A 144,179-nucleotide genomic window follows, 5' to 3' on the forward strand; every position below is an offset into this window, starting at 1 on the left:
GCTGCTTTCAGAAACGCAACGTCTAAAAAGGCAACTTTTGGCAACTGCTAATGTACTATCAGACCTCAGTAACCGTATGGCACCAGTTGAACGTAACTTCAGCGTCTCGAACCTTTGCAGCACCAAGTTGAAAGTGTACAAACCGATTCTGCCTATACTGTTCACCTCGTCACCAATCTTGAAGCTCAGCTTGGTGACGCAGAAAGCCGTTCCTGGCGCAATAATGTGTTATTATATGCCCTTCCTGGTTCATCATTTTCGCGTTATGGAGAAATCATTGTTCGCCACTGCTCCGAATTACTAAACATTACCTCAGACCCCCCAAAAATTGAACGTGCGGCCGTCTTGGGCGTTATGTTTCTGTTAGTAATCGTTCGATCATTGTCCAGTTCTGCCTCTTTTTAGGACAAAAGAAGAGATCCTATGAAATCGGCATAAGTTCAAGGGCACTAGCTTTAGCATTAGCGAATATTTCTCTCTAAAAGTACGAAACGCACGCGAGAAGCTTGTTGTTTCTGCCAAAAACAAGTCTGGTCCATTTTCCGTCCGATATGAAACTTTGTTCATTGATTCGAAGCGATACGTATACGATGAGCCATCACAGAGCGCGCAGTAACTACCATAGCTAACACGTAAAACACGTCACTATCGACAGTAATATCATTCGAACAAACAGGCATTTCACCCACAGCCTGTCGCTTAGTCTTATGTTTACTAACGTAAGAAGTTTCCTTCCGAAGCGTGAGCACTTTTCGAATCCTGTCTTATCATCTCAAAGCAATCTTCTTGTAGTAATAGAAACATGGCTTACGAACGATATTTCTGATACTGAAGTTTTTGGCTGACTTACCCAACATACATTTATTCCGCAAAGAAAGACAGGGATTTAGATGGGGCGGTGTCCTCACCGCGATTAACAAACAGTTGCCACTCTTCAAAACAAACATCGGTTCCGAGCTTGAAATTTTATGGCTGTTATGTGGCGCAACGTCACAACTAGTTATTTCGGGTGTATGCTATCGGCCTTCCAAAATAAATCGCAAGTTTCCCAACAATGTTAATAACATCCTGAACCCATTAAGCAAAAAGTGCCCCAGTGCGTGCTTCATGCTGTTTGGGGCTTCAATTACTCCGATCTCGACTGTTGTAATCTATCAAGCCTAAACGCAAGACATACAGCTGCGAATGAATTTATTATTAACGTATGCCTTAATTTTAACCTTACTCAGCTAATTGAGCAACCAACAAGCGTTACAGACGAATCGGCGAACATTTTAGGCCTCGTACTACGCATCCTGAAAGTTTATCCCACATTTTCATTCGCGAGTAAGTGACCATAAAGCAATTCACTCCACCTTTAACTTCACGCCTTCTTTACGTCAAACCTACAATAAAATAATTAGGCTCTACGACAAAGGAAATTAGACCGCTATAAACAACGCGAACTGGGCGCATATTCATTCAATCAATCAATCAATCAATCAATCAATCAATCAATCAATCAATCAATCAATCAATCAATCAATCAATCAATCAAGTTTTATTTTCGCCGCAGACAATACATTGTTACTGCGAAAATAGGGGGCCAGAGAAAAAAGCTGCAGCTTGATTAAGCTCTAGCCAACCGTACAGCAGCAGTGACACGACGATTTGTTATCTGGATTCAGTTATATAAACATATCAGCAAATAAAGAAACGATCAGACAATCCCATCACAAATGACAATTACAAGAACAATTAGAAGCATAAGCAGTTTCAATACAGTCAAACAAACAGGTCAAATAAGATTTTGTTATTAAGAAACATTCGCGTCGGGTTTTATTATCTGCTCTATTGAAGAAAAGTGGTTGTTATTCCAAAACAAAATGAATGATCTAGCAAAAAAGTACATTTAATTAATTACAATTCGTGCAAATCGTAAAAGAAATTATGGGGTTTTACGTGTCAAAACCACGATCTGATTACGAGGCGCGCCGTATAGCGGGTACTCCAGTATAATTTTGACCACCTGGGGTTCTTTAACGTGTACCCAAACCTACGTATACACGGGTGTTTGTACATTTCGCCCCCATCGAAATACGGCCGCCGTGGCCGGGACTTGAACCTGCGACCTCGTGCTTAGCAGCGCAACACCAACACCACTAGGCAACCACGGTGGGTAATCGTTAAAATTGACAGTCACTTAAGTATCCTTACGTTATTTGAATGCGAAAGCATTATGACTTCTGTAATTAACTGGTTACGTCCATGATACGTTACGTCAGACATTGTCATGTGTCCTTAACAACTATAACTTAATCCACCATGCTCTAATTTGTGCCAACCTTAATTTACTTTGCTTTAATTTGTACTAACCTTAATTCACCTTAATCCACTTTAATACACCTTAATCCACTTCACCTTCTTTCACTTTACTTCACCTTAATTCACTTTACTCCACCTTAAGTCACCTTACTCTACTTTGTTCTAACCTTAATTCACTTTACTCCACCTTAAGTCACCTTACTCTACTTTGTTCTAACCTTAATTCACTTTGCTCTAATTACCTTATTTCAATTTACTATAATTACCTGAATTCACTTTAATTCAGATGAATTACCCATAATTACTACTAATTAATGTTGTTATACCATTTACTATCTTCTGTAATACTAGTGACGTCACACAAGGCGCTGATGACGTCACTGATGATGCTAATTTTGGTGCCATCGCTTGGTCACATCGGATTTTCTGCCTGATTTAGCATATTTAGCATTACTAAGCCATGGTTCACAAAAGCACTAAAACACTTTGAAAAAAAAAAAGTGCCTTTTCCGCTTTGCTAAGTTAAAGCTTAGCCCCCGCTCATGGGAACGATACTACGAAGCGGAACGGGCCTGCCTGGCAGCCATTCGCCAGCGCAGGCATAGCTTATTCCACTCGAATTCGCCTCGAATGCTTACACAATGCCAAGAAATTATCGCAGGTTATCAACCCACCATCATGACGGAACATCAGTTTTTCCGATGACGAGGGTGAAATTATTGCAGACACTGAATGTGATGACATGTTTAACATTGCTTTTTGTCCGTTTTTACCGCGGAATCTAATGCGTGGGGTCCTGCATTTCATGCTCCTTCCATGACCACAATCTCCGAAATCGTTTTTTTTTCAGCCAATGGAATTGCTTGTATGATAGAGAATATTAAGTTATAATCGTCAGCTGGTGCTGATGGCATCACTTCTAAGCTACTAAAAAACACTAAGCACATTTCTTCTGCATGTTCGGCCTTGTTATTCTCGCAGTCCTTATCATCAGGCAACCTACCACAGCCATGGAGGTAGAGTAGGTCGTGCCAGTCTACAAGTCAGGTAAAAAAACTCATCATTAAACTACCGCACCATTTCCATAATTAGTATATCTTGTAAAATCATGAAACGTGTCATATTCTCGCACATAAGGGACTTTTTATAACTCAACGACTTTTTTCGTGCGTCACAGCACGGATTTCGAAAGGGATTCTCTTGTGGAACCCAATTAGCAATCTTCATGCACGGCATTCGCTTAAACCTTGATGTTAACATCCAGACTGACGTTATCTTTCTTGGTTTTGCAAAGCATTTGAGAAGTAGCCCATAAACGTCTAATTCTAATAGTTTCTCACTTAAACTTGCATCCTGACGTCATAGCATGAATAAAATAATTCCTGACTAATCGTCCACAGTACGTGCACGTTAATAACATGGAGTAAAACCCGCTTTCTGTAACTTCAGGTGTGCCACAAGATTCCGTACTAGGCCCTTTTATTTTCTTAATATACGTTAATGACCTACCCCTGCATGTTTCCTGTCAAATTTGTATGTTTGTTGACGATTATGTTATTTACCGATCAGTTACCGATGTTAATGACCAGGAATCTTTGCAGGATGACCTAAATTATATCCAAAACTGGTGTAATCGTTAGCTAATGATTTTAAATCCAAACAAATGCAAAGTAATATCAATATCACGTTGTCGTAACCCGCTCAACTTTCGCATAGTCGCTGATATGCCCATAGAAGCTGTAAATTTTTACGAGTACCTGGGCGTAACAATCTCTTCTGATCTTCTGGTCCGCATGTAAATAACATCTCATCCGCGAACAGAACTTTCTGTTTTCGAGACGTCATTTGCGTAACGCCACCTATTACGTAAAGTTAGCTTATATGACCCTTATTGTGTCCAAACTCGAGTATTCAGCAGCCATTTGGAACCCTCATCACATGTGCCTCATTAACACCATGGAATCATACAGAACCGAACTACTACGTTTATACATTCACCATACTCTTATGAAGTCAGTGTGTCTTTATTTAACTTAAAATCGAACTTTACAAACTCTTTCCTGTCGCCTTCGTGTTGCAAGTATGCCGTTATTTCGTTAGTTTTTCTACAGCTCCCTAAACCACGCCCCTTACATATCGCCACCTGCACGCATATCACTCGCCTTCGTGCCCTTATTGTGACCTTTTCGTCATCCTTCTTCCCTCGTACAACAATTGACTGGGATGGCTTTCCGTCCAGCATCGCAGCTATCATCATTTCATCAACGTTCATTGATGCAATCACGACGTTTTCTACGACGTGGTCATCCTCATGAATTATCTTTTTGCATTAGTTCCACCCCTTGTGTAATGCCCCGAGTGTGACCAGCGGCAACGTCATCAAGAATACTGTTACTGCGCGCGCGCAAGCCTGGTCTGCCTGCGTATAAATACTCCTGTCACAATCGGTAAAACCATATGATAAAGTGTTCTTTCGTTTCCTGCCGCTCGGCTGTCTACATGATGTCAGAAGTGGTGGCGGCGGATCGTTTTTCTACCACCGCCAGTTGGCAATGGATGAATCTACGGACCGACCACAAACGACCACTGCAAGAATGCCGTCGACCCTGCTACAGCCACCAAGGTCACTCGACACCACTGGAGACACGTTTCGTAACTGGACCATGTGCAAAAGTGAGTTTGACCTTTTTGCTACGGCGACAGGCCTGACCCAGCAGCTTAAGGAAGTTTGTGCCGCAACTTTTCTGATGACGATAGGCGAAGATGTGGGACGAACGTGCTATACTTTTGTCAGGGCTTGTCACCCGTTCGCCGCCGGCGCGAAGTCGTCGACGGGGTGCACAAACCGGTTGGTCGTTCCGCACTCAAGCGAACACAGTGAAGGAGTCAGAGTCGGGAGAAAGACAGAAAAAAAAATATTTATCGGCTGACAATGGCATAAAGATTAAAAGGAACACAAGAACACTAACACACATGCACTTAGTCTAGATCAATGATGAAGACGAAAGAAATACAACGAACAGTTAACAGTGGATGTAGAAATTAACACTGCACAAAACACACTTAACGGTGGTCAACTAAACAGAGTTCAAAAGAAACAAATGATGGCATACGCATGGCCGGGCGGGCAGCAGCCGCAAGTCCATAAAGCTTTGAGTCGACGGCAGAGCTTTCCCGAAGAACGCTGGCAAGCCGATCTCGTTGCGGACTGGGTTTCCCGGGAGTCTAGGTCTGACGTCTTCCCTCGAACAAGTTGAGCTAACTTGAGGGGAACTACAATGAGCTTCGTCGCAGACGTTGGTTTGTCGTCTCTTACGTCAACTAGTAGCTCGCAGTTCAGGCGCGACTAGGCGGCCCAGGCGATATTGGACGATACTAGCTCCTTGACGCTTCTCAGCAGATTGTAGGCTCAGCTTCTAGACTGCCTAGCTCGGTCTAAAACCTGCGCTTAAATAACTTCTAATTTCCCTTGTTCCCTCTGTTGGGGAACGGTAGATATTGGTGACGATCCAATCAAGTTCATCCAATTGTATCCCGGGTCCTCGCAAGGTCTTGGCCGCGCCTTTATTAATTAGGGGTGAGGGAACGGGTGATTCCCCTCTGCTGTTAGAGGTCGCGCACTTGTATTGCACTACACACGCACACCCTTGAGTCCGTGGCGGGCCTTCATTGTCCGTTCACAAACACAGGAGAAACTACGGCAGCCGGCCATTCGGCGCTGTCGGCACTGTCAGCAATTCGTGGACACAGTATTGCATAGAGACACCACATATTTCGGAGTATTCGCACTCCTGCTTTCTTAGCAAGCTTCTCAATGCACGCGTGGGGCAGAGAGGAGGAGGAAAAACTTTATTTGCTCTAATTGGTTAGAAATTAGCGGTGGCAGATGTGGTCGGCCGTCTTCACGGTCTTCTTCCCCATCTGCGCAGGGTCGACGCCCCTATTCCAGGGCACCACTGAGGGTTGCTACTTGGTGAGCGTGCCTTACTAGTCCATGCTGGACTTTCGGGTCGCTGCTGGAGAGCACCCTTTCCCACTGCTTCGCACTCGAATCTTTTATTTGAAGGAATTGCTGATTGTGAATGCATACCCATGTAATGTGATATAAGGTGGGCTTGGCGCCGCACCAGGGGCAAATGTCTCTATACTGTGTGGGAAACATCTTGCTTAGTGTGTTTAGATTTGGGTATGTTCCTGTTTGCAGCCTCCTCCAAGAGGTTGCTTCATGCTGATTTAGGCTGTTGTGGGGTGGAGGGTATTTGATTCGGACCCCTTTATAGTATTTCAGAATGTCTGAGTAGCTTGGGTTGACTGGTATGGGTTCCTCAGGGTCGGTGCTTGTGGCTGCTTGGTTTGTGTGCTCTCGAGCTGCCTTGTGCGCCCTTAGGTTCCTTTCTATTCCAGCGTGTCCCTGTTCCCAGAAAATTGTATGCCTGACTTTGTTGTTAGCCCTGCAGGAGCGGAGGATGTGAAGCGCTCTGTGTCCTATTCTGCCGTTCATGTAATTCCGACACGCAGCTTGCGAGTTGGTGTGTATTGTTAAAAACCTTTCGGATCGGTAGCCCTCCACTGCCGCTAGAGCTACGGCTATTTCCTCAGCTTCCGTTACCGAGCAGTCCTTCATTGACGCGCTGCTGATCTCTTTGTAGTCCGGGCTTATTACTATCGCAGCTGTCTTTACTATGTTTGCGCCTCTTTGCTTGGCGTATACTGCAGCATCTGTGAATACTGTTGTGTTTCTTGTGGCCAGGTAATTTTCGACGTATTTTGCCCTTGCGTCCCTTCACGCCGTGTGTAGGTTTGGGTCCATGTTTTTGGGTAGGGGGCTAATAGTGTATGTTTTCCGATATTCATCAGGAATCGCTTCCGTTCTTTGGATTTCTTTGATTCCGCGAAGCCTAGCCTTATTAGCAATTCTCTTCCCGTTTTGGTCTGCTGGAGTCTCATGAGCTGTGCGATACTTTGGGCTTCTTTTAGTTCTTCGAAGGTGTTGCTTAAACCAAGTGCCATTAGTTTCTCTGTCGATGTATTGTTCGGCAGGTGAAGTGCTGTTTTGTACGCTTTGCGTAAAATTGTGTCCGCTTCTTGTATTTCCTGTTTGGTGCAGTTGAAGTAAGGAAGCGAGTATGCGAACCTGCTGACCACCAGGTTCCCAACCAGCTTAAGTGTGTCTCCTTCTTTCATCCCATATCTCTTTTGTGACACCCGCGTGATCATGCGTGCTATTTGGGTTGTTAACTGCTTGCGTGTTTTCAGCGTTTGGGTGCAGCGCTGGTTGGATTGCACCCACATTCCGAGGATCCTGATTTGTTAGCTTTCCGGTATCGGCTGCCCCTTTAGCCGCATGTTAAGGCTTTCTTTGCTTTTATTTCCCCGTGTAATTCTGAGAAGCTCGGATTTCTCCGTTGAGCACTCAAGTCCTCTTTTTCCGACGTATTCTTCCATGCAAGTGGCTGCTTCTTGCAGATAGCTTTCTTTTTGGCACAGTGAGCCTTTAGTGGCCCAGATGGTGATGTCATCTGCATATATGGCATGTTGTATGCCTTCGATTTTGCTTAGTTTATGCCCTAGGACAATCATTGCGATGTTAAAGATAACCGGGGAAATTACTGAACCTTGGGGTGTCCCCTTGTTTGGTGTGGGGAATTTTTGCGATCGGATCTCTCCCAAACCTATTGTTGCTGTTCTTTTGGAGAGGAAGGCTTTGACGTATCCGTGCACTTTCTTCCCGCAGTCTACGCTGTTAAGGCCTTCCAGGATTGCCACGTGGCTGACATTGTCAAAAGCTCATTTTATGTCTAGTGCCATTAAAACGTGTTCCCCGTTGTATGGTATGTTGCTGAGAACCTCATGTTTAATTTGGCGAAGGGCATCCTGTGTCGAAAGCTTGGATCGGAAACCGAACATTATTGGCGTGTAGCTTGTTTTCCTTCATGTAATGTTGTAGTCTTTTTGTTACTATCCTCTCATATAATTTGCCTAAGCACGATGTGAGGGAGATTGGTCTTAAGTTTGTTACTTGTAGCTTTTTGCCTGGTTTGAGGATCATTACAATCTCGGCGTGTTTCCATTCCTCTGGTACCGTTTCTGCAGCCCAGTGTTGGTTGAGGAAGGTGGTGAGTTGTTTCACCAGTTCGTCCCCTAGGTTTCGAATAAGTGAATTTCTGATTTTGTCCGCGCCCGCTGCTGTATTCTTTTTTGCGCTTCTTATGGGCGCGTACACCTCTTCTTTTGTGATTGGCCTGTCCAGCAGCTCGTTTTCTTTCCCTTTGTATTGTTGTGTGTAGGCCGCCGGGTTGTCATGTCCGAAACATTTGACTCTGACCTGCTCTAGCAGTTCAGAGTCCGGTCCCTCGAATTGGTGTACCAGGCGGTGTATGGCCTTGTTGTTTTCAGATTTTGTTTTTGTTGGGTCCAGGAGCGCCTTGAGTATGTGCCATGTTTTTGCCGTGCTAAGGGTTCCGTTTAGGGATTCGCTAAACTGTTGCCAGTTTTGCCTAGTGAGCTGCGCCGCATACTCTTCCGCCTCCTTGGTTATCTCAGCGATTTTCTTTTTGAGCGTCGTGTTTAGCCTTTGTTTTTTCCATCTTTTAGTGAGCCCGCGTCTTGCCTCCCATAGCTTGAGTAGTTGCGAGTCCACCTCAGGTGTTTCCTCTGTTCTTTCTATTTCTTTTGTGTACTTGTCAAGCATCTCCCTGAACTTGTTTCCCCAGCGTTCTAGGGACTCGATGTTTCCCTCTATAGTTTTGCATTCCTTCCTGAAGGCTTTCCAATCTGTCACCTTGATGGTGCCAATTTTGCCTTTTATTATTCGGGTTACCAATTGCGTTTTTAGGATGTAGTGATCGCTGCCCAGATTCTCCAGCAGGTTTTCCCATACCGCCTTGTCTGTTCACCGGATATATGTCAGGTCGGGGCATGTGTCGGAGCTTATGCTGTTACCTTGTCTGGTTGCGTACTGTCGCCTGTTATGAGGGTGCAGCCGTATATATCTGCTGCTTCCTTAACTTGTATGCCTTTCTTGTCTGGTTTTTTGTAACCCCAGGTCAGATCTTTAGCGTTGAAATCTCCTACTATCACTAGGTGGTTTGTTTTGGCTAATTTGCTCGCTCCTGCAAAAAGTTTGCGGAAGTCCGCCTCTATTTGGCTCGGAGGACTATAGAGATTTATGACAAAGACACTGCTATATTTTCTTTTCTTTTTTGGAATGATTTCGACAATACCATGGTCTATGTCTGTGTCGGCTATGCTGTCGTGTGCTATGGCGGTGAGGGATTTACTGACTAGTATTGCTGTGCATTCTTTTTTCATAGCACGTGTAACCTTTTAGCGTTTGTGTGGTTTTCCCTTTCTCCTGTAGTGCTATGCTGGTGGTGTGAGTTGTGTGTTTATGTATTGTAGGAGTTGCCCTTGTTTTTAGCAATAGCCCCTGCAATTCCATTGCCAAAATTCTATTGTTTCATGTATGGCCATGATTAGTCCTCGGTGTTAGACACGTTGTAATTTTCGAGGCCCTGTCTTCTTAGGTTGAATTTGTCTTTAGCTTGTTGAGATTTGTTGTTTGCGTTGGTTTCGGATCCCCTGATCCATTATTGCCATTTTGTGTTCTATTGCGTTTGTTTTCTCTTGTATAAACATAAATTTTCTCATTTGGTCTTCGAAAGATTCTGGTTGCTGTGGTTGGTTGTTGTGGTGAATTCCGCGGTCTAGGGGGACTACCGGTCCTTTATCCTGCAGGGCTTTAATTAGCTGCTCCAACCGTCTTTCTAGCTGTTCTATGCGTTTGCGATATGCTTCGTTTTCCTTTCTGAGGTTTTAAGTTCCTCTCCATTATTATTATCGTTCCCCGAGTGCGGAGGTGGTGTTTTGGGTGGTCCCCAGCTCACCTTAGCGTTGTCTTGGGTCTTAATCTGTTGTTGTTGTCTCTTGTGTTGCTGCTGCCCCCTCGTAGGCGCAGGCTGCAGTGGTGGGAAGGAGCTGTGCCTGGCTGGGTCTCTCACCTGGCTCCTCGACTGGCTTCTGGCTCGGCTCCTCGAGCGGCTCCGGCTGGCTCGATCGCCCTCCGAGCTCAGCCATCTGGGTCGGCGCCTGCGGCTGCAGCTCCGGCCTCGACGTTGTTGCTGCTGCTAATGCGGTTGTTGGCGGCCCCGGAGCTCCTTGGTGTCCTTGAGGCGCCGCTGGCAGTCCCTGGTTCCGGTTAGGTGGGCTCCTCCGCATACCAGACACTTCGGTTGGCATTGGTGCCCCTCTGGGGGGCTAGTTGCCCCGCACTGGCGGCAGATTCTCGTTCCCGGCGTTGGGCACACGTCCGATCGGTGTCCTTGCTCGCCGCACACGAAGCATACTTGCTTCGTTGGTCTGTAGGGGTGGGTCTTGTACTCGCATGCCCCAAAAATGACGTATTTGGGGATGAAAGGGCCGTCGAAAGTGACGAGTACTGTCTCCGACTTGCCCAGCATTCTGGCGCTCAAGATCTCCACTCCTTGGGTGCGTAGGCGCAACTTGGATTCGAGTAGGTCCGCCGCGATTCCCGGGGGTAACCCGTGAATAACGGCTCTTTTGATGTCTTCCGGTAGCGCCACGTAGGCGTTCACGTCGTAATTTTGCCCGTCAAAGTTGAGGCAGTTGATCTTCGTCTTCATCCCGGCTGCTTCCTCGTGCGACGCGCTTGCGATGATGATGTTGGAACCTGGCCGGAGTCTCACCAGGAACTTGTCGTCTCCGAATTTTCGGCCACACGCTTCCACAATAGCGCGTGCCGCTTGGTGCGTCTTCAGCTCCTTAACTTTCAGCCCGCCCTTGTGCCGAATAATGATCTTCGCGTCGTTCATCGGGAGCGGCGGGAGTCTCTGCCTCGACTGCCCTGCCGCGCCGCTCTTTTGCCCTTGTGTCGTTGACGTCACGCCAGCTGCTGTCGCCGGCGCCATCTTGCTATTGTTCTCGGCGGCGTGGGGCTCGCCCGGTTTCAAAATGGCGGTGCTCTGCGTAGCGGGCTTAAGCCCTGTCTTCTGGCGTCGGGAATAGTAAATTTGCCAGTTTTTGTCTTCTTCCTGCTGATCTGCCGTGTCTGCCGAACTCGGCATATCTTGCTGCATCGTTAAATCTTCTCATACTCCGCTCCCTAGCCCGCTCTGTCCCGAACATGCGGCGGGATAGGCTTCCTCCATCGCTTGTGTTTCTGACGGATTTTGGGCTGGTCCGTTTGCCGGGTGGTTATAAGTTGTTATGGTCGCCTGCCGGGGGTCCATTCTAGTCGCTACGCTGCTGTGCCCGCGTCCTAGTTGCCCGTTGGAGCCTGGGTCCGGCTAGGCCTGATGGTAGGCCCAGTTCGCTGACCACGGCGAAACTTCAATCTCCGATAAAAGTCCAAAAAGTGGGCCTACCGGGTTGCGAGTGGTGTCCTCGTGTTCCAGGTCACTTGCTGAGTCGATTACGCCAAAAGTTTTGGTAGCCCGATGGGTTTGACACTATGAAAACTTCGAGAATCCACGGAGCCCATGCAACGCACGTCCGCTCCCCTTTGGTATTGCACGTTCGTATCGGGGCAGAGAATACACAGGGGCTCCTAGAAAAAAATTGTGGCGCGTCACGGTCGCGCCGACGACACAGGGATTGCTACAAAAAGCCGTCGGAGCGTCACGGTTGTACCGACGACAAAAAGACAATAATCTCTAAACCTGCCTTCGACTTCTTTCGGCCGCTTGCTTGAGTGGCCGACAGTAACTGTCTTGCTCGCCGGTCCCTATTTCCACAACCTTATGGCGGCCGGCGATCGCTGCTTCGCGAAATCGAATAATGCCGCACAGTGAAAACCTTCAAGTTTGACAGCGAAGACGAGAAGAAAGGCCTCAAAATTCTCTTAGCAAAGTTCGAGGCCTATTACAAGTTGTCTGAGAACCTAACCTTTAACGAATTCCGATATGGCTCCAGGGACCAGGAAGAAGGAGTCCTTCAATGACTGGCTCACGGAACTGCGGGTTCTCGCGAGCAGATGCGAATTCGGTGGGCTCGAGGAAAGGCTGATATGAAGCAGAATAATTCTCGGCATCAGAGATACACTTCCAGCAGAAGCTTCTCTTGGAAAACCCCTTATTTTCAAAAGCAGTAGAAATGTGTCGTGCACGGGAACAAGCAAAATAACTTCGGTAAATCAGAGCCAGAACAACGAAAACGACAGTCGCAGAAATCCAAGCGAACGCAAAACCTCGCTCCACCTGCGGTCCTGAAAGGCCCCAAAATGGGAAATGTGCGGCTCAGGGCAAGCGCTCCAACTGCGGAAGAAGCAATAATTTCGCTCGAATTTGCCGTCAGACACGACAAAGATTTGAGGTCAACTGAAGTCAAGATCAATTGCACGCGAAGTCAAGCAGGTTGTTTTAGGAACTGAAGACTACTTGCTGCACTCGCTAGAAGCGTATGCTCTCGCCAGGGAGGACTGTTGGTCGGCGGCAATTATTTCGGGCGCAGAGGTAGATTGCATGCAAAATCGACACTGGACCCAACTGCTGTGTCATGCCTGAGACGACGCTCCGAAAACTAACTACACAGCCGTGCTCGACCACCTTGCGCGCATTTTTTCGGTCACAAGCAAACATCTTTGCAGAAGATCACTTTACCTACATCTTGCAAGGCTCAGAGTTGTCAAACGGAATTTTTTCTCGTACCCCAGTCCGTGCCAGTAACAATCGGTGGCAATACTGCAGAACGCTTGGGACTGATATCCCGCGTACGCTCAGTCGACGAGCCGCCAAGCCCAAGCGCAGGTTTTAATGTATTCCAAGGCCTCCGAGAACTGAACCTACCACATTGAGCGCAAGCCAGGAGCGCGAGGAATCGTCAAGCCAGAACGCACGGTCGCGGTTGCTCTTAAAGAACGCGTGAAACAGGAGCTCGATAAAATGTAGCACGACCTCGTCATTGCAAAGCTATACAAACCTACTGCCTGATGAAGCCACATGGTCGTAGCGGTTAGAAACGACAAAGTACGCATTTGTTAGGTCCTTAGGATTTGCACAAGGCTTTACTGCGGGAGCACTATCATATGCGAAAATAAGATGTAGTTCCCCGCCTGCACGGGACAGAGTACTTTTCAACATTAGATACATCGCCAGAGTTTTGGCAAATTAGGCTAGGCGCAGAAAAATCAGAAGCCTTACGTTTTGGGCGAGTTGGTTGTACATGATTCTTTAGAAACTCATGCGCGCACAAAGACAGGACGTCGAACGATAAAGGGGTACTACAGTGTGTCCTTGTGTGTCCCCTCTTTTTTTGTTCGACGTCCTGTCTTTGTGCACGCATGAGCCTCTAAAGAAGAAAGTTCATTAATATGCTCTATCAGCACTCCCTACAGCCGCTATAAATTTCTGCGCATGCCCTTTGGGATTGCCTCGGCCCCAGAAGTTTTTCACCGGGAAGTGCACCAAGTAGAAAGCTTGAGTGTCGTCGCAGTTGTAGTGGATGGCATTCTAGTCTGGGGAAAGTGTCGAAAAGCATGACAATAACCTAGCAGCTTTATTTGTACGCTGTAGGGGGCACTACCAAAAGATGAATAAAAAAAGTGCCATTTCTTCGCAGCTCCAAGTTCGCTACATGGGACCTATCCTCACGCAAGTACTTTAGCTCGATCCCGGAAGAGTGGAAGACATCCTGCAAGTGCCATCACCAAAAAATTATAAAGAACTGCAAGTTTTTTTTGGGACGATTATTTTCGTGACGCGCTTCATCCCTCACATGTCTTCACGGTCCGCACTATCGAAAAAAGAACACGGCATGGCTCTAAAAACAAAAGATTGAGGAAAGCATCCAAAGCCTTCGTGCCTGTTTAACAAACGCACCTGTTCTTGCATACTTTGAGAAAGAAATACTGCTGACATTGTTAGTGGATGCAAGCCAACAAGGTCATTTGTAAGACAGACACCCAATCGCCTACTCGTCACATTCGTTTAACGAAGCGCAAAAGAAATGCGCGCAAATCGAGAAAGAAATGCTAGCCATTGTTCACGGGTGTGCAATGTTTGAAGACCACATCCTAGGGCTGCCAGAGGTCATTGTCGAATCTTATCATTGGCCCCTAGAGTCAATATTTACGAAACCGCTGTGTGTGTGCCCGTTATGCTTGCAGCGTATAAGACTCGCTCTTCAGAGGTTCCCTATAAGTGACTTACAAGCCAGGAAAAGAACTGTTCCTAGCGGATGCGCTGTCGCGCTTTCCGAACAAGACTGAGCTGAAAGAAGAATCTCTAGATTTTCAGCTACATGCTCTTTCCTCGCTTCGTCTCTTTTCGGCAACTGCAAGGGATTCGTGAAGAGGTACTCAAAGATGCAACAATGACTGAATTGTGCAGCTAGCCGAGCAACGAATGGCCAGAGAGCAAGCAACAGGTTTCGGAGGCCATACGCGCGTACGGGAAATATCGCGACGAACTCCATGTCGAGGACGGTGTCCTCTTAAGAAGCAACAAACTTGTCATTCCTCCAACAAAACGACGAGAGGTACTTGTCTGCTCGACGCGGCACACGGGGGTGAAGAAAAAATCAAGGCATGAGCCAAAGAAGTTGTGCATTGGCCTGGTATGTCGGCGGTTATTGCAGCTCTCGCGAAGATATGCCCGCTTTGCCAAAGGTGCAAGAGCAGGAACGCCAGGTTACCTATGCTTAGTCGCTATGTACCTACTTTGCCGTGCCAAGTAGTCCGAGTCGACCTGTTCTACCATGGAGGCGATGAATACCTTGTTATGGTACATTTCTATACTTTTTTTCGAGGTCAAGCAGATGCGTCGAACAGCAGCAGAACCAGTGACAAACGTGTACATGCAAATCTTCACCACTCACGGCATCCCAGCAACGGTGTGCAGCGATAATGGCCCCCCGTTCAGTAATGCGTGCTCTCGCGTTTTTTCCACGCAGTTGCGCATCATCCACGAGACTTCCAATCCGCATTACCCTCGTGGTAACGGCATGGTTGAAAGGGTCATCCAAGAAGCAAGGAAACTGCTCAAGAAATGCCGGCTTGGAACGCTGGAGTTTTACAATGCCTTGCTAGAATGGAGGAACATGCCAAGGGACGACCGCTTAATGTCACCCGTACAACGACTCGCGGGCCGTCAGTCGAGGACTAAACTGCCAGTACTGGACTGCCACCTCGAACCACAAACCGTACCGACCGAAACTGTGCAAAAGCGCCTAGACCAAATATGGCGCAAACAACGCGAAATCTACCTGATATTCACAGTGGCTCCGCGCTGACTCTCTATGTTATGACACGTAGGACATGGGCACCAGCAGTCGTCACAGAGCCGGCAAATACACCACGCTCTTATGTCCTTGCGACAGAGAATGGACAACATCTATATGATGCACGACATAGCGCCTGAGATTAACAGAAGGACAGGTTTTCTCCAAGAAGACCATGAGTGCGATAGCGACCCCTCGCTCTTCTCTTCAACCGTGTACCACCGAGCATAGAGCACGTCGGGAAGCGCTGTGTAGAAGCACACGACAGCGTAGAGAACCGAAACGCTATCCTCCACCAGAGCGCCACACAGAGGCAGTTGAGCGGGTGCTGCGCAAGTTGAATTGTTATTTCGTTGTACATTCTCTCGCTTTTGCCTTTTTTTGCCTGTTCCTTCAACTTTCCCCACTGCTGCTGCTGCTCTGGCCTGCTGTGGTTGCTGCTGTCGCGCACACTGCGTCAGGGGGGGGGGGTGGTTCAGAGCGTGTATATAGATGACAGGCGTGCGTAAGAGAGGAAAGGCGACGAGAGAAACTCGTTTTCACCCTACCGCGTCGATTGTGCACGACACCCTCTGAAGCTCCCTGGCCGTCCCCACATTAGCCACTTGACAGCTGTACTTATCCGTGACCCCTCAGAAGCGTTGCAGAAACTGCAGCGCTTCCCTTTATACCAACGTGCGAGGCCAGAGGGGACGCAGATAGAACCAACGTTACTAGACTAGTAGCGATGGATAGAACTGTAGAAAGAAGAGGAGAATAGGCAGTTCCCATTCAAGAGAGCGGGGGAGGTGACGTGAGAATGCGGGGACACAGGATACGCTTAATTTCAAGGTGCGGTACAGTAGGTTGCTGCTATTTCCGAAAAATAAACGCCATGCAAATATGTCAAGCGGGCAACTTACGCAAGGCGCGCAGAAGCAGAGCCACATTAATTAAAGCGCACCGCAGGGTCCAGGAGACACTACGGACGCGGTCGACTGTCAAATCAACACTTCTGTGCCCGCCGCGTTAGCCTTGCGGCTATGACATTGCTAGAGGTCGTGGATTTGATCCCATTCGCGGCAGTCGCATTTCGACAGGGGCTAAATGGAAAACGCATGTGCAGTTAGATTTTGGGACACGGTAAAGGGCATCACGGTGTCAAAATTAATACGGAGTCCGCCACTACGGCGTGCCTCACAATCCGAGTGTGGTTTTGGCACGTGCAGCTCCATAATCCAAGCTTAATACTTCTGCCACAATGAGATGGGCAATGTGAGGCAATGACAACGCTCAACCCCTTCAGAGGTTATGGAATATGGCGCACAATAACGCCTCAAGCAAACACCTCTCCCAGTGTGTTCTGTGTACTAAGCAGACAAACAGCAGTGGCGCACGCAAGCATACGTTTAACATCAACTCACCACTGTCGTGTTAGCCCAAACGTTCAAGAAATTAAGCTTTAGCCTTCAACATCGCCGCTAATTATCGTCAATCAAAGCATCCAGCACGGAAAGGTTCGGTTACATTGATTGCAACAGTACGTGGGATCTGCATATTTTCTTTCTCTTTTGCTTTTCCCGCAACTACCCCCAAAACTGCCTCGCGACTGGGTGCTCGGGGCACTTTGCGTGTATTCGCGGGCTTCTTTCACGCTCGGAAGAACCTTTATGTAGCAGGTATTGAGGAATAGAAAGCTGGATCGGGAATTTTCGATGTCGCTGTGGAGTTTCCTCATTGCCGCCTTTGAACAAATTATAATATCTGAGAAGCTTATTAATCAACACTAATTATCTGATTAGGCTTAATGAAAAACAATAATCTGAGTGTCTCCAAGCGACGGCAAATAACATTACCTTGGTTCTGTCCAGCAACGTAGCATTTGCATATCTTTAATGTTTGGCTCAAGTTACGTGGGGCACCCTGTATATCCACAAATAAATTCGCCGAGCTGCCGACCGACCCAGCAGCAGACAGCAGCCCCGCCACACCCATAAGGGTAGGCAAAGAGCGCTTCGCTTTAAGAACTTTCTTCGAAGGCGACTCTAGTCCACCTTCTTTTGTGGACGTGGCGGACCCTTTTGAGGTAAGACCTAGCTGGCTTCTTGTTCCTCTTTCTTAAAACGCCTTTCGCTTTCTACCGCTGACCTTGTTTAAATGCTTTAAGCTTGGTGCTAGTTTATGGGTCAGCTGCGGAGCGTGGAGTCAGCCAATCATAGCTCTGCCACTGCATTATTATTTTCTGCTGTAGCATAGTCAGAAGCCCAGTGTTATGCGCTTCTGCCGAATCCTTTCTTCTTCTTGCTTCCTCGTTTTCCCTATCCTTTCGTTCACATTTTGCCGCTGGCTTCAATTGAGTTCTTTGACGTCGGGGCTGATTTATAGGTAAGCTGTAGAGCGTGGCGTCAGCCAATCATAGCAATTAACGGCGGATCAACGCTCTCCAAGCTGAGAAGTGAAACTGCACGCTGTCACTCTGTGGAACCAGTGTTGGAATCCACTCGGGACAGTGCACATCTTTTATCTTTATTTCTTTACGAACTTTTCGCAAGGCGGTTTGGAATTCCTGCGATGGACATTGGCGCCAGCGGCGAACACCAAAACGACTCGGGGAGTGAGCCCGTAGAAGGCTGTCGAGTTGCAAAGAGCAGCGCGCATACCTTAATGCCTGTGGCATGCAAGACAAGCCACTGGTTATCTACACATTCGCCAAGGCGCTCGCTCTGTTCTTTAGTGTCTTGTTTTGTAGATGTTGATAAAGGCTAAATACAACGAAATGTTGGGCTTCGTTAAACAGCCTAGTTTAATATAGTGTATATAAAGAGCAGCCTCCGTGCAAAATTTTACGTTTGAATTTCGGGTGGACGTGTCGCGAAAGGCTCGCAAAAGTCGGCGTATTTGATACCGAATCTGAATAAAACGCCGCCACTGGCGCTCGCCGGAAGTGACGCTTGACTCTGAACGCGTGGTTTCTCGGCATGACATTAGATATTAGGCGCCGCGTGCGGCGTGCTGATAAATCTGAGGCGACTTGCTGGGACTTACGTCACAGCGGCTAACCACCATCTGCCCGGTTATTTATTTATTTATTTATGCAATACTGCAGGCCCAAATGGGGGCCCAAGCAGGAGGGGCAGAATACATAAATATTTACATATGCACGTATGATATATACGTACACATATGAAAAAGAAATACAAAAGCAATGCAACGTATGTAAATATCAGAAAAAAAATTAAAGCGACGACTAAGAAAGATTAAGAGAAGGTACACTGAAGGAAGACAACTTGACACACATTAGAACAATATCACACGCATTTATGAGCACTTGCAACCACTATTGCGATAGGGGGAAAAAAAGTACCAGAAGTTGAACGAACGACCATTGCAAAATACTGAAAATAATTGAGTAAGGAAGATGTGGAAAGTATCAAACAAAATTCACGTGTAAAAGAAGAAAAAGAAAACAGTAACAAGGCTTGCCGACATGGCAATACCTTTAATGTTAAAGACTTATGTTCTGCTCATGTGCTCGTTAAAGGTCGGTAATTAGAAAATTTGACAATTACCAGCCTGCATCTTTGCCAAACTCTCTTCAGTATTATGTATTACTCATTTATTACCAATTTGGCGAAAATGAAATTTTGTTGCAGTTGGCCTTTAATAGTTCGATATTTAGGGACCTCTGCTCTGGAAAAAGTGTCAGTGTAATATATTTATCATGACCCATTTGTGCGCCAATTTTGTGTTCAAGCTGATGGAGGTATTGATTTTTTTCTTCAGGCGTTACTCTGCCTTTGGGCAGGAAAATAGGCATTTATTTTAATAGAAGTGAGCTTGTGTTTATGCTTCATTGATAGACAGAGGATGACGACAATGAAGGGCCCTTAAAAAGTTTTAACGGTCACGATCTCGCTTCGTGGCGCACTTGACTTGAGAGGCCGGTGGAATTGCATCTGCATAATGAAATATCGTATGCGTATTACCTGGGCAGCAGTCGCAAGGCCCGTGCGATAGCGTCAGCACAATGCAGAACGTGATGATCCGTGGAAACATTACTGGATTTTACGAAAGGCCAGGGCTTGCTTCTGCCTCTATTTTATGAAGAGTACCTGTTACGAAGCCTTCGTCGACCTACGCTGGACACTGCTTTTCATGACGCTGTACGGTGACCGAAAGTGGGGTCCAATTAATGCCTCAATCTTTTCTTGCAGTCTGCAAAGTGTATTCCCCCGAACTTCCACCTTTTATAAAGCACGGTTTGTACGATCATGTCGGTATTGTTTGCTATTTGGATGAGTGATGCAACTGCTAAAGCGCTGGAATCGATACATGTGCTAAGCAGGTATGAATGTCAACGGGCAGGTGGAAATTATTTGTTTTCGCACTGTGCGCAGTAATTGGGTCGATTGGTCGTTTTTTTTCTAGTGTTTACTGAGTTACAGGGAAGTGCACACTACAATAGGTACCGGTAAATTAAAGAACCGTCCGGCTTTCCCAGTAACGTAAAACCATTAATAATCATGATTTTTTAAGAGGGCTTCTTTGCAATATAAGTTATAGTCAGGCAAAGCACGCTTTAAAGGCGAAACTATGCACGGGGACGTACATGTGCATCGCGGTTGTTCCGCGAACCATCGCGATGAAACCAGTGATAGAATGATAAAGCAGTTGAAAAAAAAAGTAAATTGATTTATGAACACGTTTCCCTCTTTCGATTAAGGTCGAGTGCCAGTCTTGGATACTCATGGCGAAAGTGCATGACTACGGACGGCGCTACAACTTGGTGGAGAGATAGGTTCCCGTGTACCGAAGCATAGAGATAAACTCCCAGGAATAGATTAAAGAAAGGGAAGGGGCAATTACGCAAAGAACGGTTGCGTGAACAGGCCAGTTAGTCATTATGCTCTGCCGGCACGCCTACTATGTGCGTGCGTATGTACTTATGCCGGTCTCGCAGGCAATCGCCCGCAGCGGGCAAAATGGGCCCGTTGGGTAATTCAATGGCATCGGTGTGCTATAAGGGGCGCTTTACGTATTTTTCTTTCTACTTGCATGACTACCGTTACTTCGCGGGACCGCACCGTTTGTGCTTGACCTGACCCGGACAACACTTCCTGACCGAAAGGTCTAACGGACATACCAGTGCGACACAAAACAACTCACGTGCGATGACTGCCGCAACCGTGCGAGCTGCCTATGTTTGCTCTTTCTTTTAGGCTACTTGAGAAGAATGACTCTGACGTTTATTGCGCTGTATAATTTTGCCAGGAGTCATATGCGAAATGCCGGCTGTGCGTCTTTCTTGTCTACGCCTCGCCGTTCTTCTTGCGCAGCTTTTACAGAACCAATATGCTTTCCATATATATATGATCGAACTTAAGAATTGGCACACTGGGCACCTCTCTCTGTAGTAATGCAACGCGATTAAGACTGTGCGCTGCCCTGGCATTGTTTGCGCGATTTTTAAACCGACAACGAAGTGACTGGCGTGGTTCAGGTAAAGTTAGGTGACACATGCATTGCGTAATACTTCACTTATTAATTTGCTCAAGTCTCATCGCAGCACCGCGCAGCATCACGTGATAACGAGTATTCTTCCTCGCACGCTGCATTTCTGCCGCTTTTGATCGGTTGTACGTGTGACGTCGAGGAGGTAAGATAACGACCGAGTAGGCCTTACAGTAAGACGCACATGCGGTATCTTTCGAGCCTTTCGATCGCGGAGCCATTTTCAGCCGTATCAGCAAATAAATCAGGCTGGAAGTGGCCTATCGACCTCGAGTTCGTATTGGTAGACGTGCTAAGCACTGCCACTGCGTGCGCCAACAAGGTGCTTGATGAATTGCCTGCTATTTGCGACAATCCGTTTCGTAGCATGGCCGCGATTGAGCGCAGCGAATCAATGTTCGCGTCAATCAGCGACAATGAATCAAGCGGCCACGGACGGAAATAAAAGGCGATTTTCACCGATGAGAATGCCCTGCTGTCATTAACGAGTCTCGCGCGGTCATGAGTCATCCTCATTTTCATTCGCGGAATCAAAATGGGCCCAAGAGCGCTTTGCGATATTTTTTTTTTGTGAGCAGGCGCGTACCAAGGGGGGGGGGGGAGGGGGGCCTGGCCCCGCACCTCCGAAATTAAGTGGCATAGTCCCCGCCCCCCCCCCCTTCCCCGCCCACGCCAGCAATCCTCACACGCATTCCTATAGCGCCGACAAATCCATCTATTCGGCGGTCAACATTTTGCTGCCTTTTACAGCGAACGCTGTATATCACGAACCTTCCGTAGTTTTCTCGGCATCCATCAACGGAAAAAATCATGTGGGCCGCTGCTGGTGATACTGCAGAAAGGGTCCAAGCTCAATGTCACATACCACTGTGGGCTCGGGAACCTATAACGCGCCCTTCGGGATCTTCGGGATGGGCCCACGTATAGGGAGTGCTTAACACTTGCTTCCAACTCCGCCGTGCGTCGGCCCGATATTGCACTATCTTCTGGCCGACCCCCGGCGGAGGGGAAGCACTTTGCTTTTCGTTTGAGCGCTTTGATTGTCGTCAGCTTTTGCTGCCATTACATCTTCACAGAGTAGAATGATTGTCCATTTTTTTCACTCTTTTTGGATGGCGGTATTTATCGGCATCTCCTGGGGTGTGAAGGCCAGTTTCCTCATCGATTTGGTGCCCGCGCGATCAACTCAAGATGAGTTCAGTTGTTACCATCTATTCAACGATCACGCGCATCGCTGTTGCTTCGTTAGTTTAGCCTGCTTCGTTTAGACTGATCCAGGGACCAGGAAAGGGATTCGATTTGTAGTCAGCTGGTCTGTATGCTCGTGGAACGAGTTTCGGCCGGAGAAAACGACAGCTGTGTTTGACTTTTCCTTTTGCTTCATCATTTTATCGAGTGACGGCTTGCTGCGACGCTGCCATATCCTTGGAACCATATACCCGTGATATAGGTTGCATGAGGTGGAAAATAAAATCAAGCGAAACAGCTACGTACATCATCAGACCCTGCAATAACCGTTAAACCCATAGGCAATATGACTGTCACCCGTTACCTCACCTGGATTTTCCCTAATTGCACAGCACTTTTCGTGCAAAATTCACAATTGAAAACAAGAGTCGCAAGGAGTTGAGAAATTAAACGGTCTACTATGGTAGAGAGCCAAGGCAAGAGCCAAACAGGAAGGAAAAGCGAAAATTGACAAATTTAATCGTTGTTTGTGAAAATATTTATGGATCAACATCTTTTTATTTAAGAAGGTAGTAGAGAAAACGCTGCCGAAAGTCGATAATAATTCCGTCTATTTTGAAAGACGTTTGTACAGTTAGTTATCAGTCGAGCCGCCTGACGTAGCCACTTCTCTGCTGTGCTAATGTGGGTGTTTTTCTAACCTTTCGCTGTGGGCGCAGTACGTCTAGAACCGCAGCATCTTCCGCTCTACACGGTTGTACGGCACTGGTGACCGCGCATGGTTACGCAACTTCCCAAATAACATGAGTCGCCTTTGGCACTTAACCTGGAAGAGCAGTAAACGAGGCATCCGAATGAACTGATTATTCCGCAAATATATATTTCTCGATAATTATTCCAGGGCCAATTAAAAAAATGCTACTAGTAATCTCTATTTTACACTTTCGCTTGCTTACTTGTTCTTGGCAGTGTTCTTCCTGCGCTTCTTTCATGCGCGAGTCCATTTGATGTGGTTCCTTCTTTGCCAAGTGAAGGAGAGGTGTACCTCACAGGCGTACCTGTGAGATACACCTTATTTCAATTCCTTTTTGCAGGTTTACCCGTCTTTATGGCGAATGGTGGGCATTATTCACATTTGTACTAGTAAACATACCTCCCCCCCTCATTTGCATAGAGAAGTTACCTTGGGTTTCTCCCCCCTCCCCCTCCCGAAAAAAAATTCTGGCTACATGCCTGCTTGTGAGGATGCATGGTTGGCTCTTCGGGAAGCATCGCCGTACGGCTGCAGCACCAGAATAGTCGTTCCTGCCCAGCAACATTCATAATACGTCAGGGCTCGCAACGAGTGCGACATTCCGTAGCGGGACGTGCTGTAGCGGAGGTGCAGTCGGCACTCCTAGGCTGAGCCGTGCGACACGTGCGGAAGCCTGCATGAGAGGGCTTTATTTGGCGTTCGTGAAACAGCACTAATAAGCGAAACAGCAGTAATAATCAAAGCTTCATTTATTATAATCATTTGATTATAATATTAATCAAATAATATTAACCATAAAATGATTATAATCATAATCAATTATGGTTCCGAGGATATGCCAGCGTCGCGGCGAGCCGTCACTCGAGGAAATAATGAATCAAAAGGAAAAGTCAAACACAGCTAACGTTTTCTCCGGCCGCAACTCGTTCCACGAGCGCACAGACCAGCTGACTACGAACCGGATCCCTTTCCTGCTCCCTTGATGAGTCTTAATAAAGAAGTTTGAACTAACGAAGCAACCGCGATGCGCGTGATCGTTGAATAGATGGTGACAACTGAACTCATCTCGAGTTAATCGCGCGGGCACCAAATCGATGAGAAAACTGACTTTCACACCCCAGGAGATGCCGATAACTACCGCCATCCAAAAAGAGTGAAAAACTTGACAACCATTCCACTCTGTGAAGACAAGCTGACGACATTCAAAGCTCTCCAACGAAAAACAAAGTGCGTCACCTCCTTCGCGGGTCAGCCCGAAGCTAGTGCAATGCCGGACTGACCCACGGCAAAGGTGAAATAGGCGTTAAGCACTCCCCATACGTGGGCCGATGCCGAAGATAGTGCAATACCAGGTCCATCCGCGGCGGTGAAGCAGGCGTTGAGCGCTCCGCATACGTGGGCCCATCCCGAAGGTAGTGCAATGCCCTGCCGACCCGCGGCGGAGGGGACGCAGGCGTTAGGCCCTCCCCATACGTGGGCCCATCCGGAAGATCTCGAAGGGCGCGTTACTGGTTCCCGATCCCACAGGTGTATGTGGCATTGAGCTTGTACCCTTTCTGCACTATCACCAGGATCGGCCCACATGATGATTTTTTCTGTTCACTGACGCCAAAAAACTACGGAAGTTAGTCATATACAACTTTCGCTGTAAAAGGCAGCAAAATGTGGACCGCTGTATAGATTGATTTGTCCGCGCTTTAGGAATGTGTGTGATGAATGGTGGCGTGGCGGGGACGGCGAAGGTATGCCGCTATATTTCAGAGGGGAGGGGGGGGGGGCGGGGGCTTCGAAACACAACAACTCTATCGACTCAAAGGAGTTGTCGCTTTTGAATGGCCGATGAGTGGTTCAAGCATTTATCGCAAAATTGTGTGGCGCGGCGGATCTTTATTTTCGTTTTCATGTCACGAAAAGTTAAACAACATTAAAACCACTTAAAAGCACTATATTTTCTTTTATGTTTGTTTATACATTTAAAAAAAAATGTTCATACATTGCCATACATATATTTTTACCTTTTAAGTTGTTGAGCAGCGAAACTGCGGCAACGTTTGCGCCGCTCGATGCGGCTGCCTTTTTGGTGTGCGTTCGCACATATCAAGTGGCAAAAATACTTTACTGAATAATTAATAACTCATATGTAGTATTTTTAGAACATTTTGATTTTATTTGTTCTCTCTAACCGGGAGTACGAGCACACTGTGGACGAGAGGGCATGTTCGCGCTGTTTCCGCTTCCGTTGCTCAAAGGCCATCGAGATTTCGATAGAGTTGTAGGGTGCTCCGTTGACTCGATAGACTATTGACTCGGCGGCCTTCGTAACCGCCCGTGTAGCAGCTCGAACTTGACCTCTGAGTCAACTGACTATCGGTTGGAAGGCCTTCCAAACGCCCGTGAGACACGGGTATAAGTCCTGGAACCATTACACCTTTCCACATACCCCGGAGCACCTCGTACCTATTGTATCCCCATAGCGCTTTGTGTTTATTATGGTCGCATTTATCTTCCCCTTTACTGTTATTGTCTTTTCATGTGTTTCCATATATATATTCTCTTCGTTTTTCCATATACCGAGGTATTTATATTCTTTTACCCGAGATATTTCTTGGCCCTGTATTGACACTGTCTATTCACTGTTTTTTAACAATATATTTTTTCTCCCGTTATATTTTCCATTTTCTCGCTACTTCATCCTGTGGCAGCTGCGCACTTTTTGCCTGTATCTTCACGTCATGCTTTCTGTCGTTCGTTGATCGCTTCTCGTATCTCCTTGCTCCACCAGCTTTTCGGTTTCCCTTTTCCTTTCCAACGAGCATGTTCTTTCTCTGTCCTTATTACTCTCGCTATTACACTTACAAGCTGACTATATTCCCACTCTTCGCTTGGCCATTTGTCAAGTTGTTTCTCGACTCCTGTGACTATATTTGTTATTTGTTCAGTGTTCGAAATTTGGTGGGCATTTTTGCACTCCTCGCTCTTTTTCTCAACTGCATATCCCATTTTCAAAATGATGCGTTTATGGTCACTCCCTGTGCTGCTGTACCTTCCTCGTCAACTCTCTTAACTTATTTATTTCTTATCAACTTATTTCTCTCCACTTATCATAAATTCCTTCTGACATCCGACAGTAATCAATGGTCGATTGCCGGTTTCCCACTTCCCACGTGGTCTGCCCATCACACTTAGGCCTTGTGTTCACGATAACGAGGTTATGTTGCTCACAAAGATATATCATTGACTTCCATTTGTTGTCGGTATAGCCATCTAGATCCTGTATGTGGGCATTCATGTCACCTAATAGGATAATTTCGGTACCATTCCAGAAACCCTTAATAATAGCACTTAGGCATTCGACTAGCTCTTGATTCTTCTCTGTGCAATTATTTCCGGTCCACAAATACGTTACGCACAGCCAAGTTTTCTTTCCACTTATTTTGCCTGATAATCAAATATGCTCCTGACATTTTGGATTTAATCTTTTCCATTTGACTCCCTGGTGAATGGGCAATCCGACTCTCCCTCCCTTTTTTTCCGATGTAGTTCTGTTGCACCCTTCCCAAACATAATTCTCAATCCCTGGCGGCTCTTCCGAGTCTCTAAGGTACGTTTCTGTGCGCTAGCCCGTCACTTGGCAGCAAGGGTTGCAGCAGGGAGAAAGCAACTAATTTCGTCCTGATACTTCGTACAGGTTTGTCCCCTATAAACTTGTGCATTTCCTAATCCATCTTTGCCGCCGCCCTGTTGCCACAAGTGTCTGTTGTGTTTGCTTGAGTATGCCGTCGTGTGCTGAGCTAGCGAAAGAAACAGGAACACTACTTGCCGAAAGACATCAATGCAAGCAAGTCTTAGCATGTTTAATGGGTTGCATGAATATGTGAAAGTGCTGAATGAGACTATCTTGACGCACAACATGTTGTTGAAAGATGAAAATGCTAAGCTGTCTCAACATCTCATTTCTCTCGAGCAGTATTCTCAACTGAATAAGTAGAAATAAGACATTTCCGCCATTGACGGTGAAAATTGCCTGGCTGTAACGCAACCCCCCCCCCCTAAAAAATTAAAAAAAGAGCAGACATCATCGCGTGTTTATGTTCCAGATTGAAGCGAGTGGAATTCATTAGCAAAACTAAAAAGGATAAGCTCACCACATCTGCCATTGGACCACGCAATCAAAGCCAGAAAGAGTGAAAATACTCGCGTTTGTCGCATTACGGCCGTAAACAATCTGGCCATGTATGCGTAGTCAGTGAGCCTGTTCTTCCTTTTTTCCGGGTTAAATCCTCGCCCTGAATAGAGGCATGTTTTCATGTGATAATATGAAAACGTTGCTGCATGACAAATTGCCTAAATTTTCATTCATTCACTGCAATATTCGAAGTCTCCGCAAGCATCATAATGTCCTTTTGAACTTGCTTTCTATACCTAACCATAAATTGTCTTTAATATTGTTGTGTGAACGAAGGATTAGGAACTGGAGACTATTTACAAAGTATATTTACAAAGGATAAGTGCAGCGCTTGTCAGTCCAGCCGCAGCTCGAGAGCCAGAGAGCGTTCGTCGTCTTCGTCGGAGGGCCCGTGTCCATCGTCCACAAGAAACACGCAACATGCATGTATCATTATCCCCGGCGGCAGAAGCACTGTCCCGGGGCGTCAGTGGAATTCGGGGCAGATGAGGCACTGCTACTGACTGGGGCGGTTTTGTACGTAACTGAAGTCACGGCCCGCAACGTTCGATAGGGGCATGTGTACCGAGACAGGAGTTTTTCTGACAGGCGAACGTGACGAGTCGGGTACCTCAGGAGTACCAGCGATCCAGGCGAAAAATGGACGTCTCGATGTTGGCGATCGTACAAACGCCGTTGCTTCTCTTGGGAGGTCAGGAGGCGAGCGCGGGCGATTTCGCGTGCTTGGGCTGACCTGGTGATGGCGTCAAGTGCATACTCGCTGCTCTCTGCTGCGTTGCATGGAAGGGGCGCGTCCAGTGGCAATGTGGGTTCTCGGTCGAACAACAGAAAGAACGGGGGAATAACCGGCAGTGTCGTGACACGAAGAATTATATGCGAAAGTGACATAGGGTAGGGAAAGGTCCTAATCAGTATGGTCGGACGAGACGTAATTTGCAAGCATGTCTGTTAGGATGCGATTCAGACGATCCGTGAGACCATTAGTCTGGGGATGGTAAGACGTAGTGAGCTCTTGCTTGGTTGAGCAGGACTGCAGAATGTCGGCGATGACTTTAGAAAGAAATGTCCGACCACGGTCTGTGAGCAGTTGGTGTGGAGCACCATGCTGCAGAGTCACGTCGCGTAAAAGAAAATCGACGACATCTGTGGCGCAGCTTGTTGGAAGCGCTCTGGCGATGGCGTAGCGCTTGGCATAATCTGTCGCCACAGCGACCCACTTGTTGCCAGACGTGGATAGTGGTAAAGAGCCAAGTAAGTCCAGGCCAACGCGAAAGAACGGCTCCGAAGGAATGTCGAGCGGTTGAAGGCACCCAGCCAGGGAGCGGCGATGGTACTTTTCGGCGCTGCATTTCTCACACGCCGCAACGTATTTCCAGACGGAGCGGACAAAGCCTGGCCAAAAGATGTGTCGGCGAATCTGGTCGTAGGGGCGGGAGATGTCAAGGTGACCTGCCGTTGGTAAATCGTGAAGTTCTTGGAGAACAGCTGACCGGAGGTGCTTAGGAATGACGAGAAGTAGGGCAGGGCCCTCGGGACGTACATTTTGGTGGTATAATACACCATCCCGGAGAACAAACAGGTGAAGGGACGAATCAGAAGGCGAAAATGCCAAGCCATCAACGATGGCGCGCAAGATGGCATCACGGCGTTGCTCGTCAGCAACGTGTAACAGCTGAGAAACGGAGAAAACGCAAGCGTCGGCATCAGGATCAGGGTCGGCGGGTGGTTCGTCCACTGGATAGCGTGATAAACAGTCTGCGTTTTGATGTAATTGGCCCGACTTGAACACTACTGCATAGTAATATTCTTGCAGCCGCAGAGCCCAGCGACCAAGCCGGCCGGTAGGATCCTTGAGTAAGGAAAGCCAGCAGAGCGCGTGGTGGTCCATGATTACAGAGAAGTGCGTGCCATACAAGTACGGGCGGAATTTGGAAACCGCCCAGAAGAAAGCCAGGCATTCATGATATGTAATCGAATAGTTGCGCTCCGCTGCTGCCAGGAGGCGGCTAGCGTAGGCGATAACACGATCTTGACCCTGTTGGCGCTGGGCTAAGACGGCTCCGATACCGTGACCACTGGCATCGGTACGCACCTCTATAGGAGAGGACGGGTCAAAGCGGGCCAGTATAGGTGGCGTGGTGAGAATGCTTGTGAGGTGGGCAAACGCAGCAGTTTGAGCGGCGCCCCACGTAAACGGCACGTCCTTCTTCAGAAGATCAGTAAGTGGTCGGGCAATCGCTGCGGAGTCTTTAACGAAGCGTCGGAAGTAGGCGCAGAGTCCTACAAAACTTAGGACGTCTTTGACAGATTGGGGCACAGGAAAAGACGTGACAGCACGAATTTTCTCCGAATCTGATTGAATACCGGAAGCGTCGACGAGGTGGCCCAGCACTGTAATCTGCCGACGACCGAAGTGACTCTTCGGTGAATTTAGTTGGAGCCCAGCCTAGCGGAAGACTTGAAGAACAGCTGATAAGCGCTTAAGGTGTGTCTCAAATATAGGTGAAAATACGAAATGCCTCTAGGTATGAAATATGAAATACATCCAGGTAGCAGAAACATCTTGACCAAAGTGTCCATCATACGTTCGAACGTTGCTGGGACGTTGCATAGACAGAGTGGCATAACTTTTAATTGATATAGACCACCAGGGATGACGAACGCGGTCTTCTCTTGGTCCCTTTCATCCACCGAAATTTTCCAATAACCAGACCGCAGGTCTATTGATGAAAAGTAGTTGGCACCGTGGAGACAATCGAGGGCATCGTCAATGCGAGGCAAGGGGTAAACATCTTTCTTGGTAACGTGGTTTAGATGACGATAATACACTCAGAAACGCGATGTGCCATCTTTCTTTTTAACAAGCACCACGGGCGACGCCCAAGGGCTCGACGAAGGGTGAACAATGCCTTTGGCAAGAACCTCGTTCACTTCATCTTGAATAACCTTACGCTCTGAAGCAGGAACTCGATATGGCCGGCGCTGAATAGGACTGGCATCACCAGTATTTATGGGATGTTTAACAATTGAAGTCTGGTCCAACTGGCGATTGTCGAGGTCGAAGATGTCGTGGTAGGAAACCAAAAGGCGACACAGAGCTGCTGCTTGTTCAGGCAATAGGAAATATTAGCAATCATGAGATGAAATGTTGCGTCAGGGCAAATAGCATCCTGGGGACATGGTGAAGAATCTGAGCAGACGTCTGCTGAAAAAGTCGTGACGTGGTCATCTCCGATAGCACGCTGCGTGGCAACCGATATGCCTTGGGGTAGAACTCCCTTTTTCAGGTCAAAATTGACGGCGGGGAGGCATGGCCGGTTATCGGCGATGGTGACGACGGAGTGGGGCACAGTGATATTGCGCATCAAAAGGACATCAGGAATAGGTGTAGCGACGTAATCCCCATCGTGCACAGGAAAAGATGATAGAAAATCGACGAAAGTCAAGGCTTTAGGCGGCAGGCGGACGAAGGCGTTCGTACTAAAGTTGTTAGGCAGTTCGGTACGGATATGCGCGAGTAGAGGAAGTTCGAGGCAAAGGGTACCGGCAGGACAGTCGATCAAAGCTGAATACGCCGTAAGAAAGTAGAGTCCGAGGATTAGCTCATGGGGTCAATTGGTCAGCACTGTAAAAAGAACAGGAAAGTGGCGGTCGGCGATACTTATACGGGAAGTACACATTCCAGTGACGTCACCAGTGCTGCCATCGGCCACGCGTACGGCTCCAGTAGTAGGAGGCGTGAGAACCTTCCTCAGTCGGCGACGGAGGTTACCGGGGCTCCAGTATCTATTAACGCCGTCAAAGGGACACCGTCGACATTAACATCAAGTAAGTTCAGGTTCGTCGGGAGCTTCAATGGAGGATTTCGACGCGACGAAGATAATGCAGCGATATGCCTGTCTGAAACATGGCTAACACCAGTAGATGGCAATCTATTTGGGCTGCCAGGATATATCAGTGAATATGGTTACCGTGGGGTTCAGCGAAGTGGTGGAACTGCCATTTTTGTGAATTCGACGTTTGCGCACACCCGTCGTTATGCTCTTTCGTTCCGCAAGTTATTGTGCGAGTCTCTGGTTTGAGTTCGACCGCAATGTCCTGTCACTCAATAACCGGAATGTAATCCTGGCACCCATTTATCCTTCCTCATCATCACCATACTCGGACTTTGAATAATAGGTAGAAGAAATACTCAGGGTCTTAACCAATGAAAACAAGAACATACCATTTGTTGTGACATTAACATAAACATACTTAATCGCAACTGTCAATCATGCTCTGATTATATCAACTGCTTATTTAGCTACGATTTCTCTTCTTTAATTGATGTTCCAACAAGGTGTGACCCTTCTGGTTTTTGCACTTAGATAGATCATCCATTCTGCTCGTCAGCTTCTGATTGTGATCGGGAGTAATAGATAATTACATTACTGACCACTATCCTCTGCTCTTGTTTCTAGGTGTCGGAAAACGTAGGCAGTGTCGCCATTATACCAAAACTTCTTGCAATGAAACTTTATTTATACAGTAGGTACAAGGCACATGTTCGAAAAGCGTTCTTCAAGAAAACTGCCCTGAGAGGGCATATTCGATATTTTTGTCAACAATAACGAACTATATATATTGATGACTGCCCATCTCATGTGTCCTTTAAACATAGATTCTCGTCTCCTAGAAATCCATGGAATATAAATGCGTTGCTGCGCTCTGTAATAAATAAGAACAATCTTCACAAAAAGGTGAAATTGCGGCCTTTCAACGCTGCTTTGCGAACTAGATTTAGGAATTATAGCAATATCCTTTCTGGTATCCTTGGATGTGCAAGACGGGACTATATATTATGAAATACGGATAATTCAGAACGGAACGAATGCCAGGCGTAATTGGGAGCTTATTAAACAGTTTCTTAATATTACTGAGTCTGACACGGGCGTTAAAAATAATTTATAACAGTGTGGAATGCACTAATCAGACTAACATATCAAATGCTTCGTGATCATTTTGCCGCTGGCTAGAATGCGCTATCGCTATAGTGTTCTACGCCATTTCCCACGTAGCCCTTAGTCATTTTTACTTCGTCCAGTATTAAAAGTAATTTTTCCTCTTAAAGTTACTAGACCTGGCCTGGATTCTATCCATCCTTCTAGAATGAAACTGTTGCGGCAGAAATGTCATTAGTTTTTGCAGATAGCGCTAACAAAATTTTTAGAACAGGTATATTTCCTTATTTGCTGCAACGTGGAAAAGTAGCCCTTGTGTTCAAAAAAGGTTCTCGTGTCAACATTAATAAATACCGCCCAATTTGCATTTTGCCATTTTTTAGTAAAGCTATTGAAAAATTTATTTACAGTCGTCTAATGCACTACTAAATAAATTTAACCTTCTTTCTCCATTCCAGTTTGGTTTCAGGCATGATTATTCGACGGGATTGGCATTAACTTCTCAGATAACATTAAATAATTTATCGACGAAGGGTTTGTTGTAAAAACCATATTCATTGATTTAACAAAAAGCATTTAACACTCTAGATCATTCTATTATTCTGTGTAAGCTCGAGTCTTTCGGTATTATTGACCCACCTTTAAAGCTTATTCGTAGTTATTTGTCTAACGGGCCTTAAGTGATGTGTTTTAATGCACAGTTCTCTTCTACTAAATTAACTAAGAGTGGCGTTCCCTAACTCTCTAAGCTAGGTCCATTGTTGTTCTTACTATTTGTAAATGATCTGCCTAATGTACTTACCACTTCTGTTTGTTATATGCTGGTGACACGACTATTTATTCATAGCAGAAATCTCTTACCACCCTTCAAGATACTTAACACTGATCTTAAGAATGTGTATTCCAGAGATATTCAACTTCAAATCAATCGTGTAAAAAAAACGTTTCTAATATGTCATAACCCACAAACTGTGATTGCTTTTTCCATAACTGTCTCGTTAAATAATTATGTTATACCGACATCTCATACCGTTAAATTCCTGGGTGTTACTCTCGACAAAAATGCTAACAGTGGCGTGCCATGCCAACTCGCTAATGCCATGCTAAGACTCGCTAAGAGCCATGCCAACTCGCTAATAAAAAAAGTGTCATTTGTCATGCGCATTATCGTTAAAACACGTGCATCTTTTCAGCCTCTTGTTATTAACTCGTTGTATCATGCTTACATTAGTAGTCATATATCATACTATTTGTCTTCATGAGGTAACACATATGCCATTAATCTCAAACCACTTGAACGCCTTCAAAACCAGGCAATACAGTGAGTGGCTTTTAGCTCATGTCGTTGCCTTCTTTACCTATCTATCAATATATTCGTATTTTACCCGTTGAACAGCTGTTCTATCATAAGTTACCACATTTCGTCTATCTCATCATGAAATATCGTTAGACAGCCTTCCTTTTGATAACCTCATCAACAAAAATAATACGAGGTTTTCAGAGCGCAATAAGCTTCTCTTATCTAAAATCACATCCAACTATGGAAAATTTACACTTTGTTTGTGTGGTATTGCGCTTTGAAATCGCATCTCTGTTAATATTAGGTCATCTCTTTCATTGCAGTTTCTTAAACAAAACATGAAAAAAATATTGTAAGTAGAACCATCTTTTCAGTTTTCATAAATACATTTTCATAATTATTACATTGACTTTCTTTTATTTCTTCTGCATTAATTTTACTACACTATTGTTAGGCTTCATATTTTTGTAAAACAAGTATTTTTCGTCGTTAGCAATATGTAAGGTAGTGATACTGTATTTTTTTTTCTTTTTCATAGACATTCCTGTTTATAAGTAATTATCGTGATATTATTTTATAACACTGTTTCAACGCATATGAAATAGTTTTATATTTTATGACTTGTTACCTATGGATGATATTTCTCGATGCTTTTTTTTTTCTCGCCCTGTTAGTTCTTGCTGCCCTAATGCACTCTTTTGTACATACTACTGCTAGGAGGTCCCCTCTGGCAGTTTCGTACTCTGGGACCTCCTGATCCTGTATACAATATGTAAGCTCGTTTTTTTTTTTTTTGTACATGCAATAACAACCGATAAACTTGAACGTGAACCTTAACGCTGTCTGAGCATATATACTTACCACGCCGAGTGCTTTGTTTGTCTCACGGCTGCGTGCCTTTTAGCCTGCGCGTGATGTACTCAGTTTAATTTTCTCGTCTTTTGCGGCGTGGCAGTGCCGTGCCTACGCCGCAAAGGACGAAACCCGGCCTTTCCGCCAGCGCGCATCCAACTTTTGCCGGCGCTGCTGCGCTTCTAGATGCACCTTGCGGCTTCACTCTTCCGTAACATTCGAAAGAAAGGTGCTCAGAAGTCAATTGGTAAGACCAACTCTGTTAAGTTTCCAATCAGGTTATGAGAGAGTTTCAGATTGCGAAAAAACTGCAGTGGAAGGGACAGTTCGTCGACGTACCCGGCGGAATTGCATCGGCGGTGCAGCGCTAAAACTGTTGCTCTTATTCACGCGTGCGTTTGGTGACATCGTTGATTTGTGAACGCGTTTCCCTTAACAAACTCGCCGTTTTTCTCTTTCCAAGGCAGGTTTTGAAGGCACCTGTTCGACGACGTCCCCTGTCAACAAAACAAAGCGGCAACTTAACACCAGCTCCGCTTCGTTACAAATGGGCTTCGTTGCGCTTGTCTGCGCGACGCACCTGTGACGTATGCGGACTCCACGGCTCACTCAACTGGGCGATACCGACGTCGTCGCGCCGCACCACGCGTTGCCATTCGGCTCTTCGCTAGGAAGCTCTCAGGAAGGTCGCGCAAGATCACTTAAAATTTTTTTGGTTCACTTTATTCGGCAATATAATGCTACAGCCTAACCTAACTATGCCTAATGATGTCTATAATACCGAAAATTCATGAAGATACATCTCGTGGTTACTTGGTGAAATCTAATATTAAACTTAATCCCTCGGTATTGCGAGGAGTGTGAAGTGATACGTTAACCTAGGAGTTTGAAAATAGCCAATAAACACTTATATTATGAGCCACGTGACCACACGATACCTTGGGTGTACTGGGGCCTCTAGGCTCGAAGGCCCCATCACCCGCAACCAAGTGCGACGCTCCGCCCTCTTCACGAGCAACACCTCCTAGGAGGGATTGGCTCGAGACGCAGCTACCGCGCAAGTAGCGCGCACCTGTCGCCGAGGCGCGCGCTCATTGGTGCAATGATTGGACACCGCTCGCCGCTCCGCAGCTGCCTCTGCTCTCGCGACAACGGCAAACATGCCTCCACCAAAGACGGTGATCGTTGCTTCTGCGCCACGCGCCAGAACAGCCAGGGATGGGCGGCGCTACCGTATTCTAACGGGGGAAGAGAAGCAAGCGCACAAATAAGGAGCCACTGTATAATGCTTCGCACCACGATAATTCCCCGTAAGGGAGTGTCGGCCGTATTTTTCAGCGTTCAGTGGATAATTATAACATGCAGCTCGAAATTCTGAAAATAAAACGCAAAACAGTGAGGGGCACGGTATCGCTGACGCGAGTGGATAAAATGCAGTGCGTCAAATGCGCGAACCCGGGCGATACCCGAGCGTCCAGCTCGTTACGCAATCAAACCTGTTTGCGCTAGTCCGTATCTTTACCTTCTCGTCCTTGTCTCCTTTGTGCAGTATCTTTTTTTTCCTAAGCAGCTTGTTATCGCTGGTTGTTCCGGTCTTGCTTATTCTCGCGGCCGTATTGAACTCCCCGCGACGCACGCACCACGAACCGTCGCCCATGCTCCTCGAAGCGCCTTGGCCTCCATGGCGACCGCTGGCGGCGCGTTGGACGTCCGACCCCCGCCTGTGGCCTGATGCGCGCGCGCGTGTGCGCCGACGTCGGCCAAGAAGTCCAGGCGTCCCTCCGCTCCCCCTTCCCCCGCCTGTCTGATGAAGAGGCGAAACGATTAATCGAGTTTCCAAATAGCTGCTGCGGTCGATAGCCTTTCGGTCGGCGGGGGCACTTAAAGTGGCTTCCACCGCCGCTCGACGGACAGTGGGCCAGAAACCAGGTAGCGACAAGCTTCGGCATGTTCGATAATGCTGCCGGAGTTCGGCGCTTCGCTCGTCGCTGTCGTCTTGTGGCAACGCGCTAGCTTCCGAGGGGACGGTCTCCGCGCCGAACGCTCCTCTGTTGGCGCGGCGTGGCCGCTCACGTGGCCTCCGTTGTTTCCTGGCGAGGTACGTGCTTTCGGTGAACACCGCACGGGAATCGGAATTCTCGTTCGATACCTGGCCGGGGGGCGCAAACGCGGGAATGTGGCGAGCACATGTCTGCGATGTCTCGATGCAGCACGCGCCCTCTTTCAGGCGGTCTTCGCTTTCCTTCTTGTCCCACCCTTTCCTGGCGTAGCGGCCAAAGTGCTTCTCATTTAACGCGCTGGATTCCCGTGCCAAGAAGCCCCTTTGAAGAGAACTAGCGAATCGTAAAAATGCAGCCTTGTATCCATTATGGCAGCAATTAAAAGAAAACCTGGCAGCGCTTTGTCGGCACACCTTCCCTGTATTCGATCTTAAGATATGCGATATGCGCTGCGCCTGATGCGCCTAATTCTTGACCAATTATGTCAGATATCATTGATGCAGGAGAGTTATATCTTGCACGTGGTACAAGAATGAACTGTGACAGATTTCACATAACTGCTGACAGAAATATACCGGGTGTCCCAGCTAACTTTGGCCAGAGTTTAAAATTATGCGAATTCCACGTAACTGGACAGAACCAAGGTAATATTTGCCGTCGCTTCGAGATATTCAAACTATTATTATTTTCATTCCGCCGAAGTAGATAATTAGTCTTGATTAATTAATCAACTTCTCACATAATATCGTTAGATGAAAAGTGTCAATGAGAAAATTGTAGAGCGACATGAAAAAACTCCCGATACAACTTTCTGTTGCTCGATACGTGCTACATAAAGGTGTTTTTCCTAGCGTAAGAGAAGCCCGCGAATACACGCCATGTGCCTCGAGCGGCCAGTCGCGCGGCAATTTTTCGTGTACTCGTGGGCTTCTCTCATGCTCGGAAAAACAGTTTTATGCAGCACGTATATTGAGCACCAGAAAGCTGTATCGGGAGTTTTTCATGTCACTCTAGAATTTTTTCATTGATACTTTTAATCTAATTATAATATGCGAGAAGTTGATTATTTTATTAAGACTAACTATCTAATTAGGCGGAATGAATAAATAATTTGAGTACCTCCAAGCGACGGCAAACAACATTACCTTGGTTCTGTCCAGCTACGTGGCATTCGCATGTTTTTAATGTTTGGCGCAAGTTACGTGGGTCACCCTGTATATATTACACGTGGTCTCCTGTCGAGGAGCCCACGCGAGGGATGTCGTTGCAATGCCCCCCTCCCCCCCCCCCCCATGTCTATAATAATTATAGCGTGTCTATATTAATTATAGAGTCGGATAACACGAGTTTCATTCTCCTCGAGGCACCGTGAGGCTAATCTTTTAGATAAGAAAGCTTAGGAGTCCATAGTAAGTATACATTCTTTCGTTTAGCGTCACTGGTGGCTCTAGAACGTTTAAGAATATGCCCGTGAGCGCGGTTGCCTTTGTCCTACTGCCATGCACAAGCTTCATCATGTATTTCGCATGTGGCAGGTTGGAGTACAGCTAAATGTTGTTTATGCTTTGCAATATATGAGGACGTTCATCGTACAGCACGTAACTCATTTAAGAGCTGGAACGATGCCAGACAGATAAAATGACGCAAAATGTGATAGCGGCTTGTGGGTCGAAGGGACACGGTACTCATGTCTGTGTGGCTTGAGTGTGCATGTGGTCAGCACTTTGCAAATGTGTTTCCGCTCAGACTCGGCAAGTGCATGCGCTGAGACATCGTTCCTCATCCTCACGAATCACCGGTGAAAGCGTTCTAGGCAAGAGTAGCACGCTGAACTAAATCGTCCGTGCGCTCTCCTTGTCTTGCGCAATGTTGTGTAGCTCGTTCAAGCATTTGCATATTTCTTTCCACTTCTTGAGCGGTGAACCATGCCGTGGGGCTGCTGCACTGTTCGAGATGTGGGCCCCCCGCCGAAGGTGATCTTCGGTGACGGCCTCGTCCTGCGTTCGAGCAACGTGGACCTCAAGGTGCCCCTCGTGCTTCTGACGGAATACTTCGAGCCCGTCTTCCGCCGCCACGGACCCAAGGCGGCCTTTGTAGGCACTCTCTTATTCTTTTTCGACTCAATACGCGCGGATAGAGAGAAATAGAAGAGAGGAAAAGCAGGGAGGTTAACGCGTATAAGGTTCCTCTAAAGCTCGCGGTTAGCTTGTTAATCCAGACACAAACATCCGAGACCAAGAAGACGCTGTCAGTATACGGTCGCTCAATACAGCACGCGCATGCAGACGAACGCTACGTTGTTCAGCTCAATTTGCTTGTATATCTGATCAGGCGAAGTGCACACCCGACTGTTACGCATGAAGGTTCTTGGGTCTTTTGATGCGGTAATTACCCAGTTGACATGTTCAATATTCCGCGAGAACAGTGCGAAAATGAATTTATAGGTGACCCGGAAAATTTCAAGCGACTAGTAAAGCAACACAGAAATGATTTTGCGAAAGGTCGCGCACTATCTGAAAAACGATAATCGACTGAGACTCCGAACCAGTCGTCTTTTCTAAGGAGTTCTTTGAACACGCTTACTATTAAATCCCTAGATACCTAATCCCCATCCGCAGCAGAAACGAACAGACTATGATGGATTGCACACGGAGAGTGCGCTCGACATCTTCACGTTCTCCGTCATCACACGAACTCTACCACTCTTATTTCCCATCGCCATTGTGAAGAAGAAACCTGTGTGGGCCTCATAAGACCATCATTTCTTAACGCGAAGCTTTCTTGGCGAACACTCCCGGACTTCGCTGACCGTAGCTGCTGCTGCCCACTGTTGGGTGCTGCTCTCTTGCTGAATAAATCACACGCAAGACAGCACTAATACAACGATTGAACTTTACGTAGCCCCGTTTGACTGCCCCTACGGATGTTCCGGTTGCCCGCTGTGTTCTCCCTGAAATTACGCTGTGAAAAAAAAAAAAACGAAGGTACCTAAGTTTTCTCAGTGCAACAAATGTACGCCTTCAAGTATAATGCATTTATTAAAGCGAAGCTTTCTGTCTTCCTTTCCGGGGTTCGGCGCGTCTGATCAGCCGGCTTTCTTGCTGATTAAGTGGGGCCAGTCCTGGAGAGAGAGAGAGAGTGAGAGAGAGAGGAAAGGCAGGGAGGTTAACCAGTCCAGTTTGCTACCGCGCACTGGGGAAAGCGACTAAAGGAGAGAATTGAATTCTGGCGGTTTCACGTGCCAGAACCACGATGTGGTTATGAGGCACGCCATAGTGGGGGACTCAGAATTAATTTTGACAAGCTGGGCATCTTTAACGTTCCCCCAATGCACCGGACACAGCCGTTTTTGCTTTTCGCCCCCACCTAAATGCGCATGCCGCGGTCGGGATTTGATCCCGCGACTTCGTGCTTAGTAGCGCAACACCATAGCCGCTAAGCGACTAAAAGAGAGAAAGGCAGGGATAGATAGAGCACTATAAAAAATATATGAAAGAGCACTATATAAAATAGAACTATACGGGATGCTGCGCAACAAGCCCAATAGTCGCAGAGACTTGTCGACTTGGGCTACTGCAGGACTGTTCTTGTCGCTTTCTGCGCCAGCGACGCGCATGTGCATGGTTCAAGGATCTCCGTTTACGAAAAAGCTATGGTGCCTACTGAAAGCATGCAAGCACTGGATGTGGGGCGTCCAGTACTTATTGCAAGACCCTTCGCGGTGACGGTGTCTGTAGCTTAGTAAAAAGCATGCAAATGGCATCAACCAGTGACTGCAGCATGACGACGACCTGCCGGTCTTGCTCTGGCAATTTCTCAAGAGCTGAGGGCAGGTCCATGCGGCCGTGGCGCCTTGCAAGTCAGAGGATGGAGGGCACCCTGGGAATGTAGGCCAAGAATAAGCAGCAATAGTAAAATGGGCTGCTCCCGGAGATGGCGTGATGAAAAGTGGGCCAGTGCCAGAGATAGTTTAATCCTCGGTCGCGTGGATCACGTGAGTCGCGGGTGGGGGTTTTCGTGTCTTGCTGATTTGCCGAGCAGGCACGCCATTGCTACGCTGCAAAACGCGTTGCAGACGATGACAAGTTTGATAGCATTTAATTAACCGCTTCACGAAAGCTTCGTTTCACATAGATTCCAAAATGCGCGTTTGATCTGCATATATATTTTAAATGTCTGCGGCTGCACGTTCCATGTCAAGTATGTCTTGAGAGGGGATGCCATGTTTTTGGCGCAGATTGAGTATTGTGGGAGATTTGATTCAGAGCGATGCACCATGCGACGCAGATCGATGCCGTGACAGGGGAGTCAACGAGCTACCAAGACCTGTGGGAACAGGCGGCCGCCATGGCATCGGCGTTCCGGCAACGAGGGCTGACGCCCGGCGCCAAGGTCTGCTTCCACTGCTCCAATCACGTCATGATGTGGCCGACATTATTGGGAATAACGAGCATCAACGGAGTGATCATTATGGCCAAGGCTTCACTCACAGTTCGTAAGTTTCACAGCATGGCCGGCGTGCTTTGTAGGCTGCAATGAACATCTATTGCATTAGAGCTCGCGCCAGCCTTCCAGTGGAAAGACCAGGCAAGGTCGTTATGGTCTTCCTGCTTGAAAGCTCGGCGCGTACGTCGTTTAGAAGACTGTTTTGCGCGTAATCAGATTTCTTCACTGAATTCTAACACAAAGTACACATTTTATGCCTTTTCAGGCTTAAGTGTAACTGATGGTGCCTATAATACATTAACTAAATTATCCTGTCCCACTCCATGATAAAACATTTTGTGAAACAGCATAAAAATGCGGCAACATTGTGTAACCAATCATTTTGTTCATGGGACATTCTCTTTCTTGGCGAGTAAGATTGCTCAGCTTTAGAAAGTAATCAAGTTTGAGTGGTATGTATGTAAATTTTTAGCCGTCACTTTGTGGTCACACTCACACGTTTCCATAAACTGCAAAAACAAATTTATCCTTCCAGTAAATCGTAAAAATGCCTTTCTTTATTTCTCAAGCGAAGGGCAAATGCAAGGGAACGGTGAAATAAACATTTATTTTTCTTCAACATAATTATATTTTCCTGGTTTGTAATAGAGGCATCCTGGTAAACACGTGAGGGTGAAATGTAGTTACTACAAAATACATGCACACATGGCAGTGAAGCTTTCTTAGATCATACGTTAGGGGCCCTGCAATGTCGCCTAACATAAATAAATAATACGAACACAAAATCACGTAACTAATGTAACTTGTACCAAAGAACTGACATCGTTGACTGGTACTTTGAGCAAGACTGTTGCTATATTATTCTATGCTCTTTTAAAAAAAAAAGGAAAGATACGACCATACCAGCAGAGAGAGGATCCCGGCCACGGCGGCCGCATTTCGATGGGGGCGAAATGCGAAAACACCCGTGTGCTTAGATTTAGGTGCACGTTAAAGAACCCCAGGTGGTCAAAATTTCCGTAGTCCTCCACTACGGCGTGCCTCATAATCAGAAAGTGGTTTTGGCACGTAAAACCCCAAATATTATTATTATTATACCAGAGAGAGAGAGAGAGAGAGAGAGAGAGAATAAAGGGCAAAGGCAGGCAGGCTAACCAGAAAATCCAGTTTGCTAACCTACACTCGGGAACAGGGGAAGTAAAGAGATAAGAAAGTACAGCTAGAGAGAGAGAGAGAGAGAACAGACACATGATCACAAGCGGTCTCTATCACCGCACACTATCCCAGCACTGGATCACTTGTCGCGCAACGAAGCACCAATTCAGGCTACAACCGCTTGTGCAACTCTGTTGTCCTTAAAAACTATAGCAGTACCTTCGTCGCCCTCAGCTGCGATGAGGTCGGTATTCCAAAATGGTTTGGTCTGATAATGGTATTTGACCAAAGCGAGCCACCGCAATTGCGAGCGAGCGTCGCTGTGCGATGTAGCGAGGACGGTCACACAGAACGTGCTGAAGGATCTCCTCACGGCCACAATCATCACACCAGGCGTTGTCGGCCATTTCGATGCAAAAACCAAAATGGTTCGTGAAAGTCACTCCTAGCCATAGCCGACAAAGCAGAGCGGCCTCGAGTCGGCAGAGTCCAGTTGGGATGCGAAGGTGGAGCGAAGAGTTCAGGTGCTGCAGCCAGTTTTGAAAACTTGGGGTGTTCCACATGGAGTGCTTGTACGAGATATCACTTTCTCTAAGTTTTCTAGCGGCATATGACCTTGATAAGTGTATCGATTTCTCTTTGCTGCCTTGACGAGCTGAACAAGCAGTGTTATCCGCGTGCTCGTCACCCATAACGCCGCAGTGACTTGAAAGGCACTGAAATGTCGCATGGTGTCCTTTCTCGGCCAAGGTATGGATAAGTTATCTAATCTCGGATACAAGGCGGGGGGGAGTGTATTCTGTAATTGCTCATCTAGTGGACATGCCCATTTCGTATGCTGCTGACGTGCTGATTAAATGGGGCCGCCTGTCTCCAGCTGACGTGAACATCTAGTCAGGCCCAGCCAATCAGAACTTCAGCAGCAGACGTAATAGACATTTCCACTAGGTAGACACTTACAAAATACCCCTCCCCCTTCTCAAATGGTTCGCGTGGCCCGCGTCGCAGGTCTTACAGCGAAGATTGCAGTGCTGCCTTCGAGTCGTTTAATATCGACCATCTTCGAGGTTGTTCTTGGCTGCCGAGACGAAGCGCAACGCGAATAGCTGCAAGTTCCGCAGCCGTCGAGGTCGTACGTATTGAAACTGATAATGACGATGAGCTAGGCGACTGAAAATGGCCACCCTCGTGCAGCGTTCCGCTTCGGACGGAATGAGAACAACGCTCGTGCACCGTGCTTTGGGCGCATGTTAGAGAACCCCAGGCAGACAAAATTACCCAGGAGAGAACGGGGCGCAAAAAATGACCGGCACAAAGAACACAGTGTACGCGAGACGAGCGCCGACTAACAGCTGAATTTTATTGCAGATAACTGCGCCTTTATGTGTGCCCAGAGCCTAATAGCATTTCCACGCACAATGTGCCATGCCAAAAACCTCCGAAAGTCATGTCTATCCTTTCAGACAACCATTTCGCGCCATTTCTAACGGTCGCGCGCGCTCAGAAAACCACGTTAAACGCTTGAATGCCAGAAACTAATAAAAAACAAAAACCACGAACAACAATAACAACAATTTGTTCTTTTGTAATAGAGGAAGCCATTGAGATACTCGATCTCAGCGTCACTCAGTAAAATACAGGGCTTGCTGGTGCAACTATCTCCCGCTTCACAGATAAAAAAAAGGGCTTCGACAAGTTCGTGCTCAGTTTATCCCTTCCCTTACAGAGTCGTACAGAGTGATGGTGCTACAAGGAAGCACAAAATACAGTTGCTTATACACGGTGGCTTCGCAACGTAATATGCGCATCGTCAAAGAAGAGGTACAGCACGAAGCCAAACGGACCGCGGGCTGAGAAAACGCCGGCATTGCCATGCCCACAAGTACAGGGCACCAAAATGTATTCAGCCATCGCTCTCGTTGATCTGCGAATTTTAATAATAATAATAATATTTGGGGTTTTACGTGCCAAAACCACTTTCTGATTATGAGGCACACCGTAGTGGAGGACTCCGGAAATTTTGACCACCTGGGGTTCTTTAACGTGCACCTAAATCTAAGCACACGGGTGTTTTCGCATTTCGCCCCCATCGAAATGCGGCCGCCGTGGCCGGGATTCGATCCCGCGACCTCGTGCTCAGCAGCCCAACACCATAGCCACTGAGCAACCACGGCGGGTAATCTGCGAATTTTGGCGTTATTGATCCACGTTCCTTGCAAAAACGCACACGTGTGGTATTCGCGAGTTGAGTCCCACGCATCGATTCACTAGATGACTCAACGACCGGCGTCCGCACTTGACGCTGTCTTAGCGTCTGAAAGCAGAAATAACTTTCATACCGAAGCCACCAGCAATACTTATGATTCAGGTACTGAAAATAGTTTACATAGAGACGACGAAGGAATACACCTGGCCGGTGCAAACGTTTGTGAAGCACCTCGATCAATATTTGCGACGGGCAAGTCTTGACACTCGGTTCGTGCATTTTTTCTGCCTGGAAAAACCCAAGTCCTCGGGCAGAGCAACTACGTGCTCATTTACCCCCAGAATGGGTACCGCAATGCCTGACGAAAAAAAAAATGCTTAATGGTTATTTAGTTACTTACACAAGCTACGTATGTAAAGTACGCCCGTGTACCATGCATTGAGTGCACGTTAAAGAACCATAGTTTGTTAAAATTCATCCGGACTCCTTCATTATGTCGTACCTCATAATCAAACCGTTGTTTTGGCACGTAAACTGCTGAATTTAACTTTTTTCCTCTCTTTACATTACGCTCGAATTGTTGGTAAGAGAGAGAGAGAGAGAGAGAAGGGAAGAAGGAAATGCAGGGAGGTTAACAAGACTGAGTCCAGTTTGCTACCCTACACTATTAATGCAATTTCTGTAAGACCACAGGCGTCAGGGAACTCACCGTAATTTCCTTTTTCCTTCCCTCCGCTCTCTCCCTGTGATCTTTGCTTTCCCCTTTCCCATTCACCCGGTGTAGGGTAGCAAACGGACGTTATTCTGGTTAACCTCCCTGCCTTCTGCTTTTCTCTTTCCCCTCCCCCTACACGCAGCGAGGGGAAAGAGAGAGAGAAAACATGAGTCTATACCGCACTTTCACATGCACTAAGTTAGGTGTATATAGGATGTCTATAGTCGGGCACTCAAGTCTGTTGCCTTCAGGTAGTGAAGAAGCGCTCGAACTGCTTTCTGGGCTAATGAACTGTGAGGCCAGGCTCCCAAGATCTTTGCTTCTGTAAATGGCCTGTCATCCAAACTATTCAAGGCACACTGGAGAGTCTGACGTTGCTTATCGAAGCGAGGACAGTAGCACAGAAGATGACTGATGGTCTCTTCACACTTGCACTTAGTGCACATTGGTGAGTCCGCCATTCCGATACGATAGCTGTAGGAGTTGGTGAATGCTACTCCTACCCACAGCCGACACAGCAGTGTTGCGTCCCGTCGTGAAAGCTTTCCTGGTAAATTAAGTTTCGGTGATGGGTCGAGGCTGTATAATCGGCGCTTAGAGTTCTGTGGTGAATGCCAGTAACCTAATGTCATGGTACGATTCGTAAGAGAGAATTCCAGCCAACCCTTGTGCTGGACATGTTTTAGCGAAGGCAGCCAGACAATAGAGGAAAGTACTTACAAAACAAAAGCTTTGTGAATACAGCCCCAGATGTGTGTCGCCGCAAGGAAAGTGTAAGAATTATTGATTGATTGATTGATTAATTGATTATTAATGATCGATCGATTGGGTTTAACGTCCCGAAGCAACACTGAGGCTATGAGAGACACTGTGGTGGATGGGGCTCCGAGTTAATTGTGACAACCTGAGCTTTTTTAACGTGCACGCATTGCACGGTGCGTGAATTCCGCCCCCATCGGAATGCGGTCGCCGCAGCCGGAATCGAACTAACGACCTTAAATTCAGCGAAGTGTAAAGATGGAACTGTGGCTTAGTGGCGGCATTTGCTTTCACGAAGCTGCATGTTGTTATTGCAGTTGAAGAGCGGCAGCGGACGGCCTGCGCAGTGTGTACAACGAGAAAAGACACGCCGTGAACTGTTAGCATCGAACGGGTTGCTGTAAAACAAATCTAATTTGTTCTTCAAGATGGCCGAGTTTCTTCTTTCCTTTATTATATTCAAGCGTATTTTCAGTACAGGCGCCGAGCGCAGGATTCGGCTGCCCTTAAGGGCTCAAAGCCTGAGACATTCACTTACCTGCCATTACGCGTCGTCGATAACTCGTTTCATACTTTATAGTAGTCGATTAGCAACGACGAACAATTTTATACCGCGCTTGATTAACTGAAGGCGTCCAGAACAAGCATAGCAAGCAGATGCCCTCACGCTTGTGACACACACGTGCTCGCGACTATAGACGGCACTTCTCCCGCTCGGCCACACTGTCCGTGTCTCTCGCGAGTGCCTACTGACGCTAAGCAGAGCGCACTGTCCGCGATTGAGAAAGCGAGGAGCCGCGTCAACTCTTCTTCCCGAGTGAGCTCGACGCATCGACCGCATATCGGCGATATTGCCCGGTGGTGTTGCTGCGCCCGCCCGCTCATATCGTGGCGCGCGGGCCAGCCCCGTTTCTCTGAAACGAGCCGGCGTGGACGACGCGCGTCCCCCCGCGATAAGGGGAACAAGCACGCGTGAGGGGAAAAATAGTTTTCAATGCCAGCGGCCGAAAACGCGCTGACCGGCCGCGAGGGATGTGCGCTCCGCGCCGTGGTTTATGCTAATGGTCCGCACCGGCGGCGGCTTGGTCTATATCTCGATGTGGAGCCGAACCGCCGCCTAGGGCCACTTGTCCGGGCTAATGGCGAGCGGCGACCGCTTTCAGGGGAAAAGGGGCGAGCGAGGGAGGCCGCGATAAGCGCCGATCGTTCCGTGTTTGACTTTGCCTGCTCCACCGCCCCGCTACACGCCCCCCTTTCTTCATCTCTCTTCCCCTCCCTGTCAACTTTCCATTTTGCAAGAACATGGTGGAGACCCGTACACGTACCATATGGCTGTGCCTACGGTTGTCGAGAAATAAACAAAAAATAATACTAAAGGATACAAGCGACGTAAAAACAAGGAACGGCGCGACGCGGGCACATCGGGACCCTCTTGCAGCGGGCAATGCTTCATCGATGTGGACGCTTCTCTCTTCGCGGACTTCGCTGTTAGGCGAGCGAACTCAAAACTCCCCGAAGAGAAATTAATGGCGCTTCTTTAGTGTTGAGCGATAGATTCTATCTTTAAGATGATATTTTGAATTAAATTACAGCGCTCTCTCGAACTTATAATTTTTGTGGTTTTGTCATATATATGTATATATAATGAAAACGGCAACAAAATGTACAGGACATCAGACGACGATATTCGAAGAGCAAGGTCAATCAATAATGCAAGTTAAAGGATCGAGTTGTCTGAAGTGGGCCTTCTTATCCTCTTCGTGAATAAAAGTCTATGTCATAATACCTTTACCATATACTGAAAGAAAAGTTCGATTATTGATCCGAAAAGACAATTACGAAGCTTACGAAAAGATATGCAGGGCTCAGCGATTGAAACGCGATACTCAGACAGCATGTCGGCCGGCGCTTTTTGCGGCACCGGTGATCGCTAGGTTATCACTCAGTAGGCCGAATGCAGTTACGACGCATCAGAAAAGATTCTCACATTCATGTGACACAAAGAAGCATCATCTCATTGTCACCAGCGCCCACCGGTGACGCTGGAAAGTCCCGGCCGCCATGTCCTAGTTTCGTGTTTAGATCGCTGAGCACCGTACCTATATGTGCATGGTTTAGCGAAAATGTAGCAAGCGGAAAGCGTAATTATTGAAGTGAACTCATGTTGAAGTTCGTGCAGCGCTCGCAGTTGGACGAAAGACAAGGAAAGTACACGGAACATACGCTAACTCTCAAGTGACTTTTATACGAAACACACGAAGAAAGAATACGAACAGCAAATAGCTAAAGCACGCGGCAAAAAAACCTGAGCATTTGCAAATTTGCAAGCGCCCTACCAAAAGCCATACGCAACAGTGGAACGTATGCATTACAGGCGGCCGCCACGTGCTGACCAAATATTCACATTCTTTATCCCAGAGCCGTATTGATGATTAACTCACACAGACCTCCCCTTTTCTTCTGATATGAAAGGCTTCAGTTATTTCACACGCAAGCTGCACTCTGTGCCTCGATAGCAAACTACAAGAAGAAGAACAAGAAGAAGAACAAGAAGAAGAAGAACTTTATTCAAAGGTCCGGAGAGTTATTTGTGGACTGGGCTTACATTCCCGCTATAGGCGTCGGCCACGAGCCCTTGAGCTCTGGTGGCTTCCTCGGCCCACTGGACGGACGGCCCAGAGTTGGTCTTCGAGGGCGGTGCTGAGCAGCGTAGTCTCCCAGCGCGTTCGGTTGGAGGCTGTGTCCCCGCCTGCAACGCCCCCTGTTCGAACTCCCATAACATGTGTTCCAGAGTTGCGCTAGCCTCACAGCACTTGCATTGGTTTGACGAATAAAGCTCTGAGTAACAGAGATTCAAGATCACCGGGTTGAGAAACGTTTTTGTCAGCAGCTGTCGCCACGCGACCGCTTGTCTCTTACTCATTTTCTGGTGCGGTGGCGAAAATTTGCACCTCGCCAGTCTGTAGTGTTGCGTGATTTCTCTGTAACTCGTCAGGCGACAATATATATTTTTTTTCAGTAGATGGAGCACAATTGATAATTTTTCAGGCGCTCGATAGTTTTTAAAAGTGTGGCTGGCACGAGTTCGTTTTCATTGATATAAATTTTAACAAAGTGTGGGTTCCCACTTATCAATTTTGTAGGAGAGTGGAAGTTTGGCTTGGTTGACTGAGTGCGCAGAAATATATTGTACATTGTCCGTCTTGTTCTGTCCCATGCAGCGCAAGGTATTTGTGATTTTTAGAGCAGCGTAATTTGCACCTGACGTTGTTGCTACTGATGCTTGTCATGTTTAAGACAATGAAGCAAATATAGAAATACCTGCAGCGACAATTTAGTTATATAGTTTAATTAATATTCACTTTCGGAAGCTCTTTGTGGCAGCAGTATAACATCTTTGACTGTGGAGCATAGTGTATGACGTTACTTTTTTGTTAATAATGTTGCAGTCGTTCAATCTGCGCTCTCATGCAAGCAGACGTAGACACGTCGCGTGCGGCTAAACTTTCAACTCCTCCAGCAGCATACGAAGTCACGTAAAGTTACAAGCGACGAGCGCATAATCGTTTGATGCGGTTGGTGATTTTTTATTGCGTGGCGATGGGCGCCACTACTCACATTCCTTTTCTAACGTCAAGGCCGACCAACATCTCCCTCGAACATATCTTAGGCCGGATAGAATAGGAGCCATACAAAACGTCAGCTTAAAAAAAAAACGAACCAAGAGGAGAGAAACGCCGTTGGAGAGCTGCAACATCTAGAGGAATTTCTCAATCCACCTCTGAGCACTCGACAAGACCGAAGATCGGTGACGTTGACGCTAGAAAAATAGCGATGGCTCAGACAGAAAATAGAAAAAAAAAACCTTTTCTGGAAATGAAGATGGTCTGTCAGATATGGAACACCCGAATGAGTGCAATGCAATGACTTCAACCTATTCATATGTAATAAAGCCTTCGCAGCTGTATCCATAAGCTTCTAGCGGAAGGAAATCAACGACATTGCATCACGCGAAAAATAGAAAAAGACGTTAGCCTAGGAAAAGCAACATTATAAACACCGCTTCGGCTTTTCAGATTAACTATGACTTACTATTTTTTTTTACTTGGAGCTTTTTATCTCTTCTCTATTTTTTCAGTTCAATCAATTTTATTACTAGTATACATTATTACAATTACAAAGGAAATGTAATATAGAAGGAGGTCGCAAAGTAAAAACTGTCGGGGGACCTCCTGTTATAACATGTATAAAAATATAGAATATACGATTATCAACGAAGGTAAGAACAGCGTGAAAATACAAATCAACATATTAGAAGTAATTAATGAACATCTGGTAGTTCAAGATTACACAGAAATGAGTAAGAATAAATTTAAATTGAAATACACATGAATCACAATAATTGAATAGGAGTATAATGATTATGTAACAGTGGGCAATCCAACAGTTTAACACAACTAATTTATAAACGGCTAATAATCTATGAACATAAAACGAGATTAATCAGGTAAGGTATGTTTTTAGTAAGAAATGTTTTAGAAGCCGCCGAAAACAGTGTAGTGAAGGGCATGATTTAATATTTCATGGCAGTGAATTACAAAACGAAATTGCAGAAAAAAAGGCTGTCATTTTACCGTAGTTAGTGTTGACTTTAGGAAGCAAGAGATTATTATTTTCTGAAAACCGCGTGTTATTTGTATTGAAAAGTAACGTTGGGGGAAGTAACTCAGTTGGAATGTCACTGTTTCTACTTCTATACAATATAATACCTAGTTTGAGTTGAAATGTGCAGGTTAATGGCAGAATTTCAAGAGTGCGAAAAATGGGTGCTGCTGATGCAGTGTATGAACGGTCGGTAATCATTCGGACCGCCCTGCTCTGAAGGTGAATGAGGGATGTGAAGTGTGCGGGGTATGTGTTGCCCTACGATGAAATGCAGTAAGTAAGGTGAATGTTAATGAAAGCCTAGTAGGGATTTTAGAATATGTGGCTGAAAACAGTGTCTTGTTCGAATGAGCACGCGGATGCCAAAAGCAATCTTCTTAGTGACATAATTTACGTGAATGTTACACTTAAGTTGAGGGTCTAATGTAACACCTGGAATAGTAATAAAATTAGATGAAGTAATGACGTGGTTATCGATGTATAGTTCAGGGGTTGTTGTAGGCGTTTTTTGGGACCATTGAAATAACATAACTTTGTTTTAACAGAGTTTACGATTAGCAAGTTATTTTTACACACAAAAAAAAACAAGATTGGTGACATCGGCGTTCAACTTTATTAGTAGACTGTTAATGTCTTTATCCCTAGTGAATATCGTTGTATCATCAGCATAGAGGATGCAGTCAGAACAGTTAAGCGATGATGGTAAGTCATTAATGTAAATGCGGAATAGCAGATAACCCAAAATTGATCCTTGTGGAACGCCCTGGTTAGTTGTTATTCGAGAGGATAAAACGCTTCCATATCTAAAAATGGGTTCTGTTAGTAAGGTAGCTTTGCAAAAGAGCTAAAACAGGTCCACAAATTCCAAATGATTAAAGTTTAGCATACTTATTTGCTGCCTTTAAGGGTAAAGGTTCTTAGGTACAACGAATGGATGGTTTGTGCTGCCATCGAGGATTTTCCGCTGAGGTGAACGTGATATCAAAATCAAATCAAATCAAAATCACTTTATTTCAGGGCATTTCCTGCGGAGACAGAGACTAAAGGCTGAAACAGCCTGAGTGGGCCCCTGCCCCCGTTCACTTCATACAGCATCTACGCGTACAATAACATATACAATGAGGTGCACATTATATAAAAATTACAGTTGCACTTAATGTACAGCCGAAGAAGGAAAAAAAAGTGACTTCTAATACATCAGTTAAGAAGTATGAGATGCATACATATACAAAAATGTCACACAGGATTCATGTGTTAGATAGCTAGTAGACCTTTTATCATGTTACAGATATGTAGAGAACGATTATGTACCAGTACATTGTGCGTACAAAACAGAAAATAAACTAAAATGAAGAAATGCTATGAATATAGCAGAAACTAATGTAAAACAGTCTACAATACACATGCTGTTGTGACAAGAAATGTTTTGTACATTCTTTTAAGTTTACCACGGCTATCTGTGCAATTTATTATGATTTATTACGTCTTTCTGTTTATTTAGTATCTGTATAACTTGATGTGTCACCGATTGTTTCCCGTAATTTGTCCTAATCTTCGGAAGCCTCCTCGTATGCTGCCTAAACCAGTACTTATGTTAAACTACCATATCACTTTGTATATGTTTGTGGCGTGTATATGTTGCACTAATTTATAAAGATAAACTTGATTGGCCATAAGCTAATAACCCCCTGGTACGTAACTCGCGGATATCTCCTGCATAATTTTCAAAAATACGTAGCACGCGCTTTTGTAGTACCATTAATCTATTATAGTTGCGCTGAGTGGTGGTACCCCATACTAGCGAACAGTAGGCAATCTTAGAATATACTAGAGTGTAATAAAGAGTTTTTTTAGCCGAGGAGGTATTAATGTAGAAAACTTTCTAATGCATCCTATTGATCGAGCTATCTTGACTACCAAATGGTCCACATGTCATGACCACGCCAAAGACTTTTGGAACCAAACGCCTAGGAATGTTTGCTCAGGTGTTTACTGAATAATCTCGGTTCCATACGTAATATGCATGTCATGTTGGTCGCGTTTATTTGGATGAGAAAAAATGATGTATTTGGTTTTAGAGGCATTTAATTGTAGACAATTATCATTTAGCCATTTGGATAGGCTTTGTAGATAATTATTAGTCTTTTCTTGTTCACGTTTTCACATTTCGTCTGTGAAGTAAAATATACGTTAGTATCGTCCGCAAACATTACTATATAAAGGGTGTTGTCAATCTTAGTTATGTCATTAATGTATAACAAAAACAGGGTAGGACCTAATAGTGATCCTTGGGGTACTCCATTTGTTACATTTAACGATGTCGAGGAATAATTATTAACATCTGTAAATTGGAAGCGTTTCTCAAGATAGCTGGTTATTAATTTCAATGGCATGGTACGTATTCCATAACATTGCAGTTTTAGAAGTAGAATACCATGATTCCCCGAATCAAACGCTTTGCGCAAATCTAGAAAGAGCCCTAATGTATAATCCTTATTTTCAATACTTTGAATGATTTTCTCCTTTGCACGAAGTAGCGCTTGTTCAGTTGACTTGTTTTTTTGAAATCCAAATTGCGAACTAGATATGATATTATATTGCTCTAAGAAGTTTGTTATGCGATCATTAATTGCTCACTCAAAGACTTTTGATAAAACAGGTAATACCTATATTTGCCGATAATTTGTAAGGGCATTTTTGTCTCCGGATTTGTGTATCGGAACAACGCTTACTATCTTCAGTTGGTCAGAGAAGATACCCAGTATCGAACATTAAGTTAATTATATAGGTGAGAACGTGTTTTAGTAACTTGGAATCTACTACACTGGTTCAGCCCTAAATTCACCACAACCAGCGGCGACATTTTTTATTCTATTAAGTAACTGTTCAGTCTCTTGCGGGGAGACGCGATACAGAACAACGTGTCTTGTTGGTTGTTGACTGCCTATAATTGCACTATCTGACTTCCCTTATTGCATAAAGTACTCATTGAAGGTGTTAGCCAAACACTGCCCTGCTATCGCATTTCCATTTATCTCAATCTCTGGTACGCTGGTTATTGCATTGTTTCTGCTTGTCAATCTGTTTACTGTTTCCCATATGTTTTTTTGCATTAGTTTGATGGCGAAGAAACAAACTTTCATAATAATTTTCTTTTGCTATCTTTAGATCTGAAGTTTGTTTATTTCGAATCTTCTTGAATTCCTTAAATAGGTTTACATCGCGCGTACTAATAAAAGCATTATACATCTTGTTTTTTCTCTTATTCTTCTGTATAAAGCAGGGTTAATCCAAGGTTTTCTTATTGCTTTCTTATTCTTTCGGCCACATTGTAAAGGAAACGCATCATCATAACTTACTTTTAACTTGTTGTAGAATTTCTCGTAAGCATCATTAGGATCACTGCAGTCATACACGCTACTCCAATTTATTGCCTCCACTAACAAAAAAAAATTTTCGAGCGATTTGTCATTCACTCGATACTTGCTTAATTCAAGATGTCTGCGTGTGAAGTGATCAGTAACACAAAACACGGGTGGATGATCGCTTATGTCGCTAACTATCACTCCACCTATTAGTTCTGATACACTGATATTCGTAACACAGATGTCTATGGTTGTACCTGTTTTAGGACCAATGCGTGTGGGAACCGAAATCAAATTTTCACATCCGTATGACATAATGAGGCTCTTGTAATTCATCGCGTACTGGTCATTACTAAACGTATTTATATTTATATCACCAAAAACAAAGAAAGGTGACTTGTTTATCTGAAAAACCTGCAGCAATTGCTCAAGAAAGTCTGGGAAGTAACTTTTACAACCAGCCGGTTGCCTAAATATGGCAGCAAGCTGAAATTGAGATGTTTTTATAACTAAGCATTCAACATTTACATTTGTGATTGTGCACTCCTCAATGATGGTGTAAGCATAGCTATGACTGATATATACTGCCACACCCCCTCCTCTTTTCCCTACGCGGTCCAAGCGTATGCAGGCGTAATTGTTAATGACGGGCGTATCATCGGTAATCGTCAGCCATCTCAGCACGAGAGACTCCAAGAAAATTTGTAGGCTGTCAAGCTTGTTTTTTTATACTTCTAATGTTGAAATGAATCAAAGAGAAGTTAGATTACTTGGTCTTAAATGCGGTGTTCAATACTTCTGATGTGTATACATCACACGTGCTAATCTACAGTAAAGAGAAAGCAAGCTTATAATTAGCTGATACAATCTTTAGTTAATTTTTGCAAGGTCATCGGAAGAAGAGATTCGCAGGACACGACTATCTTCGTCTTTCCTTGCTAGGACCTTGCCACCTGCTGTCCACACAAACTTCCATTTGAGCGCTTTCTTCTTTGCCACTGTTCCTCAATGCAACTGCTTGTTGTGGCGTGTCAAATGTTCTTTGACGAAAATTGCACTGTTAACACCAGCCAGGCCATCGTCTTTTCTACCAGTTCTCATTTTCTTAGCCTTGGCTAATATCGTGTCTCTCTTAGCGCGCCTCACAAAACGAACAACAATGTTCTTGGTTGTTGAGTTCGCGGTTGGGACTCTATGGCATATATCAATGTCCCTCTCGTCAACTGCCTCTCGGACTAGTTCACAGATTTTTCGGACGGCTACTAAAGAGTCGCACTCGTTCGGAACACATTTTATCTCAAGGTTGTTACTTCTTTGATACTCTTCCAACTCTTGTAATTTCAGAGTTAACTGCTAACACTTTTTCTGGCGAAATGAGTTCCTTTTGTTTGATTTTTTTACTTATTCCTTCATTTTCATAAATTCCTTATTTCAAATCTCTTTCCTTTCACTCTAACCTATCTATTCTCAATTTTTGCTTGAATTCTTTTACATTTATTATTTCTAATTTTATTTAGAACTACCCAGTTATTGGCCGATCCCCCAGAATGGTTATGTGCCACTAACTCCAAGGCTCTACAGCTTCAACCTGCCGTTTGTGCTGGTCATGGCTACAACACACCGAGGCGCCACGTACACTAAGGCGGAAAGCACACGACTGGTGAAATCTCATTCAGTGTGAATGAGCGTATCACCAAGACTGTATCTCACAGCACCAAAAGAAGCGGCCCGGAGCAAGGCATAAAGCAAATCGGCGAAGATTTAGCGCAGATAGCAGTGGAAATGAAATCAAAGGAAACTCAAAAGGAATAAGAACTATTAAGGATGCGTGCCGAATAATCTTTAATAGGACTCTTCCGGCACAAAACAATTCAGCAAGAGCAGCGCAAGTCCGTAGACGAGGCCACGTACGTAACAAAGGCAAGCGTGGAACAAATGTAGGAAGTAGAGGTGGAAGATCCTGAAAAGACACTAAACCCAAACCCATTGAGGTCAACTCGAACTAGTTATGCTCTCTCAGTATATATTTTCCCTTTCTTGGGTATTAGTGCGCTTCGCTGACAATCACCACTGTGGCGGCACTGGGAATACTAAAAACTGAGTAGGAAAACGAGGAAGGCGCGTCGCTACCATAATCAAGGCTTGGTGTCATTAAATAAAAGGGACTTCGGCATAGTGAATGAGGCTTCATCCCTTCCTTCATATCTTGACCTTACTTTTGCGCTATCCTGCTCGCTTCCCTTCGCCTCATCGCGCGGTACTGCGCCGCCTGAACAGTATCTACGCTGTCAATGCTCATACCTTACTCAAGTACGCAGGGTTGTTTGCGTCCGCTATACCAGCATTACGCAAATATGCCGCTGAGCCACGGATACAGTGGAAATTCATCGGGGAAAGAGCTCAGTGGGAATGGCAAATTACGAACAACGCGTTGAAGCGCTTCTTGGGGCGCCGCAGCCTCCCCACGGAAAGTCTCAAGACTGTGTGGTGCGTAATTGAAGCGCTCATGAACAGCAGACCGCTCACGTGCTTCGAAAGCGATTCGCATGAGTTCCATGTTCTGAACCTTTTGCACTTCCTGCTCAGAGAACGTACCATATCGTTACCACAGGAACATTGCCTGCTGTCGCATAACCGATAATTTCGACTGACTGCATTATATCAGGGCGGATATTTATTTTAGTCCAAGAATCAGGTTATATTAATCGGCCACGGACTTACACGTTCCGAAAAAAAAAATTAAAATCTGAGGTTTTATGTGCCAACCACGAGCTGATTATGATGCACGTCGTACTGGGGAACTCCGGAATAATTTTGACCACCACGTGTTCCTTAACGTGCACTCAAATAACGGTACAAGAGCGTTTTTTGCATTCCGCCCCCATCTGCCGCCGCAGCCGTGATCGAACCCGTGACCTCGCGTCCGGCAGCGCAACGCCATAGCCACTGAGCTACCGTGGAGGCCTGGTGCCGTCTTTCAGAGCGCATGACTTTCGTTGCTAACCTGCCGGTATAGGGGAGACAGTGGGCGGCGTGCTGGTGGCAATAATAGTGGTCCATCACGCGTACACGTCCACCTACGACACCCGCCAAAGCCTTCAAGCAACGCAGACTTTCGAAGTCGTCCTGGCTGTCGCCAACGCACGGCTGACAGCTGAAGTCAGGAAGAGGTGGAAGCGGGCGTACTGTCCTCCTGTCGCCGTCGCCGCGTCACCGCCCAAACCGTCCCTCGTCCAAGCTACGCGTAAGCGACTTCGTACAACCGCAAGGCGACACAGCTCCACCAACAATGTTGCAATTGAGCAGAGTGCTGTCATTGCTGACATTGCCATTGACATTGCCATTGGAAGAGGCGGCGTCGTTCGAGCTTGCACCAACTGTCTCGTTTCTTGGTCCATTGTGAGCCACCCTGTACAAAGACTGTACACGCCATGGATGTTGGCGGCGGGTCAGCTAGGCAAGGATGATGTTTATCACATTGTTACGTCACTGCATTCATCGAAATATAAAATCAACCCACCAACCGTATGTAATAACTGCTTTTTGCGCTGCTGTAGTAGGGCATGTTTTCTTCTAGTTTGCAAAAGAGCGCCTAGGAGTATCTTCATATTCGGCTGAAAGTTCGGGTATGCGCTAGAATTATTTGAGTTCCGCTAATATGCTGTACGAGTATTTTACTGGGTTAAACAGTTATGAGTTAGAAATCGGGTCATCTATATAACATCACGTAACATGGCACTCGTACGCCACGTAAGAGTATGGTATGGTAAAACTTTATTGTGGACCATCGGAACGCGCGTCAGCACGTAGCGGGCCGCTCCCACGTCGGTGCAGAAAGGCCGAGCCTCTCTGCTGCGTCGCGGTCCCGATGACCAGCCCATAGCTGTGCTTCAAGATCGGGGCTGCTTAGGGCAGCCTCCCATTTGGACGACGGGACGCCGTCGCGTAACGCGGGGCACCGCCAGAGCATGTGTTCTAAGTTAGCTACGTCTGAGCATAGCTCGCAAATATTGGTCGATTGTATCTCTGGATAGATTCTGTGTGACAGTGCAGGGTGAGGGTATGCCCTGACATGGAATAACCTGAGTGTTAAAGCCTGTGGTCTGCCTAGTTCCCTACGTGGCGAATGATATCGTCTCCGTCCCATGTAAACATGTTTGGTAAGTTTGTTATATGAGGAGGGATGGTCCCGATTGTCAATAATCTCAGCACCGCGCCCCCCGGGAGCTACGCGGTCGACGACTCGTCGCGAAGCTCTATGGGCCGACTCGTTGAGGTTTGGCGCGGCGCCCTCTACTACTGTACCACAATCGCATAAAATTGGCAGCAAAAAAGAAGAGTTATAATCTTGCTATCATATGGTATGGTATGATGAACTTTATTTAATGTCCTGAAGATCAACCCTCAGGTTGACGCAGGCGGCTCCCACGTCGGGACAGTAAGGTTTAACCTTACCGCCGTATCATGGGCCTTCTGGACGGCCTGTACTTGATCGAAAAGACCTCCACTGTGTAGGACTCGCTGCCACCAGTCTCTCTCCTTGTCACAGTCTGTGAAAGTCACAGGACACTGCCAAAGCATGTGATCCAGAGTAATGATGCCATTACACTTCTCGCAATTGATTGGTATCTCTCTTTCAGGATATATCTTGTTAATAAAGTTTGGACTTGGATAAGTTCCTGTTTGCAACAATCTCAGAGTCACCGCTTGAGCTCTATTGAGCTTAGCGTGTGGCACTGGGAATTCCCTTCTGTTGATGTAATAATGCCTCGTGATTTCATTATATGTTAGTAATTGGTCCCTGTTCTCCTCCTGTATATTATTAAGGTCCTGGTCGCGTAGTGCACGGATAGTAAGTCCTCGTGCAGCTGCGTTAGCCATCTCGTTTAAATTCTTCCGAGATGGATCGACAGACCCCATGTGCGCAGGAAACCAGCGGATTTCGATCTCTTGGCTGTCCAACTCACCGATCAGCTGGGCAGCCCTTTTGGTTACAAAGCCATTGGTAAAGTGTCTAATAGCCATCTTAGAGTCACTGTAAATCTTCGTCCACTTATTATTCCTTAAAGCCAATGCTATCGCTACTTGTTCCGCGACTGTCGTGTCTTTAGTCATGATTGTAATAGCATCCCGAGTGAGACCATCTGCATCTACTACTACTGCCGTAAAGGCTTTCTTTCCTCTGACCCACGCAGCATCTACAAATGCCGCATGTTCTCTGTCGTGTTCTATCTCTTGCAGGAGAGCTTTGGCCCTTGCCTTTCGTCTTTCCAGGTTGTGCACCGGGTGCATATTTCTGGGGAAAGGAGTCGTCTTGATTACATTTCTTATGCTATCTTTTAGTTCTACTGTGCATTCACCTGAAATTTTGGATTCGGTTGGGCACCATCCTACCTCTTCTAGTATTGCTCTACCTGGCCTTGTTCCAGAGAGCCTCTCTCTGTGGGCAATTTGCTGAGCTTCAATTATCTCGGCTATTGTGTTGTGGAGCCCGAGTTTCATTAATTTGTTATCCGGAGTGTTAATCGGTAACCCCACTGTTGTTTTGACTAGCCTTTTAATTAATCTGTTCAACTTGCTTATCTCTGTCTGTGTCCAAGTGAGCATCCCAGCTACATATGAGAAGTGACACAAGGCGAAAGCGTGGACCAGTCTCATGGCGCTCTCCTCTCCCAGCCCTATGTGTCTGTTAGTGATTCTCCTTAGCAGTCTTATTACCTCCACAGTCTTGCTTGTGATGTGTCGTATTGTTCTTCCATTTGCCCCGTTTGCCTCCAGGAATAACCCTAAGACTCTAATGGATTCTACTTGCTTAATAGATTCGCCTGCCTTCGTGGTCAGTAATAACCTGGGTTCTTCCTCGGGAACGTATCCCCTCGGTTTTCTACCCCTTCTTCTGTTCTTGAGTACAAGGAGTTCAGACTTATTAGCAGAGCATTTGAGTCCCATGCCTTCTAAAATAGACTCTACCTCATAAATGCTCTTCTGAAGTCTGCTTTCCACATGTCCCATACTTCCTTCAGCGGTCCATATAGTCACATCGTCTGCATAAATGGTAAAGTGAATGCCCTCTATCCCTTTTAGTCCCTTTGCCACTTTTGACATGGCCAGGTTGAAAAGCATAGGTGACAAGACCGACCCTTGTGGCGTCCCTCTGTCACCGAGATCCATCTTCTTTGATTTAATATCCCCGAATCTAAGGTGAGCTGAACGATTGCCAAGAAAGGTTTTGACCACTTCGTAGAGTTTTCTCCCCAATCCCAGTTCGGAAATCACTTCAAGTATTGCTCTATGCTTAATTCTGTCAAAAGCTTTTTCGACATCCAACCCCAAGAGAGCTCGAGTGTTTTTTGGTTTAGCTAATAGCAGTTGATGTTTGATTAACAACATGGCATCTTGTGTGGACAAGCCTGATCTGAAACCAATCAGATTGTACGGTAGGATGTCATTGTCCTCCACATATTTCGTTAACCTGTTCAGTATGACATGCTCCATTGTCTTCCCTAGACATGATGTTAACGAAATTGGCCTCAGATTATCCAAGTTGAGTTGCTTGCCCGGCTTTGGTATTAAGATAGTACTGGCCGTCCTCCATTCTTCTGGATATACCCCATTTTTCCATAGGTCATTAATGTATGTGGTCAGATATTTTATTGAATCGTCGTCCAAATTCTTAAGCAATCTGTTAGAGATGCCATCCGGGCCAGCTGCTGACCTACTATTCAGATCATACAGTGCCGTGCGTACCTCACTTTCGGTGAATTCCTGATCCATATATTTGCATTCTACCCCTAAGTAATCGGGATAACTCACACCCTGATCTTCTTTCCTGAGAGGCAAGTATTTAGTAGCCAATCGCTCCATTATGCTCTCTGCGCTTGCAGTCTGACTCTCCTGGTGTACCAGTTTCGCCACTGCCGTACGTCTATTCGATTTAGTGCCTTTTTCGTTGAGCAGATGCCTGAGCAGACTCCAATTGCCTCCACGTTTTATCCTTCCGTCTAGACATTTACACACCTCATCCCATTTTTGTTTTTGCAAATATCGTGCGTGTTCCTCTATACTCTTATTGAGCTGAGCAATTCGTTTTCTAAGTCTCCTGTTTAGGCGTTGTGATTTCCATCTTTGTAAAATCGATTGCTTGGCTTCGATCAAATGCGCCAATCTACTATCAATTTGTTCAACCTCTTCCTCTGTCTCTATAGCCTTAGTTGCTGCATTCAAGTCGTCCCTAAGCTGACCCACCCACTCTTGTAGTGTGATGCGCCCCTTTCTATCTGTGTCTGCTCTGTCTTTTCTGATTTTTCTAAAGTGCTCCCAGTCTATGTAAGTGAAATGCTTTACCTCCCCCCCTGTCGTTTCGACCATTATGTGTAGTATGTAATGGTCGCTTCCTAGGTCCGCACCAGAGTTGATCCAGTCTGCCCTGGGTAAGTTATAAGTGAAGGATAAGTCCGGGGTAGTGTCCCTACACGTGGAACTGCCACACCTGGTAGGAAAGGCTGGGTCCGTGATAAGAGAAAGGCCTAAATCTGTGGCGAGATGCCAGATTCCTTCCCCTTTTTTACTACTCCAGCGGTAACCCCAAGATTGGTGTGGGGCGTTGAAGTCCCCTCCTATTATGAGTGGCGCAGTTTTGGCTACCCTCATGGCCTTATTAAAAATTGCTCTGAAGCTCTGTCTCATCTCTCTGGGACTGCTATATATGTTGAGGCAGAACAAGCTTTGCGCTTTACCTCTGTGCCTTTTTAGGACCATTTCTATCAATATGTATTCAATTTTACTCGCCCCTAATTTTAGATCGTGCTCTATGTAGGGAATTTTCTTGTCAATTAGGGTGGTAATTCCTCTGCCTGGTTCTTTGCCTTTGCAGACCGAGTTGAAGCCGGACAGCCCGATCTCCTCCGCTAGAGTTTCCTGCAACATTATTAATTTCGGCCTATTTTCAACCGTTTTGATTATCTGTGCTAGTGACGCTCTTTTTTGCTGAAATCCTCTGCAGTTCCACTGCCACACACTAAGTCTATTTCTATTATCCATTATTATTGTCGCTGCCCCCTGACTTGCTACCCCCTGTCACTGTTCGCTTGACTGTACCACCTACCGCTCCTGGGGGTATTCTAGCGCTTTCTGCTTCCAAGGGCAGATATTCTTCATCCTCTCCTTGGGCCTCTAGCCTTTTCAACCTTTTCTCGGCTATTAACTTCCACTTCCATGTTTTATCCACCTTAAGGTTAACGCTGTCTTCCGTGTCCTTTAGGTCCCTAATCGCATTCCTAATCTCTGCCAGAACCGAGTACATCGATTCTGCCTCCGGAACTACAGCTCTCTTTTTGGGCGCCGGTGTGTCTTCTTCCTGGCTGTTACTTCTACACACCGGCTTAGCTATTGCCACACTGCCGCTTTCTGTCCTCAACCCTTTTTTCATTTCCTGAATCTGCTGCTTAAGTTCTTCATTTGCTTTCTTTAGTGATATAACCTCTCTGATCAGCTGTTCTACTCTGGCATCATTACTTTGTTCCTGCGAGGCTAGCGCATCTGTGACTTTCACAGTACCTTTGACTTTCTCGGCCCAGGTCGCTCCTGGCTCCTTTTTCTTGTTTGTCTTCAGCTCCTGCTCCTTGAAGCGCACCTGCGCCTCCCGAGACCTGGAACGGTTTCGTCCCCTCGATGTTGAGCGCTGTCTTGATCTTGATGTGCTTCTGGAGCGTGAGCGCCTTCCGGCGCCTGGAGGGGTTGCCTTTGTCGGTTGGGCCGATTCCATCTCGGTCTCCACTTTGGAGCGTTGTCTTCTTCTTATTCTTACTACATATGGTATTTGGTACCGCTGCTTGCAAGCCCTGTCACCTGTGGGGTGTTCTTCACCGCAGAACTTGCATTTGGGAGAGCAGATATGAGCCTCACCTGGGTCTTGCATACCACATCCCCTGCACTGCACAGCATCGCCACACTGCACAACACAGTGATGTGTGTGGCGATGTACGTTCAATGTGACCCGTTAAAATAATTTTGTGAACTATTGCTATCATAGTTCACAAAATTATTTTAACGGGTCACATTGAACGTACATCGCCACACACATCACTAAGGGCAGTTACATCTGCCTTTAGTCCCTACATCCTAGACAATGTATTGTCTAAATAAAGCATTTAAACAAAATAAGAATTCCTTTTTTTCGTGATTGAAATTCAGCCTGGAAGAACAACAAGATGTTCTAAGATTGTTGTATTTTACGAGTCATGGTGATCAAGCAGAAAGTGAAAATTTGCTTTAGCCAATTCAGTGGTCTTCAAGGTTTTGGATGCCGCGCTACAGGGCGTCTCGATCGATGCTCACGCCCACCACCTCCCGCATACCTGCAGCGTACACACACACACGCACAGCATGTCTCCGTTGAAGTCGAAGTGCCCGGAAAAAATCTAGAGGCTGTCGTAATCCTTCCTATATTTATGTACCGCCGTCTAGGTGTAGGTCTTTGGAAGTGTTGGTGCTGACTTCTGCATCGGACTTGCAGAAGAACTGCAAATTTCACCTTGCGCAGATAACACCTATTGTGGCTCGGAGTCGAGGACTAGAAACGGACTCTTAGAGCAGACGAAGAGGAGACGGAAAGCTTTATACACTATGTACAGATATAGCAGGTATATGTAGCGGTGCTATATAAATAAGTAGCGGGGCTGAAGAGCGCACCAGACCGACGGGGCGGCTGGTGCTGGCTCTCTTAACAATGGGCCGGTTCTGCCTTAAATCCCATTGGCGATCCATCGTCGGTAGGAACGAAGCGGGGCGGCTGGCTGACGTCACCCGCGTAGCATTCCCTTTTCGTCGTGGCAGCAGCAGTTTTTTTTGGTGTGGCGTGCCACCGGATTCCTCAGTTCGACCCACGGGAACGGTTCGGCGGTTTCGTGGAACTTTGCAGGTTGTCAGTCGCAAAGGCAACCACTTCAGAAGAACGAAGAGGTGAGGGGGGGGGGCAGTGCCCGTTGCCTGGATGATAGGCACCCAGTGTGGCACAATACCCCGTCCACCACCTAGAGCATGAATTTGTCCGCTAGCAGAGGCGCAAAATGACAATTACTGAGCAGTCCATATTGGTGTGTAAGCGAAGACCATTCCTGGGTATGCTTCTGTAAACATTAAATCGGCAGTGTTATTGGCAGGGTGTCAAAATGAACCCGAAACGAAAACCATAACCGAATCGGAATTCTAACCGGAGCTGAACCCGATATGATATCGTAGAACGTGCCGGAACCCGAACCGAGACTGAGCAGAAAAAAAAAAGTAATAGTGGTTACCGGTTCGGCCCGAACGGTTCAAACATATAGGGTGCAGACTGGCGCTCCATAGATAAGAAGATTCAGCGTCGTATGGATAGTTTAGCGTCGGAACGTTGGGCAACGTTTTGCCAGACACTCGACCCCCGCAAGCCACTGTCTCACATTTGGAGAACGGTGCAAGGTCTGCGTTGCCTTCCGGAACAGCGTTTTCCATTCAAGGCGCTTGCGCTTTTCCAAGGGCTGCAAGACATCGATGTCGCAGAAGACTTTTGTGCGCGGATCGCAGACAAAGCGACTCGTCCAGATCCTCCAGCCCGAGGTGACGTCCCCTATTCCCGTGATTGCCGCATGGACCTTCCTTTTGCAATGGAGGAGCTCGAAGCGGCACTATCTCTCTGCAGGCGCTCATCATCTCCGAGTCCAGATGGTATATCATACCGGGCCTCGTGCTATCTCGGAGAATCCGCACGGATAGAATTGTTGAGCCTTTACAACTCATCATGGCAGGAGGGAAATGTTCCTGACGAATGGAAAGTAAGCCGCCTGGTGCCACTCTTAAAGCAGGGCAAATCCCCACTAGAGCTCACCTCTTACCGCCCAGTAGCGCTGGCCAGCTGTGTAGGAAAGGTAATGGAACGAATGATCCTTGGCCGCCTGGAATGGTACCTTGAATACTACAAGATTTATCCGATTTCCATGGCTGGTTTCCGACGTGACCGCTCTTCCATCGACAATGTAGTTGATCTCGTTTCATATGACCAGCACGAAAGGTCCCGTAAGCGTTTTTCTGCAGCTTTGTTCTTAGATGTGACAGGGGCATACGATAACGTATTACGTGAGGCCATTCTCGACGCTCTTGCGACGGTCGGCCTAGCTAGGTCGTCGAGTATTTTTGTGGATTGCAAGTTACCTATCTGCAAGATCACTCTATGTGTTAACTGACGATGGCCCAACTATGCGACGCTATACCAGCAGGGGCGTTTCTCAAGTCGGTGCTCTCAGCCCGACGCTATTCAACCTCGCTCTTGTTGGACTGGCTGAATACGTGCCAACTACCATCAAAATTTCAATATACGCAGACGACATCTGTGTCTGGACTTCGGCAGTCACACATCCCCAAATACCTGCGCGGTTTCAAAGAGCGGTTACTTTGATAGCGAGCTACTTGTGTAAACAAGGTCTCATCATATCACCAGAAGAATGCGCACTAGTGGCATTTACTCGCAAACCAATGACGCCTTATGTCATCTCAATCAATGGGCGGACCATTTTCTATGCCAGAACCCACAAATTTCTTGGCGTAATTATCGACCGAGACCTCTGTTGGAACCCGCACGTGGCGGGTTCCAATGAAACATGTATACATGAAACGGCGCCTGACAGCAACCTCCCAGTTGTTTAAATACTTGACAGGAAAGACGTGGGGGATGTCAGTAGACGCAATGCTGAAACTCTACAGAGCTCTCTTTCTCGGTTTTTAAGATATAGTTTACCTGTACTGAACAACACCTGCAAGACAAATATTCGTGTTCTGCAGGCAGCACAAGCTCAAGCACTCAGAGTTTGCCTTGGTTTGCCCAGATGCACGTCAACAGAGGCAACTATTGCGATTGCTCGGGACCATCCAATACAAACTCACATTACGGTGGAAGCCCTGAGAACGCACATCAGACATTTTGCACGTGCCCCCCATCACCACTTTGCACCGCTACCTTCAGACAGGCACCAAGCATCAGAATCAGAATCTCTCTGAAACTATCGTCAAGTACAACGACAAACTTCTCTGGGGCTTCACCGCTGCATCTAAACCATCGATACCCCCTTGGTGTCTTATCAACCCCACAGTCCATCTCAGTGCACCAGGAATCGGGAAAAAGTCTGAACTGTCGTCGCCTGTGCTGAAACAACTGTCTCTGCTTCTTCTGCACGAGAGGTACGCGGACAGTATACACATTTATACTGATGGTTCCACAAACATCCAGTGTTCGCCCAGTGCTGTGGTTGTCCCAGCAAGAGCTATTACCATCAGCTTTAGGACTGACCACCCAACGACATCGACATCTGCGGAACTAGCTGCTCTTCGCGCTGCACTTTGTTTCGTCAAATGGGAACCACCTCGACAATGGTCAATCTTCAGTGACTCAAAGGCAGCCCTACAATCTGTGCTATCAGCTCTGCGTCGCGGGCCATTCGAACAGCTCGTATTCGATATTAGATGCCTACTCCATACATCACATGAGAAAGGACACCACGTGACGTTTCAGTGGCTGTCAAATCACTGCGGCGTCATAGGAAACGAAGACGCCGATAATGCCGCTCGGGCAGCTCTTGAAGACACACAGGAAGAGGCCAAACCACTTTCACGGTCCGACGCAGCCAGCAGACTTCGAGTGCTTGCACAGGAGATCACGCTCTCTCTATGGTGCACACCAAGCGGCCAGACCAACCGGAGCAATCGTCAATACGACCTGCTCTCTTTGATGCATCTCTTTATGCCAACTGGACTCCGCCGAAGTGAGGTCTCTCTGCTTTATCGCTTATGGCTAGGGGTGGCCTTCACGAAATCTTACTCATTTCGCATTGGAATGGCCGACAACGCTCTCTGCAATACCTGTCTTTGCGAGGAGACGCTAGAACACATTCTGTGCGGCTGTCCTGAATATAATGGTCGGAGACAGTCCCTGGCGTCTGTTCCGGCGCATCTTGACAATAGACCATTGTCAGTTGCAACTATTTTCACATATCGCCGACAGAAGACATCGCATCTGAAGGCGACGAAGGGACTATACTTCGGTTTATGAAAGAGACGGGCTTGGACAAGCGGCTGTGACAGTGATGTCACGTACCGGGCAAGAGTGACGGACTGTAACTGACGATGTGTGTGCTGTGTTATGTGTTCACTGTCTCTCTTCTCCCCATCTTTCATCCCCCCCATCCCGCTCCCATGTGTAGGGTAGCAAACCGGTTAAGCTAATCTGGTTAACCTCCCTGCCTTTCGTTCTCTACTTTTCCTTCCTTCCTTCCATAGATAAGTGATTCTTCGAAATTTTTACTTTCTTTCAGTCGGCGCACCCCACGAGCAGATAGTTACGACTGACGAGTTGCGTTATGTGCGAGAATGGGTGTTTGTGCTTGTAAGGTGTTTGTGCTTGTAAGGTGTTTGTGCTTGTAAGGTGTTTGTGCTTGTAAGGTGTTTGTACTTGTAAGCTGCGTGTGCTTGTTAGCTGCGTGTGCTTGTAAGCTGCGTGTGCTTGTAAGCTGCGTGCGCGTGTGCGTGCGCGCGTGTGCGTGCGCGTGTGCGCGTGCGCGTGTGCGTGCGCGCGTGTGCGTGCGCGTGTGCGCGTGCGCGTGCGCGTGCGCGTGCGCGTGCGCGTTGCGCGTGCGCGTTGCGCGTGCGCGTGCGCGTGCGCGTGTGCGCGTGTGCGCGTGTGCGCGTGTGCGCGTGTGCGCGTGCGCGCGCGCGTGCGTGCGTGCGTGCGTGCGTGCGTGCGTGCGTGCGTGCGTGCGTGCGTGCGTGCGTGCGTGTGTGTGCGTGCGTGCGTGCGTGCGCGCTGGTACCTGCATGGCTACCTAGGCAGAGACGGTTGCATTTCTGAACTCGGCCATGCTATAGCATGGCCGATTTGTGCTCCGCGGCCGAAACTTTCTTTAAAGGGCACCGCAGAATCACCGTTTCTATTGAAGCTCCCAATTCGGCTGTTTGGCAGCTTGCTAGTATTACTTGCTAAGCATTTAGACGCAAACGCCAGGACACACGGAAAGTAAGAGAGACGGTGTCCTCGAGAAGGAAACATAGGAAAATGTGCTAATTATCAACGCAGCTTCTTGTAACAATAACACCGTGGTCGCTGTAAACATCGGCTGTAAACGGCACATTTGTTTTTTCGAGCCGTGGTTTATCACACCTTTGGCGCCTTCAAGCCGCGTATGCAACGCTTTTCAATTTCTGAAAATCACTCTCGGGCACGATATCCGTGATTAGTACTTTTTATGCGCGCTTAGTTAGCGCAAGACCTTGCGCCATGTACATCTGCTTAAGAAATATCGTCGTGACGCTTAGCACAGACTGCCCTAGTTCATGGTTCAGAAGCATCAATGTCCTAATTGCCTTTGTTTCTTTTAAGAAGGAGTAGAAAACTGAGCAAAATGTCACTTGCTGGCTTCTTTCTTAGCGACAGATTAGAAGTTTGGAGGTGTAATTTATGCAGAAGTAAAACAATGTGATTCTGCACGGTATCATATGCCGCAGTTCACTCACCACCAGTCCAGCGGTAATTACTTGAACCTAACGAAAAATTAGAAAGCTTTGGCAAGTTCTTGTCTCTCTAGGGCATATCTTGGACGGTGGCACAGCAGGTGGTCGATGTTTTCTTCGGTGCCACAGACCTCGCATGCTGCACTGTCAGTCACCCCAATTAATGTAGAGTATGCCTTTGTGAAGGCCACTCCTAACCAAAGGCGACAGAGAAGCGTAGCTTCACGTCGAGGAAGTCCGGGTGGAGGTTGGAGCTGCAGGGAAAGGTTTAGTCGATGTAGTCGTGTAAGTCGTAAGTTTGGCGAGTTGCACTCGGTCACTGTGAGGCTACGTGCCAGGTGTCGAAGCTGCCTTGCAGCGTCAGTCCTCGAAAGCGGAATCGGAATGCTGTGCTCTTCTTGATGAGCTGTGCGAGCAGCGTTATCGGCGGACTCATTGCCACTGATTCCACAGTGGCCAGGTACCCACTGAAAAACGACTTCGTGGCCTTTTTGTTGGACATCATGGTGAAGTTTCACGACTTCGTATGTCAAGTGGTCATGACATCCGTGTCGGAGAACTGACTGCGTGCACTGTAATGCCGGTTTTGAATCACAGAACACAGCCCATTTTCTGGGTCTTTCCGAATCAATGAATTCCAGTGCTCGACGCAGGGCCGTTAGTTCTGCCGCCGTTGAGGTCGTGACATGCGATGTCCTGAACCGCAGTGTCATTCCTCGCGTTGGTATAACCACGGCACCACCAGAACTGCACGACGTAGTCGATCCGTCGGTATAGATGTGCACGTGGTTGCTGTACTTTTCATGCAGAAGAAGTAAGCTCAGCTGTTTTAGAGCAGGGGCCGGTAGATCTGTCTTCTTCTGTAGTCCTGGAATCGTTATCTCAACTTGTGGACGGCTCAAACACCACGGAGGAAACGCTGGCTTGGCCGCAGGTGCGTACCCTGAGGTAAACGACGCACGATGTGCACTGACAATACCGCTAAATGTCGAGCAGGGCCTTGCAGCAGTGAGGCTCGCCAAGTGGTGGGAAGGGGTCCTAGCATAATGCCTGAGATGCATACGCATTGTCTCAACGGCAATGTGCGTCGTGATCGGGTAATCCTGCGCTAGGGCAATGATTTCAGCCGTTGATGCACTGCGTGGTAAGCCAAGACATATCTTAAGGGCTTTGGCTTGAATACTCTGAATCGTACGCAGGTTAGTCTTGCAGGTGTTGGATATTGCAGGACAATCGGCCGCTTTCTGTGCAGGTGCTGCTGGAACACCGCCCCCATCGCCCGTCGGCCCATAAAGCGGTGAAGGCACTTTTGTGTTTCTTAAGGACGACGGGTTTGTGCGACCACCTGTGACTATTAAGGCAATTTCTGTAAAACCGCACGCGTCAGCGAACTTGCCACAATTTCATTCTTTCCTTCCCTCCTCTCTCTCCCTGTGATCTTTGCTTTCCCCTTTCCCATTCCCCCGGTGTAGGGTAGCCAACCGGACGTTATTCTGGTTAACCTCCCTGCCTTCTTCTTTTCTCTTTCCTAACGAAAAATTAGCTCACTATGCTAATGTCAAGGCGTGAAAGCTAAGCACACACCTTGCAGACACAGGCAACCTCACTAATTAACTATGAGTTTGATAAGTAAATTAAGATTTCTCCGTAGCTTCGCAATCCAATCGCCTCTACAATTTTTCTCTATATTGTAGAGAAAAAGAAGTATTTATTGATTCTTATTAGGGTGCATCGGTTGCTTTCCGATAGCTCATTTTCTAAAAAGCCATCGCCGAAATCGCGGCGATGTTCATCCAAGCGGCGTGCATCGTGCTTCGAACGTGTGTACAAAACAGAAAAAAAAAGAACCTATCACGCAAATGCGTGGCCGCTGTTCGCGATGTGGGCATGTCAACTCCTGGATCTATGCCGTATGCTCAAGGCCAATGCCACCCTCCCGCCCACCACAATACACGCGTGCCAGCTTTACGTACGCTCATGTAGCATCAGCCCGAAGCACCGGTGACATATCGAAGCTCCGGCAAAGTAAGTTGACGCCGCTAGACGCATGGCGCCACGCCACAGAGCACCCGCGTCACACTTCCACGCCACCTGCCTGCTTCTGCAGTGCTGCTCGTTCTCCGAACCGCGCCCACTCTTCGCGCCACCTCGGCACGACGGGGAGTCTTTGAAAGGAAAGCGGGGAGAGCCTCGGTAGCGAGTGCGAAGCATTTTTGCCATGCGAGTAGTGTATGTCTCGTAAGCGTTCGCTTTTGCACTTGTGATAAAGGTCAGACATGGCCAGACCCTGCAATGTTATGTCTGCACTGTTATGTCGCTTAATTGCAATGTGCGTTTGCGAAGAAAAAAAAACTTACGATAATTAGGCTGTGACCGTGAGAACTCGTGTTTACAAATCCATACGCTTATACGCCCAGGAAGACTATTTTCGACTAGCAGTGTGCGAATATTCTGAAGTTTAAGTACGATTCTTTGTTTTTGTTTGTCTTTTTTGTTTGTTTGTCTATTCTTTGTTTTTCTATTCGAACTCAATTCGAAAGTCTACTATTGGAAGTTCTCGAACGTTCGTTTTGTTAGAATGCTATAAGTGACAGCAACAGTTCTTGCAGCCTACAGGGAGAAAGGCTGATGCATACTGATACTCGTATGAATGTTTCTGGTTTAGCAGCACCGCAGTTGTTGCGCATGCGATCGAGCTCCTGAAAAAAAAAAAGAAACACATGGAGATCGCTTATGCACAATAGGTACCAGCTGTTGGTAAGTAGATGCCTCGTCTTAGGCAGCCTATGAATTTGCTGCCTCGATTTAGATAAAACATTTCATTATTCGCACAATCTCACCATGTTTGGATTCCTTCAAAACGATGTGCGGCGCTGTAGTATTGCACTTAACTTTTTCAACGAGCACTACACTACATTAGGGGCGTGCCGTTCCTTCTTTTTATTACTTTGATTGACATCGCACATGTGATCGTATCGGTATCACGGTATACATATATGAAATAATTTCAACAGGCCCTTTGTTTCCGACACCAATCCATGAAACTTTTTATTTCACTTTTTTGTAGAAATGGAAATATTCGATATTTCGATATTCAACGGTAATTTTTCTCGAATACTCGTATTCGATTCGAAAGTTTTGCTGTTCGAACAGCCCAGTTTATTTTTACTGTTTTGCCTGTACTAAGTGCAGATGACAATAAAAGGACACGCGGAAAAGATGCAGTGCAGCGATGCACGCGTCGAGGCGGCCGGGCCGCACACTCTTGCAACGCCGGCACTGCCCAGGATGACCGTTTTTGTATGTATGGTTGCTGTAGCTGTGCAACATTAAACTTCAATGGCATATTTATGCGAGTACATTGATTTCTGCCTCCCCGTGTGCCAGAGAGCGCATTTCTTGTACCTCCCGACAACTCTTGCGCATGCATGCGCCATGCGGACAAGTCGACAGCACTGTGCAGCGTTGTGGAGTAGCAACTCCAGAGTTCAATTTATTCCGGAATCATTCCACATTATTTAAACACCTGGATCGGAATGGAAATGGAATGGTGGCACCAATGGGACAGATGGAATGGAATGGGAGCCCGAGATTCCGGAATGGAAATGGGAATGGAATGGGTACATAGTCCTGGAACGCTAAATGTTAATTCTAAGCGAGAATGAAAAAATGGTTAATTTGCCATTTAAACTAAATTAGGCTTGGCCAATGCATTGTATTTCTCCCACGGGTTCTTTCACTATCTACCTATATATATGGGTGACTGCCTCGGCGCGGTATTTATAAACAACGCTGTCTTTTGCACATTCTACATTTCTGTACACTTGGGAACATTTCTGCGTTACAAGATTAGCATGCGTTTAAAGAAAGTAAATTTTAGTTGTCAAGAATGATTCGGTTTAACAAACGCACACTTGACCTACGATATAACTGATGGATAGAGGCCGAAGACGACGTACTAAACGATTGCTCCCTGCGCGAGTCCACGGTGATTTGGAACCCGTGTCATGTCTTTTGGCACGTTGTCGAGTATCTACGAAGAATGCACTATAACAGAAGATCAGACAGCTGTCCGGGAAAAAATTGCGCCTGTTAATATGCCAGCAGACGCGAAACAAAAAAAAAGATCGCCTTGCAAAACATATCAATGCGTTTCGTATTCATGTTAGTCCTCAAAGTGACAGAATAACGTAGTTGGATGCAACTCATACACAACGACGTAGGATTTGCTTTAAGCAAATGAATTTCGGTGAATTACAGATTTTGGAACAAGTCGATCTTACTTAGAAAACGAGCCTTGGGGCCCTATAACGTAAAGCTATTCTAATATCTTTTTATTCCGATCTCCTGAAATCAAATTTACGTAACCGCCGACGCAAGCATCAGGCGGTGAACCGCAGCGTTGTCTGAACAGCCAAATCAAACGCTGTCCTCGTTTATAGGTGACTTTTGTTTGTATTCAAAACGAATACTATTGCTTACATTGAGAGATTTTTCGTACCTAATTGGCTGACAAGAGGTGAGGAGCACGTCCAAGTGGAGAGGGTACTGATGGGGCCGAGCCAGCGCGGTGAAAATGGATAACCGGATGAAGAGGGTGGTGCCGGCGTCTGCGATTTGTCCGCTTCCCCTTACTTAGCTTGCGGTGGCTGGTCGAAAATCGTGGTGGCGTGCAAAGGAAAGTTAAGAATGCCGCTAAAACAGATCCTCAGCAAAGAACACAGTTGGCTGAGCGACGTCGTAAACGTGCCGAAAGGGCTCGATAACGTTACACGGCCTCGCAAGAAGTTTTGTTATGCGCAAATAAACACATGTTCTCCGGCAAGTCCGAGTAGCCAGTCTGTGAGTGATCGGCGGGCAGCCATCTTCTATTCCTTTCGGAAGGGGGAAGTCTCCAGCTGTTCAGAAAAAAATTCAGTTTTGTTCGGCACAGTAATGCGACTTTAATGCATACACGTCACGTTGACGCGGCGAGTTTTCACAGTTTTGTGACGTCGCGCGACAGACAGGCGAAGTGGGCGCAGTCCGAAAAGTTTGAGCAATAGTAGAGGACTAAAGGCGAAAAGGCTTTGAATCGGAAATAATTATTTTTCTTTTGGTTAGTCTAATCATGCGTAATCAACGTGTACACGTCATATCAGATGTGGAGCGATCGCGGTTTTCGTGACCTCGCGTGGCAGATCGGCGAAGTGGGGGTGGCCCCATAAAGTCCTTGACCAATTGAGGAGCGCTCATTGCAAAATTGGCTATAGAAAAGTTTGGAATAGGTTTACGTTATAGCGCCCCTGAACCGCCTAAAGCCTGTTTCACATGCTGTGGCTGCAGCGGAGAAAAATCGGTGCTGTCGCATGGGCGTCGCAATGTGAACACGTGTGCAGGAAAAGTGAAGCTAACTTAATTTGAAAACTCGGTGCACCAAGGGGGGGGGGGGGGGGGTGAGGTCTTAAATTATCGTCCTATTTGGCGTAATCGTAAATAGAATAAAAACCGGGCAAACACCTCGAAGCAGTTTCACTTATGAAGGCCTCAATCATTATAAAAAGCTTTTTAAACTATTGTTCTGAAGGAATTCCCAGAGAGTGAACCTTTGCTATATCCCTTCGTTTTATTCGATGAAAAGATAGACACAGAGAGAGAGAGATGTGGGGGGGGGGCACTGAATATATATTTTGCAAACATTTCGCATATTCGTGACTTCTAAGCCGCGCAGCTGAAATATGGCTGTTTGTGCTCTTTGACAAGCAAGACAATAACCTTTTAGGCAATCATGTTTTACGTATTTCTTTGACTAGTCCCGAGAAAACACAAGGAATGCAGGAGATGGAAATTCAGGACGTTGAGCAAAACGTGAAAAAAGGTGAAAGCAGGAGCCAACGTTTCGACAAGTAGGCATGCCTTTTACAAGGCCTTAAAAGAAGGACTTCCACTCGTCAAAATGTTGGGTCCCGCTTTCATCTTGTTCACGTTTTGCTCATCGTTTTGACTAGTCCTATTGCACGTGTAACTGTCTTGAGTAGGTATCTTGTATATGGGTTTCTGAAATGAGGTTCCCTTTAAGCATGGGTACTGTATTGACCAGGCATGTGCTCTGCGGTTATACCATACGAGTGTTCACGCAATGCTTCGTTTGAGGGCTCATGATTGTTTCCACAGCAAATAGGCACAGGCTGCCGAAACCAAAAATGGCAAAAGGCTTCTTTTAAAATCAGTAAACATTAGGAAGATTACAAGCAACAACAAACTGTAGAAATATCAGGCCGCAAAATATGTTTCTTGTAGAAAAAAGTGCCCGTAACGCTATTTTTCAACAATGTTGAAACTTCAGAATTACGTTTTTAGTTATGGGGCACGCAAGCGCGATTAGTAAACCATTATGGGGAAAGAGTATTATTTATTGGAATGTGAGGAATTAAATGGTTCAGCTCAGCCACTCCAGGAGTGGGAAAGGGCCAATCCTCACCATTCCGAGGAATTAAAAGGAGTGGAATTAAGGGATCTCCACTCTTCGTAATGGAGTGGGAATAGAATGGAGGGCACCTTTCCACGACTCCGGTCGCCATAGAGCAAGATAATGTTTAGCGGGTCGAATCGGTATGAATTTTCATTTCTCAGAACCAGAACTGAACCGGAACGATATCGGTGCGCGCTGAACCCGAACCGAAGCGGTATTTTTTTTTTTCTATTCGACACCCAGGTTACTGAGTTTAGTAGGTCCGGCTATAAGGAAGCGTGTGATATTGGATTTGCTTGGCGTATTCATTGACTCATGGCTGCAGAGTTGGTGTGTCTTTTTATGATGCCTGTTAAGCTACCCAAGAGTTGCGCACGTCATTGCAGGAGAGCTCCTCTACCAGCTGGATGACTCGCGACCCATGTTTGTAGTCACTGAGCCGGAGCTTGCGCCCAAGGTCGAAGAGTGCAAGGAATCTGTGCCCAGCATTCAGGCAAGTTTTAAGCCTGCTCAGCTTGCCAAATACAAACGGCGCACTTATTTAACCTGGAAAGGATATACCGCGCTTGATATTATACATCCCTCGGCACATGTCGTAATCCCTAGAACAGCCCTATTGCTAATACTTGAAAAACATATATGATAGTATACGATGTGATAATCCTTTCCAAAATACGACTCAAGGCGCCTGCGATGTCTTGTAACTTTTGATAAACCAGATTTTCGGTATTTTGGATTTACTTCGAGAATAGCCCTCATCGTATCATTTCAGGAAACGAAGCAAATGCTGTGTCTTGTTATGGTTGAGAAAATGAAAACAATGATTGAGAACTACAGATCGCAGCTGGTGCAGCTTGAATCTTCCAACACGTACTTTAAGTTTATCCAATTAAAAGATGGAAAAGCTTGCGGGCTCTCTAGCGCCATCCTGCATACTGTTTGTAGGTGATATACCTAAACCAAGCGGAATCGCGCCCTTTGTGATCTACGACACGAACGATGTTGCTTGCCATGGAATGTATAAATCAATTGTTACCTATGTGCCATCTATAGAGAAGAGATATGGCGCAGGATAACAATTCATGAAATAATTTACAGGCGATAACCATTTCTCTATCATAAACGCGGTCCTAGCTGAGGATGTATGTGTGTCGCTGTTTGGCATAAAAAAATGCCATTTAACAGAATAAGTATCCTCGTACCAGAGCGTGGTTCGAGCTCATCACTTTCAATTTGCGAGTCACGTGTTCTAACTACTGCACCACGGCACTTCTGTTGTAGTGATAGAACAGTGTGGAAATGTTATGCAGCTCGATGCACATGTAGCGAGGCAATTATAGACGCGCCACTATGTGCGTGCATTGCGGAGAAGGCATTAGCGTTGCAAGCAATGGAACGCAATTATGGTGCGAATGTTAAAAAGGCAGATTTCTTTGTGTATTCATCCGGGTTCCTTTGCGCAATGAATAATTAACCTCAAACACCTGTCAGAGTGAATTTGAGTGAAGGAGCAGCCTCTACTGATCGTAATATATGTATGGTGCCAACATATTGTAAATGGCATGAACACGTCTGAAGTGCTTGCGTAAACATATTTACCATAGGAAGCGGGGCTATGATTTAATTACCAAGGCTAGTTTATCGTAAGGACAAATGAGGCCGTCAGCGCTCGAACTTCCTTATAGTGTTCTTTGCACAAGTTCCTTGGAACTATGCAAGAAATTACGAAATATTTTGGCGTAGTTGCACGGTAACTCATTCGGCCTGCATAGCAAGAGGATTTCTCTTTTTTTTTTTTGTTCGTAGAAAGGCATGGCAGTACCGGCAAAATAGCGAAGTGCCGCTTCGCCTCTTCGCTTCTTTGAACTTCTTCGAATTTTGAACGATTATCCTCGGTGAGATAATTGAGAACCTGAGAAATTGAGCCACGTGTACCATTCTGGCCTTCGGAGAAAATTCACGCCACTAGAGTTTGTAGATTTTTTTTTCTCTTTTGCCTGCACTTGAACGGTGACGGCAGCGTTACATCTTTGTGATCTCACGTTCAGGCACACGTTCACGCTCAAAGAATTAAAAAAAAGACCTTCATTGTTTCTTCCTGTAGGAAAGTTGGCGACTGCAGTTACACCACGCGCATAAGTGTTTTGAATGAATAAAGTAACGCGACGTTGGCCGCTCGCACATTAAACTCCTTCTGTCCCGTCCGGAGCTACACAAGCGATGCTCCATTGGCGCGTCACCAGGGCCGCTACTTGACGCTGTCTCAAAAAAAAAATTGGTCAATATTGATAGAAAATCCATATGGCACAAAGGCATCGAATACGCCTATCCCTGACTGGAACCCTAACTTATCCCGGAGGCACTGGAAACATTGCGTCTTGCTTCGTGGTTATTCAAATCCGAAGCATTTGACATCTCGCGTCGTTCCCATCTGGTGCCCAGGAAGTGTTCCTGTTCGGCGAGAGCGCCGACTACACGACTCTGAGCGATCTGCTGGAAGAGGGACGCGCCGCCGGGACGGACGGTGGTAGTCGGCCCCCGCGCACCGACCCTCGAGACACACCGATGACCGTGCTCTACTCGAGCGGCACAACGGGCCTGCCCAAGGGGGTCGTCTCCTCGCACTTCAACTTCGTCAGCCAGATCGTCCAGAGCGGGTGAGCGATGCCGTTCGACTCCAAGCACCAACCGGTCGCTGCTGTTGGCAGCGTGCACGATATGACGACAATCTCTGCGCAGAGAATGGACTTATTAGTATTATTTATTTAGAAATATTGCCATTCTCACACGAGATCAAAGCTGGAAAGGGGTTACACCAAGTACATTTATAGAATTATTCACAAGAGTATGTTAACGCTGTTACATTGAATACTGGTTTGAACGATGATATGTGGATTCCGCTCTTGAGTTTACCGGCATCATTATTTATTTAACTAGTTCCTTCAATAAAATGCTGCTGCGTGTACTTGCAGAGGATGGTTTCACTCTTTGAAATCGTAAATTTCCGAAAAACATAAGATAGAGAGAAGATAAAGCTTATTGTTTGACCAGGCTTCTTTGACTTGCGCCCAGCGGTGGGTGGTCCTCTCAGTCCAGGTAGCCTTGGCTCGCTGCCGCCACCCGAACCCTGCTCACCAATCGTAGCTGGTCTTCAACCAGCAGAGCCTCCTGCTGGTCTTCTGACTCTTCCTCTTGTTCTGCTTCTTTCTGCTCGGTTTCGCGTGGTGAATGGTGATGACGGTGGTACGTCTGAGTTAGTCCTGCACCCCTGCACCATGTGACGCAGGGAGTTTGGCGTGTCCGACGGGCATAACTTGCCGTCCCGCTCTAGGTCCCTGGATACCTGGCGTGCAGTAGTGTTCCACGCGGGGAGGTTTCTAGCCTGGAGTCTTCTCCAGGTCACCGCTTGTTACTTAAGCACTTGTGTGCGGGCGGCTAGTGATTACTCCGCTTCCTGTAGTGCGCCAAGATCTGCGAATGTTTCTTGGATATCCGTCTACCCTCTTCGCGACAGCCGTTGCCCCATGTTCTCAGTGTGTCGGAGATGGCTCGGCGGGCATAATCTCGAGCCGCGGCGTACGCCTCGAGATCATGTACGCCGAGCCATGTCCTGTCGAGTCATGTCGTGCCCATCGCTTGATGGCAGTGTAATTGTATCTCTGCCCCCGATTGTTCATGTGGGCCGTGGCGCAGAGCTGGTAAGAGTAATTGCAGGGCTGCCTTTGAGTTAAAGAATATAGCCCAGGGATTTGTTGATTGTTGATGCACAATAAGGCACTGTGCTACGGCGGGCGGCAAGTTCGAACCCTGTGGATGTGATATGGCTGATGTTGAACTTCTCGCAATTTAATGTCGGCGTAATAATCACTGCACTAGTATAGAACTGGTTATAGTCGAAGAGCCATCTGCATAAATGTGAACTCGATTGGAGTATGAATTATGCAGTATATGTGGAGCGACTTGATTCAGGGCGCAAGTCGGACTTCTTTCCAACTCCTGGAACGGAGAGCCGCATTTGTGGTTGCCGTGGACACCATAAAGGACAAGGTGATCTTGCTGCAGGCGTGAAATCGCATGGAAGCGAAGATCGGCAGGAGGCTACAATGCTCGAAAAAGTTGCCTCTGGTCTAATTTCCGAAAGTGGAGCAAGGAGTTGAGACTGCAGTCGGGAAAGGTGTCGAAGATTAGTTCTAAGCATGTCTATGGCGATATACATACCTATGGGATGTTCCCTGGCGACTGCAATGGTTACGGCGGTTCATGCGCATCGCAGTAGACCTAGACAGGTTCTAAGCACTTGAGCTTGCATGCTATCAAGCACTGTGAGACTTGTCTTCCAGGTGCATGATAACACCAGAGTGGTGTAACGCAAGAAACCCATGAAGAACACTTTGTACAGTTGAGGCGTAGAACACACCGACGGTCCCCATGTTTTTCCGGCGATGGCTATTGAAAAGATGACGTATCGTAAGGAGTCTCTTCCTTAGGTAGGATAAATGGTGCTCCAAGGAAGGTGACGGTCGACAATGATCCCTAAAAATCAGTGGGTTTTCTTGTACAAGATAGGCTCGCCATTAATAGACACCGGGTGTACCGTCATCAATTTTTGCGTGAAGGCGACTAATAAGCATTATTCTGTTGAAACTCCGAGGCTTTGTCTCTGAAGATCAGTAGACGTCATCGTTACAGCCTTTTGTAACCTTGCGCGAACCTGCGGGCGAGTTACTCCTGAAGCCCAGATGCAGATGTCGTCTGTGTAAATTGACAGACTGACTGTCTGACGGTGGCAGGGATTCCGCCAGTCCAACCACAGCCAGGTTGAGAATGGGTGGATGGATGTTATGAGCGTCCCCTGGTGAACGGGGCGGTGGGTTGCGTCACCAATCTCTTGTTATTTTATTGCCTAATGTGCTACTTATGTTTAAGAAAAGGTGAAAAAGAGACCCGCGATGAATTCTCATAACCAAAGTTTCTGAACCCTTATTTTGAACTTTCTTTTTCTACATCTCCGTGTTTTGTCGTTTCCCTACTTTTCTTCCACCAATCTTCCAATAACTCTTACTAATGTTTATTGCGGACATGTTTACTTTCCCCCGGCTCTCGCTTAACCCAAGAGTTTCACGGAGCCCAGTGATTCCTATATCGACCTCTGGGCAGACATCTTCACATTCTAATACAAATATACTCCATCGTTTCCCTAGATTTACCGCAGCAAGCACTGGCTTCTTCCTTCTTATCTTTCGCTTTATAAGTGCATGTTCTAAGACATCCTGATTTCGTTTCGAAAAGTAATGACCTTCCCTTTGAGTTACTATAAATTGTGTCTTACCTGATTTCGTTTTTCCTCTTAAGTAGTTACTCATGGCAGGTTTCTTTTCCACTGCCGCCACCCATGAGATTATCTCAGTCTTTCTGACTTTCCACTTGACGTTCTTTGTTGCTGTGTTGCTCACCATACAGGCCGCATATATTGACTGTAAGCTTCCCAGTTCTTTTCCTCCACTGTGAATCAATGTAACTTCTGTACAAATGCCTGAACACTCTCCCAGCCCATTTACTTTCCTCCATATTCCTCAGTCGTTCTTCATAATCAATTTTACTGGAAGCTTCCCTCACTTCAAAACTAGTCCAGCCCATATCACCCTGCACTGCTTCATTTGTAGTCTTCACGAGAGCGCCCAATGCGAGGCGTCCCATTGACCTTTGGTTCCCATCGAGTCCTGATCGTACCCCTGATTTAAAGCAAACAACCGCATTTCCAAAAGTAAGTCCTTGAACCATTAAACCTTTCCACATACCCCAGAGCACCTCGTACCTATTGTATGCCCATAACGCTCTGTGCTTCATTATGGCTGAATTTCTCTTCCCCTTTACTGTTACTGTTTTTCCCTGTGTTTCCATATATCTATTGGCTTCGTTTATCCATAGACCAAGGTATTTATATTCTCTTAACCGAGGTATTTCCTGGCCCTATATTGCCACTGTATGTTCACTGTGTTCATTGAATACCATAACACCTGATTTTCTAACACTAAATTTCAAACTTAAATTCTTGCCTTACTGTCCACAGATATCAGCCAGACGTTGAAAATCACTTTGCTTGTTAGCTAGCGACACAATGTCGTCCGCATAAAATAAACCTGGAAGCTGCTGCTCTACTACTGTACCCGCCTGTCTGCATGAGAGATTAAACCCGATATTACTTCTCTCTTGCGCCCTCTCCATCCTGACCATGTACATAATAAACAGCAGTGGGGATAAAGGGCACCCCTACCTCAGTTCCTTGTTGATATAAACTTTCTCCTCGCTCCTCATCCCTTCCCATTCAACGCAAACAGTATTTTTTAGGTAAATCTCTCTCAAAAGCTGCGAGCAATCATCGCCTAAACCTTCCCCTTCCGGAATATCCCGCAAAATGTTGTGGTCTACGTTGTCATACGCTCCTGTAATGTCTAAAAAGGCCCATATAATTGTCTGCTTTCTACTCTTGGTATTTCAATACAAAGAGAAAGGACAAATAAGTTATCATCCGCCTAGCAATTCTGAAGCCATTCTGAAGTTCTCCCAAAATGCCATTATTTTCTGCCCATGCTTGCAGCTTTACCTTGATTGCCTGCATTGTTAATCTGTATATTAATAGTGTAATGGTCAACGGTCTATACGAGCAAACATTCGCAACAAGGTGAGGCGTGTGTCTGCTGCAGCAAATATCCGGAGAGAACTGAGCACATTCTAAAGGGATGCGAAGGTGTTCACCCAGCGAGAACCGTAGGTAGTGTACACCTTCCATAAGCGTTGGGATTTAAAGTGGATGGAAGCCTTAACCGGTCAGCAGTCTAGACAAGCAAAAGACGTTTAAAGTACTGGCTGAAAAAAAAACAGGGAAGAGGTTCATGGGACCGGATCCTCTACAGGCATAGATAACGGTCATGGTTATATTGCGCTTAGTTTTACACTGACGATATTAAGTGAAGGACAGGACGTGGGCGGACGTCCTTCACTTAATATCGTCTGTGTAAAACTGAGCGCAATATAACCATGAACGTTCACCAACTAGCCCCCTTCATTGCTTTACTAAATAGATAACGGTACAAGGCAGATAGAGAAGTGTTTAGGGAAGATTAAAAGAAATACGGAAATGTAGGCAGAATGCTGGACTGAAAAGCATCTCTAGCATACCTGATTAGCTCAAGCAAGCTAGGTGAATATTTCTCACCGCCCCGTTTCAAAGGAAATGCCAATAAATCATCATCATCAGAATCACGGGTGGAGGAACCCCTCCGACTGAGCCCGCAGTATCGCGGAAGTTTTGCCTCGGCGCGGTCAAGCTTCGGCCTTTTCCCTCGTGAGTCCCTGGTGGCGCTGCCGACTGCCGTCGCGTCACGTTAACCAGCTATCGCTTAAACGTTCGTGTTAAACACTCGTAACCGTCGCGTGATCTCTAATTTTTTTGGTCATAACGAAAATAAAGGCATATAGTCTAGTCACCTTAGAGTCTAGACCGCGCAAATAAGTTGTGTATTCCGGTTAGGTATACGCAAGGTAACTTTTATTTTTTAATCGTTAATGTTTACGTTTTAAAACAAATTCGTAGTGATGGCCCCCACGCAGGCTGCGTTGCTGAATCACGGCGTCAGCTTTCACCGGCGCAGCCTTACCAACGCCTAGGTGGCCTCCGCCGTGGAACCGGTATAACGCGCCGTGAGAAAAAATAGTGAATTCAAGGTTAAAAAAGTATGCGCATTCGAGTTGCTTTTTACTTCAATTAGATATACGCAATAAAGCTTTTATATTATAATCACTTATTAACCATAGGCGTATGTACCAGGAGGGGGGGGGCAAGGGGGGGAACTTGCCCTCCCCACTCGCAGAAAGGGGGGGGGGTAAAACAGGCTACTTATGCCCCCCCCCCTTGAAAGCTGGGAATACGGCGCCCGGAGTTCCTCCCAAGGCCACTCGAGTCTACAGAAGCCGCTTCAAGGGTGTCTGACCTCTCCAACAGCTGCACACGGAGTCTCGGCCACATTGGTTCTTCGGGGCAATCATAACCGGCATGTATATAGCCCACAGGGTTCACTCGGTTCTAGCTGGTAAACTTCCCCACCTCTACACATGTGAAGTTGTCTATCAATACTCGACTTGGGCATTGATTCGGGCTACTTAGTCTGTCATACTAGGCACTTCAATAGTTCAATTGAGGTTCCCAGTACTTTCAAGACTCATTTCATTTATTTGGCAATGAGAGGCGTTGTCGCAGTGAAACTAGAGGCAGCACGAAGCGTTGGCTTCTCGTTGCCAGCGTTGTGACAGCGAGTGCTCGAGGTCATCGAGTGATGCGTTTTTATATTTGCCTGTGAGTGCCGGACACCATGCTTGTCATAGGCGTATCTACTGGTGCGTGTGTGTGTGTGTGTGGTTGGTGGGATGCCCCTCCCCACTCCCTCCACGCACACACTTGTAAAAGCGGGCACTGTCTGCTGCACACTGACAAATCCAACAGAACAACACCTGATGTCAAGTTTTCTCGCAGAATGGCGCCCACGTCAGGTACGATTTCTCTAGTACGTATTCCCCGCTTTTCTATGCAGATGAGGGGGGAGGAGGTACTTTTACTAGCACAAATGTGAATAATCGCCAATATTCGCCATAGAGACGCCTAAAAGGCCTAAAAAGGTTACAAAAACACCCACATTAGCACAGCAGAGAAGTGGCTACGTCAGGTGAGCCGCCTGACGTAGACTTATAACTAACTGTAGAAGCGCCTTTCAAAACACACGGAATTATTCTCTCCTTCCGGCGGCGTTTTCCCTATTTCCTTTTTAAATAGAAAGATGTTGATCCATAAATATTTTCCCAAACAACGGTTAAACTTGTTAATTTTTGCTTTTCCTTCATGTTTGGCTCTTGCCTTGGCTCTCTACCTTAGTAGATCGCTTAATTTCTCAACAAGGCGGGGGGTATGCCGCTTAATTTTAGCCCCCCCCTTGGTACGTGCCTGAGGAACACCAAATGGAATACATATTGTGTTCAGATTTGGAACACAGCAGGTGAATAAGGCGTATCGACTGAACGAAAACGCCGTAAATATCGGAAAGGCTGAGCTCGTTGACCCGCGACTAAACAAATCGCTTCCGTTTCTTACGGCTTTCGGACCAATCAGTACTTTAGGTCGGCTTTCAAGTAATCAATAGCGAAAATGCGGTATTTGACTTGTACGAAGCTCGGGTAATTGTCATCACCGTGTTAACAACATGCATGCGGCCAAGCGCGTTCCGCAAAATCTAGTTCTGCTACCACGAACGTCGAGAAGCACAAAAAATGTAGATAATATGTAGACTAAGTGCATTTGCATACTTCGTAAACTATGTTGCTTATGTTCTTTTGAATCATGCTGTATTTGTAACCTTCTAATCTGAAGGTAATGAAAATTGTAAACTGTCAGAATCTATTATGTAAATATTAGAGCTAGGCAATCGAATATAGACTTTTTAGAATACGAATCAAATACGAATAGTAAGCATAGAATATAAAATGGAATATGGTAAGTCAAACGCAGACGCACATATTCATAGCAAGAATATTATTTCAGTATAATTAGGAACACACTTCACGGACTTCACAGTCAACTATCACGGACAATTAAGATCGATTTAAAGACAAGGTCACTACAACCGTCACGAAAAGAACTGCACAAATAGTCGCTTTACACCCTTGGAGCCTGGTGGGAAACAAGCTTTCCAAGAATGGCAGGCTGCTGTTTGACCAACATTCTAAAAACGCTAATTAAATATTTGTGGAAATATACCAGAACTTATGGAAAATAAAAACAAAGAGCTATGAGTTATTTGTGTGCCCTAGACACAATTAAGGGTCTGTTACAAAGAAAACATCACTGGTTGTAACATAAAGCTACTACATAACTAGACTGCAAGAAAGACTAAGGGGCAATTAATTATGAGGTTTTACGCGCCAAAACCACTTTCTGATTATGAGGCACGCCGTAGTGGAGGGCACGGGTGTTTTCGCCCCCATCGAAATGCGGCCGCCGTGGCCGGGATTCGACCCCGCGACCTCGTGCTCAGCAGCCCAAGACCATAGCGACTGAGCAACCACGGCGGGAGCTAAGGCGCACGCCAGAAGCAAAAATAGCCGGTTGTCATGTACTGGGCGAAAAGAAGGGCAATAGAGGGGCCCGGTTATGTAAGGGCACCGTTTTCGTAATAACGCTCGCACACATTAGTTAGTCAGAACCATGTAAAACCAACAGATAATGAAGAAACTAAAAAGAAGTCATAGGGGAAATTATTTGTAGTTTTTAAGTGAGGTGTAAAAATGAGAAGGTAAAGGGAAATGGAGGACAAAACAACTTGGGGATGACGGTGAAAGGCGGACCCACAAACCTCCGCATTACGTGAGCGTTGCACTAACAATTCTGCAACGGCGGCGGCAGTTTCCCACGCTCATACATTCTTGGGTATTTATGCATGTGTACAAGACCTAACTCAAGGGGTGTTAACGAGCGCCACCCTTCCATCGCAAAACTGAAAGCAAAGCTTGCTTTACCGATTTTGTTTCTGCATTGCTTCAAAAACTTTGTCGCTGTTTCACTTCTGATAATTATATTTTGCGATACTTTGTTCAGCAGCTGGAGAACTCTAACCCGATCTTAACAGTCGGTTGTTGCGAAATACTTGGTTTGTCTTGATATTGGAAAATACGGAATAGTTGATTTTCGGATACGAACAAAATATTACACACCAACTATTCGTATTCCTAGCTTCGTATATTCGCCCACCCTATAGTAAATACAGTAATGTATATATAGTAAAGCTAACGCCCTCTGCACCCTGCAGGTAAATACACTGCTTTCCTTCAGCTGCCCGCACATTATAAACCGACGTGAAACGTCTAAGTAAATCATTTACTTCACGTTAGCTCATATTAGAGTGTTTCAAAATACCTACGTTCTTAAAATCCACTTCACAGTTATAGCGACAATTTGAGCGACTTTTTTGTCTCACTTCAGTGAGGTGCTTCCGAATATATTGGCAACACTAGACTGTAATGGTTCACAATGTGCGATTGAAAACTAGATCTGTCGATGACAATGTTCACTTTCACTGACGCGTTTTCCAGCCTTTTTTATTGCAATTGCAATCGGGTGATCCGAAAGGGACGCGATCTTTACAGTACGTGCCATCTGGGCCCGCTCTGAGTATGCTCCACCTAGTTATGAATGTGAACTTCTGTATAACCTCCGATGAATATTTTACAATAAGTCAACCTGCCATTAACATATTAGGTAAAAGAACGCACCATTGTTTATTGGTCTGCCGCCGCTACAGTGGCATCTACCTAACCCCCCTGGATGGATGGATGGATGGATGGATGGATGGATGGATGGATGGATGGATGGATGGATGGATGTTATGAGCGTCCCCTTTGGAACGGGGCGGTGGGTTGCGCCACCAAGCTCTTGTTATTATACTGCCTAATGTCCTACCTAGGTTAAAAAAAAGAAAAAAAAAACACTATGAACTCTCACAACCAAATTTTCTGTTCCCCTATTGCGAACTTTGCTTTTGTACGTAACCGTTTTTTGTCGTTTCCCTACTTTTCTTCCACCAGTCCTACAATCGCCTCTTACTAATCTCTACTTTTCCACGGCTCTCGCTGAACCCAAGGGCTTCAAGGAGGCCAGTGGTGCCTAAATCGACCGCTGGGCAGACGTCTTCACATTCTAATAAAACATGCTCCATAGTTTCTCTAGCTTTACCGCAGCAAGCACACGCTTCTTCTTCCTTCTTATGTCTCGCTTTCTAAGTGCGTGTTCTAAGGTCCCCTCCCACCCGCGCTGCGCGCCGTCTCGCTCCGCTCCCCTTGGCAGGAGCTCTCCGCGTCAAGCTTTGTGGTAAATCATACGAAGTTGAGTTGAGTTGAGTGGTTGTAGGCTACTGGTGGGATTAGCCTTGCAGTTGCTGCCGGCAACTGGTCCACCGTAGCGACACTTAAAATACATAAATCATACAAATCAGACACAGACCTTACAACTACACATAGTCACTCCTAAGGTCACCATGTGGAGGCCAAATCCGTGTCCTGCAGGTAATTTAAAAGAAGGCGAGAAACCTCCTTCCTACACAACTGGTTCCCGCGCGGGAAAACAATGTCCTGAAGAGAACTATGAGGAATTCCTGTCTTCTTGAGGGACCCGAATAACACACTCCTTTACGCGTTATACAGAGTACAGCACGTAAGGTAATGTTCTATGTCACCGCACACACCACACATTGAACATAATGGAGACCACGCCAGGCCAGTCTTATACATCCACGCAGGGGTAAGAGCAGAGCCCGTGCGAATGCGGAGCAGTAAAGTGGCTTGGCTTCTTTTGAGACCCTTGCTGACACATGGCTTGTGTCGTGAGCTCCACAAAGAACTGAAGTGGCACAACAACGCTTCCCTGAACAGTCTCTTGTCATCTTGAGGCACTTTTCTCAATGGATTCCCAGACAGCGCTCTATGGGCGGGGCTGTCCGCCATCTCGTTCCCTGTGATACCAATGTGCGAGGGCACCCATTGGAAATGTATGGAGAAGCCTTTGATATGGAGATTGCGCACCGAGCGTAGGGAGCTAAGACATAAGGCATCAGTAGGGAACCCGTGCTCTAACCTTTGAAGGGCGGATTTGAATCTGTAAGAATAGCAACAGGTTGAGGCGTATAGAACCGTAGCTTCTTTAGAGCTTCCTCAATGGCAACGCTTTCGGCCGTTGTGGAGGACACGACTGCAGTGAAGCGAACCGACCAATCATACTTCAAAGAGGGAATGTGAAAAGCAGCTGCACTAGATCCTCTGACCTTGTCCACAGAGCCATCAGTAAAAATTTGAAGATGACTTGCATATTCAGTCTCAAGATGTTCCAGTACGAGCGAACGCGTTGCCGCCAAAGGAGAACTCCGCTTAGCGCGAACGGGAGGAATGGTCAATGAACAATCGAGGCTCGCGAATGACCAAAGTGGTTTCCACCTCTTAGTTCGACCTCTAGCGTCAAGACCCAGGTAACCAAGAGTATTAAGAGCCAAGTATGCTCGGGACTCAGATCTCTTTCGAAGGCTCTCTACAAGGGCTTGCCCGGCTATCGTCTGTTTGAGGCGGCCAATTTGCATCAATAACCTTTGTGAAGCGACTAGGCTAAGAGGTCTCGATAGAGACTCATAAAGTACTGCATTGTTAGGAGCAGTCTGCGGAACGCCAAGAGCCCTCCTTAGGCCCTTTCTGTGCAAAACCTCAAGTCGTTCCAGCTGTGATAGCGAGGGGGCAATTAAATGGAGCTGGTACATTATTCGACTCGTCACTAGTGCATCGTGCAGCCTGATCATTGAAGAAGGGTGGTTTCCCCATTGCTCACTTGCGACTCTACGGATCACATTGAGACGCGGAGATAGTGATGTCACAATAGAGCCCACAGCTCGTCGCCACTATAGACGGTAGTCAATAATGACGCCCAAAAAGCGCTTGTGCTTCAACTGACGAAGGCAAAATTGATTAAGGTCTATCTTCAGCCGCGCATACCGTCTTCCTCTACCTGGAAACATGATGAAGCCAGATTTTTCCCCCGAGAGGGTCAACCCAACACCTTGAAGGTTACTTTGAACTGAAAGTAATGCCTGTCGCGCTATCGGAGCTTAGCGCTTGTGTTGGTATCCGCTTAACAAAATACAAATGTCGTCCGCATATATCGACATATGGATATGCCTGCAATGTTTTTGCACTTCAGCGGGAAGACCAGCCATTACAACATTAAACAGCATTGGGGAAAGAACACTTCCCTGAGGTACACCTCGCGATACCGCCCTTTCGGTGCTTATGGTACTTCCTAACCGCACTTGAATTTTACGATCACCGATAAATGAGTGTATGAATCGCAGAAGATAGCCCTGTACGCCTATGTCCTGCAAACTATTTAGTATTAAGCTCTGAAGGACGCTATCATAAGCCTTTGATACGTCTAGGAAAATACCTAGTGTTGAGAGGCCGAAAGCTCTTTGATGTTCAATGTGGCTTATCAAGTCCAAAACGCTATCTTGCGCCCTTAAACCTGTGCAGAATCCAGTAATGCATGTTGGTAGATCCCTTCTATCTTCGAGCCACCAAGATAAACGCTTACTTGCCAGCTTCTCCATGAACTTAGTCACACACGACGTCAGTGATACAGAACGATACGAGGCCAAGTCTGTCATTTCTTTGTCGGGCTTCAGCACTGGGACAACACAATCCACCTTCCATGAAGGAGGAACGTAGCGAGTCTCCCATACTTGATTGAGATAGCTTAGGAGCTCCTTCCGGTGGTCCAGAGGTAGGTTCTGCATCATCTGGTTGGTAATGCCGTCAGGACCTGGTGCACATCGACGCCGCAGGCTGCTGAGTGCTGTTTGTAGCTCTCGAAGTGTGAACGGAGCGTCCATAACAGACGTAGATGTTTCAGGCACATGGATGAATTCCTGAACTTGCACGTACAAATGCATCTGCAAATTCCTCTGCCAAGCACGCGAGAGGTTTCTGTTTGCGCAGCAAGCGCTTCGAAAGGCTTACTAGGACGAGAATCGCCAGCAAGGCTACCAATGACTCGCCAAATTCTCGTCATCGGTGAGAAAACAGTCAAGCTAGCGCAAAAGGACGCCCACTGCGACCTACAGAGCTTGTTCGTATGGCGTCGAATGCCAGAGTTAAGCCTGTTGAAGGTCGTCTTCAAGGATCTGTCGTCCTTTTTCCGAATCAGTTGTCGCTCCGCCCTTCTGCGCGCTGCGCAAAGGTTCCTGAGTTTTGAATCCGGAGTCGGAAAATGGTTAGGCAGCTTGACCGCCGTGGTAGCAGCCATCTTAACATAAATCATTTTGTCTATCACATCGCCAGAAACACTTGCAAGTTGCTCCCTGTATTTGTTCCAATTAACAACATGGCTCATTTTAGCGCCGCGCATATGAAAGTCGGCAGTAAACACTAAAATTGGATAGTGATCACTTCCCATGCGGTCAGGTGCAGTTGACCACTTCACACTGACGTCAGGTGAATGCAAGGTTATGTCTATAGATGTGGCTGAGGCTGGAGGCCGGAAGAAAGTGGGACTTCCGTCATTGGCCAGGCACAGGTCCGAACTGTCGATAACTTCTACAAGTTTGCGTCCGCGGGAATCTGTGTTCCTGTCACCCCAGATAGAGTGATGGGTGTTGAAGTCACCGCAGATAATTCGGGGCGCTGGGCAACGGTCACAAAGCTGCTGGAGAAACAAATCCATTGCTACCTTCTTCCGCGGAGACACGTATACGGATGCAACAGAAAGAGTTCGGAAGCCGAGCCGTATCCTCACAGCCGCTACCTCAATACCATCGGTGCAAAGATCGGTGACGTTCAAAGCCACATGAGGAATCTCTCTTCGTATGTAAAGGGCGGCACTTCCAGCGGATAATGACTTTATGCTGCAATTCTTGTGTGCGGCATATGCAGTCAAAGATGTCCCCCTTGGTAGGCCAGCCTCCGAGAGGGCCAATACTGGAACACAAATTTCTTTCAAAAATAATTTCAGTTCTGCTAATCGACTTACAATCCCAGCGCAGTTCCATTGCATAATAAACGGCACTTTTCGGTGATTTTTAGTTGCACGAGATTGAAGAAAACTAGCCATATTATAAGGTAAAGTTTGCTGCGAAGGCGGCAATCATGGACTCAAAGGAAAGGAAAGAAAGTTCTTCAGGGTGCAGACTGGCACCCTGAAGAACTTTCTAAAGCATACGAAAAACTAACATGTGCTGCAGAAGTTAAAGGGGAAACTATGTACATGTTTACAAAAGTGCAACTTCCATTGTTAGCGTGGCGTCAGTGTCAACAGGGTATACCGGCGGCAAAGCAATCCGAGGCGCATATATATATATATATATATATATATATATATATATATATATATATATATATATATAGAGAGAGAGAGAGAGAGAGAGAGAGAGAGAGAGAGAGAGAGAAGGGGTTGCTGATTGGAACTACATGCATGGAGCATAAATCTGTCTTACCTGTCATGGTTGTTTCTCTCTCTAACTCCCTTTTTTTCTAGGCACGTGTACTTGTTTATCTTTATCGGGTGGCCGCTTCTCGCCGTCTAACAAATGTTATCGCTCAGCGCAGGACGCGCCCACATGTATCGTAAGTTTCTCGAATGCTCTCGATGGTTACTGTTGTCACCGAAGCTTGTGTAATCTGACTGAATGTCCGACACGAATCGTGCAGAACTTTCGGGGAGACACGCGGGCAGCGAGTACTCTGGAACCTTCGATGACTGATGCATAAAACCCGAGGCGCTAAACCCGTTGATCATATTTCGACGATCGCCGACTATGTACGCCGCTATCGTTGTGCTTTAAGTGTAGCCTTTTCTGTGGGCACAAGTTCGCCCAATAAAGATTTAGTTTCGTCATTCACAGTTTTACTGCTGTATTATTCACTGTCACTACTACGTGATAATATAGTGTTTCAGCATTGCCATTTGTTGGGCGTGTTGGTAAACTGAAAGCATATTTAGCGCCAGCAACCAAGGACGGAAGGGAGACGTCTCCCTTCCGTCCTTGGTTGCTGGCGCTAAATATGCTTTCAGTTTACCAACACACCCAACAAATGGCAATGCTGAAATTTATTTCTAGTACATCGGACTTTGTGGTGTCGTCTCCCTTCCTTCCTTGGTTGCTGGCTCTAAATATGCTTTCAATATAGTGTAGCTCTACAAAGGTGTTACAAAGATCTCGTTGCGCATCTTTTTTTTTTCGCCTTTGACATGTGCTATTGATTCATCACGACTGCAAGAATGTATCTTGACAGTGGATAAGAGCTTATATGGGGGGGGGCCCTAGCTGTTTCATATACGTATTCAAGACCGCCTTTATATATATATATATATATATATATATATATATATATATATATATATATATATATATATATATATATATATATATATATATATATATATATATATATATATATATATGTGTGTGTGTGTGTGTGTGTGTGAGAGAGAGAGAGAGAAGAAAGGAAATTGAGGGGGTCAGATCTTTATTAGCCATATAATAAGAAGCCAACAAACAAAGACACCAAGGACGGGATAGGGGAAAGACTTGAACTTATTAATTCCAACTAAAGAGATAATAAATTAATGGAAATTAAGGGGGATGAAAAAACAACTGGCTGCAGGTGTAATACGAACCCACGTCCTTGCATTACGCGTTCGATGCTCTTACTAATTGAGCTACCGCGGTGCCGTTTTCCCATTCACTTTCTGGGGCATTTATGTTTGTCTACTAGAACTATGCTGGGAGTGTTAGCCAGCGCCACAACTGACAAACCTAGGCGGCAGATGTGGAACATCTTCTCTGCCGCAGGCATCACGAGTATGTGAACTTTTTGAGTGACGGCAACTGGTCAATAAACCCACATATGCTACCTGAAGGCATCAATGCTGCCAGATTCGAGACCCTCGTTATGTAATGGACGAGAAGAAAGGAAACCTATGGGTCAGATCACACATATATATATATATATATATATATATATATATATATATATATATATATATATATATATATATATATATATATATATATATATATATATATATAGAGAGAGAGAGAGAGAGAGAGAGAGAGAGAGAGAGAGATGGCTAGACCCTCACCCCACCACCACCACACGCGCACACAAAATAAAAAAAAGCGAAATAGTTGGTACGTACGCCACTGATTATTGCGTTTCGGAGCAAAACCGGCGCTCTGACATGCATTGCGTTGCATTTAAGTTTGATATCGACCACGCCGTCGCACGCCGGCCTTCGCCGTCACACAAAAACCGTTATGGAACTCAACAGCTTCGTTGTAAAAGAAAGAACGAAAGGAGAAAGTCTAAACCGGCGAGGAGGATGTTGTTCTGGGACCCCGGCAGCAGTAGGAACCTGAAAACAGCTTATAGGTAAAAACATGAACGTGTAATGAAGACGAGGAAGGTTAGGAAGAAAATAAAGGGTGATAAGAGACTGGAAAGGAGCATTCATAGAGGGTAAGACTAGCGCACTGCAACATGAACAACCTGCAAAACCAATATGGAGAATAATATGACCCAAATAACCACGTGTTCATAATTTGGCGACTAGATATGTAGCATATTTATGTGGCCCATCACGGAGGCAAGACCAGGTAATAATACCATAAACGAGCTGTTCAAATATCTATAATTTTGTCACATATTGCTTGTCGTACGAAAGGTGATAAAAAAAAACAGAAATGTGCCAATGACATTTTTCAAATCAGTGAACATTAAAGACGCAGAGAAATGAATGAATGATTTATGCAATAGAGGGATCTCCTGGCGTATTCGCAAGGTTCGTACAGCCAAACCGGCAGCAGGCCTCGCCTTGAAATGGTCAAAGAGGCTGGCTTGGCGCGGCAACGGCCTTTATATATAAGGCTGGTGCAAAAAGAGGGTAAAAAAGGGGATCGGAAGTAGGTACTGTGCGTAATGTAGAAATAGTCCTTTACAAAGTCTAACTAAGCAGCAACTTATAAATGAAGTGAGAACTCGAGACATCGAATGGTCACTTTCGGAGATATCGCTTTCGGAGGACGCTGATTGGCTAGCTGAGCCAAACTGTGAGAATCATACAACGCGCCGTGTACTGCGTCATGCGAAAGTGATGCATAGTATCGCCCAAAGCGATCGTCTGGGAATACGTCCCCAGGGCAGGCCACAGGGACTAAGAGGAGGCAAAAGGCAACAGCAGCTCTGTGAGCCTAGATGAGTCGCAGCCGTCACAAAGGGCTGGGCGCAGTATCACGGTGACTTTTTATCTAATGCACAGCAGTCTGCATCACGCGGCAGCGCGGCATGCATGTGCAATAATATACTGTCGTGTATACCGCCGTCCTCTAGGAAACAATCAAGTGAGTTCACCGCTTTACGGCGTTATTTGCCTTTGACGATCATAGGCCGAAAAGTCTGGTGCGCGTCAAAGGTATACAAGCGGCTTCAGTACGCCGAGGGCGGATGTTGGCAGTGCTGAGTGATTGAAACGCCATCCGGATGGCGGCCGGCGCCTGTCGGGCCCCCGGAGAGCGCTGGATGATCGATAGATGACCAAATGCAATCAGAATGCATTACAAAGGCTCTCTCGCTTTCATCGTATACCACAATCAGTCATCTTGGCTCGCTCAGCGGAGGCGCAAGAAGCGCCGGCTGCCACGCACACCGAGTATCGCTTTCAATCGCCGAGCACTGCACCACATACATGTGCATCGGTGTACCGTCGCTCGCCTTAACTGAAAAGGAGTGTGCGTATCTAGAGCGGACTTGCACGCAACGAAGTACATGTAAAATTACTGGTAATTACTTACATTGTTTGGTAGTTTTAATAATTGATCGAATACCTTTCTTTATTTACCCCGCGACGCCCGTTATTTTTTACCCGGTAACCAATTACACGTAATTACTTTATTGACAAGACAAGCTGTAACAGCCGACGCACTTTTGAACACTTTAATTTGACAGGAACTGCTGTCGAACGACCGCGGTCGTGCCACGCAGCAACCTTGCAAATGTGCACGTTCCGAATTAAGGGCCAACGCGGACGTTCAGTGTATTTGTTTCCTCGTGTTACGCTCGACCAGATGTTGACCGACCTATTGAACCGGCGCTGCCATGGCGCGGCATTGATGCCCCCTTTGGATGTTGAAGCCATTAAATCAGCTAGGGTCAATATTTTCAGCTTTTCATTGGCTCTGCACCGGAAGCGCCTTTTCCGAGCACTAGCAAAAAATGAAGCGCTGCGTTTTATAGAGGATCTGAACGCGAGCGGCGCGGCATCGAGTCACCAAGGTGTTCACAACAGCGCCCTTCATTACAGCGCGCATATCTAGCGAGTTTTTAAAAATTAAATTATGAGGTTTTACGTGCCAAAACCCCTTTCTGATTATGAGGCACGCCGTAGTGGAGGACTCCGGAAATTTGGACCACCTGGGGCTCTTCAACGCGCACCTAAACCTAAGTACAACCTAAGTACATAAGTAAACCTAAGCATTTCGCCCCCATCTAAATGTGGCCGCCGTGGCCGGGATCCGATCCCGCGACCTCGTGCTCAGCAGCCCAACACCATAGCCACTGAGCAACCACGGCGGGTTGCGAGTTTTTACTGTCGCTGCTCATGTGTTCACAAGAAAAGGAGGGATGGTGACCGAAATTCTTTTGAATAGTAATTGCTATAGCGAAGATGAACAACGTGTGACGCGTTGCAGAGGACACGTTGTAAAAGCCATGCTAGCTCGTTCTATTTACTGTACTTGTACAATGTTAATAAAAACTGCGAGAAAAGTAACGTATAAGCAATCGAGTACCTTTAATAATTCCTCAATTACTTTCGTGGGGGCAGTAATTGGTCGCTGTAATGCCTTACATTTTTGAATGAATTAATTGTAATCGGTTACTTTCTGTAACATGTACAAGTCCGATCTTGAACCGTGAGTGTGGTATACGCATCTGCGGTGAATGATGCAGCACGTGATGGTTGTAGCATTGCCTCGTGATGGCGTACGCGCTGGATGAGACCTTGCGGGTTTTGTATCAGCGTTAACATTCGGTTGTGATGTCGAGCATTCGTCCTGTGTATTCCTTGTGTCTTGTGTGTGCGTCTTCTTTCGCTGCCTTAGTACATCAAAAATACTAACTCTCCCAGCACTTATCCTTGTTGCGGTCAATGATTGGGGACGCGGGAGAGAAGGCAAACGCTGGCGCTGCTTGTGGTGGCACAGGGCCGACGGCGAGCAGATCCTGCATTACACGGACGTGCTCGCCCAGTGGATGCCTTGCACGCACCTCTCGGGCGTGTTTTTCACGCTGATAGCGCTGGCAGAGGGCGCTACTGTGGTGCTTCTTCCGGGATTCCGCGTCGAGTTGCTTCTCGCCTCCGTCCAAAGGTACCAGGTGAGTGATGCGTGATCCAGTGCGACTCGCTGGTTTCCTCGGTAATCTCGAACAATCCGAGGCTCTCCGGCTTGCGCATTGTGAATAGCGGTAAAAATATTGCAACTATGTTAACACCCAGTCAATTGGTCCCGTATTCACAAAATTTATCCGATGTAAGTGGCGCTAGTGATTGGCCATCTCTGAAATTATCACCTTGCAATCACAGAAATCCCTATTTTATGTGGCGGTTGCTGAAGGCCAGCCAATAAGGAAACGCTCTCAGCAAAGAGAAGTTTTGGGATTACGGAGCCTGCCGACGCGTACACGGTAAACATTACAGCTTGTGCCGATGACCATGCAACCACTCGTCTTCATCTCTGCTGCATAAAATGGAGAAAACCAAATTTTCGAGATTAGCGACGCCACTTGCGGAGTTTATTTGTACAGTTAAGGGCCCGTAGTCACAAAAAGTACTTTCACTAGAATTGTTCACGAAAGAAAATTTCAGCCAATTCTTACGCTGTACATATTATTAGCGAAGACGACCAGCCAAAGGCGAAAGAAAAGAAAAGAAGAAATACTTATGAAAAGCTTTGACAATTCTGCACCAGTATATTTAAGAAAAGCTAGCCATATGTCATGTGTGTATGTTAAGAAGATGCGCTTGTTGTCACATGTTAGTGTTTCTCCCGTAAATATGCGCAGGTTTTATTCGTACCCCCTCCCCCCCCCCCCTGCCCCCATTAGCGTACAACCTTACGTTTATTCGCTGTAGCTTCGTGAACCAGAAGAAGTAAAGTTAAGGGGAGGGGGCAGAAAGTGTCGCTTATTTCTATGCAGACTGAACAAAAGCCAAACACTAAAGCCGCTGTCTAAACTCGGTGCGTTCGCAGGCTACGTTCCTTCCGCTGCTGCCGACGTTCGCCGTAATCGTGACCCAGTCGCCGCTTGTGAAGCGCACCAACGTGTCGAGCGTGCGTACCCTCGGCATCGGCGGCAGCGTTACGCCAGATGTGGTCGTCCAGGACCTGCTTCACATATTCAACCTCGAGACTCTCTTCCACGGTGCGGTAGTTGAGTGAAAAACTGGCGTTTGCTTACCATCACAGGCACATTTCCCGCGTAGCTTGCACCGAGCGGCTGCCACCGTAATGATTGTTCCACGTTGGTTAGCTTTCGTTGTGCGCACACTGCCGTCGCACACCCACGTGCGCAACCGTGATAAAAGGCGACTGGTTTCCTGCGTTTTTCACTACAGCTCTTGTCGGGGCGGGTCAGTCAGTGCAACGCAGTCGAACAGCTCACAACCGATGGCAAGCTGCACTCAGGTGCAGCTTGCCAAGGACCAAGGCCATGCAGAGTCAGCTTACCATGTGCAGGCGGATTCACCCAGCCTGACGGGCTGGTCCTTACGTGAGCCCGAAAGGCACATTTCCGCCCTAAGAGCCCATTCCGCACACATTTATCAGTTGAGCAGAATAAACGCCGTCAACGGAAAGTGGCAGCTGCTGACGTGAGACGTGGAAATGAGGGTGCAGTTGTCCTCATTCGCAGCAAAGCCACCGTTGCAGCCGTTTCGTTGTGCCTACTTCGCCTCCTGCTACAAGAGAGCACGCGTGATTGGCGGCACAGGCGTGATTGGCAGCACGTATGTGCCGCAGCCTTACCCGCCGCGGTTGCTCAGTGGCTATGGTGTTAGGATGAGCACGAAGTCACGGGATCGAATCCCGGCCACGGCGGCCGCATTTCGATGGGGGCGAAATGCGAAAACACCCGTGTACTTAGATTTAGGTGCACGTTAAAGAACACCAGGTGGTCGAAATTTCCGGAGTCCTCCACTACGGCGTGCCTCATAATCAGAAAGAAGAAAATGGTTTTGGCACGTAGAACCCCATAACTTAATTTTAATATGCCATAGCCTTACTGGAGAAGCACAGAGCCATTTTTTTTGTTTGCCTTTGCTACGACATTAATCTTGCACTGCGATCTCAAGGGGGCTTTACATCAGCTTCGTACATTCAATGTCTTTTTTTTTCGTTTTTTACCGTTTATACATGACACTCAGAGTGCGTTACGGCATTGAACATCAAGAAAATCGCCACTGGAGGGGTTTGTTTAAAAGGCTGAATGAGCACGAAAGGGGGTAGAAAGAAAGATAGCATGCGTTTGAGTTACTGGCCAACCATCACGCGCTTTGCGTGAACTACGTGGAAAAAGCAAAATTTGAACGTATCAGTTCGAGCAAAGTAAGGGGTTAGTGAACCGGGTTGATAGTGACGCGTGCGGCGTGTGGTTAGAAACGATACATAGGGTGCAGGATCAAGCGCCAATTTTTTAAAGATATTCTCGACGCATGTTTTTTCTTGTTTCAAGGTGTTGGATACCGTTATTTATCACTAGCTCAGACGCTGAAGCGAACGGTGAGAATTTTGAATAAATATACCTTACGGCTTTACTTCGAATTTGTTCAAGTTTTTTAATATTGTTTATACTATATGGATCGCACACTACGCATGCACACTCGAGCTTAGGCCTGATTAATGAATTATAAGCCAGTAGTTTAACCTGAGCGGGACCTTTCGAAAGATTATTCCGTAAAAGACAGAGTTTGCGAATGACGGATGAGCAGCTATTTTCAACGTGTGAATTCCAGGAGAGGTTGTTAGTTATTGTTACACCTAGGTATCTAAGGGCCAAACAATGATATCTTCCTTACCTCAGTAAGGAAGCCTTCATTCCGGTGAGGCCGCCTTATGCCACTCTGAAAGCTTCCTTACTGAGGGGCCCTCAGCGAAGGCTTCCTTGGTGCTTCCTCAGCGTAAGGTAGGTCCGAAGCTACCTTCATGCGTCCTTACGCCGCTCCTGGCCCTGAACGAGCGCTTCACCTCACTGCTTAGCTACGTGACGTTTGTTTGCGCATGCGCGCTGTCACCGGCCTGTGGAGAAGCGCAAGCACGGTGCGTCTTGCAAGGCATGTTCGTATCAGCCGCACTTCGGCATGAGTGGCGTTCCTAGGCGTTGCTATGCGTTGCATGACGCCGGCGTGCCAGCGTTGCTGAAGCCACAAGTTTTGCGCTATACTGTTGTACTTTTTTACTTTTAGTAAATAAAACTAGAAGAAAGCATGCACGCGTCTCTATAATAGCACTTCAACTTAAACATTATGCGACGACACAACATCTTTCTGCTGAATAGTGGTGTTCGCGTAACGCTTTGAAGATAGCCTCTCGAACCCAGGCATGCGGCAACCGTCCCTTACTTGAGGACGGGCGAAGGGAGCTTTAACAGTACGCTTGCTTCCTCAATCGATCCCTCGCTGTAAGGAGGCCTCACGTAAGGTTAGGAAACGGTCGAAGGAAAGGAAGGTTTCATTGTTTGGGCCTAAAACTGGATACTTCATGTAAGGGTGATTTTCCAATGTGATACCCGTGATCGAAACAAGCCTTTTTGCGTGATGCGCGAAGGAAGTTCGTTTTGTCTTTATTTACAACCATACCCTATTCCTGGCACCATGCTAGGATGTAGGTCAAGAGTTATCTAGGTAATTCTGGTGATTCGAACATGTAATGTCACGACACAGCACTTGGGTCTGCACCTGGGTCTGCGCGAGTGCATTTGCTATGACCAAGGAGATGGAAGACGAGCGAGAGGACGAGAGCCAAGCAAAGGAAAAACTGCGTCGGCGAGATGTCTTGCGTTGAAGTCTTCAACGCCTCTCGCTGGCGCAGGTCTTCTTCTCGTTCTTTATTTTCCTCTCCTCTAGTTATTGCAGGTACGTTGAATCGGGCGCGTCGCAGCATACGCACCGCATGCAATGCTCGGCTCGTGAAATGCAATAATGCGACGCCCTCTGTTTGCTTGTTCGCGAATGCACCTGTGAACGTGCTCATCTCTCCAGCTAAAAAAAAAAAGAATTAGCCAGTGTAGGCTTTAATGTTAATATATGAAATTGTGTGCGTCCTTGTGCAAGTGTGTCTTTGAAATGCCATGGAGGACTGAAACAAAGGAAACGACGCACAACGGTGTCGAGTGTGTTAATTACAACTAATTTTAAGCAAATAACGGCGGGATACTTATTGATGCTAAGAGCTACTGACCAACTCGCATGCATTGGAACGACAATATTAGCCTTTATAAAATGTATAGCTGTAAACCGTGCTGGTAATATAGGTCCGATTATTGCTTCCAATATCATAAACAAGTTAAGAAGTTCGGCTAATGTTGCTTTGTGCAGTAGTACGGCAAGTTTGGCGAGTTGGCTTTTGTTCATAATGAATGCAGTACATAATTTTGTGCAGAGGGCGTCAGTCTTTCAATGCAATTTCTGTAATCGCAACAGCCAGCGTATGAGAAAGGGGAATTCACTTGTCTAATTTACGATTTGTTAGAATTGTAGCGCCCACTTCTGATCTGAAAAAAAGAATCTGACACAGATAGAGGAGACGAGAGAGAGAAAGGAAAAGGTTTCCTTTAAAGTGCTGGAACTTCGCAGGCTGCTCCATGCTACGCGTTAGCATATTTCCCGAACCCTGCTCAACACAGTCATTAACGACATTGCTAGACCACTGTCGGTTAGGAAAATCCGCCCAAACAATGGCAAAAGCTCCTTCTTATTAAGAGGTGGTATGGCTACTTCCACAGGCAGGCAAGAAAGCTCCCAGAAGATTATCAGCCCATCGGGGGGGTATAGTCAGTAGTTAGGAAAGGAAACAGACCCTCTAAATCTGGTAGTTAACAGAGATGTTTAAATGCATATCGCCCTCAATAAGCGTGGAAAATGCCGCTGCACACGCGGAAGAATGGTTGACAGCTGAAATAGTGGTTCCTTGTAAGTATAGGTACAGGGCAATTTCCAAAACCTCCAGTACACGTTTATGCCACAAGTTTCAGCGGCGCTCAAAAGCCGTAACGCCCAGTACGGAAAGCGAAATACTCTCCTCGACGCCATGTGCATGTCTACTTCGTGACGTATTTACGCTGTTTGCACGTCCTGGAATGAACGTGAGCCCTGTTTTGGTGTTCTTGGTCGCGCAGTGTACGGAATGACAGAGATGAGCGGCATGGTCAGCATAACACCGTTGCACCATGTCTCATCGGAGACTGTTGGATATCCAATGCCACTGACCGAAGTAAAGGTGCGTTGAAAAAAAAAAGCGAGTATTAGATGCATTCATTGTAGTCATGATATTAAGTAAGTCACCTCAAGGAATAAAATCACCTAATCTGTTCATTGAGTTGTTACGAGCATATAGAAGCGCATGTAATTGTCTTACCAGTTGTAAGTATATTTAATGTACACCACACATACAATGCAGTCATGTTACTGATGACACGGATTTTTATCGGCGCGCACGTTATCATTGTGACACAACCTTCCGGTGTAGAAATTTGTGTCATGCATGTTGTATTTGCTTCCTCGAGACAATAAATAGCGGATGGCGTTTTCTTTATTCAAATATTGCCAACTGCAAGATAAATGAGAAACAGCAAGAGCTGAATGTTTGGCGAATACTTAAGGAGTCGAATCATTGACCACCTGGTTCAGTTGTTTGCGTGCAATGACGTTATAATGCCGTTGTTAGCACATCATACCGGTAAGCGTTGGTGTGCATGCTTATAAGTGATACCAAGGTTACTATAGTTCCAACTAAATACAATTAATGGATAGCTTCAATCGCAGAGGTGTTGAACATCGTCGTAAAGAGAGAAAGAATTTATTTGAAGGAAGACAAAGAGGTGGGCCTGAGCTAGCCGGCTCTAGCCTGCTACTCTGCTCAGTGGGAGGGGGCAACGGGGACGTAAAAGCCGGATGAGAGCTTATCGCTGATTTTAAATAATTTAAAGACCTTTCTTGGCACCTGTGCTGCTCACGCAGGAGAAGCTCATACAAAAGCCTCTTCGTTGCACGTTTTTCTGAAGTTTCAGTTGGATTCGATCGTGACTCCAGCCATGCTGTGGAAGGTTGATGGCACTTCTGAATGACCTATTTGGATTTTGTTAATAACCTCGAGAATGTTGAGAATGTTGAACTTGCCTTCATCATTGTGCATCCTTCTTCTTTGTCATCATCATCGTAAGCAGCCCGCACTGCTCCTTACGAGCGAACCAAGTCCCGTATTCGCAAAAATTATCTCGCGTAGGAGCATTTTCTCATTGGTTGGCCATCGGGCTCTCACCACTCATCATAACGCTCTCGTGATGGACGGTCGCTGCCGGGATGTCATATACGACCGACGGCACTTGCGTAAGGGAAGCTTTGTGAATGTGGGCCCTGGTTTACATAGTGCAGTGAACACTGGCTAACGCAAAACGCCACTGACGCAACAAAATATAACTCAACAGTTATGCACATTAGGGAATCGCTCGAATTATTTATGAGTATAAAAATTCATGAGCCATTTCACTCGGTGAAGGTGGATGACCAGCGAAGTTGTTTAGCGCACGACACAGAGGTGACCCACAGTATTGAACAAAGGTACGAACATGTTTATTGTCCCAATCTTTGGTCATCGTGGCGACATAGGTGTGCACATACATTCGCGTATCACCTCTGTTATTAAACGTGTCCGTCACGCAAGGCAATGAATGGCTCATGCCCCCTTAAGTAATGGCTCATACCCCTGTAAGCTCGGCCTCCCCATTACCACGACAGAAGTGAAATTCTACGCCAGCTGTGGAAGACGACGGCGCTCGAGTCATTGCTGCTGCTGATAGTTTTTTGCACAACGGAGTCAGCTGCGGAAGAAGACGACGACGACGAACGCGCGAGCAGTGGCACTAGCGCGTTTTTGCGCCGAGAATTTTTTTAACAGTCCTTTTTTGAAAAAAGTTGTACAAAACATTTTCTTTTTCAAAAACAATTGTTCTTACCCTTGTGCCTGAGATCTCTTTGGGTCCCACGTGTGACAAGGGCAGTTCAAGGGTGCGTTACAGGTCCCCGAGCCTGCAGAGGTATGTGCCATTGAGCTTGGACCCTTTCTGCACAATCATCAGGATCGGCCCACATGATTTGTTTTTGTGAACATCTCGGACACATTTCTTTTCCAGACCCTAGCCATAGACAGCTTCGCTGCAATACGGAAGCTGTCTGAGCATATTGGTGCTTTCATAACACGCAGCTAAACTCTGGTCAGAAGGGAACACATACAGAAAGAACATACACCATACTCAGCACTTAACTCTCTACATTTTCCCTTTCTGTACTGCGCTTGTTAGCGCTACAAGCACGAGCTTCACACAGCGTTTAAATAAGGAGTTATGCCCACCGGTCACATGGCTTATTAAGTTTACTCAGTTCTCAATTTTTCTATTGTACCTGTAAAATATCAAATACTGGGAATGCACCGCTCTGTCTTGACGACTCGCGTCTGAACACCCAATAGGACAGTCGTAAGAGTGCAGACGATGCACTTTCGTTCATTTAGAGGGAATCTCTCTCTTGCGAACCCCCCCAGACTTTCCTGACCGTGGCTGCTGCTTAGCCGAATACATTTGCGGACAAACGATGTTTGAAGGCACCCACCAAGTGGCTGATGTGAACGTTGTATGCTGACCACGTATGTCCATCTGTGTTCTGCGTAACAAAAGCATAATTTCCTACATAAAACCTGAGCATATAATGTTGGCTCACAGGCATCTCTATAGCACACGGATCTGTTAATAGAATGTCGAATTATATTTAACGGGTGGATTCCTTGATTTACCTAAGTTTCTTTGATTTATACACTCATGCAACACATTGTTAGGGATGGCCGGACGCCAAGGGCGATACGTTATCCCCTTACCCTCTACATGGTCGTGGCACCGTGGGTGATACGTCATCCCCTTCCCCTCATGGTCGTGGCACCGTGGGTGCTACGTCATCCCCTGCCCCTCTCATGGTCGTGGCACCGTGGGTGCTACGTCATCCCCTTCCCCTCTCATGGTCGTGGCACCGTGGGTGATACGTCATCCCCTTCCCCTCTCATGGTCGTGGCACCGTGGGTGATACGTCATCCCCTTACCCTCTCTTGGCCGGACCCTACGGCGCCGGAGAGGTCATTCACCCGACCTTCTCCCCGGATTCGTCGAAAAGAGGATCGACTTCTCCTTCCCGTGCTCGGTATTGCAGGAGGAGGGGCCCTCTCTCGGTGCCTGTCACGTGTCATCGATGGAAGCAAGATCCCGCCCACACTTGTAGAGAGCCTATTTAAGGGGCTCCGAAATGTACTTTTGAGAGACGTCATACTTCATACTTCATACTTCATGCTTTTCTTATTTTCTTTCAACTACCTTTGAATAAACAGTGCAAGTTTCGCACTAGCAAATCGTCTCGCCCCTGCTTGGTCGCCATGATCTACCGGATGCCTGCAGCCCGCCGACAACGCTACGCTACCCAATAAGTAATGTCGGTCGAGCTTCGATAGGCAGGCGTCGCTACTTCTCGGCAGCAGTACGGTACGCTACCCTGGAGTACGCAAGAAACAGGTTGCTAGCGATGGGATCGTCTACAAACGCAACAAACTGGTTGCTAACGGTGGGATCGCCCCTGAAGTGCAACAACATGCCGCCCCATGGTTTCTTCGCCGATCCTCCAGAATGGTCATGCCCACTATAGGCACGATTCCTGCATAAAGCATGAATATATAATGTCGGCTTACAGATATGTCTAAACCACACCGATATGTCAGTAGAATTGTTCCTTATATTTCGCGAATTCTTTGATTTATTTCACTTTCGTTGATTTAGCCATTCGGTATGTGCCACTGGGGGTGGGCCTATTCTTGGCCAATCCTCCAGAATGCATTTGTCTCACTGTCACACATGCGGTACAGAATCCCTAAAGGTTGCTCGATACGTGTGGCACTTTTCTGACATCATCAAATTGTACGCATCGCCATTAGCTGCAAAGCATTTCATGAACCGTTTTACCTAAGCTTCGCTTTGCATATATTCCAACATGTGCGTTGGATCTGAATATTCTATGTTTTTTCTTCTTTTGTGCATCGTTCAGTTTTCCAGCGATATAGCTTGTGTTTTAGCTTTATTGAGGCGGCCAACCAGGGCCCGTATTCACAAAAAGCTCTTAGGTTACGAATTGTTCGTAAGATCAAATTCCAGCCAATTCTCATGCTGGACACATTATTAGTGCAGGCTGCCGGCCAATGGCGAAGAGCACTTACGAACGAAAAGCTTTGTGTACTCGACCCCAGTCTCCGTATACTCACAAAGCAGTGACGTAAGAGAGTTGCCTAATTGGCTGGCGTTGAGTGTCCAATTAATAGTCGTGGTAGCGACCGGCGTGCGATAGTTAGATGATCGTCATGGTGATGCCCAAAGTATGACATTGAAGTAAGGGGACTTTTGCAACTAAAGGGGTACACTTAGGTAGGGCATGAAGAGACACCTTCTAAACAAGACTGGCAGATGTAGCCTAATATTTGACATTTATGACAATATTTGACGATATGACTCTGAGGCCTACGCTATGGTATTGCCTCAATATTACTCAGTTTGTCTTTGAACGTGAAAAAAAAGGGGTTAACCGAGGGGACCAATCTTTAGTAATCATATCATGAGAAGCCAACAAAGACGCCAAGGACAACATATATAGGGGAAATTACTTGTACTACTAATTGAATGCTCGAGTAATGCGAAGACGTGGAATCGTTCCCCACCTGCAGCAAGTTGTATTTTCATCCACTTTCATTGCCATCAATTTGTGATTTATTTAATTCAATTACTAGTACACGTAATTTCCCCTATGCTGTCCTTGGCGTCTTTGTTTGTTGACTTCTCATGATATCAGTTTGTCTATGAGCTTCCATTCTGAGCATCAGGCAGCCGTCGTCCTTTCGTACGTGCACGTGTGAATGCATACTCGCATTCTGCAGGTTTTAGACCTCGACACCGGAAAGCCGCTGGCTGCTGACAAAGACGGCGAGATCTTGGTTCGTGGGCCCCAAATGATGCTGGGATACCTGAACAAACCGGAGGCCACCGAGAACGCTATCGACGCGGACGGCTGGTATCACACGGGTGGGCTTATGTCATTTCCTCCTTGACGAACATCGCCTGAAATTACCGTCGTGGGTGCCATTTTGAGGCTACCAAAACCATGTACTCGAAAAGTGAATAAAGTAGGGATGATAACTTTCAAAGAAGATGCTGCAAAGTAACAAAATATTCAGCATTGTTAACACGTAGACGCAAGCCTCGACGTCGATTGTTGTGGTCAACAGCAGCATTCCCACCGGCTAATGTTGCACTTTCACCGGTGGTACAATTTAGTTAACGTACGACTGGCCTAGAAAACTGTGTGCGTGGATAGAACTCGTTGGAAAACAAGAAAGAAGCTCTGGAAACGCTTAAGGTTCGCCTTTAATAGTAGAACGCGATGGCATTAGAGTACCTGACTGCTTATCACGCTTTCCGGGAACTGCAGCTTATGGACCGTAATCTTTACCGAGAAACGTTTGCGGTGATATCTATGCAGGAAGGCAAGCTTCGTGGTTCTTTTTTTCCTCCCCCCCCCCAACGCCCTTCCCACGCACGGTCGGCGCGCCGCGCTAGGATTGGTAGACACGTTTCGCTCACGGTAATGCATTCAACTCACGCTCAACGCCGCCAACGCCATGCTCACTGCGCAACGGGGCCCTTAAAGCTATCACTTCGAAATTGTGGAAATCTTCGTCTCACAGCGTCTCGGTTGAACAGATGTCAAAGTAGTTCGCCGCATGTATGTGCGCATGGAATGAAACGTAAGGTTTTTTTTCCCTGGTATTATATTCATAATTAAAACAAACAATCGAAAACACAGGCAGTTCATAAGTAAGAATACTTATTGAACTCATCAATGTTCCTTCAAAAAGCATTGCAAGAAACTTTTATGAACATACATAACAGATTTGTTGCGACATCGTGCTGTCAAATGCAGCAACTTATTAGGCATCTTAAGCGCACAACGCCACGGAAGAGAAAGCGCCGCGAACTGCAGAAAGCTGAGGCAGTTCCGTACGCATTATTGCTAACAAGTGAACGCAAGCCTTTTTTATTTTTTGATTATTTTCTTTTTGTATTTTTGTTCAAGTATTTCAATGATTAATTAAGGAACAGTACAGATGTAACCATACGCAGGAGCGTATCAGACGTGGAACTTGGTATTTGCGTTTACACGGGGCTTGCGGGCATCAACAGTGCAACAATAGTGGCACCACGGAAAGAAAAAAAGAAAAAAAAAAGAACTGACAGCGATATTCACCGCAACAGTTACCCCTACTAACCGAGGCTGTGTATCGGTGCATTTTTGTTCAAGCACGATGCATCGGCCAATCGCCCAATCAGTATGCACGTTTCAGGAAGTTTACACCATTGGTTAGAAGATATGAACAGATAATACACAATAGTTCCTAAACAAATGTAGAGTGTGTTTATAAAAGTCCTTAGTAACCTTCTTGCACATTTCATTTGATTAGAAGATTTCGCGATTTTCTCTTCAATGTTTTGTGAATTGCTGTAAATGTCTATTGCATTCTTGACGTTGAACTGAAATCGGCAGATGCCACAATTTCACGGCTTTATTCCATTTTCTTGAACGGCCGTAGAGAGCTACATAAATGTTACATTCATATTAAGCGTACGAGGCTTTGTATGTAAAACGTATAATACTACCTGTGAGAGACGGGAATGAGAAATCGCTAGAATAATCGACACTGTACTGTAGAACACACGAAACGAAGTCTGGAGTATACGTCGATATAAGCAGCATGCATAGTACTGCGTGCTTTTATGAAGTCGAGCTATGGAACACTCAGTACTGTGACGAGGCTGTGTCTAAAAGATATTTGCTTTAGGCGTAGATGGACATAATTAAGCCAATTGGGAAAGTGCGTGGTGCCATAGACAACCTTAAAGAGGAGAAACAACGTCTTATTAATGATACTCACTCTAGAGGCGTGCGCTGAGATACTGAAGATATTGTACTCGCGTAACCAGAAACGACGGAAAAGGTGCTTAAACAGGTTCCTAGATTCCGTTGGAACTGGAACATTTCCCTTGTCTGTCGCTCTAACAGCGGCGGCGGACACTCCGGACGAAACTTGGTTAAGCGAAGCCCTAGCCAGAAGCTCCCTAGATGGCATCGGTTACCTGCGTAGCTTGTTGCGATATAAGTCAGCGTTATGCCCGTCGTCAAGAGTAGCGAGTTGCTTTCGTCTTTCCACGACGCATCAGCAGCGCGTTTGCCGCGAGTATATATATGTATACATGCGCACGCCATGGTGCTACGCGCGCAGGCGACGTGGGTCACTACGACGCGCTAGGGCAACTGTACATCGTGGACCGCATCAAGGACCTGATCAAGTGCATGGACCAGCAGGTGGCGCCGGCAGAGCTCGAGGACCTGCTCATGCGCCATCCATTTGTGCGCCAGGCGGCCGTGGTGGGTGTGCCGCACCGACAGATGGGCGAGGCGCCCAGGGCTTTCGTCGTGCTCACCGACGAGGCGCGCTCCATGCCCGCGCACGAGGTGGCGACTCAATTAAGCGAAATGGTCGCCGGTACGTGTCCCATACACAGAGCCGCGACTCGTTTTAGTACCCACGTTGCGTTACAACAACTGAGCAGTCAACGAAAAGCTGAGCATTTCTTTCTTTCTTTTTAATTTTTTTTCATCATTGTTATCCACCTACTGCGCGTACGTTCAGGAAGAGCATCAAGGATATAACGGTGATGTCTGCGCGTGCCTGTGGACTTTGTCAGAAGCAACGTCGAGCAGGGAAACCAGGGTAGCCGTCGGTGGCGTTGATGTCGCCGTTTCCGGATGTGGATGATATAGTGGCATTCTGGTTTGGCTAGACAAAGGCGGGTGTTGCTGGGAGGTGGATTTGTTAGGCTCACAGAGAGCACATGCTTGGCTTCGACGAGTTTACATCGTCAATGGCCATCCGATGAATAGAGTACAGGCAAAATTATACAATACCACGTCCTATGCTACTTCTAATATAGGGGTACGCGCAAGGTTTGAGCGACTGATGGAAGGAGAATGAAGACGAGGATGATGCGATATCTGAATGAGTAAAAAAAAGAACATTCTCCCTTCATTGACGTGGCTGTAGTGCAACCTTTTACTTTTCACGGGCCTGGTTGTGATTGCCACTTCGATTCAAATTCCCTATATATAAGCCGGATTTGGACATGAACCTTAGGACTCATTAGCACAGCATGTCTCCTAATTGTGAATATTCTAGTTGTCTTCATAACTCTGGAACAACAATGGGAAGTCCCTTATCAGGAATTACTTTTTTGAAAGATGGTTCTGGAGCAAGCAGTTTCTGCTGTTCGTAGTCAACATAGGGCACCAAATAATATTACAGTGGCATTGTCGCTCAATATTTTATCAGGCTACAGATTTATTTTATATCCTGCTATTTTTACGCAATCTAAATGCTAGCTGATAAGGGCTGTCATTTAAAGAACTTGCGGCGTTTTTTTTTTTTTCTTGGAGGTGCAGGTTTAGTATTTAGAAAAAAAAATTGTCGTAAGGCCCAAATTTCATGCGAGAAGTTTATCAGTTGTGGCAAGTTCATCAGTTTATGTCTTCTCAATATGATATCTCAGTATATTCGAAATAACACTTGCCGGCTACGTACAACTTTTTCATTTAACACTTACATTTCGACTGTAGTATAAATGCTTGTTGTCGTGATTTTAGCGAACTTTGCTTACTAAAATAAGAACACATTGATTGCGGGGGAACAATTCTCACTATGTGTCGCGGGGCTTCCACGCTGATTCATATGGGAGACGTTTGTGGGATTGGTCTGTTTCCAATAATTTTTTTTGCTGAAGTTCTAAAGTTGTTGTTGTTGTTGTTGTTGTTGTTGATGTCGTCGTCGTCGTCGTTGTTGTCAGTCGCGCACTGTCTTAATAGTAACATTGCTAGCTCGGGTATTTCCATGCCTTCTTGCACTGTGGTTGATCCCGCCATTGGCAGCGATCACCTTCAGATAGTGATTGGCGCTGTGAACCCTTTAATTTCTTTAGGTAATCATGCACATACTTTTGTGAGTTATGCTATACTTAAAAAGATTCAGTCAGCTTCGTAATCTCTTCTAGGTACGAAAATATATTTCGATATAATGAGCGTTTCTTCAGGTTTAAAAATACCTTCAAAGCAATTTGAGTTTGTGGTCTCGTCAACAATCAGGGTTATAGTAGTCCCTGGTGAAATTTTCACTGTATACGGAATTATACATGCTGAAAAACGGTGAGAAAAAAGAACCTTCTTTACAACCAGTGCCTCTCTAATTCAGGTAATCAGCAGTTTCAATAGCTAAGGATAATTACGGTGAAAATGATGATAGTGTTATGTCAAGTACTGGATATAGAAAAGCTCCCTGTCGGTTTTGTCACATTCGTAAGGCTTCATCAACGCCAATAAACATTGGCTGAGTCCTATCACAATAAGAGTTATCGGAGTCATTAAGTTATATTGCGAAATTTTTGCAAGGATTCACCGCCAAGTTGTAATAAAGTTTGGTGAGGTAGATAATGTTATAGATGTAACAATTACGGAGTTTGCGTACGTTGTTCGACTGCTACCGGCCTTAACTACCGGTCTAAATGACATTTCAAATAGGTATGATAAAAATAATAATTAATTCTCGCTATGCATCCGTTTTTGCCTTTTTTTTCTCCAGAAACTTCAGCGCCACACAAGCATCTCCACGGCGGCGTACAATTTATGGAAGAATTACCGAAGTCGGAATCTGGAAAATATCTCCGCCGGCAGCTTAGAGATCAATACATGCAATCCATGTAATAAGCACGCATCAAATAAAGAATTGACATCTTGTCTTGGCTGCTCCTTCCGTTGCTGCGATAGTTGCTTTCGTTAATTGCACTTTTGTTTCATCTTGGCTGACAACAATAGTATGAAGAAAACATCACTGCCATCATAAATGAAAGAAGAGCGATTACTCTTACAACATGTTTGGACGTACATAGAAATAAGCAAATTGTTACTTCGGGGAATGGCGATCGAATTCACAATTTCCTCTTGCGAACAAATACAGCGTAAGAGCTTTTTTGTGAATGCAGGCCTTTATCTTTTGTAATGACCAGTTCTCGGAACAAACAAGATATTGACACCGGGTATATAGGATTTTCCAATAGGACCGCCTTCACAAAAAGCTTTTAAGCTAGAATTGTAATATGTAATGTAATACGGGACATTGCGAAGGCGGTGATCAGCCAATGGCAAAGAACACTTACGAATGAAAAGCTGTGTGAATTCGTCCTCAGGATACAATAACTCAAATGCTTTGACTGTTGACAACTAACTAACTTTTGGCAGATTCAGTATAGTTGAGTAATACATCTCGGACGGCCAGTTGGTGCACGTTATCGGGAGCATATATGCTGAGTTTATGAAGGCCGCAAGTGAAAGCATGAGAGTTTATGAGCGAAACAGACACAACGAAAAGCCTGCGAGATAACTCTGCAATGGCATATCTAAAGGTGTCTTATTCAGATACATATCTCCTTTGGATATAGTTCTGTGCACTATCTACGAGCAGCCAACGCCAGCCGCGGTAACAAAAACAGGCAATGAACCTGTCAATCAGGGGCGGCTCCATAAGCCCCCCCCCCCCCCTCGAAATGTTTTCGTGCTGTCATGCACCGCTGACCAAAACAATCCCTGGCACCAGAAATCATTCCGGATTTTGTTTAGAATGGTCTTTTTTATGCTCGAAACGACATTTCGGGGCTAACATTGCGAACTCGTGCCGGATTTAGCGGCCACGCCCATGCACCAGAAGTCACATGACGCAAGGAGCCTCATCCGAGCACAAAGTTTCAAGGGCGTTTTAGTGGAGGCCTCTCGCGGAGTGGAGGCATCTTTCTTTTAGTGGAGGCCTCTCGCGGAGGCCGCGGAATCTACGGAGCGCATGGATTTCAATTCCGAAACTTCCTGGGTATAAAGTTCTCATAAAATTTTGATGCGAAAGGTGCAGTGACATTTCCAAAGTCGTGCTTTAGATTTTCAGTTGCGGAACTTTGTGGGTTTAATGTTGTTATAAACATTTGACGCCAAAGGTGCATTGACTTCTCTAAAGTCGTACATCGGACCGTACAAAGAGACAAGCCAAATCAACCCTCTATCAGACAAGTTGACAGAGCATGCAGCGATGTCCGATAAGACGAAGCGTTGTGGTGGTTCATTTGTGCTGTCATGTCACAGAAAAGGATATCAACATGTTTTTTACCTACGCCAAAGCATCCATGTCTAGACACTAAAGCCAGCAAAGGCAACTGCGTTCTTATTTATTTTTCTACTTTGACTTTTATTTGCGAGAACAGATCGAGCCTCTTCAATTTTCTTGTTCTCGCTACCCGCGGGCTACCAGAGCCAGCCAGAGCACATGCGTTTTTCTCGTGTTGCCCCGACCACCGCGCGGCGCACTTCAGTGCGCGTTCATATTTCTCTGGCCGAGTGGATTTTCGCCTGGCATAGTTTTCCGGACGCTTTCCGGCTAGCAGACGAGAAAAAGAAACAATGGTCGCTGGCCAGCATCACTGTAGGGACACGACGGATTGCAACGCGCTCGCTTCAGTGCAACCTTTCCGGAAAGTCTTGTCTCGCTGGTGTAGGATACCGAGCAGTATGCGTATGCTTCGCTATGGAACAATCGTCTCACGTTTTCAACATTCCTTCGGTAGCCCCATTATAGGTGCCCAAAGGAGGCTTTCGATTGTGGCCAAGATGCTTTCCTTCGCATATATTTTTTTCATATTGGTGCCCCCCCCCCCCAAAAAAAAAAGAGATTGTTGCGGTGCAGGGAATTGTCGCATGATGAAAGTTCGATTTTGTTACTTCTTCTTTTGCGGGAAAGTAATGGGCCACGGGACGCTTCAGTTGCCGGATACTCTTATTATATTATTGCCATAGCAATTATGTGGATACTGCAGGAGCATTCCTGCCATCGCCGTCGCCGTCGCCCTTATGTTCCGTATTGGAGGCGAGGACTTACGGAGTCGCCATCTGACGGAAGCGCCTCCCTTGCGTAGTATGAGGGATCACGCGGCGCGCTCCTCATGGGTTTGGCTTACAGCGCTCAGTAAGAACAACACGTGGCAGCCCTCCTGGACGTTTCTGTAAGTACTCTCAAAATGGGGGAAGTTTCTTACTGTCGAAATAATAATCTTGGGCAAACTGAAAGCACAGAATCGTTTACAGACTCGGTGACTCGGGAATCTGTTTACCGAATACGTACAGTGAAGGCCACTGCGCGCGAGCACCGCGATGGGGTCTCCCGAACCGGCTTCTTGCGTAAAAGGTATGGGCAAACGCTGAGAGCAAACTATGTGAAATATGTTCGTATAGTGGGCTGTCTGTATAACCAAATGGAGCATAACAGAATGAAGTCTCAATGCAGCGATCGCATGGGTTCGCAGCGACCGACTGGGCCTCTGCATGCATGTCCGCGCACAATGTTTCGCTTTCACTGCGAGCGCGTTGTCGCACCGTGCCGTGAGCGTTAGGCCCCAGAATATGAGCATTTGACAGTACACAAGCGACCATTGTTGCGTGGATGCTATTAGAGCTGTTCAAAAATATTTTCGTTATGCAGACTTCGACTGCGGTGACTGTGATGTGCCGTCGCGACGATTCAATCTTTATTTCTTTTCTAAATTCTTGAACGTTTCAATATTATTTCTCAAGTTTGTCGCACTGAATGTTTACCGGTATTCTGCAGCGTGCGATTTCCCGCTACGCAGCGTATACGCAGTGCCGGACGTACGCTGCGTTGCGTACGTCCGGCACTGCGGCACCGAACAGTAGCCTACCATGCTGCACGCTTCCAAAGGCAGCCACTACCTGTATAGTGCTTTCAAATGTTGCCAAGGAGGGAAAGCCTCACCACTTAATCAGAACCGCAGCGCAGGTAGGACATTAAACTTTCATTTCCAGCTTGCTTCGGCGCTTCTGAAGCAGCCGACGCGGACACTGTGTCCACGTGATCCCTCATGCCACGTCACGCCGACGGTGGCGCCAGCATTTCCAGTGGTGGAGTTTGCCCCCAATAAAGTCGAAGGACGATAACATCGTGACTGCGCGCCGCATGCTGTATGTGCGAGTGAAAGCGTAAGGGGGGGAGTGGCATAGGTGAACCGACGATGGTAGCTCAGTCTTGAGTGCGCAAGGGAGAAAAGCGGGGAGCAAGCGCGCCGCCTTCCGTCGCGCGTGCGATACTTCAGGGGGAGTGGAGGGAGGGGGCCGGGTCTGAGGATTCTGTGATCTGTGAATCTGTCATTGCGCAACATGTTTATTTGCCATGTTTTACGCATTATATACAGTTACTTTTTCTTAGATACATAGATTTATTGGAGACTTATGCGTATATTTAAATATCTTGTTGCGACGTTTTGTGTATACGTGCAATGAATATTTCCAGTGACACTTTTTTGCGCTTTATCAAGCTGTATCTTCGCATTTGTATATTCCATTGTATCTTCGCATTTCTAATGCACGATGGGGAGCCAAATGAAAGTGAGCCAACCCACCCCGTGCAATAATGGTTCGGTTCATTATCTGCGAGGCATGCGCGTAGCACACAGGCATCTCTCATTATCAAAAGTTACACGCAGGTGTGAGGATAAATGTTCTTTAATGCTCTCATACAGTGGGTCGAACATGGTTGCGTGAGATAATGCCCGCTCCAAAAGTTGAACAGCGTGGTGTCGTGAGTTTTCTGACAGCTGAAGGTGTTTCCCAAAAAGAAATTAATCGCCGTATGGCTGCCGTGTACGTTGAACATTGCATTTTATTGGCCACTGTGAAGCGTTGGAGCAAACTGTTCAAAGAAGGACGTGAAAGTTGCAAAGACGATCCAAGACCGGGCCAAAGCCACCGTGCAATCACCCCCATCACAACTGCGAAGTTTGATTAGCTGATTAGAGAAGAACGGAGGTTAAGTATAGATGAACTGGCAGAGCGTGTGAACATCAGTCACGGTTCGGTTAACACGATAATTTATGAATAGCTCGATTGTCGGCTCTTGTGCGCGCAATAGATGCCCAAGGTTTTGAAGCACTGCCAGAAGACGGAGAGGTTCGGCGCTGCCTTGACTCATCTGATCCGGCATCACGATGAGGGCAACCACTTTTTGTTCTCAATTGTGACTGGGGACAAATCATGGTGCCCCTACTACGAGCCCGAAACCCGACGGCAAGGCTTACAGGGGAAACATTCGAATTCACCACCCCCAAAGAAAGCAAATGCCGTCATTTCAGGCGGAAAGGTGTTGCTTACTATTTTATTTTTCGATCGTCAGGGGCCATTACTGATCGAATGTGCAAAACCTGGAGAGACTATCAATCGTTTCCGATATTGTGAAACGCCGGATCAAGAACAAACGACGTGGAAAATTGACGAATAGGGTCATCTTTCTCCACGACAGTGCCCGTCTCCACGTCACTCATGTGGTTAACACAAAACTGTCAAAGTTCAAGCGGGAAGCGCTGCAATATGCGCCATACATCCCAAACCTGTCGCCTTGCGACTTCCACATTTCGGGGCAACTGAAAAAACAGCTCAAGGGAACCAAATTCGTGTCGGCCAATGACGTGAAAGAGTCCGTTACAGACTTTTTGAAGCGGCAACCCAAGGAGCTTATGAGACGGAAATCACGCGACTCGTTAGTCAGTGGGACAAATGACTAAATTCTCATGGAGACTACATTTAGATAAAATATCCCGTTTGCCATATATTCGCATTTGCTCACTTTCATTTGTCTCGCTCTCGTATACATTGCAGAACTGCTTTTTATATGTGCTCTCTATTGCGAGTATAATATATAACATCGGTGCAATTACTCACAATACACGACCGCTTACAGCTGCTCCTGTGCAATACATTGGAACAAAGGACACCGTCATTGAGGTTTTTCCCTGACGATTGCATAGGTACAAAAATGTCAACAAGGTTCTTGACTGAGAAAGTTTCATTAAAACACTTGTCCTCAGCTTGTTAATTTTATGGCCGTTACATTTTTCGTAGCAGCGGCATGCATTACGTTGCTGGTTTCGAACTGATATAGTTCTAACCTTCGCGTGATATTTTCTTTACTTATTAAATAGATAAGAAACATGGAAGCATTGATATCAGTTATTTTGGGCGCAATTTGTGGGACATACGAGTATATTCTTGTTTGAAAAAAAATACATATGTTACTGGTCTCGACAGTGTGTAGCGTTTAACAATTCGTTTGCAGCATCTTTGGCAATTGCAATGCAGTTATTATTCATGTATTTGATACCTTGACAAATTTCATGAGGAGGCCGAGCTGCAACATGAGCGCGCCCCTAACGAAATTTCTTGCTACGCCATTGCTGTCAATCTATATTTCAAGGGATAGAACATCAACAACATTTTCTCAATAGGGCTGTTTCCATTGTTGGCATCACAAAATACCACAAGTATCACAAAAGCATGAAACCTTCAGCAGCTTCTAATACATCCTCGATAAGTTCCTCGTCGCCTCTCGTTGCTCTCGTGTTCCATTTCTTTCTCGTGCTCGTTTAGAACTTTCCAAATAGTGCGTTCGACAGCTGTGGCCGAAGACGTACGTGGTATCATTACGCGAGCACTCGAGTGGGAGTCTAGCGGGGCAGTCATTGCTCTTCCAAGTGTAGACATAAAATGTCCTGCACGCTTCTGAAAAGCAAGTTTTCAATTACTAGTACGCATGAGGCCTTATTAGGAGAAGCCTGAAGGTTAACCTGGCGAATGAAACAGCCTATTTTTTTTAGGCTCTCCCAGGAGGTTTTGCTGTCTGAACTTCCCGTTCGCACAGAACGCGGTGTCGCCACAGACCTTGAAGCCCCGGCCGCTGATGTGCTGAGGCGACATCCGTCATTATGGCATCAACGAGCGTAGGCCACCCAGCGCAGCTCTTTGCATTACTCTGGTATTACTGGACTTGTTGCGGCTAGCATAGAGCTGATATCGAAAATGTAATAATGGTCATTCCGGAACGACGTTACAATGTCATTTGCTAGACCAGACATCTGTCGTTCAAGAAGAGCAACTGCTGTCTTGCCTTCTCGTTTCCGAGGTCTCTGATTTGTTTAGCTTAGCATACATATGAGTGTCACCATTCATATGTTACTACAGATATCTGCAGAGATTTGCAGAATGTGTTTGACATGTCAACCGTGTATCTCACACGTGGAGAGCACTCTGTGACTTAGCGACACAACTACGTTTCACATCGGTCTTTCAACTGTACAAATAAATGGTAAGATTGATAAAATTGTGAGACGGTTTTAAATACGTGAATGTTTCTGGCTGAGTGCGCACTGGTAATAAAATTGTGATTTTGTAACCTATTGGTGTAGGTGCATTCGTCTGCTTCAGACATCGGGTTCTGCGTAAAGTGAGGACCGGAAGTATGCACTCTTAAAATCGCAGTCGTTATTTAAGGTGCACATTTTCGACTTTTTGTGCACTTATAAAATAAAGGCAACGTCGTCGCCTTTACTTATTGTAGCTTGTAGTAAAGGTGTGCAGTAATTTGTTAAGGTTACGACATCCTGCATCAGAGGTCACTCAATAACTTCTGGTAGTGTGCCGTTTAGTGAAAGTGCGCATGATTTTAAAATTTTTTTAGTATTGTATAGTGCGACACATATGAGTGTTATCAAAATGAGAATGTCCAACACGCACGTATCCAGACGCTGTTTACGCAATCGGGCGAACAGGCGCGATCTTTAGCGCGCGCTCTCTCTATGTCTCTCTCTCTCTCTCTCTCTCTCTCTCTCTCACACACACACACGTGCGCGCGCACAGCTGAGGTGATTGATTTATTACACCATTAATTTTCTTATTTTCCGCCGGAGCATATAAGTGGGACCCAAGAAAGCTGTCCGAAAATATAGGATGTGACTGTGCCGCGCTTCGTGTGCTTAGTCGGGCCGCAGTCGAGAGGCACTGTACATTTTTTGGCAAGTACGAGGCTCCAAGCAAGCGCTTTTTAGCCATTATACTCTCTGACATAATGACAGCAATGCAAATTTTCGACATGTGCGCGCCAACGTTTGCCCATCGGCGTGGTCCCTGAACTCAGTGCATACCCGGAAGCCTAATCCCCTTCTTCAATTCGTTCTACAGACTAGAGCCATTAGTAGAAACCATGGGGCGTAGACCATGCCTGGGAGACATTTAGGCCAAGAACAATGCGTCTGTGTTAAAATAGCTCTAAGTTGTTCTTTCGCTATATGGCTCGACACTTCACCAAGTCAGGGCCGTGCACCGTTTCTGAGCCTCTCCGAGTCGTCCAGCGGACACTTTCTTTAGTGGGTGTGTCAGCGAGTGTCCGAGATGTCTATACTACTTTAAAGCCACGGCTATGAGGATAAGAAAGTTTGTCCGTGCACGCATTGGGACTACCCGACCCTGAAGAGTGCAAGGCTGACAGACGTTCCTTTTCTGGCACGAATGAGTGCGTAATTGACGGCGTAGCAGCCGCCGACGCGTATAAGCGTAAGCGAGGGCCATACTCAACGTACGACGGAGATTTCTTCTGCAAGAGTGGAAGATTGTTGTGAAGCGTGTGAACGTTTCTCATGAACGCGAATTATTTTGGCAGAAACAGAATGCCCCTCTGTAAACATTGCCAATAGCTTAAAAACTGCGTATCTGCAGGCCTGCATGTACTTAACCCTTCCTATGAGTCCGTTCGTTACCTAGAGCGAAACCGAGGTGCCAAGCCAGCTCTTGGGGACTTGGATGGTGATGTCCGGGCAAGCATACTCGAACTCAGAGAATCTGGCAGCATTGTCGACTGGGGCGGTTTCATCTCCGCAGCGCTAGGCATAGCTCGAGCCTCGAGGGCAACCCTCCTCCCTGAGTTCGGTGGGATTTTCGTGCTAGACAAATCTAGGGCAAGATAGTTTCTACGCAGAAACGGGTTCTTAAGCGCAAGTGTACGAAGGCTGTCAGAAAGCTCCGAAAGAATTTGAAGCTGTCAATGACTTTCTGGAAAAAGAACTGAGTTTGAGATTCCTGATGAGATCGGGATTAACCTGGACAAAACTGGCATCAAACTTTATCCTGCAAGCCAGTGGGCAATACATGCTAAAGGCACCAAAAAAAGTTGAGCTTTGTTGCTTTAGTCGACAAGAGGGAAGCCATCCTTTCGAGTTCCACAATGCTATCCAAAGACCTGCTGCCTCAAGTAATTTATCGAGGGATATCAAACAGGCGCCATCAAAAGGTATAATTTCTGGCTGCATGGCATATCTGCCGCCTTGAGAAGGAATGGTTAGGAAGCGATGTTGCAGTTTGTTGGTACCATCCTTGTTCCTTAGGTGAAAAACTACAGTAATCTCGCATGTGACGGTGAGTCAGTGTGCAGTGTGCATTTTAGACATGTTTGCCTTTCATCACGCAAAACATTTCCTGAAGAAGATGGTGGAAAGCAACAGTGAGGATGTGTTCGTGCACTCCATCTTCAAGGGACTCCTGCAGCCATACGATAAAGTAAGCATGCTGCTCAAGACAGCATCGACAGCCCGTTTCACCGGCTGGTATGCTGCACGTGCTCTGAAGGCTACGGTGGAGAGACGAAGCCCAGCAAACACCAAGATACACCTTCATGCCGGCGTGACGTCCGTATACAAGCAGCATGTTTGATAGATGGGTACCCGAGCCTAGTGGCCCGCAGGGAGGCAATTTACTCTGGGCGGCGCTCTGGGGGGCATTCTTGAGAGGCCTTAATAAGCGACTCCATTATAATGAAGCAAGAGAAAAAAAAAACACATGAAGATGCAGTTATTAATAGTAGATGAACAAGAGATGTCACTGGAGCCGTTGTTTCGACCATGCAGGGGACAGAAGTTATTGTCCTTAAACATGTCGATAATGTTACTGCATTTACAACTTTCAGGAGCTCAGATTTACGCAGGGACATATTAAATACTGAAGTTAACTGTGCTCGAGTGATGCAGGTATGAAGGAACAGAACTACTATGCTACTTACAACTGAATTTAATTTTGTATAATGATGCAAACAACACACACACACACACACACACACACACACACACACACACACACACACACACACACACACACACACACGCACACGCACACGCACACGCACACACGCACGCGCACGCACAAACACGCACGCGCACGCACGCACGCATACATACATACATACATACATACATACATACATACATACATACATACATACATACATACATACATACATACATACATACATACATACATACATACATACATACATACATACATACATACATACATTACTTACACTTTATATACACTTTATGAATACAAATATGCAATGCTAAGGAAGCAAGGAAGGAAAAAGTGGAGAAGGAAAGGCAGGGAGGTTAACCAGTTTAGCTTAACCGGTTTGCTACCCTACACATAGGAGAGGGATGGGGGTGATGAAAGATGGGGAAGGGGAAGAGAGAGAGCACATAGCACAGCACACACACATCGTCCGTTAGAGTCCATCAATCTGGCATGGTACGTGATATCACTGTCACAGCCGCTTGTCCAATCCCGTCTTTCACTTATACTTACTCTATCGATAGACGCAGCTCACGGAGAACGCAGAGTATGGCGTCCAGACTAGACGCCTTTTTAATACCCAGTTTGCGGTATGTCCGTTTGTCAGTCCGTTTGTCCGCGCCTAACCATTTTCTTGCAAACTTCGGCCACTGGGTAGCCCATGGTCTAATGAGTAAAGCACCATACTGCTGTTTCGTGGAAACCGGGTTCGAAACCAACTGTCCGACCAACCTGGTTCACTGGATATGCAAAATTGGGTATGTCCCCTCTTTAATGAACTTCTTTCACGCCAACTTGGTCAACTGCTCCTTGTATCTGCAAGCAGCAGTGGGAGCTCAAAGAGGAAACTGACTGCCAACGATAATGCGATTCACATCACATTCATCTGCTGTGCGGCCAAAGTAATCTACTAGATTCCGCTCAGCCGTGTACTAAGTGTACCTTTGCCAAACTGGCTATTGCCACAAGCACCAGCGGGAGTTCGAAGCGGAAGGAGAAGACTCTGTCCGGCTGCATTATACACGCCCCATACACGACGCGTGTCGGCGGTGGTAACACGGTGGGTCGCTTCGATGCTAATCGCAAAAGCGTCGACATATTCTTCGTGAGGTGGGTTCTGTCAAATCTTTTCTTTTTCTTGTTTTGCACACCATAAGCCAGCAGGAGTACAGCAGGTCTTTCGCACCGTGGGAAGCGAATAAACGACTGTAGAACGTTTTGCTATCATCCAACGTTTAGTAGCGTCATCTCAAAATTACAGCCAAGCTTTTGAGGACGGACGAATTCCCAATGCCAAATTTAAGCAGAAGTGCTCGAATGGGAAAATTTGCGAATAGAATCGAATAAAAGATTGGATAGAAACAGCCTTCGAATAATAGATTCGAATACCTAATAATTTTCCCATTTGTAAACAAAGTTAAATATAAAGGTCCTGTGGAGTTCGTCGGTTTAATGATAATAATATCTTTTTTAAAAAAGCACATTCACATTATTTGTAGCCTACATGCAAGCGCGGTTATAGAGTGATGACAACACCAAAATTTTGACCGCTGTTCGCCACCAAAATTGGCGAGCAGCCATGTTGGCTCCCAGTCTAGTAACTAGAAGTCGCACCGTATTTTAGCCTTTCCTTTCTTTTCTTTTTTTGTTGCGCTCTGACAGGTACCCATGTTGGCGCGCGATTTATTAAATTTCTTTAAATTAAATTTGTAGCAATGCACGCAAGAAATATGCATACAACTTGAATATGTGTGTTGCCGTTTCATTTTTCTTTCATGAAATTTATTTATTTTCAATTCTCGTGAGACATATAAGACATGAGACATGAGACATATAAAGCAAAAAAGGTATAGAGCGTGGTGGCGCGCTCTTAGTACTATTATCCTAAATCAACACTGTGAAGTGCATTAAGCACAGTCATTGCACTCCACTTGCATGTAATATAAAGTGTTTTTTTTTTTTTCAAAGTGTGCGTTAATAAACACTGTGCCTACTAGCCTGTTCAACTATAGGGTAAACGTGTTGTGTACTGCGTACTGCGGCTATATGTCTTTGGCGGCTGAAGCTAAAGTTTATCGAAAAAAAAATTGTTTACTTTCACCTCACCAACGGTACCTAGCAACGTGGTCTGTCTGGCTGCGGCCTTTCGCAAATTTGTGGCACACATCGCATAAATGATTAGAAAATTTCATCCGCCCCACCCCCCAATTAGCTGGCTGCGGAAAGTACCCTCGCATAGGCTGTCACCTCCGTAAAACAACACTTTCATGCAGGATGCCTGATTATTTGACACTCGCGAAGTGCCGTTCAAAACAAAACGTCCCCGGTTAAATCAGAAGCTTAAAAATGAGAAACAACTGCTTTCAGTTATCTTTTGGTTCACGATGGGAATGTCCGTAATTAAACGAGGGAGCCGAGATCTTAGATTTTTAGCGTAGAATTTTAGGATGACACGAAAACATGCAAAACAAGAGGCGCGAGCGCCAAGATCCAACGAAAGTTTAACGCCCAGACACTTTGAATAAATCTAAGACGTTAATTACCAGGCTAGCCCGAACCAACGCTTCGTTGAATGTTGTGTTAGTTGAACGAGCTAGTTGTAAAGTATACCGCAGCACCGCGCATCGTTTTAAGGGGTGTAACGTGCTGAAATTCGGCGAAATGTATAGTATCGCAGCGTCTAAATCGAATTTTCGATTTCGACGGAATACGGAGTTTCGGAGTACGAATCAAGAAACAAAGACTATCCGATTCACATTCGAAATTTCGAATATACCCACACCCCTAGTTTTTATTATACGCCATTTGATTGGTCTCAGACCACTTGGAAATGACAGTTGTGCAGCTAACCCACCGCCGTAGCTGAGTGGCTATAGCGTTGCGCTGCTTAACACGAGGTCGTTGGTTCGATCCCGGCCTCAGGGGGCGCATTCCAATGCAGGCGGAGCGCTTAAAACGCTCGTGTACCGTGCAATGGGTGCGCCTTAAAGAATCCCGGATGCTCAAAATTCATCCGAAGTCCCCCTATTACGGCGTGCCTCATAATCGAAGCCCACATTCACAAAAACCTCCTACACTACAATTGTACGCGTAAGAGCAAATGCCAGCAGACCCCGATGCTGCAGATATTATCAGCCGAGGGAACCAGCCAATGGAAAAGAGCGCTCACGAACGAAATGATTTGCGAATTCGGCTCCGGATTGCGGGTTTTGGTTCGTAAAACCCCAGCATAGTAATTAAAAAAAAATGTTATGCAGTTACTTCTAATCTGTTCCGTTTCATCGGCGTTCCAAAATATGATGCTTACTTCCGGCTAGTATTTTCTCAAAGAGCACTTTTATCAGCCACAAGGAATGCGTCTACTTAACGCTGCCCAGTTAGGGCGAAAAAGTGAAGAAAATGGAGCGGCGCAATTTGAACGAAGCGACGGAGGCTGGTAGCGCCATCTTCGTGTCGGTCGGTGACATCGTCCAGCTTCCGCTCTCCAAATGCGGACGACAGAAAGCGCTTGTCTCTGGCGCGCTCGATGAGAAGCGGTGGCTGGATACTAGTGCGATGTGCCAGGTGAGAGAGCTCACCTCGAAAACGAAGGCACGTGATCTGAGGGTAGAGTGCAAAGCAGCGACGACAACAGCTAACCAGTAGAAGGAGCCCATGCGAACGCTCCGGGAGTGCGCAAAAATACGAACGCCAGGTCAAGAATCCGTGAGCGCGTATAACGTGCAATCGCTCGTGAGTGTAAGAACTCGCGAATGATTCACACTCACGTAATCCCACTTGACACGCAACACGGGTGCCGCTGCTTGAATATTGAATGCGCAGCAAGGACGTCGCTGAATTGTGTTTCCCTTAGGTAGCGGAGAAGACAAGTTTTCTTCTTAACAGTTGATGAATTTCTTATACGCCGCTATGCTCCGCAGTGTGGACTATATGATGGACATATAGGAGTTGAAGAGCTACGGAATAGTTTTCACAATCCGATGGTTTTTTTATAGTGCGCATAAATTTAGGTATGCGAAGGTTTTTGATTTGGATCCGCCCTTGCTGGAATGCAGCCGCTGCCATCGGGAAGAAAACTATTGAATGTGGGCTCAACACCTCCGTGACGGGTAATTTTTTTCTTCTTTTTCTTTTTTTTCCAGTCTTACAGACCAAAGATGTGGGACTACTTCTTCCAAATGTATTCTTTTTATGAAACCCAACTTTGATGAGGACACAGATTCTTCTTTCTTTTGCACTGAACGAGACTGACCTGCCCACTCTTCGTTGCAGTTGCTTCCACTTCGTGCATGCTCTTTGAAAAGGTCCGACCAACCAGAATATAGTAACAAGACGGTGAAAAAAAAAAGCGCTCTACCAGCAGCAACTGCGAGAAGCACGAAAATCAAAGCGGTTATAATTGAACGCGAAACGAGCGCCGCAACAGCGGCCCACGCAATGTTTTCCAACGCTCACTGTTCACTTCAAACTAAGCACAAATAACGGTTAATATGGGGTACGCACTGTCTCGTCGTGTTCTCTTGGGCGAAGTAAGGCGAAGAAATGAAGACGTGCGACTGCAGAATGATTTTGTTGTAATTGACTGTCACTGCTATTTGCCCCCACGGAAGGACTCGAAATTATTGGTAGGCTCTTCTCTAACTTTAGATCATCCATTAATGCGGTGATTTCAAACAAGCCTTTACAGTTAAGGACGATGAAAAAATACATCTTGCAGATAAAGCATTTTGGTTATATATGTAAAAAAAAAACAAGACGCAATTTGTATTACAATAATCGAGTCACTTATTATAGTAAAAGTTACGTCTTGTTTTCTGTTTCTAAGAATATGAGTTACTGATAAGAGTTCATTAGGGACACGGACACGAACAGTGGTACGTACGTTCCGCTCGTTCTATAGTGAGTACGCAGGTCGATTATGGCTTGTTCATGCTCTAGTTGGTTCTAGATCATGGTCAGAATCAGAATCGGTTTTATTGTGATGGTTGTTGCGATGATTTTACTGTGACGACTGTCGTGATGAGCATTTAGCAGCGCGAACGGGCGAAGGACAAGGCGAGAAGGCAGCGCCCCCGCCTGCGTCGCCTTCTTCGTCCAGTCGCGTGGTTAAACGTTCGACATGAATCTCTCAGTGATGACTGATATTGATTCCTGCGGTTTAATCTCCGAAATCGACGCAGGAGCTATGAGGGAGTCCTTATATAGTTGAAGAATCGGTATTAATTTTCACCGCGTGAATTGCTTCAACGTGCGGCCAATTAAAGCTCAGTACGCGATCGTTTCATGCCGTCGCCATCTGAATGCGGGCCGCCGGAGCCGGGAATCTCCCCCATGCACCAGCGTAGATGGATTGACGAGAGAGAAGGCCTTCTTTGGGGGGCAGAGATTTTTTCCAGCGTGCATACGGCGGTTGACATGCTGCTCTGCACAGGGAGGGGGAAGGGATGTATAAGATTCCGGAGGAGACTAAAATAAAAAACAAATGCGCGAATAAACGAGATAATTGTATTCACAGGTGAGACAACGGCTAAAAATTATTGCCTTTCTATAGGCCTTTTCATTAAAAAGGTGAGGGGCAGGGAGGGGGGAGAGAATTGAGTGGGGAGCACTTCCGCTCTGGACTGTTGCAGTGTTGCTCCTGCAGTGTTTTGGAGAGAAACTCACGCGTGTTCATACCAGCCCAGAGCGCATTGTGGGGACGCCAAGAAAGGTCTCGTTGGAAGTCTATATCACGATGCAAACTTTGGCTAAAGCTGTCCGAAAAGTCCAATTACTGAAAGATACATGAATAGTGAATCCAAGGCTCGTCGCTGTTTTGAAGGGCAAAGCATAGGACCTAAGATGTCGTGTAACGTCAGCGGAGAGTAACATGACTCACCGCGGTATCTCAGTGACTACAGGGTTTTGCGCTGCTGAGCTTGAAGTCGCGGGTTCGGTCCCGGCCACGGCGGCCGCATTCCCATGGAGGCGAACTGCAAAAACGATAATGCGTGCACGGGTTAGGGGCACGTTAAAGAACCAGTGACCAAAATTACTCCGGAGTTTCCCACTACGGCGGGCCTCATATTCAGATGGTTGTTTTGGACACAACATATGACCCCCAGACTTTAATTTCTTTAGCGTTACCAATCACGTTCATTTGGCCCTCGAGGCACAATCTCTCGTCGCCTCCAACGGTATAACACCATATATACATTGACTCATCGGGGAGGGTGCTCTGATTCGTTTCCAGTAAACGTAGTTAGAATATGAGCAACGTCGACACTGACTTATGCGATACCTCTTTCTGCAAAGGTACGCGGCGCGTGCTCTTCGAGGCAGCAATAGGCATAAAAAAAAAATTTTTTTTAAATACTTCGCGTCTCGGGAAAACAACCTTGTTTGAAATGTGCTGTGCGTCTGACTTGGAGACCAGTAGGTATTTTGCAATTCATGAATTATCCGCCGTGGTGGCTAAGCGGCTGTAGTGCTGCCCTGCTGCTGAGCACCAGATGTCGCGGATTTGATTCTCCACCGTGACGGATGCATTCTGATGTCGACGGAATGCAAAAAAAAAAAAAAAAAGCAAGACCTGTGCTTAGAACCAGCTGCACGTTAAACAACTACTTACGGCCGATCCGGAGCCCTGCACTATGCTTTCCCTCATAAACCACTGTACCCACAGCTTCGGGACGTAAAATCCCAAAGCGTAACTTTGAAATATTCGCCTTTGTCGCATCTCTGGATTTCCAGATCCGGTGGTGACCGCAGCGCTCGAGCAATTGGGCATGGATATAAGAGGGCAGAAACTCTTAGGGTGTACCACGAAACATTGCCGACGGTGACAAATGCAGGCGTTTTCAGTATTTAGTTTATTTTTGTTGCAATTGTTGCATAATTATTACAATTGCGTCATTCCATGTCAAGTGTACCACGTGTCTTGGCGGCCCATCTCGGACTTCCCTTTAAAACATTGTCCCTATTAATTGCATTGCGCAGAGCCTTTCTCCCAAAATATTTCTGGAGAAAAAAAATTCTCGTCGCGTGATGCGCTTTGAAAGTTTGTATAGATGCGTTAAATACACTGCTACAAGAAAATTAATATAAAACATATTTTTCTGCGGAGCGCAACAAAATCTCGCCCTTAGGGAGTACGTATTCATTATTCAGTAGTGTTTATTGACATTTTCCGGCGGAAAATGTTTGTTACGCGTTCTTAAATTTGGTAATAAAACCTGCCAACATAGAATGTTTGGGGCTCGAAAGACTACTGCGATTTTTGCCGCTACGATTATTTCACTGCACTGTAGTAGACTGGATATTTGATTTCGCAGCAAAATGTTTGATCGCGCCGACGACGCCATCGCACGTAGTCTTCCCATGTGAAGTCGCGAAGAAATTCCAAGTGCTACTACTTTCGTAATCCGGCCTCTTGTAATCTACATTAAAAATATTTGGGGTTCAATAGACTGCACGCACCTTCTGTAATACGATGCCAAACATGCCGAAATTGCGATCTTGGTCCACTTTCAGTCGCAAGTCGCACACTGAGGTGCTTCTAGTAAAAACAGGAATTTAAGTGCAGAAGATAGGCCTGCTTATTGGCATTCCATTTCCATCGTTAGCTCATTTTGAGTTTTGTGTTAAGCGAGATACGAATTTTTGCAGTAGGCACCTGCGCCACGGTTGGCGCATTTCTGCATCGCCACTTCGCCGCATGGCACGATTGCTATCGGGCTCCAGGCAGCTGGCTCGCGCACCGTTCGGCTGTGACGCGAATCCCTACGGCCTGTGAGGGCTCGACTGTGTTGGCGAGCCCTACGGCACGTAAATGTTGTCTGTGCCTTGTCTTTCTTTCGAAATTTGCAGTGCATGTAAGAATCCGACAGGTCAGGCAAAAGCTATCAGGGTTCGCTTCATTTGCCACGAACCCTATTTTCCCTTACATTCCTACCGCACGTCTGTCTAAGCAATCTCAAAACACAAGCAAGAGTTGTTCTGGAGCCAGTTCACGCGCAGGGCTTATTTATTTGCACAGTTTACACTCATGCTTCGCTAAGTATGGGAAGTCAGTCCTGCAAGGATAATACATATGTTGAGCTCGGTTCGAAATGGTGGAGTTTTCTCGTTCTCTTAATAGTGCATGCTACGCTGGACCTGCTTGAAAGTTGAGTCCTTTTTTCAACAGTGATGTTCGGCGCCCACAGCATCGTGATGCCTTTGATGTTTTGTTCTGCCCACGAAAACAGGTCTTTCGGTGTCATTATCTAATCGCTATAGGCCCTTTGGAGGCTGGCTTTCGCGGCTAAACGTTTGACCGTGCCGCCGACGTCATCACAAACACACTTCCCATCTGAAATCGCGAAGAAATTCCAAATGGTACTAATTTCGTAACCCATTTCATGATGACAACGATTCATAAAGTTATTTTTGTTCTTCTATTGCGCAGAAGAGCCATCAGAAAAATAATGAATCGTTCTGATTCCTGGGAGGTCTCTTTCCAGGATCTTCAAAAGCTCATTTTGAAATGTAGCCACAGCAAGAGAGTCGTTTTCCAGACAATCAGAGATTACGTCAAATGATTCCACGGCCAAGTGGTTCCAATGTGTTCCTTCGGGACGAAAATTAATGACAAATGGATGGATTGAAGCCTGTGTATTGAGCCAGTGGTTTGACTGAGGAGCATTCTGCACGATAAAGGTGTAATTTTCTGCGAATTCCATTAAAATCATTGCCTCTTCTCTGAACAGCACCGCTTTCAGTTCGCGCATGTACCGTGCCTGTTTATTTACGTAGTGGTGGGCCTTATAGTTCTCTCCGCATCTCCACGAACTTGTGAGAAAACTCTTCTTGTGGTAAAAGCACTGTTTCGGAGTCTGCATCGTCCCCCACATATACACTGTCAGAACTTTAGTTGCTACGCGTGAAGAGTCGAATAATTACGTAGCCGGTCTTCAGCAAGGCCCGTGCCCGGACAGATTTCACATTTGTCGAGTATGCAATACTCGTTGTTGAGATCACATGCTGTGGTTGCCAACAGTTCTTCTTGGATTTCTTTTAAGCCAGAAGCGTAGAGCATAAGCTTGAAATCCTGATGTTCCATGTACACGCAGACACTGTGAGTACCACGTCCTGCGGCTAAAGTACAATGCGAACGCCGCAGACTTGCAAATTTCGAAAAGCCGCAATTTAAACCACAAGCTCGTTTCTGTTAGCAATGCAGCTCTTCCAGATTGAGCAAAATGAGGCGCTTTTGACAGCCGTGGAGTATCTTCTTCTTGCCAAGAAGACAATATGAGATTGAGTCGTCGTCATAAAAATTTTTCGCGGAGGACTTGACTTCCACGTTTAGAGGATGTCTCCACGTTCTGTCCTAAGTTTAAGTGCTTGACGTACTTGCCTTTGTGAGGCGCCAAAAAGCTTCATGGTCTTTTGTCGTAGCCAACAGGCTGTGGACAAGGTGATAATTTGAATTTGGTTTTCTCTACTAGCTTCGCTAGTAAATTTCTCTTTCAGGCGCTTTCAATTAATGTGACGTAATCGCTGAGCAGAAAGCTCTCGTCCAGGGTTTCTGCACAGGTCCTTGCTTCAGTGACCCCAAGTAGGGGACACGTACCCTTCTCTACGTTCTCATTCTACTTCAGTTTTCTCAGTGACAATTTACATCTAATTATAATATTTGAGAAGATGATTAATTAATTGCGAGTCATTATCTAATTAAGCGGAATGCAAAAAAATAATCTGAGTATCTCCAAGCGACGGCAAACAACATTACCTTGTTTCTGTCCCACATGTAACATTTGTATACTTTCATTATTTGGCTCAAGTTAAGTGAAACACTGTATAGCAACTATAGCAACGCAATTGATTTTTGAGAGACCGATAAGAAATATGTACTAAACAATATTTCCGTTTATCAAATTATAATGCACTACTCAAAAGAAAGAACGGTTGATTTAGGAGATATTTGTTATATGGGGCAGAAACTTGGAGGCTGACAAAAAAGCTTGAGAACAAGTTAAGGACCGTGCAAAGAGCGATGGAACGAAGAATGCTGGACATAACGTTAAGAGACAGAAAGGGAGCGGTTTGGATCGAAGAGTAAACGGGTATAGCCGATATTCTAATTGATATTAAGAGAAAAAAGAATGGAGCTGGGCAGGTCATGTAATGCGCAGCTTAGATAACCGGTGGACGATTAGGGTTACAGAATGGGTGTCAAGAGAAGGGAAGCGCAGTCGAGGACGGCAGCAGACTAGGTGGTGCGATGAAATTAGGGAATTCGCGGGCTCTAGTTGAAATCGGTTCGCGCAGGACAGGGGTAATTGGAGATCGCAGGGAGAGGCCTTCGTCCTTCAGAGAACATAAAATAAGCGTATGATGATGATGATGATGATGATGATGATGCCTTTACGCCCGAAAGCTACTTAAGCGCCTCGCGCTGGGAACTTTTCTTTTTTATATTTAAGGAAAAAAGCGATAGGAAACGTTGACATTCCCTTAAATGTAGCAAGACGTTACCAAGTAAACCCATACTTGTTTCTCAGAAAAGAAGAAAGCTCAGCAGAAGAGGAAAAATATGTCTTGATCGTGGGATCGAACCCTTCGTCATCGCCTTTCTAGGCTTCGACCTGCGTTCAGATGAATGCCTTCACTTTCATTTCACGAAAATTCGTTAATGTTGCGGGCATGCGCTGCTCTCATTTGCTTCACGGAGATAAGTGATAAGTTTCTAGGTGAGTTTCTTGCGCTTCGCCCTCTCAGCCACTTCTCTCAACGTGTTGCGCTGTTACGAACCTTACAATGAATCCTAAGCAACTGGCCCAACTTACAGTCTTGATGGCCGATGTTGTTTAATCTTGCCTCTTATACCGAATCTCCTAGGCTCTACGATGCACTACTCCGAATATAATGTCGCGCATTATATGTAAGGCAAAAGACGGCCACGATACGATGAGAATTAGAGACAGCCGCATTGTCTACAATATGTTAAAGTGTTTTAAATGCTTCTCCTGCCTATCGTGTCTGCAGATATACATTGGGTAAAAAACGCCGTGAAAGAATGCATGTCACCACGAGTGGTGTCTTCAGTTCAGACGCGTCGCTATTTAAAAAAAAAAATCTCCTTCAAGAAAAACTGCGTACTTTGCATAAACGAAAATTTGCTATAACGGACCATATGTGCGGTCCTCTTCTAGTTCCTACCAAGAAAAGGAGTCTACTGTAATTTGGACAGCAATGACATGTTGTGAACGCATATGAAGTCAATACCGACAAAAGGCTTCGAGATTTTAGTGCCCGCATGCAGACGTAACACACGTTACACATTACTCGATGCCATTTCGATCCCTGTGCGGGATTAGAATACCAGCTGCAATCGTTTAAGTGTACGCTAACACTTTCGCGTACAATCTGTCGTGTTTTGTGGCGACCATCATTGCACCGCTGGGGAATTACGCCGGCCCACACACCACTAATGGACGGCGGAGTCCTCTGGTCCTCCCATTGCCAGAGTGCTTCTTCACTCACTTCCCGAGTGCAGCAGCGGCCAGAACTGTGGGAACACGCCGCGCTGGTATCGGGCGCAAGTGCGGCGCGTCCGCCGCTGCTTTCCAGCGAATTATCGGCGCGCCCGCGGTGTACCCTCGCGGCGGCACAGCCCGGCCGGCCGCGTGGCCGTAATAACGCGAACGAGGCGAGCCCCGAGCCGACCCAAATTCACCGCCGCTTTCGGCAACCTGGCCGATGGTCGCGCGGCTGGAGCACCAAGCTGGGAGTCCAATCGACCGGTGCCAAGTGGGCGTCGCGTATCGACGAGCTCTCGTTAGCAGCTCGGGCCTCATTAGGGTCGCCGGAGAGCTGCCCCGCCCGCTTGCTTGCTGCCTGCCCCCCTCTCCGACGCTGCGTGTACCGTCTGCGAAAGAGATTATGGCCACGGACAAGACCCCCCCTCTCCCGCCATAGCACGAGCGCGTTCTCGGCCGTCCGGCGATAACTCAAGGCGTGACATTCGTACTCTGGCCTCTTGCGGGTCGCTCATTTCCCAGAGAGAGAATGAAAGATGGTGCATGTTTGTGCGTGCGTGTGTGTGTGAGAGAGAGAGAGAGAGAGAGAGAGAGAGAGAGAGAGAGAGTGTGTGTGTGTGTGTGTGTGTGTGTGTGTGTGTGTGTGTGTGTGTGTGTGTGTGTGTGTGTGTGTGTGTGTGTGTGTGTGTGTGTGTGTGTGTGTGTGTGTGTGTGTGTGTGTGTGTGCGTGCGTGTGTGTGTGTAGAATTGCACGCAGCTGTGCATAGTATTTATTCATTGTCCGCTGTTCTGTCATCGCGGCGTGTGCTTTTATTACGAGAGAGCTTTAGACTGCGTGAGACTAACGGGTTACGTTCCGCTTGCGTGCGCAAACTTCGGGGATCCCAGACAGATCCTAGCGGATTTTTTGGTTTCTTGCATGCGCCGCAAGCAATCTTCTTGCGCCCTCTGATCCTAAGTACTGTGTTGTGTCAGACAAGATGCACGACTTACGCTCGCTCACCTTCACCGACGGAGCATGCGTTCCCGAATGAAAGCCTCCTACATGGGCAGAACTTCTGGACATGTACGGACAACGAGTACCTCCTGCATCCGCTAGCGCGAAACAGAAGTTGAAATACCGTCATATCGCGACTATTTGTCAAAAAAAGTAGAATTTAGGTAAGGAAACATACTCTGCTGGAATGCAGCAGCATAGATTTCTGCAGTAGAACATTTTTCGTCCAAGTACTTGCGGAATTTTAACAATGATATAGCCTGCAGGAATCAGACAATTGTACACCCGGAACCACGAACGATTTGCGTAGAAACTATTCCGGGAAGGGGAAAGGGGAAGTGGCGATGCACAGTAGCCTGGAAACAGCGCATCTCAAAGGGGCACAACTTTTGTTTTCCAGTGTCAAAGCTCTCACAGCATAGGCACAAAAGCTAGCGGAAGTGACAGACATGAAAACTAATCTCTCTACCATCGTTAGCATCTCGCCGTAAAATATCCCGTTTAACTTTGTTCCATAGTTGTACCATCACCCTTTGCTACGCGAGGAATTAATTCCGCGACCTCAGTATTAGGGTTGGTAATATCGATGAACGATTAATCAATTCATCAAATAAAAGTATACCGCAATACAATTAATCTTCATCGATGTCCACCTTTCGTTTAATCGCCTTAATCGATTAGACATGTTCGATTAATCGTCTTCGAGGGTTTGACAGGAGTAGCGCGAAAATTTTGAAATCGCACTTGAATGACGCAGCACGGGCAGTGACTGTGCCGCTGTGGTAGAGCGACTGTTTTTCGCGAGCGCTTCCCCCCTCACCCCCCTCTCCCCCCTCCTCCCCCACCGCACACGCCACCACGCAGCCCGAAGCCGGAGGCATGAAATGCCCTCGCAATCCAAGGCACACTGTGGGAACCCAGTCGTTGACTGCCGTGCCACAACATTCACGCCGGTGCGGCGCATGCATTTGACATAGCGATGGAGCTCGCGTCGATTCCAGCGAATCTATAGCTTCCCAGCCTATATGTATATATTCTCGCATGCTGGTTGCGTGGCCATTCAATGAAGATGTTGGTTTCACCCAAACATCCTAGGCACTTGACATTCCTTAGTTCTGTAGAAAATGGCATGTGACCTAAAATCCTAATCCAGTAATTTTCTTTTTCCCTGCGTATATTCAATTCCTGCGTATTTTAGTTGGGCTTCACCTTTCGCTTTTGCCATTTTTCTTATTTCTTATTTAACTCTACTGTACAGGGATTCACTAGCGCCATTTATCTTGTCTAATGCTGATCTAAGTCTATCTTATAACATATATTGTTTATATCTTCAAAGGCCTCTAGTGCCAACTCTATTTAGTATTTAACGAAGTAAATATTATTCTTTATCAAATGTTTATGCACTTAATTGCGCTTCAAGCTTGGTTCCACCTCTCAAAAACTAAAATAGGGTGCTACAAAAGTAGATAGCTGTGTTTCAATCTTCTTAAGGTCCCCGGCAAAATTTTCGATTAATCAATTAATCGATGAAAAACCATGTATCGTAAGTGATTAAACGATTAAAGGTTAAAATTATGAATTAATAATCGTTAATCGAATAAAGAAAATAATCGGCGATCCCTATTCAGTATGTATCCCATCGCATTGGCCATCATAGTAAGGTAAGAATTAAATCATGTCATACGAAAAGATTTTTTCCGTCTTTTCTTCCTAGCACATCTCAAGAATGGAGCCATCTTCTTGCAGAAATTGTTGCTATTAATGCCAAGCACGCTTTCCGCAAAATAACAGGTAACATTGTAAAGGTGGCGTCTATTTTATAACGCTTGCATTATCTAATAATTACTTAGTTGCTGTTAGCGTTCAATTATATGTAGACATATTAATGATGATTATTGTCTAATAAACATTTTAGCTAACAATGTATAAGTAGCAGAAGGGCAGCGGATAGGGCGAGTTGGTGTCGCATGGTAACAATAAAATTCAATCAGCGCCGTGTTTGTCTCCTCCTCATGTCTCCTCCGTGTTTGTCTTGTCGTTTAGCGCTGTTTGAATTTTATTGTTACCGTATAAGTAGCAGCTGTATTATTATTGACACTCATGTGCTTTTGTATTTCTTTTGTAATCACTCCCCTCTTTAATACCTCTGGCCTTGAGGGTATGACGAACGAACGAACGAACGAACGAACGAACGAACGAACGAACGAACGAACGAACGAACGAACGAACGAACGAATGAATGAATGAATGAATGAATGAATGAATGAATGAATGAATGAATGAATGAATGAATGAATGAATGAATCTTTGCTGCGGCGGCGGGGTGGGTGGTTTGGCGTTCGCATATGTAATTTGTGGTAACGTGAACTCGAGTTCGCTGCAGGTTGACATAGCGCAGGTGGAAGTGCAGGTGCAGGTGGAGGTGCAAAAATGGATACGCGAAGACACTAGTGGTTCGTCCGTGTCTAACCTGGTCGTGTTCATTTTGCGCGTCAGCTTTGCTCACTATCCCGTTCCGAAGCTTTGCTCAAAATCGAACGGTATTTCTCTTCCTCTGCCAACGCCTGTGAAGTCACCGGTACCCCAACTCGAGCATGAAGATCCACTTTCGCGTCCGAACCACACTGCCAGTGAGAACAGTGGCATGATGAGCGCTCCTTCACCCTCTGACGAGACTATCTGAGCCTGAAGTCATACCTGTTTTGTTGATTCATATTATACTGTAGAGGGCACTTGTAATTCAGGTCAAATGCTACTTCATTGGCAAATTTATTGCTGATGATAATAACACTCCCTTCACAATATTTTCGTGCATGCCGCTCGGTTTGTGATTTCGGCCCCAGGGACCGAATTCACAAGCTTTTTGCTCGTAAGTGCTTTCAGTGATGGGTCAGTCGCCTTCGCTAATAACATAATAGATAAGGTGGCCGGCAAATCACAGAAAGCACGACATCAAAATTGCCTCAAATTTTCTCTTACGAACAATTCTAGCATAAGTGACTTTTGGGAATATGGGCCCACGCTTTCAATCGATCTCTCGCATGAGGGTGTACCTGACAACACATGTGATACAAGAAATACCGTAAAAGCCGGAATATAGGTTGATCGGGTTTATAGGTGGACCCTATAATATCGAAAAAGAAATTCTTTAATGCAGTTAACTGTAGAACATATTTAATTCGATCAATACTCTCTTTCATCGTCAGAGATGAAAACCGCGCGTTAACCATTAGGATTCTCGTGCGGGGACAGCCGCTCAGTTATGCATGAGATCCTACAGCACATCATCGATGATGTTCAAGGCGTTTCTTAAGCAGGACTAGGCATGCATCGGGTAATACGCGGCACGAACTGGGCTGTCGGCCATTCACTCGTTCTGATGGTCTAGCTCCTGTCGATAGCAACTTGTTCCGTGTTCCGCGCCGTGTTCGCAGACTGCGATGATCGACGAGACCTGCCTTCTCCAACCCCGATTTGTCCCCGCGGGTAGTCGTTTTAGCGCGCGATGCTCGCGAATCAGTTTCCCCACAATGTCAAGTTAGTTATGAGTAGCTTAGCGGTCGCGAAAAAGCCTTTTAAGGGGAAGAACATAATGAAAATTATGAGATTTTACGTGCCAAAACCACCATCCCATTATGAAACACGCCATAGTGGGTAACTAATAATTTTGACCACCTGGGTCTCAAGAACAGCGAGAGGGACAAACTGAACACTCTTATACGAAAGACCTACAAACTGGCACTGGGGGCTTCCCCCAACGACGTCGGCAGAGAAGCTACTTAGCCTGGTTATCCATAATACTTGGAAGGAACTACCAGAGGCCCGCAAGACGAGTCAGATTGAGCGACTGAAGCTCATCAGCACGCTAAGCTCACCAACACGCTAAGAAGACTGTGCTACCCAATCGAATATGAATCCAGAAAACAGCGGGTCCCTCTACCCCCGAGAGAGAAGATCATGGTGGCCAGCATCCAGAGAAACGTGCATCCGGAACATAACAGAGAAAGGAGGCAAGCGATAGTACAGTCTCCACGTAAGGCCTACGAAGGAACAAGAAAAGGAGGAGTCAGATACACCGACGTGGCAAAGTACAAGAACAGAGCAGTCCATGCTGTCAGCGTGATCAACGGCCAGGGAGAAGAGGTAGCAGCGGCCTCGGTGAACAATCCAGACATCGACTCCGCGGAAGAAACGGTTATAGTAGCTCTGGCGGCGACGACGGGGCGAGATGAAGATCACATCACTATCATCACGGACTCACAAACAGCGTGCGAAAATTACCAAAAGGGCCGTATTTCCAAACAAGCCCTGAGCATCCTCGAGAAACTGGACAATTTTCAACAAATATACATTGTCTGGGCCACTGGACACGAATCCCTGATGGGTAATCTAGCGGCTCATGCAGCTGCCCGAGATCACATTCTCCGGGCTATCCCACCGGGTTCATGAGCCCCGGTAGCCCTACACGATGGCGTCCCGAAAACACACAGCGACATCCTGCGCCACTACAGACTGGGTATGAGGATAGGAGGGCAGGAGAATCTTTATAAGATGAAATCCCAGCCAATCCTGATACTGGACATAATATTAGAGAAGGTGCCAGTCAATGAACAAGAGCACTTACAAACGAAAACCTTTGTGAATTGGGCCCTTCTTTTGTGACATGTCGAATTTCCCCACAGGAGCCAGTGGTTTACTCCACGTTTACAGACAATGCTCGGAATATAATCTGGGGACAAATGTAATTCCACAGTGAACAGGAGATCTCGGAGGTGTTGCGCGACACACATGGTATTCATTTAGATAACGACATTACTGCACGCGAAGCATGAGACATGATGTCATTTAAATTAAATTAAATTAAGTTCTGAGGTTAAGAAAGCAACGCTTTAAGAAAACGGGCCCTGTACTATGAGACCATAGGCAATATATGCAATAGAAAAGGGGGACACCAAGAATCAAATGACAACGCATTAATTTGTTGCATAATAAGCTGTCAGGAATGAGGTAATCAGGAATGAGGAACTTCGAATATAACAAACGAACCTTCAAGAACAGAGTGCTCTGAACTTCCAACTATATAGTATATGTTCAGTTTTACGGTATTGTGAGGGACGAGGAAATGTGCTTCGTGTTGTTCCGCTCTCTTTACTTGTCGTTGTATGAAATTGTAATTGGTAGAAATCAGTTAATTGTGACTAGCCTCATCTATTCTCTAAGCTCAAAAAACGAAACGTGGCGATTTTAGTAACTTCATGACGGAAGTTTCCTAAATGCATCTTAATGGGTTATGAAAACAACTCGCAGAAACCAAATGTAACGCCTGAGGCATCGTCCGGACAACGGGCCTTCGGCTCTTTATGTTTGCGTTGAGTCGAACGTCGACCGAGCTGGCGTAAACAGTGCTCGGTAAACTAGAGAACGAGCATGTATATACGGGCGGGGGCTCAAGTTCAGAGCCGAGACGCCGTAGAGTCGGAGGGACGGGAGAGTGCGCGGCGAGGCATCTGCTGCAACAAGAATCCGCGGCGCAGCATGCCAGCCGCAGGGTAGTCAAATAACTCGCAACGCTCGTCCCTAGGGTAGTCAATAACTCGTCCCTGTGCATTGCTTCTGCGTGGTGTCCGTCTTCGTGAGCAGGACCACCCTGGCCGTGAGAAAGGCGTTCGCCACCACGAGGCGTCGTTTACGTTAAGGCAGTGTCGGAGTGTTGAGCCCTCGCAGATGCGCCCGCTTTTAGCGTCTACTGTTTATGTCTGCGGCCGATCCCAGGTGTATCAGCGAAATACTATTTTGAAAACGGAGGACAACGCCGGTGGCACATTTGGTGGTTGTCGCGCTCAGCTGTGTCCGCTGAAGCGGATGAAGGCGGGAGATAACGGTCACTTACAGGAACCAATGATTGCTGCAAGTGTGTCGTCGTCGTCGTCGTCGTCGGAAGGAAGGAAGGAAGGAAGGAAGGAAGGAAGGAAGGAAGGAAGGAAAACAAGAGGTGAAAGGCCGCGAGGTTAACCAGATGAAGCGTCCGGTTGGCTACTCTGCACATTGGGATGTGTAAGGGCAGAAAAGATAGCAAAACAAGAGAATAAAAGAATAAGGAATGCATCACTTCGCACATTCTATAGTTTTCAATGAGTCCTGTTTCTTTTAACTTGTACACTAGCGCTTTTAAAGCAGTTCGTGCTGATGTCGGCTGGGACCAGGGTCCAAGAATTCTGGCTTCCGTAAGGGGACGGTTGTAAATCTTGTCGAGCGTGTTGTTGAGGACTTTTCTTTGCGCATTGCAACGACGAAAATCACAAAGAGTATGTGCTATCATCTCTTAACGCCAACAAACTTTATAATCTGGACTTGTGGCCATACCGATGAGGTAGGAGTACGCATTGGTAAAAGCTACTCCAAGCCATAGGCGACAAATAAGCGTTACTTTCCTGGGAGGTAAGTCATGTGGAAGGCGCAGCTTCAGATGAGGATCCAGGGAACAAAGGCGCTGGTTTTTAGAGTCTGCCGAATTTCATTGGGCAAACGTAAGCTCAGGAGCAAGCGCGCGGAACTTTCCCGCTGCATCTGTTCTTGACATCGGGATAGCGACACCATCGCCACTGGCATGTGAAGATCGAGTGTCTGCTTCTGCTTTCTCCTTTCCAAGGATACCACTGTGACTTGGCAACCAGTGAAATACGATGTCATGTCCTTTCTCAACTGCCCGATTGTAAATTTCTCTTCTGTGCGCTGCAAGTCGTTCCTGGTGTCCACGGCGTAGTGCAGAGAGCAAACTCTGGAGGGCGGCCTTGGAATCGCAGGAGGCGTACCATTTCGGAGGCATTTCTTGATCAATCAAATGAATTGCTGCACGCCGAGCTGCAGGTTCGACAGCCGTCATTGATGTCAAGTGCGAGCTCCTGATTATTATCACTGTAGATTTTGCTGGAACAAATACTGCAGCTGCTGAACTCGAGTGCATGACCGACCCATCGATGTAAACGTGTGAGCGGTCACTGTGGACCTCATGTAGTAGCAATAATGCTCCCTGCTTCAATGCTGCTGACAGCATTTGTGCCTTCCTCTTGATGCCTGGAATGGTAATGCATACTCGAGGTGAACGCAGTCACCAGAGCGGCAACGGAGGCCATGCTGCTAGGACGTAATTCGATGGCAGCGATTTTCCGTGAGCAGCTAGGAGATGGCTGAAACTTCTATGCGGCCTAGTTGTTGGCAGGCAAGCAAGATGGTGAAATGCTCCCCTTGCCACATGTTGAACGTGCACTCTTAGAGCGTCGACTGCGATTTTCGTTGATAGGGTGGTCACCTGCTATGGTGATTGTGGCTGCTGTGGATGCACACTTAGGGAGGCCGAGGAACGTCCGTAGAACTTGGGCTTGTATACTTTGGAGCGTGCGGAGGTTCGTTTTACAGGTGCTTCCCAGCGCGGACAGGCTATATCTTTGGAAGCCCATAAATAATGTATGGTATAGCTGTAGCATTGACTGCACAGATGTGTCGTCGGAAAGACCACTGCTATGTTTGTGACCAATTAACAATTCCTGGTAAATATACTATGGCTAAGCACGGAACTAGTGATCAATTCTCTGGAAAGGATAACTATCAGTTAATTGGATACTGCTATTCACAGTGACCTGTAAAGCGTACTTAAAGAGGAGAGTATCGGACGTTTGGAAGTAAATAAAAAAGCGGAACAATCTTCCATAGTTTACATGGAGTTTCATTATAGAGTCCGCAATGACGTAAGAAACACCACCTTGAAAAGAGGGTACGTTGGGAACAGGAAGGAGTCTGGGAGCTTGCACGGCGTTACGTGTAAACCAACCCAATTACTTAACTCCAGGTCTACCGACATATAACGCCGGTAGCACAACGGATACACTTAGCAGTGTGCAGTGCAGACAAATATGAACTGGCCGAGCATGAACAGAAGATTTGTTGGGAAGCTTGGGTAGAGCCGGACCTGCGCGAGCGGGAGAGACCCGCGTCGCGTCGATTGATCGGCTGGATCCCAGTGAAATGACACAGCTCACTGTGGTAGACAGGTTAGGAAAGTATGAAAAAAGTACGATGTTGAACTTGTTGATGCATAGCTGTCAATGTGTATCGCAGTTTGAGGGCCTTCGTATCTGCACGAGAAGCAGTGACACGATGGCACGAGAGCTAATGGAAGCATATTATATCAAGAAGACGGCTGACACGCATAGGTGTACACACTCATAAAAAATACGCCCTCGAAGGTGGATTGGATGCCGAAACACCCTCCTGGCACCCTTTAGTTAACTTCAGCGTGCTAAGAGGGTGTTCTTGCGAAATATACACCTTGCAGAATTTAGTGGTGCTCGGGCAGTTCAACATTTCAAGCTAGCAAAAAGTCATAAGAGTTTATTTCCAAGCAGTTTGCGCCAAATCATTGTTCGAGCACGTCATATGGTCACAGCAGGCTATGGATGTCAACCTGCTACTTCATGTACATGACGTCCCCGGTGGTGAAGTAGAAAGACATAGCTCTCTTTTTTATTTCCTTCCCTGCCTTTCGCTTTATACCTCTCGCTTCGTTTAAGTTATTTCAGCTCGGCGTTGTTTAATAGATCAGCTGCCAGTCGTCAGCGAATGATAGTGTGTCAGCCGTTCATACTTCTTCAGGTGTCTGGTCTTCCTAGTGTGGGAAGACCATGCATAATATTACCGACGCAACATTATACGCAGTGGGTTGTGCGCTGTTTCATGCAATATTGACCGGAATAAACTTTCACTGTTACACGCGGAGCAATCCACTACCGGCATACAGTTTCCTACAATATACTAGAGGGAACTCTGGCGCTGCAATCGCTGAGCCACCATGGGAATGATGGGAAGTACATGGATATGTCTGATCTTCGTGCTTATGGTTTCAGACGTGCTTGTGGATTCGTTTAGTACGCTTTGTATGCCTTCATTATTGTAAATTTCAGAGCAATCTATACTTTTCTAAATGCAGAAGACGCTGCGAACGCGCACGATCGCTACCAATTCCAACGGTTCAGCTTGTCGAGGTGGCCAAATCGAAACGCGCCAAGCGTTTCGAGGCACTGGCTTGCCCGCGATAAATTCGTAAGGGCGTTTCATATCGGTTGTCGATGCATGCGTCCATGGCGTAATCGTTTCAACATCGGGCGTTTGTGCTAGGTCCTGTGTTCGAACACTGCCGTCGGACGACGTTAATAATGTTTATTTAATTATTTATTACGCAGTACATTGTCGAAAATGACGAGATTACAAAGTCACGAATCCGTTTGAAGCCACAAGGATTGAGTTTAGGGAAATCCATGTACTTTCCATAATTTCCATCTTGGCTCAACTGCTCCCATTGCAGCTCCCGTAGACACTAGCGCCAGAGCTCCCTCTAGTAATTATTGTATGAAACTCAATGACTACCGGTACGAACAAAACGTTTATTGTGGAGGTGGCGCGCCCTGGTCGGAAACTGTAAACTACTGCACTCCTAAGGTGCTGTATTGAATCCCGGCCCTTGTGGCGGAAATGGGGTACAATTAAGATAAATTACGATGATCCTTTCTGCTTGAAATTGATGGGTGACGAGGCAATATGGGGCTTTCAACTGCAGACGTGTGAGGTCAAGGTTCCATCCTACGCAGATGATGTCACGGTATTCTGCAGAGACCAAGAAAGCGTGAGCCAAGTTGTCAAGGCTGCGGCATCGTGTTGCACACAATCTGGCAGCGTTGTCAAGTGGGCCAGGTGCGAAGGCACGTGGCATGGCGGCTGGCAGCAAGATTCCGCTGTCTTCGAGAACGTTCATTGAACAGACCAGCCCAACAAGTACTTGCGGGCGCCACTGCAGCACATCCGCCTAAGCAAGGAACACTTTAATGAGGGAACAGAAAGGCTGAAGGTCAAAGCGGAAGGTTAGTGTGGGTGCGAGCTGTCCATGCTCGCGACAGCGACCGTGTGCAATATATTCCTGGCAACTAAGGTGGGGCATAGTTACAGTTTCTGTGTATGTCGTGATTTAGTCTAGAGATGAACCACCGTGCATTCGCGGTTTTTATATGGGCTTCGGGCTAAGAGCGCAGCAGTCGCGGTAACCTGCTCAATAGTGTCAAGGCATAGGTGTGACTCGCTAATTTATTATCAGACATATTGTTTCTCGCTTTCTCTTTCTTAGCGACCAAGATAAAGAAATTTGCTGACAGTTATGCAGATGTGACTGCAAAACACGTTGCCAGAGCTCATTATCTCGCCATGCGATACAACGGCTAGAAATATCACCAGGCATTTACGCCATGTTGTGTCCTCATTTTGCATTCTCATAAAGCATTTCCCATTGCAATACCTAGCGTCTGTGAAACGTAAACGGCTGTGCAAAAAACTCGTTGACGTACTATTGCCAACGCCATTGTATAGACTTCTTCACTGTGAAAGTTGAGGACACGATATCTTAAAACGAGTAAAGCAAATGCCTATCAAACCGACGACAAAGGATCTTTTTCTTCAAACTAAATATCGGCACTCTGCTAGTCAAAGTATGACTGTAGCATAAAGGCTTCTTTGTTGCATGAACAATCAATTGCATCCTCGGCGAAAAATTGGAAACTATATAGTACACGCATTCATAGACTGCTGGGATGCAATATGTTATTGGGACGTACTTCAGCGCACACTTAAAAAAGAACACGTTCCTGGTCCTCGGCCTTCACAGCCTCTGCAAGGCAAGGATGCCAGTACGTCATGCTGACGTAACGCATCGTCTGCAAGGGAAAACTTTATTGAAAGAGTAGCATACATCTGTGAGGACCACAGAACTCAACCTGAGCCTGCTACACTGGCTCTCCGTATTTGATGAACTTGCATGTTTAAGGAAATGCTAACTTCCACTATTTATTATTTTTATTCATGTTGGTATGTGTGTTTAAAGAAAGCCATTTGAACGGAAATATCCCTGTCAATGCAAATGTATTGCACTGAAATTGTGCAGGCAACAAAGAAAGAAAAGGTCTGGTGGAGGGGGGGGAAGCGAGGGGGAGCTAGGGAGTGGTCCAGTGACGGTTGTATGTGGAGGTGCGACAAACTCAATCATCCGTAGCGGAGGGAAGGGTTAAAATAATTTTCTTCAAATTGCAAACAAATGCGTTAGATATAAAGACTTATCTGCAGAAAAAGAGATTTTTGGTACCTTCAGGGACTCATTGCTTCATTTGTCGGAAGCCAGAAACGATCGAACATGTATTCCTGGATTGTGAAGCATTCTTATTTTGGGATATCTTACAACGTGCATGGTCTTACATTAAACATCATTATGTTCTTGGGCCTTCACAACATTTGGTGATCTAGGATGTCAGCTCGGAACGCTAACATAGACATGAACCCGATAAGGCTATATTTCAAGGAAAGCGTCACTAGAATTATAGTCGTGTACCAGTTTCAAACCACAAAGCCTTAATTGCTCCCACGATTTGAAGCATTGATAAACATGCGAGAATTTTAACGGAATCATGCAAGGCCACTTTCCAGTGACTGGTACCCCGAATGTACCTTTTGCTGTGCTTGTGCTCTTCAATGTGGCAATAAAGAAAGAAAAATGAGGAGTGGTCGAGAGGTAACACTTCGCAATGGCGTTATATAGGCCCGAAGTTCGTATCCAGGATACGCGAATTTTTTTTTCTTTCATTTTTTTAACGTCTAGGAAAACACTTCAGGATTACTTCGGGCGGTGATATGTGTCCGAAAGATTAGGACAGTGATTGAATAAAAAATATCGCTGTAAAAATAAAGAAAACTTGCAGTTTCGCCCGAAAGGCGAAGTACGATTGCGATAGCAAATTAGTATATAGATATACAAAGTGGGGATAGTTGTTTTATCGGCCGTATAAAGTTGGAAACATTTGCTTACTAACTAAATTAACAAACTCAGTGTCACGCGCGCACAGATAAACATGAACACATTACGCTCGATGACCGCGGAAACTCGCTGTCAAAACTCTGGAGTGAGGAAACGCGGCAGCAGCAGTGAGCGAATTGACATTCGTGCTGTCACTCGCTGCAACGCGAACTAAAC

The 144,179-nt window shown here is 46.3% G+C and overlaps 2 protein-coding genes across 2 annotated transcripts; both read left to right on the forward strand.

Annotated features, from left to right (window-relative positions):
* The first annotated feature begins 36,179 nt into the window (after positions 1–36,179).
* LOC142572575 (uncharacterized) lies at positions 36,180–75,202 on the forward strand. Its single transcript, XM_075681792.1, has 4 exons — positions 36,180–36,345; positions 38,164–38,340; positions 40,535–40,742; positions 74,928–75,202. Exons 2-4 carry the CDS (start codon positions 38,173–38,175, stop codon positions 75,182–75,184), a joined length of 633 nt encoding a protein of 210 aa, XP_075537907.1. The 5' UTR covers positions 36,180–36,345; positions 38,164–38,172; the 3' UTR covers positions 75,185–75,202.
* A 159-nt stretch (positions 75,203–75,361) lies between these two features.
* LOC142591659 (luciferin 4-monooxygenase-like) lies at positions 75,362–110,330 on the forward strand. Its single transcript, XM_075703949.1, has 8 exons — positions 75,362–75,388; positions 76,984–77,198; positions 95,376–95,547; positions 96,423–96,594; positions 100,564–100,664; positions 105,402–105,546; positions 107,802–108,065; positions 110,208–110,330. Exons 1-8 carry the CDS (start codon positions 75,362–75,364, stop codon positions 110,327–110,329), a joined length of 1,218 nt encoding a protein of 405 aa, XP_075560064.1. The 3' UTR covers position 110,330.
* The last annotated feature ends 33,849 nt before the right edge of the window (positions 110,331–144,179 follow it).

Source organism: Dermacentor variabilis, chromosome 1 (assembly GCF_050947875.1).
Source record: "Dermacentor variabilis isolate Ectoservices chromosome 1, ASM5094787v1, whole genome shotgun sequence".
In the NCBI taxonomy this organism is placed as follows: domain Eukaryota; kingdom Metazoa; phylum Arthropoda; class Arachnida; order Ixodida; family Ixodidae; genus Dermacentor; species Dermacentor variabilis.

Coding starts and splice junctions, on each gene's coding strand:
- LOC142572575 (XM_075681792.1), top strand. CDS start 38,173: ATGCCGTGGGGCTGCTGCACTGTTCGAGATGTGGGCCCCCCGCCGAAG. Junction 38,341..40,534: donor ACGGACCCAAGGCGGCCTTT/GTAGGCACTCTC, acceptor CATGCGACGCAG/ATCGATGCCGTGACAGGGGA. Junction 40,743..74,927: donor CAAGGCTTCACTCACAGTTC/GTAAGTTTCACA, acceptor ACGTCATTGCAG/GAGAGCTCCTCTACCAGCTG.
- LOC142591659 (XM_075703949.1), top strand. CDS start 75,362: ATGATTGAGAACTACAGATCGCAGCTG. Junction 77,199..95,375: donor AGCCAGATCGTCCAGAGCGG/GTGAGCGATGCC, acceptor GTGGTGGCACAG/GGCCGACGGCGAGCAGATCC. Junction 105,547..107,801: donor GGACGGCTGGTATCACACGG/GTGGGCTTATGT, acceptor CTACGCGCGCAG/GCGACGTGGGTCACTACGAC.